General features: G+C 37.8%; 2 protein-coding genes across 8 annotated transcripts; one reads left to right on the forward strand and one right to left on the reverse strand.

The window, feature by feature from the left end:
• Positions 1 to 2,333: 2,333 nt before the first annotated feature.
• LOC139697430 (transcription elongation factor, mitochondrial) lies at positions 2,334 to 18,911 on the reverse strand. Of its 2 annotated transcripts, XM_071596133.1 has the most exons (6): positions 18,798 to 18,911; positions 18,022 to 18,149; positions 17,762 to 17,947; positions 7,545 to 7,700; positions 7,146 to 7,340; positions 2,334 to 3,168 (listed from the first exon to the last, which is right to left on the reverse strand). In XM_071596133.1, exons 2-6 carry the CDS (start codon positions 18,061 to 18,063, stop codon positions 2,800 to 2,802), a joined length of 948 nt encoding a protein of 315 aa, XP_071452234.1. In that variant the 5' UTR covers positions 18,064 to 18,149; positions 18,798 to 18,911; the 3' UTR covers positions 2,334 to 2,799. The 2 variants fall into 2 exon arrangements, with proteins under 2 accessions (XP_071452234.1, XP_071452235.1); XM_071596134.1 differs by lacking the exons at positions 17,762 to 17,947; positions 18,022 to 18,149 and having other exon boundaries at positions 18,798 to 18,890.
• A 95-nt stretch (positions 18,912 to 19,006) lies between these two features.
• Positions 19,007 to 97,714, forward strand: LOC139697420 (activating transcription factor 7-interacting protein 1-like). 6 transcript variants are annotated; one of them, XM_071596115.1, is made up of 15 exons: positions 19,007 to 19,102; positions 47,626 to 48,655; positions 66,523 to 67,343; positions 76,047 to 76,187; positions 79,232 to 79,345; positions 79,433 to 79,627; positions 82,643 to 82,856; positions 83,866 to 84,047; positions 87,792 to 87,950; positions 88,602 to 88,686; positions 89,062 to 89,120; positions 93,410 to 93,511; positions 96,159 to 96,261; positions 96,752 to 96,921; positions 97,383 to 97,714. In XM_071596115.1, the coding sequence occupies exons 2-15, from the start codon at positions 48,241 to 48,243 to the stop codon at positions 97,482 to 97,484; spliced, it is 2,862 nt and encodes a 953-aa protein (XP_071452216.1). In that variant the 5' UTR covers positions 19,007 to 19,102; positions 47,626 to 48,240; the 3' UTR covers positions 97,485 to 97,714. The 6 variants fall into 6 exon arrangements, with proteins under 6 accessions (XP_071452216.1, XP_071452221.1, XP_071452220.1 ...); XM_071596119.1 differs by lacking the exon at positions 19,007 to 19,102 and adding an exon at positions 21,508 to 21,524; XM_071596116.1 differs by lacking the exon at positions 19,007 to 19,102 and adding an exon at positions 40,187 to 40,293.
• The last annotated feature ends 3,264 nt before the right edge of the window (positions 97,715 to 100,978 follow it).

Genomic DNA, 100,978 nt, shown 5'->3' on the forward strand with positions numbered 1-100,978 from the left:
GTTCTCTAAGAGGACCTCATTGTGACTCATGATGGAATATGACTCTTGCTTTCGAAAATTCTGCTTATAAATCAACCTTTCAGGTGACATGGATGTAAGATAAAATTGAGAAAAATAATTTTACATTATGAAGAACATAAGAAAAGTTTTCTAAATATTGTCTTAATAGATTCCATAAAGAAGGTGCTGGATGTCTCATTTGTCACATACCTTGAAGTTTCAGTGAAGTACAGGAGGGTTTTTTAAACAGAAACAATAGCTAACTGCTAATGTTTTGTTCATAAAATAACCCAATAGGAACTTCTCTCCTGATTCAGTGGTGTCCACATAAATTGGAAATGATGAGTTCGGTCTGTTAAGTCTGCCATTTGCAGCGGATAATTTTTCAAAAATACGTTAACACACCATGCACTCATGGTAGTGAATGTTATGAGTTAATGTGAAACAAATTTCATTGTTCTAACCTCACTGACAATACATGCTTCAGGCAGTGCTACAATGTTTAAGTGACAGTTCATCCGGGTTAGCATTAGTGTGAAGTGTCTTTATTTATTCTCATAGTGTACTGCAGGGTTAGGATGCTCTTCCGAGGCCATGAGAAGATAATTTCTGGAAAATTTCTATCATACTTCCAAAGCAAAAGAGGATAGCCAATGAGGAGTGCAAGCGGAAAGGATTACATTAGAAAGCTTCTCTGAAGTCAAAAATAAGTTGTCATGGGGTGAATCTGGCCACATACATTAGCTCTTGTGAATTACTCCTAACTCAAAATTTTTTCAATACATAAAATAACCATTTCTAATCCAGATTTTTTGAAAATGGAAAAGCATAGCATTAAATCTTAAAAGGCAAAGTCATTTATCTGTTATAAGTAAGCAATATTATTTGTTGAAGGTATATATATTATGATCCTGATCAACCTTTATTCTCCCTTGTTCTCATTCTTCCAAGTACATGTACAACTATTTAGCATGAACCATTCCGAAATTTCTCCATTATTCTGTAAAATTCACATCTTCCGCAGATGGGGGCAGTGAGAGAAGCAAATTGCAGAAGAATGTGTTGTTTTTTTTGCCTACTATGCAACTACTGTCATCCATTAAAAATGCCATAATTTCAGGTTTTGCCTAATTGAAAAGGTTTATTTTCCGCAAATTTCCAGTCCTTGGATTCATGGATTGCTAACAATCTGGTATGTACAAAAATGAGGGTCAATTGTGGTTGACAATTCCATTATCAAGGCTACATATTATATCTTTTTGATTTTTCTGAGGCCCCATTTCCATTATAAGAGCATACTATAAGAAACTATTTCGCTTCATAATTTATTTTACTGACTCAACGTACAATGCCTGCATAACACATCAATAATATGACAAATTTGATGGCATAGACGGTACACAAAAGAAAAAAGTTTTATGTATGCACTAAAGAATTTGTCCCACCAGCTCCATTACAGTTCCTAGTTAATTTCACGCTGTTTTATTATGACCAATTGTGATAAAATATGATCAAGTTCATTCAATACCTTGCTCTCGCCTCTTTCAACATGGTAGTTAGAAGAAAAACAATATTCAAATAACATTATAGTGATGAGTTCAATATAACAATACCAAATACAACATTCAGTAGAAAAATAAATATTACGTACATATATTTATAATGATCTATTTATGATGGAGTAAACAGGTAGTATTGACCATCTAGGGGTCAAAATAACATTCAGTACTGAATGGATTTTAAACCTTCAAATGCAGGTGATTCTTTTACCATAATTTTGGAAAAAGATCATCTTGTTGGCCATCGATAATATCCTGTCCTACCAATTAAAATATGTTCTTAGTATTCCATTTTATTTTCCTTATCTGTAATCCTGCATTTTTTTACTAGGGGGCACATTAAAAGATCTCAATATAAATAATCACACTACAAAATTAATACTTACACAGGAAGTTTAGCATATATAACAAATAATAACATGCAATCTCTTCAGAGTAAAATGTAAGTTAAGGGGCTTGAACAAAGAAAGTATTCCAAATAAAAAATGAAACAATAAAATGGCGTGACAGAGAAATAATATCTATAAAAATGGCCTTTGCATTGAATATTAGAAAAAGTAGATACAAATTATAATGTACATAATTAGATCCTAAATCAGTTCTGTTAAATGATCTCCCACACTTAAGAGATGCTGTGTCATAATGAATTTTCTTAGATTGCTTTTTTGAGAACGTTCACATTTCAAAGAGTTACTGAACCCATTATACAATGCTACTCATAAAAACAAATTAACACTTCTGATAGGTCGAGGCTGGTTTAGTGAAACACAAGGAGAAGTATCAGAAAGATTTTATTTTCAAAGTAACTATGTACAAATCATCTTTATTTACATATACTGAGTTGAGCATTCTGCTTGTAGTAAATATATACTAACAATAAGAATGCCACCAGCATGAATCTCACTCTCTTAGGTGTGATACAAATACAGAATTATGTAATTGGAAAGTAAAGAAATACCTTTTAATTTAAAAGGAAAGAATTTCGAGCACCACTCACACTCCTTAGTGTACCTTGTTACCCACTGAATTTTACACAAATGCTTTCACATACCACAGTATTGTCCACAAATCTGCTTCCACATCTCTGCATAAAGGGTAAAACTACTGTTTATGAAAAACACTAGGCAACAACCTGGAGGAAGAGCATAAAATTATATCCCTTGTGTCATGACAAATAGGAAAACATCAACAAAATTATGCTCTAAAATATCTTGACTTAAAAAATCATAAAATATATGCCCTACTTCTGGAAGATTGCCAAAATCTTGGGATCTTTAAACACGACAAGATCATAGAATGCCATTGTGATGAGTAAGGCTTGGCTCATGGCTTCTCTTTCCACAGCTCCAAGAGCACGATATGATTCAATGATTGAAGCTGGAACTTGGATAGGTGTGTAAATGGGTAGAGAATTGTTTGTAGAGATGTCTGTGCTTGGAGTACTTTCTCTAGCTGCTTTGCTTCCATCCATTATTTCAGAAATGGATAGAGATGGTAAACTGTCGCTATTAGCTAAAATTAAGTCAACAAGTCCCAGAGCCGATACACGCTCTGTACCAACAAGGAGGTTGAAGAAGCGGCTCACTATCCTTTGCTTCAGCAGAAAAACCTTGAAAATTTGGAAATACCATTAGCTAACACAAACATTTCAAAACACATATTTAAATTAAGATGCTTAAAGATTTCCGGTGATTATACGAGGGTCAATGCCATAAATGGAGGTACCAACTTTCCTTCATGATACCCAATATTTCAGTACCTGGGCTTATCATCTAAGGAAATCTTTAGACATGGGTAGAATGAAGAATAGATAAAGTTCCTGCTGAATGGGGAGGGAAAATGAATGGTGGCTATAAAAGGGTCATTAATTAATTAAATATCACATTTAAAGGTAACAGGGTGCATAAACTAGGGTGATGTCAAGCAATATGAGGGGCTAGGGGATCATAAGCAAGGCTTAGTCATTATCATCAAAATAGGTAGTCTACCAATTAAATATCATAGGTTTTGTACACTCCATATTAACTATTACATATAACATTTGACTCCCTATTTTTTAGCCCTGCATAATTTCCTACCATTCTCCATATTCTCGAACTGCTTCAATGATGTGCAAAATATTCAATAGTCTCCCCCATTTACCTAAAATTTTCCCTTCTATGAGGGCCTTTAATATCCAACTACATCTCAACCTCTAATCCAGCCACTCTATTCCCTTCTTTGACTTTCACCTAGTAATTACCCCTCATTTCTCACAAAATTAAAAACTGTCAATTGTCTTCCTGTTTTTCTTCAAAGACAGCCAGCCCAAATTGAAAAGGCTAAAATGGGGGTAGGGAAGGTAAAGAATCTGTATCTTGGCATGGAGGATAATAAATAAGGTCAGTAAAGGAAGGCATTAACAGTAAAAAAATGTGCATGAGCACCAATCCAAGATACTAACCTCTGAATAAAACAGACCCTCCAGTGTTACAAAGGGTACACTGGACTACAGATGATTGAGAACAGATACAAGGACAATCATTCCTGAGAAAATGGAGTAAACATTATCATCTTCCTCATGAGCCCATTATACAAGGTGTGATCAAAAAAAGACAGAACCGATTTATAACTTGTTTATTTCAACGGATACAGCTCAATCGAACTTGTCGCCCTCAAAGTAGATTCCTTGGTTGACCATACACCTTTGCCAACGTTTCTTCCAGGTCTCAAACCCTGCCTGGAAAGCCGCCCTAGGGATCCTCTTCAGGTCTGCCGTACAGTTAGTTGTAATGTCCACAATATAGTTAAATCAGTGTCCTCCAAGGTTGATTTTAACTTTGGAAACCAAAAAAAAGTCTGATGGAGCCACGTCTGGAGAGAAGGGTGGCTGTAGGATCACAGAAATTCTGGTTCTGGTGAAACACTCAAGTCACGATCAGTGCCATGTGAGCCAGCATGTTATCATGAAAACACCATGCATTGTTTCTCAACATGTCCAGCCTCTTTCGGCTCACTGTGACCCTCAGCCTCTTAATAACCTAAAAGTATAAATCTTTGTTGGTTTGACCTTGATGGATATATTCGTAATGAATCAACCCTTGCCAATCAAAGAAACACACCAGCATGATCTTCACATTGGACCGTGACATGCAAGCTTTCTTTGGTTGTGGAGAATGAGGACCTTTCCACTGAGAAAAATGAGCCTTTGTCTCAACATCATAACTGTAAACCCAGGTTTTGTCACTGGTTACGATGGTTTTAAAAAACTCTGGGTTGGCATTGCCTCGATCCAGAAGTTCCTGACAAATGCCCACACATTTTTGTCTCTGTTCATCAGCCAGCATCCGCGGGAAGAATTTTGATGCGATGTGCATCATGCCCATTAATGTTCACTTCCTCGGCTATCTCCCTAACAGTTTAATGGGTCTGTTGAAGTGGAAGGTCGCCCCGTTTTGGAATCTTCATATGTAGAGGTTCTGCCCAAAATAAAACGACTGTACCACTCAAAACACTGGCTTTGATTCATAGCTACATTAACGAAGGCTGTTGGAAACAAAATTTCATGCCTACACACTGTTCCTCCTTCATTGCTGCTGTTGTATACAGCAACGAACAGGTTAAGACACGTACCGCTGCTGCTGCATAACGACTTGATGTAAACAAACGCATCACCTCTTGTTTTACTCATCTGATGTGTTGCTAGATGGTGCACTGTGTCTTGTTTCCAATCCATTGAACAGTTTGCGCAGAATAAAATCAGTCCAGTCTTTTTTTGATCACTCCTTGTACAGACCAATTTCAATGAGGAGAAAAGGTGATTAAAAAAACAGGGCCAGCTCAAAACCAAGAAACTGCCACCTCTCTCATATTTTAGAATTCATACCCTTTTTGCATAGTCTCAGAAAAAACTCTACAAATGATTATTAATACATTCTATCTGTACTCTCAATGAATTAAGTATTGATCCTTTCATAGTATGATGTAAAATAATTGTAGGATAAGTTACAGGTAATGTAATTGGGATTAACATACAATTTAATAAATGGGAAAATATTCAATGTTCATTTTGGGGCAAACTCACTTTTGTATTCTATGCTAAATTTCTACGCCGTCATTCATTAAATAGGGCTAAATTTCTACGCCGTCATTCTCAGTGATGGTGCCACATTAAAAACACTAATCAGGAAGGCAACAGGAAATCACCTCAAGTTATCTCAAGCTATCATGACAGAGCCAAATATGAAAAATGAGACCTTGCAAATACAGGGCTGAGCCCACAGGACCTAGTGTCACACCTGGCAGTGGAGGAGGCAAGGCCTCCTCTGTTGCCATCCTATGAAACCCTTGCACAGCTAAGCAGATATAAATATGAGAGAGGACAAAAGAAGAACACCACTGAGAAAATGGGGACTTGGACAATGTGATAGAGATAATGAGTTAGTAAGTTGGGGTGTAGACAGGGAATATGATATGATAAGAACTCAAGAATTTAGGAAAACAAGGAAGGAAAAGTTTCCATGGGCTCATCCTCAACATTTATGAAGGAAGATATGAGAGATGGCTCTTGGTAGAAATTCGAAGACAGCAGGAAAAGTGGACGTAGGAAATACTGAGAGGCATTGGGATACTGAAAATAAATAGGAGAATGTTAGGAAAGCAAAGTATAGGAAAGAAAATATTAGCTTTTTGGATGGAATCAAGGGAGGTAGAATGCATGCAAATTTCAAGAAAAAGCTATTTTATCATTTATTATGGGGTAATGTGAATCAAGGCTTAGGAGCACAGAAATGGGTAATACTGAGGTTCACCACAAACATAACCTAACCTGGTAGACTATTGCAGAAGGAAGGTAATTTCTATTGTTGCATTGAATAAATTTCAAGGCAGGCAATCAAATAGGTCATACCTTTTTAATACTTCTAAAATAAATGTAAATTTAAAAGCAGGGAAATGAATGAGTAAATAAAAAAGTTAAACCTTTCATTTTTAACTGGCACAAAGACCCAGAATGAATCTAAACAAAAAACAGGTTTTAATTATGCTTAAGTGATAACCACATTGCAGCAAAATCTTTAAGATGTACTGTAAGATGCCAGGAGCTTAAATTTAACAAAATCATTGACTTGTGATATGATTAAAATTTCAAACATAAAAGATCCAGCAAACAGTTAACTTTGACTGATAATGAGTTTTTACCATAGTTTTCACTATTATGTTCTCTCTCACATCACTCACTTTAAACATTAAAACTGCATCATAGATACTTGGAAAAGGATACCATTTACAAATTACTTTAGGAGCAAAGATTGAACATAAGTCAAAATTCAAGTACATATTAAAAGTAACACAATAAAAAATAAAAATTACTAGTAAAAGAAAAGTAAATACTGGCAGATTTATTTTATGGCCCTCATGCAATAATAATAAATAGAATAAAATGCTATCAACTTTGAAACTAGTTTACTATGCTTCTGTTCTTTCAAAATCAATCTTTTTCGTTTTAACATTATATCCAGAAATTTATATTTGGCTCTTAAGGTTTACATAACAATTAACATAGCAATTAAAAATTATAAATTCACTTTTCTGACATATTCAGCATACCTTGTGGTAATATTCTTCTGAATGCTCATTTTCTAGCCTCAGATTTAAGATAGTTAATAATATGGCACTCATTTGGGAACGGAGAATGGCACTAGAAATCACTGCAGGAGAAGACACCGATGTAAGCATACTATGGTTGGAAGCCTCCAAAACAAATATGTCTGAGAAAGGAATATTCTCTAAAGCACAATCCATCTGTAAAACAATTTTATATTATTTTGTATTCCACATGGTGGAAAAAAATGAAGAAATCGTAAGTTGTCAAATTTCAATTTTTACATTTTACTTGATTTAAAGCTTATGAGGGTCCAATAACAACAAAGGACTAATGAAATCATGCTTGAATAGTAAGACTTCCTAAGACTAATTAAAATTGAACAATATGACCATAACACTAACCATTGCAAAAATTTTGGGCAATGACATTTTTCGTCCAATGTCAGCAGAGGGGAAAAGGTTGACATATTTCCAGTCTTTGACATCTCCATCTCGAGCAATTTTAGCCCAATACAGAGAGTTTGTTCCCAAATGAATACCAACAACACTCTGAATTTCCTGAAAGACAAGACTAATTCAACATCACAAAAGAACAATTAATGATGAAATTAAGGAAGACATTGCAGTTTCCCATTTTAATGTCATGGGGAAAAATTTGAACTGTGAATGCCCTACTGTATTATTTCCAAGACTATACATTGAAGATTAAGTGATTGATTGACATTTATTGGTTCCTAAAATACATGTTAGTGACATTCATGGAACATGTCACATTGCTTGTAAATATTCCTGACAGACACAGATGCAATTGGAGTTTGAATATAAAATGAGTCACAAATAAAAATAAAATAGTAAATAGGAGCAGTAACAGCATACATAATAAAAATTATTTATCGACAGAGAGATAGACAAATTCATCCACAGAATAAAACTGATATCTGCACAGGAGCTGATAAAGTTCAGATTTAAATGACAACAAATTTTCTATTTCCCTTAGTTTTCCAGGTAATGCTTTCAGAAATTTGACACCAGCATAACAAGGATTCTTAGCAAACATAGCCAAGTTGTGAGTAGTTATCCTGAAGATAATACACCTTCTTGTGCTGTGTCTATATACATCAGCATTGGTTATCAAGCTAACATGTTTTTGTTCTGCTAAACTATAATAATAGCATGGAAAATATACATACAGGGAATAGTTACAATTTTATGTTTTTTAAATAAGGTCTACAACTAACTGCCCTTTGAACTTGCCCTAGGATTCTCACTGCCCATTTTTGCAGCCTAGGAGGTGCATGGCATTACATGAGTGCCCCAACACAGTCATTCCATATTTCAGTTGACTATGAATGAATGCATGACAAACTGAGAGAGCCATACCACCATCAACCAGGGTCACAATTTTACTCAGGAGGTAACAACCTATAACAACTTTATTGGTTATTTTATCAACAAGAGTTGCCCAGGATAGTCTCTCATGGATATGCACCCCCAAGAATTTTGTCACACGAGAACTTAAGAGAGGACCCATTAATCCTCAAAAGTGGGGAGGCTATAATTTTTCTTTGGTCGGGATGAAATTGGATGTCATTTTCTCATTGTTCATGAATACCAAATTATCTTTACACCATTTATTCATACATTCAATGCTACTTTGAACTACTGCATGGTTTAGGTTCTTGGAGGAGGTTAGGTAAGTTGTACACATCTTCTGCATACACATTTTTTTAAGGTGATCAACCGGTTAAGGTAGGTTTTGGATGGACACAAGTACCAAATAAATAACAAAACACATGACAGCATCCTACTCTGCATCAAGTCCCTCTTTATATCTGTGCACTTCCTTTCCCTCTTCATGCCGTCCAACATTCCTATCCTATTCATGCCCTTTCCTTGTTTGTCTAACATTCTCCCCTCTATTACATTCTTCAACATTCCACAACCAATCAATACAACCTTCATCCATTTTTCCTGCCTCCTAAGGTTTTACCCCAACAAAACCCTTTCCTTGCCCACCATGCCTAGTACTTCCTCCTTTGTTTTCCTTTCAATCCATTTCACCTTCTCCTTCCTTCTCCACACACACATTATATAAGCCTCCAATCTACGTCTATCCTCCTGCTTCAGTGACCACGCTTCTGCGCCAACTATGCTCCATATCAAAGTTTTGACGAGTTTTTTCTTAACATCCTTACTCAACGTCCCTGTCATCAACACCCTCCTCCTTGCGAAAGCTTCTTTCCCCAAGTGCAATTCTTCTCCTTATGTCCCTACTACTTTAACCATGTTGGTCCAAAACACTTCCGAGATATGTCAACTGTTCCACCTGATCTATTAGCAAATCTAACAGATTTTAAAAACTCCCTGTTGACTTTCCATCTTAACTCCAGTTCTTTCCATGCCTCTTCAATAATTTCGTCCACATATACATCGAACAGCACCAGTAATAATGGGAAACCCTGCCTTGCACCTCTTCCTAACACTGCCCATCCGGACTCACCGTTCCCCACTCGCACATGAGCAGTCTGAGACATGTACAGGTTGTGGATTAGGCTACTGTCTTTCCAATCTATTCCTATTTTCTGCAATATATTCCTTAATTTTTCCAAAGTCACCCTTTAAAATGCCTTTTTGAAAATTACGAAATAGGCAAATACGTCCGGATTGTATTCAATATTCCTCTTGATTAGTCATCTCATTACTACAATGGCATCGCACGTGCCTCTACCCTTCCTAACCCAAACTGATCAACCCCCAAGTAATCATTTGCCCTATTCCCCATCCTTTTGTTGTTGATCCTGAGATCCACTTTAGCTGCCTGGGATATCAAACTTATTGTTCTATAGTCCTCCCATGATGCAGCCTTTACCTTTTTCAGTACAGGAACTAACAATGATCTCAAAAAGTCTTCCATCCAGATTCCTTCCTCAAAGATGCTACGAATCATTCCATATAGACTCTTTTTACCATATTTTTCTAAACCTTTTAGCAGTTCCGCAGGAATGCTGTCTACCCCTATGGCCTTATTTAATGTCATCTCTCCTAATGCCCTTTCTATCTCATCATCAAGGATGCCTGGACCTAAGCTATCTTCATCTACGTCATATTCTCTATCCATGTCTAACCTTGCTGGTCTGTCATTTACCATAGAGTTCTTCTATATATTCCTTCCATCTCTTTTGGATCTTTCCTGTTTCAACTATTACCTTGTCTGACTTATCTTCAACTGTTAACACAGATCTTCTCTTTTTACTTCCCGATAGTGTTTTAACGTTCCTGCATAGCGCACCAATTTCACTCTTTCTCTGCAAACTTTTCATATCCTCGTCTTCCACCATGCTTCTTTTGCTTTATTGGCAACCCATCTCAATTTATTATTTCACTGTTTGTACTTCCTTTTGCCTAACTCTATGTTTGCATACTTCCATTTCCTTCTCTCAAATAACTTTCTAACCATATTATCCGTGATCCATGGTTTCCTTGTTCTTTTCCCATGAACAGTTCCTATGGTTTCTTTTGTGGCTTTCGATATCTCTTTTTTGATATACTTACATTTTTCCTTGATCGCACTCAGCCCTTTTCTATCATTCATTATTTTCTTTACCGCCTGCTGATACTTATTCCTTGTCAATCCAGTTAATGCTTCTACATTGCATTTCCCAATCTGCCACCCCTGTCTTATCTTTTCAATGGGCACTGAACTTCATAACAAATAAATTGTGATCAGAGCCCACCATCTCCTCCTGAGAAGCTGTGCGAATTGATCACACTGTGTCTAACCATAATATAATCTAACTGATACCTTTCTGAGTCACCTGGCATTTTCCATGTATCCTTTTATGGTGTCCAAAGCAAGAGTTGTTGGTGACTAATCTGTTTCCGGCAGAATTCAATTACTTTCTCGTCGTGGAAATTCCTCAAACCAAAACCATAATCCTCCACCTCGTATCCATCTCTTCCTTTGTCTACGATCGCATTCCAATTCCCCAAAACTATCATATATTTTCCTGCAGGAACACGCGCGATTATGCCCTTTACCTGATCGTACATACTATCGACTTCTTCCTCCTTATGATTGCTAGGTGGCATGTATATCTGAACAATGACCAAGCTTGTCAGTTCTGCTTTTATGAGTACCTCTTCTAGTGATGCTCTATCCATTGCTTGCTCTATGTTGAATATGCTTCTTCCTACCTTTTTACTCAATTTTATGGTAACCCCTTGTGGACTCTTGTCCCCTCCACTGTATTTTACTCCATAGCTGTCACTCCAGTAGTCCCTGCTATCTTTCCATCTCACCTTGTAAGATATAAAATAACTAGATTTCCTCTTTTCATCTCTCATAATATATTCTCTAATTTTCCTGCCCTCAACATTCTAAGTTCCCATTCTAACTAATTCAGTCTTCCAAGGCTTTCGTGAGATGACAACCGCAGAAGGCTTGCCTCTCCCACTGCCTGGCATGACAAATGACTGATTGGGCTAAGTCCCGTAGTTTCCAGGACTGATATTCTCTACCTGGTCTGTGCAATAAATGCACCAACTGGTGCAATCTGGCAGCCATGGCACGGACTACAGCCCCGCGGACTCAGACAACTAGCCCCGCCTCCTAACGGTGCTAGTTGGCTGAGACCAAATGTCTGTGGTTGGTGGATCGTCAAGCTGTGCATATGGAGCCAGCTATGTTAGTTCCTGTAGTCCCTTGTTTTCACTATTTGTCGAAAATGGAAATTGACCAAATCACAGAGCAATGAATCAACATCAAGTTTTTTGGTGAAGTGTCGTAAAAGATATCAAGAAATGACTGAAATGTTGACAGCTATTTACAGTGATAATGCTCAGAAGACAACATCCGTCTTCAAGTGGATCAAGAGTTTTAACTATGGCCAACAATACACCATGGATGATGTGAGGCTGGGATGACCTTCAAACACCTGTGTTGATGATGACAACATTGATTGTGTTCGGTTCCTTATCCTTACTGATTAGCAAAAAACTGTCCGAATGATAGCTGATGAACTAACCTTAGGAAAATCAACAGTGCACAATATTTTAACTGAACATGATGGATAGATCCTTCACCATGACAATGCACCTGCACATTCAGCATTGATTGTTCGCCAGTTTCTGGCAAAAAATTCAATCGCCATCCTTGACCATCCTCCTTATTTGCCAGATCTCACCCCCTGCGACTTTTTTCTCTTTCCAAAACGCAAAAATATGATGAAGGGACAACACTGGGAAGATGTATACACAATAAAGCAAGAAAACTAAAAAGCCTAACTGCTGAGGACTCCCAAGGGTGCCTTAAACAGTGGAAAAGAAGATGGAATAAGTGCTAAGTGTGAAAATAATCGATGTAGACTAAATTTTGAAAAATAAAGTTTTTACGGCCTCAGTTGGCGTATTTATTGGACAGAGTAGTATACAGTTTATCATTAAAGTATTGGGAATTATAACTGAGGTGGTTTCCTGTTGCCTCTCTGAAAAGTGTTTTTAACATAACACCATCAATCAATGGCCACCCCACTGGGGTCAGATGCCTTTGCAGCCACCTCACTGAGAAACACTGGCATGGGTGACCCTACAAGGACCAATTATCATTGCTCCCGCCAGCACGGCTCTAGGGGTTATCAGAATGCACAAGCCCTTCCACCACGTCAAGGTTGAAGTCCATGGGAGGGCTGCATACATATACGGCCCATTAATAAAATAATTTGGGAGGTTGTTTATGCATAGAAGGAAAATTTAGGGATCCACAATTGATCCTCGAGGGACACCTTTCTCTATCATCAAGGGATAAGAGATTGCAAATGACTTTGATTTAGCTGAATATAATTTAACTGTTTCTGATCTTCCCGTTAGAAAAGATTTTATCGATTGGTTGGTTATCCCAGAGATTCCATTTTCCTCAGAATTATTACATGATCAACTAACACAAAAGCCTTTCGGAGTCATAGAAAACACCATTTAAATTATACCTTTCGCCAAGTTCAAGTAGGATAGTCAGGATGAAATCACAATGTTTGTTGAAATAAAATCCCATTCAGTACTTCTTTTCTTTATGCAGTGATGCACACATTTTTTGGAGGGTGAATGGCAAAGAGCACCCTCACCATAGCATACAGCGTTCGTAAAAAAGGTATCAGGACTGGTTTGCTGTAGCCTCAACGGAGCAGTGGATGAGGGTCCAACCGGTCAGCTCAGTAGAGTGGTCCCCCACCACTCAGACGCACTTTAGTTCCGTCGCCTCTGGTCATGCGTTGAGACAGGACGTGGATTTTTGTGACGTGTGATTGTTTGTGGTGTTGTTGCATTAGCATGGAGTGCACCGTTGAGCAACACTACGCTGTGAAGTTTTGCGTTAAACTTGGGAAATCTGCGTCGGAGACCCTTGAACTTAAGCCGCACAAGAGTTTATGAGTGGCACAGAATGTTTCAAGAAGGCCGGGAGCTCGTCGAAGACAAGCACTGCGTCAGACGCCCGACAACCGCTTGACCCGATGCTCAGGTGGGCAAAGCAAAAAACGTTTTGGACTCTGACAGGCATTCAACCATCACCCTTATCAGTGGTAAGACCGGCCTTTCAGTTGGAACTGTCCACACCATTGTAACAGAGGATCTTGCGATGAGGAATGTGCGCGCAAAGCTGGTGCCGAAAGTCTTGAGCGAGGAACAAAAACTGTTGCGGGTGGAAATTTAGCTGCTGATGAAATTCCGCGTGGCAACATTGCCTCATCCCCCCCTAGAGCCCCAACCTGGCTCCACCTGACTTTTTCTTGTTTCCGCGAATAAAAATGGAGCTCAAAGGATATCAGTTCAACTCCATCGAGGCGGTTCAAGTAGCAACGACAAAAGCTCTCAACAGTATTCTGGAAACTGACTTCCCGCGGGCTTTTGACGAGTGGCACATGCACCGAACTAAGCACATCCATGCAGGAGGAATATATTTTGAAGATTATTAAGTAATTGTAATGATAACTGCAATAAATTTTGATTTTTATAACCAGTCCCGATACCTGTTGTACGGACCCTGTATGTCTATCTGAATGAGGTGAGATTGAGAGATGAGCCAACCCCTACAGTGGAGTAAAATAGTGCAATGGTATTTCCATCCCTTTTGAGTGTGAGTATGCATAACCTATGTCTGGATCTACAAATGAATCACAGACCAAAACATGACCTTTCAACTTCAAACATAATTAGACTGATACATGTCTTTCATAATCTCTCCATGTCAGTTTTTTCATCATATAATGTTCTCTATTACCATGGTGTCCCAACCATCCAAGGATATAGGCATTATTTTATTCATGATGACGTTCTGGTCCTAAATTTCACTGGGTCATTCAATAGCATAGCTCAACCGACTATTAAGAAGACTGGGCTTTTGTTTCAGGGACCCATCTCCAGTAATGATCTTTTTCTAGGAAACCTGGTTCATTGTTAGTGGATTGGAGCAAGTCTCCTGCAACTGCAGCACAAAGTTCTAGACGTTGACCAGATGAAAGAGAATGCAGCTAGGCCGCTGATGGACTATTCCAAAAAAGGACTCTGCCGATTGTTTTGAAAAGTGGAAGAGATGCTGGGATAAATGCGTGGTCCCAAGAGTACTTGGAAGGCCTCATTGTTCTAGGTAGGCTATTTTCCTCAAAACATTACATCATTCCGTCCTTTCTGGACAGACCCTCTGTAGTCAAGAGGAGTCAAAAAATGTAACTTTTTTGTTCAATTTAGTTAAATTTGCTGCTTACAATATGTAACATAAAATGTTAAAATGTCAGAACTTTTTTGCTGGCATGTTGGATTCTAGGGTATATTTTCTCTAAAAGATGTATTTCCATTAGCTTACCATATTTGGTTTTATTTTCATAGGAGTACTAAGTTGTTTACTCTGCTTAGATTGAAAAAGCACTATTTTTTCTGTGCGCCCAGGTGAATACAAATCCTTATATCTAGGAAAATATTCACATAAAGACTAAAATATGGAATTTGGCCTAATGATAAAACTAACAGTAATATTAAATACAAACAACCACCTAAGTAAAGACCAGTGTGGATTTAGGAAGGGGAAAGGAACATATGATGCTATCACAGTAATGATAACATAAGCAGAAAGGAAAACTGAATAAAATCAGGTTTGTTTGTGTTTTTTGTGGATTTTGAGAAAACATTCACAGAGTGGGTAGAGTTAATGGAGATATTGTTGAATATAGGAGTAGACTGAGGGATGGTGCATATTTTAAACTTATTCATGAATCAAACAACACGGGTAGCAGATGGACAAACAGGCTGGTGAGTGATTTTTGTAGGAATGAGGCTGGGTTGTTCATTATTTTCAGAACTTCTGAACATACATGCTAAGGAAATTTTAAGAGTAGCTTGGAGAGGGTAAGGAGAATAAAACTGGGAAGCAAGGTGATGAAGACAGGTTTACAGATGATCAAGCAATAATAAGTCAAACATCAAAGTGAATGCAGTTACTGTTGAGTGCTTCAAAGGAACAATAAAAGGGTTATAGATAGATGTCTTTATTTGGGCAAAATTGAGACCAAATGGTCATTTCTTCCATGGGTGGTATGGGATTAACCACAAGAAAGTGGAAGTAATCAGATTATTGAGAAGGCTACATTAAATATTTAATTGGGAATGAACAAACTAGAGCAGGTAGAGCCTCATGTATTTGGATAATATTTAAAGAAAAAGAGCCATTTGCAAGAAGATACTTGACGATGGGTACCCATTGTAAAGATGATAAAAAACAGCAAAGACATTAATATGGATCATAGAGCTTTTCAGACGTGACAACTTATCTTTGAAGCAAGGGAATGAGCATAGACTATAGGCTTTTATACGCGAGTGATGTGGAGAATTTAAAAAATAAGCAGGGCAGAGCCAAATACTGAGGTTTTAAATAGAGTGGGAAAAGAGAGAAAGTTACAGGGGGATTTCCAAAAAAGGGAGAGAAAGTGAATGGCAGAAACACTGAAAGGTAGAGGCATGCTGAAGCTGGATGGGAAATGAGGAAGGGTGGAGAGAAGCCTTAAATCGGCACTAGCCTACTCTTATAGGAAGGTACCAAGGGGTCTACAGCTTAACATCCCATTCCATGGATGTCATACTCACGTGTTCACACACGAATGTTCTCCATTAAGTATGTCAAGCAGGCATCAAGATACCACTGAAAAAGATCAGCAGGATTCGAACCCAGGCCCTCTGGGTGGCAACCCAGTACAATAGCCACCACACAATCCTGACCCCCAAATAATGTAGGGTAAGCAGGGTAGAGGAAGAAAGAAAGTAGGCTTTATAGACAGCTTAAAAGCAGGCAGACACTATGAAGAAAGATGCAGGGCAAAAAAATATAGTTTTTGCAATACTTTCAAAGTAAATAAATTAAGGGCTATCCCAAGCCTATCATTTAATAGGTAAAATACTATGATGATGAAGGATAAAAGTAACCATGAGAGAAAATAGATGTAACCAGTGTGTTGACTGCGAAAAATGGTTAATTTGCCTGCCTTGGAATGACCAAATAACCACTATTGATATCAGCCCACAATAAGAAAATGCTCATGAACATGGTGAAGCAGCTAGTAGGTTCCTCCTGCATTTAAAATCATTTGAAAAAAATTGATTCCTCCTAGACCAATCCGAATCAAGTTTTACTCATAAAAGTAAGCTTTATATAACCCACAATTTCCTTCCCATACGTGCTAAGCCTGATAACGACAAATATGTTCACAGTGTACTTCAGTTAAAATAACACTTATTTTATTCTTAAAGAACTATCATGAACATAAATGAAAAACAATGGTTTAAGGAAAACTTGATAAAAAACCAGAATACATTCAGCAATTCTGGTAACCAATTAATATTTTATTTCTTACCAAAAAAAATGCAACATTAATATTCAAGCTCCAGTCGGACTAAACACAATATTGACAGACAAGGGACGAGGCTCCAAATAACTCAGCCAACGTCCTAAATGCCAATCCTTCCACAGAGAAAAAAAAATTACATGACGTGTATGCATATGCTGTCCATCAAATTCCTAGCCTTAGAGCTAGCCAAATTATAAGCACTAGGCATTCTGCCCCTCTCATAAATATCATGCATTAACTTACTTATCATTATTCCAACCACTTCCACTATAAAATTTGTTGTCTCAGGCGTAACTTTGTGGAATTTGCATAACATATTGAATGTAATGAAATAATTGACTTTGTAATTCCACACACTTTATTTAAAAACACGACCCAGGTTTCGACGTTGAACGTCATCATCAGGTCATCGTCACCTGATGATGACGTTCAACGTCGAAACCTGGGTCGTGTTTTTAAATAAAGTGTGTGGAATTACAAAGTCAATTATTTCATTACATTTCAACACTTCCACTATATCAATCCTTTCTTTCCCAAACCTTTGCCATTCCTATAGATTCACCACCAACCATCTTCATTTCATCTACTATATCACATGGCATAGGTTTTAAATAAACATTTGCCTCAACAGGAGTGTCATCTAAGCAAATTTTTCTCAATTTCCTATGAAAATGTCTGTAATTAAATGGTCAAACTTTCTACTCATTTGTATCCTTCGCATTTCAATAAACAAACCTTTCTTCTTTCCAACTCCATCGTGGGTTCTACAACATTCGCAGAGAGTCTCTTCTTATCCTTAGTACTTTTAAGGGTCCCTTTCTCTTGAACTCTTTCGTTAGATTTCAAATTCGTTGTGGCATTCGTGACAGCATTCTTTTTCAAATTCACCTCATCAATATCATAACGAATGCTAAATATTCTCTGAAAGAAATGTCCGATTCAGTATTAATCATTTATTGTGTCGTTAACAGTCTGTGTGGAAAAGACGCACTTACTTGAAAAAACAAACGAGGAAAGCCATTTCTCATTGACAACATATTCCACCCTGTGAATTACATTGAGCAGATCTTCCCATTCACTCGGTCTCCCACACTCGTTCGAATCAAAGATGCCGTTAGTTTCTCTAAAAGCATTGAGATAAAACTGAGCGAGTGTAACCAGATAATTTCTTGAATGGTATCATTATTTTTCTACAAATAAGTTTCCAAAATCGTTGAAGTACTTCAAATTTCAGATAATTTCATTGATTCTTGCCAGGTGCAAATGCAAGGAACTTCAGCTAAAGTAAAGAGTGGGTAAACCAGTCCTTACTAAGTTACAACGTTAAATAATTGCGCTTACGTGACCGCAGTTCATACCGCTAGTACGTCGTAAAACATTCTTGTAGTTACAATAATACATTGCTCCTACAAACTTAAAAAATGCTTTACTTTGAGAAATAATTTACACATGACCTCAGACTTCATGAAATTGTATTTGAACTTCGGAATTGAATCTATTTCTGAATATACGCTGTTCAGACCTTGGAATGAGGCGTTTGTAGCACGACATCTGATTTTATCATTGTCATTTCGAAATTGATTCATTTGAAATAGTCATGAAAACTTCCATATAAGTCATGAGTTGAAATGTAAATTTCGTCAGACAAAAATGTCCGAGTTGCACCCGTCTCGATTGTTATTTACAATACGTCGGACGAGGCGATGCACGAACGTAAAGCCCACATCTCAAATTACACCGTAAAAAGATGATTGAGGGAATTGTGACTTACTGTTATCTTAGCCGAACTGTGAAATGGTTCTATAAATCTCATACATTTTCGAATATGAACACAACGTAGCCAAACATCAATCCTAATATATAAAAATTGTCCTTAGGAGACTAGCAATTGACTATCGCATTGCGCCGATTGTTTACCTCAGAGCTACGCTTTCTTTTCGATAGATGGTGTAACAGTAGAAAGTTAGAAGCTCGAATGTCATTGGCTACAAATCGCGTCCACTGTATCGTGCAAGGGCAACAAATGGTTAAAAGAGGTGTAAACTTCGGAAGGAGACCGGGTGCTCCCCTGTTTTGGTAAGCCCTACATTCATATTTCTTCAGTATTGCATTGTGCAGCTAACTTTTAATGTGCAAAATCAATTCGGCATTGCATGCTTAATTGAGATCGCATTTGTATTTGTTGTGTAAATAAGCCTACTCCTGTTACCCTTTAAAAGTTATCTGCATTTTGGGAGTCTTTTTCCTCGCTGATACTTTTTATCTGATTTGAAGCCAACACCCATCAATGGTTGGTTAGCCTGCCGAGTTAGTTGCCAAAATTCAGTGAATAATTCGTGGCACTACGAATTTACGTTAGCGGTACGCGTTAATAAAGAACAATTTTGTAGGCATTTCTGTGCACTAGGATAGTTGAGGTTTTTTATTTCTAGTAGTCACAATATAAATTATTGGCTCTGTGCCAAACAGTTTTTTTGCGATCCTTGAAATCGTCTGTTTCTATTTTTTAACGAAGTGACGTATGAACTAGCATCGCCCACATTTTATTTAAATTATTAACGCAAATACAATAACGTATTTATCCACTGGCACTATCGTATAAACAGAAGAGTTGTAAACGCTGCAACGCATGCATTCTTACATAGCCCTGCCTGGCTGCCTCCGGAGGATTATGGCGGACATATCGAGAAAAATACGGCCAAAGAACTTCACAAGTTCTTAGCTGGTTCACTCCGCTGTATTAATTTTTAAACTCCTAATAGTTAGTTTTAAGTTCTGCATCCCTATTGTTTTAACGAATCTACGTTTGTCATCCCATGCCGGTGTACCAAATTAGTAAGCCTCCAGTAAATATTCACTCTGGTTAGAAATGGAAGACTGCGTTAGCGTTCAGATGCCTTAGTATCCTTTCTCTGAACTTCCTCCGGCCGGAGTGAAATTACAGTGATTTTGAAGGACTTATTTCGGATTGATTCCCGTTTTGAGTTAACAATGGATAATTGTGTCCTGAGAAAGTGAAACTCACATTGCACTAAAGTTCAAACCCCTTGATCCCCTTGTGATTTTATTTTCAGTGAGACAGAGTTATATCACTGCCTCCGGAGGAGGCAGTCCAAATGAAAACATTTTATGTTTATTTGATTATTCGTCCGCCTTTACGCCTTCAGAATGGTATCGTATAGTTGAGCCCAGTTGTATATATTTTTCCGTGACTGGCCTGTAGAAAATCCCGTCAAAATTGTTTGGATATGGTTAAGTCGCAGATCAATTGGGTGCTGCAGGAACGTTACTAATATACATTGCCCCAAAACCACGTGCTGATTGCCATGCTTGATATTAATCTGGAGTATCACCAGTATTTCCCTCGTCACGCAACCGGGTGATTGTTTATTTAATATTCGGCGTTACTCCCATCATTTGTACCTTCGGAGCATGTGTCCGAATGCATGGAACTTTCAATATGAGATTGAGTAGTTGGCTCTAAGTTGGTGATGTACATCGGCAGAACCCCCGGAGCCCATTGTGTGTCAATCATCTCAAAAAGCAGATTTTGTAGGCATGTCCTCCTTAAGTGTAAAAATAAAGGTGCTCAAGATAAATTAATTCGAGCTCCAGCCAGAGTTTGGCCTAGCACAGGAGTTTCTTTTTATTAAAATTGTTGGCATTAGCTGGGACTGATCAACGTTTGGTACTTCGTTTCCATTACATGTGCGGCAGACTGGCCCCAGACCACTTGGAGCAGTAGCGTGTGTTTCACGAAAAAGTCTCCGAGTTAACTCGCAGCGAACGTCGATTCCTTCGTAAAGTAGCCTCTCACCCGAGGCCCTTGAAATGATTATTTCCTTTCATCGCATGTGTTGAGGTGTTTCCCCGTGCCAATTCTATTTCTCTGCTTTCTTTTTAGACGTTTCAATTCCACCGATTTTTGTCTTAGGCTGTGGACAATACTTAAATACAGGTTGTGACATGTAGCCTCTCTGCTAAGGGTAATGTCCTCGTCGTATCCGTAATTTGTTTGGGCGCTCTTTTTGTTTTGGTAAATTATGCTTATTTATTTAACCATGAAAAGCCATCTAGATATTTTGAATTATTAAGCATTGTGTTTGATGTGTCTGGCCTTGTTTTGTCACAGCTCGAGCATAGGTCGTCCCGACATTTCTCCTCGAGTAGTCATGCCTGGTGAAAAGCGGTGACGTTGGCAGAAAGATATGTAAGCTGGCGGCCGTGGTTTATTATTACATTGCATTGAATTCCAAAGTTATCTCCCTAGCATCCATTTGCATGTTTACGGGAATCTATGAAATTGTATCTCATTGTGAGTTTGAATCATGTCTCATATTAGTGGCACGATTTTTCACATGGCGGTGGAGGCTAGCGAATTTCAGAATTCGAACGGAATGAACGGCGGTGGGGTTTGTTGGCTTAGGGGGAAAGCTGGTTTTCTTGGGTTTTACTACCGAAGCAGAGCACAAGCTGGGACCGTTGAGGTACCACGGAGGTGTGTGATTCTTTAGTGTTTCCTCTGCGATTTTTAGGAATTTGAATATTAATTGAAGGGCAGCATTATTTCTAAACTTAGTGAATCTGTCAATTGCATCAGTGCTTCGTCAGTGATATCTTTCTTCCATTAAGCATTGGAACATTTTTTATTGACATACAACCCCCCTTTCAACCCAACGACTCTATCCCTTCATCGTGCTTGGATTTGTAGAATACAAAATTGATTCCATCCGTCGTGATCTTGCGTAATTTCGTAGGCGGGCTGCTGAACGACTTATGCCATGTTTTGGCAGTAGGGATCGGCTTCGGACACTGGAGATAATTAATTGAGCAATAAGAGCACCCGTGCTCATATGTTGATCACTCTTAAATTAATCTTGGGGCTTTGATCCATAATGACGCTTGCAACTTATTGATAATGTGTTGAGGCAATACAAGAGTTCATTCGATATGCGAAGTTGTTCGCCAGGTTAGATATGACATCGAGTGGACGGCGCAGTCTATTGAGAGCCTAGGAGCATCGCTCCGACCTAGTTTTGGAACTGTTAGTAGGGGGCCTACCAGACGGTCGGCTCCGGTCGGCTCGGATTCCGACCGGATTCAAGCCTCGGCCCCACCACCAGTCCCGCGAAGGATTTTGTGGAAGCTTGTAGCGTAATAATGTTATTAATTCGTATGCTTTTTCGATGCTTCACTTTCAAGAAAAGGACAATTTGAAAGGTTTGATTTCTCTTTTCTGAGGTTTCGGCTTCGCTGTTTAGGGGTATGTGATCGGTCATTCGAAAATTTCGAAAAGGAGCTTCTCAACTCGTCCAAACCGTAAGTGATAATTATGGTCCTGTGTGTGTATATGTGAAAAAATATGGATATTTATTTATTCACACATACAGGCAACCACGCGGCAAAGTTAATAAATAGCTCGCACGACTGGATCGAGGCATCACTAATTGAAGTAACATCGTGAAATTTTTTTCACTTTTCTACTGTCTCATTGTGCATTGAGATACTTGATACCATCATCTCTTTACCAGTACTTGATAGCCGGCAGCAAAGACGTCTCTTGTTTGCTGTTGCAGCCCGCGAGTATGTTTCACGGCCTACGACATCGTCATTTTCAAAACGCCGGCCACCCAAAATGATTTTTTTTAATGGGTCGAACTGATGAAAATCACTGGGGGCTAAGTCGTGGCTGTACTGTGGGTGTTTCAAGCGTTTCCAATTTAATGTTCGTAACCACTCCTGCGTTTGTCTCGCCGACGTTAGCGACTTATTAGGCTTACCCTCGTGTGTACGTTATAGTATGTGTGTGTGTATATATATATATATATATATATATATATATATATATATATATATATATATATATATATATATATATATATATATATATATATATATAATCGTGCATTGATTCCGAATGATTTTTCTTATGTCTGTGCCAATTCTGACGTATCAACTCGACAAAATCGAAATATGGACTCCGCGTCAAGTGTGTTCAGGGTGTTATGAAGTAGTGGCTAGGGTACCGGTGAAAATAGTATATTTACTGCTGTCTGGTCCATTTCAATTGATTAGCAATATCATTGGGATGTTGTTCGTGATAATCTCAGTATCAAATTTAGGCAAAGATATTTATGGTGTGGATGGACTTCCCCTATTACTGACATTTGGTCGGTATCGTTCGTGTTGGTGCCATGGATGTCGGTATCCAAGAAGACTTATGAGTATTTGCATGGTACCTGCATGTCAACGCCTGGGATGTGTGGCAGAGTGTCATCCCACTCCAGGCATTCGACAGTAAAATTATATGCCTTCTAAATGTTAGTTAGCTAATTACTGTCATTATGGTAGTCAACAGTTCACGGTGGATTTGGATGAACACGCAAACCAATCTCCGTTACAGTTTTAGGCCTCGCATTACGGGAGACAACTTGACACCCCACGCTATGAAAATCTTACTTAAATTCTGCAATCCTCAAAGGTCTTGCTTTTATCACAGTCCTCAACATTCCTTCGCCAATCTAAATTTGCTGCATCTAATTTTCTTGCCTGTATTGAATTTTTTCCAGCAATTTACTTTCCTTTTCTAAAATTCCGAGTACGTCTTCGTTTGCGTCAATGTTCATAGTTATGTTAATTTACATAACTATGTACATAAAATTGACGACTATATTTGAAAATGGAGATGGAGAAACCAAACAATAACATACCTATTTCTCTCATATCCACATTATGCAAGGTCAGGGAAGATGTAATTGTTAGTTCGATAGTGAGCTGCCTTGGTAGTCTGATGAAAAACTGGCACGGTATCCGAAAGGGTAAATCATGCTTGACAACTTACGCTTTTTGTTCTTGATATCTTTAGTTCGGTAGAGATGAATGTTCCAGTGAATCTATTTTTTCTAGATTTAAAAAAGTTATCGATAAAATATATCATACTACATTATTCACAAACCTAGAAGTTAATGGCATTTATAAAAATATCTTGGACTGGATTAAAGGCTGTTTGCATGATCGGGTACAAAGAGTAGTCGTAGATGGTGTTAATTCTAATGCGGTACAGGTCACTTCAGGTGTTCCCCTAGGTAATGTAATCGGTCCTCTTTTATTCCTTCTCTACATGAAGACTCCGTGGTCAATGGTAAAATGCGTTTATATATATATATATATATATAACACTTTTTGAAAGTCTCACGGACGTGAATAATAATGTATAACACTAAGCACTAGTAGACACAGACAAAAACACAGAAACACACAAAAAAGAGACTCACTATTTTTCGAATTTTCGGTGGTCGTGACCACCTTTATCAAGGAAGAGAGGGACAGAACTCAAGGTGGTCACGACCACCGAAAATTCGAAAACTAGTGAGTATCTTTTTTGTGTGTTTCTGTGTTTTTCTCTGTGTCCACTAGTGCTAAGTGTTATACATTAAATATATATATATATATATATATATATATATATATATAATGTATAACACTAGCACTAGTGGACGCAGAGAAAAACACAGAAACCCATATATATATATATATATATATATATATATATATATATATATATATACAGAAACAGATATAAGGAAAAGGGATATTTATTTATTTATATTTATTCGCCGTTTGGCGGGATTTCGTGTTTGAATATATATATATATATATATATATATATATATATATATATATATATATATATATATATATATATGTATGTATGGGTTACGGACGATGCAGTGATTGACATAGTTATGCGTCGTCCTGAGTGTAACCTAGCTTGATCAGATACCTTTGATGCTATATGACGTTGGTGCGACACTTGGCAATTATAATTAAGCTTAAAAAATTGACGTCCGGAAGAACTTTTGGAATAACAGCAATTCCCTCCCGAACGCCTACTACTTACGGAATGCTGAAAAGACTCGATCAAACACGTACGTGAGTGTTGGGGAAATGTGACGAAAAGGTTACAGAGCAATGTTATCTTTCGCTGGTTAGGCCTCATTTGGAACATGCGCCTAGTACATATATGGGATCCTCACGAAAATGGACTGATTGACGAATGGGATGACGTGCAGCGTAGAGGAGCTAGATTCGTAAAACGTTAAGAAATACTCTTGCTCCCAAGGCATCTCAAGTTTCATTCCAATCGCCATGGGTCACAAAAGCACCGTATTGCATTATTACGGTTGTCTGTTAATAATATTTTATCATCTGGGATATATCTGTAATTGGCTGCGTGATCGCCATGTAAGTAAACTCAACTGCTACCCATGGTGGTGATGTCGTCTATAACAAGAAACATTAAAATAGGATGACTCTTTCATGGGAACAATGTTTAACTTCGCCCGATAAGATTCAATAGCATCTATGATGATGAAAAAAGACACAATGGTTTTCCACATAGAATATTTATATTAGGATCTCGGTTTCGTTACAGCGTCTTCACGTTCGCTGTAACAAAACCTAGATCTTCATAAAAGTATTCTCTGTGGAAAAACCAAGTGTCTTCTTTCATCATTAAGGATTTCCATCATATTAAGCCTGAAACTGTTTCCGTCATCAATGATGAGTGATTACAGTTTTTATACCAACAAATGGTTTTTCACCTATCCCATTGTTTTTTTATGAGTAGCTAGATAGGAGATACCCGATCGATAGTATTCCTCAAGTCTAGGATATCCGTGTGTACTGGTATATTATTTTCTCCCAAAACCAAGACATTGTGAATGAAAAGCGCCCAGAGGTATTAATTGTTTCTTTGATTTCGCCTAATTATGCATTTGTTCCCTGCCAAAATGTTATTGTTTTTAATATATTATTGTCAGAAACTGAAATTAGAGCTTATTTTCATTAAATATCCGTTCATAGTTGCGCGTGGGTAGTGATGCAACACGGCGAACTTCGGTGATTATTGGCCTAGTGGAGTGAAGGATGTTAGCCGGCATAAAGTGTTGTGGCTTTTTACCTCATGTCGAAAATACGACTTGGTCGTGTAAAGCAGCGAAGTGTTGCTGCAAAGTGCAAGCATGCCGGCAATCCAGCGCTGAAGTGAATGAGGCCTTGGACAAGTTTGCAACGGTAGTCGTGTTGGCATATAATTATTTATGTACCAATCTTCGCACGATAAAGAGCTTCAATGTAAGCACGAAAATCGCGAATTCTGTAATAAATGTGAATATGGAGGGAAGCCATTACCTAAGTTTGCCAGTTGTTCCCTCAGCGCAGGATAAATGGTCGATATTCGCATTCCTCAGAAACGGTTATGTGTGTCTTATACAAGTAACTGGAGAAACGTGGAGATATATAATGAAGAAACATGAACCTTCTCTCCCACGCCGATTCTGCATTCAATAAATTCTCAGTGATCTTGTGAACTGTGCCATCGCCCTATGCTGATGAATTGTGGTGAGAATGACCAGTTAATCGCTGTTCACGCCATTGTATTGATTTTACAATGGGATAAGTTTGCCTATTGGACCATTTACACGAACTATCACGTAATTCGCGGATATGAATGTTTCACAAAACCGGATCGCTGATATGAATGTTCAATTCGCTCAATGTTCTATTTGTGAGACTGCATGATTAAATGTAAGATCACGTTGGAACTGCAATTTGCAATTAGGCTTTGAATGCAATGTAATTGTTTCTATTATGTTCATTTGACATGCGTGTTTAAATGAATGGTTAACGGTGACCTGACAAACACATCGTGAGAAGGAAACTTGGGCCGAAGTAAAGTGATATTCCGCTCTTATGAAAAAATATTTCTTCACTTGACGAATTTACTATGAATCACTAAAGTAAGTTCTTTCTTCAATTTCGACGGTATAGAACGACAAAGTTGAAGTGGGTGGTGAAGTTTTTTTTTGCCTCAAGCAACCGTGTCGTGTATATTCTATATTCTCGGGACATGAGTGGAAACTTTTAATCCTGTTTTAGTTTTATACAGTAAATTACAGTCTCCGTATTGTATTTCTAAATATAAAATGTGTGCATTTCGTTAATTTTGTGCATCATGTATTAAATATTAAAAATTCCTTCTTATAGCGTCACAATTTTACTTCCTTTATATCTTGCTCGAGGATAAAATCAATGGCTTCAGTTTCTCACTACATACACATGGTTGTCAATTCTGTTTGATGCACGTCTTAAATCCTTTCATGTCGGACATTGCCATTTTCCGTAAAAATAACATTTGTTTATTACTCATTTCATCCCCTCCGTGCTGGATATGGGAGTGAGTAAAATGCGTTTAAATTTTTGAACTAATTAGGGCACCATAATGTAACATTGATTAGAGATGGAAAATGCACTGTTGTTGAATTGATTAAATTTGCTAAAACAGTTTTATTATTATTATATGTCCCATGTAACGCCTTTGTAAAATAAAGTAATGCACATTGAAGATACGCCGCTATAGTGGTTGTAAACAACGCTCCTTCTGTTTAAAAATAGTATTTATATTTTATGACGCGTGAGTGGAGGTAGAATGTAAGCCTTCAGGTTGGAATCATTCCTGTGACTACCATTTTGATTGTTTTTGATGAATGTTCGCGCAGCGGTCTTATTGGTCGAGTAATTTTTTTTCACCCGTGCCACTCGTGACTACTAAATTGTAGGTGCAAGTTTTGACACATCAGTGGTGGTGCAGCTATTGGTATTGCACTTCGGTTTATTTGGCCTTGTAGCATATCCTCGGCTCCGTTTCTTTTTGGAATGCTGCCACTCCCCACCAGCGAGAATACATCTTGGAATACGAAGGTTTGGGGTGAGTAACTGCAGATGGTAACCAGACACTGCATAAATTCCATCCCATCGGAAATCCGTTAAAACTACGCCCACGTGTACACATTCCCCATGTTTGAACTTGATAATAACAGGGCCACAGTGGAAGTATCCATAATCAATGAAACCTAAGCTTTCTTCTGTCATGGTCGGGCAACCAGTTTGTACTGCTGGATATTGCTGCTGCTGAAACTGCTGGAAAACCAAGCAGGTTGAGCGGCTCATTATAAACGTCGCCTGTGAACTCGTTTCCTGTGTGTCTAAGCTGAACATGCTTACCTTTCGTATTCAAGCCATTGTAGTTTTCGATTTAACTTATTAATATTTTGTATTCGTTGATCTTTTCTGTGGCTAATGGTCACGGTCGGGTGAAGTACATGTGACGATTAGCTGTTGATTCAGAGCCGACGCCCGTCGAGACGTCTAAACATGTTATTATTCACGCCAGTGGATTGCATTGAATTGAGTATTACGCGGCTGGGTCGCTAACCCTACCCTGTAGCCAACGGGGTTTACCAGTTGACTAACGTGCCGGATTGCTCGTTGGTTGCGGGTTTGAAATTTCTGTGTTTAAGGATATTTGGTCACAAAAGCTTGACGATGCCCTTGCATACACTCAACTGCCCTTGCGCTGCAACTGCCCTATCTTTTACATTCCTTATATCGGAATTGTCTTAGGTTTCTGAGATCTGCATTTCCCGGCAGCCAACTTCGTTCGTGTATGTTACCCGACTATGACAGCTTGTTTCTCGAGTCTTATCTTCCGATTCGCTGGGAGCAGTTCCAGGCTCCTTTGGGGAACTTTACAGGCAGTGTCTTTATTGATTTTGTCTCGAACGATAGGAAGTATTTGGGTTTAGGACTGACCTCGATGTGCAGTGGGACGTATCTTTATTGAAGTGCGACACATATTAGTAATAGGAATAGGTGCGTGAGTCTACTCTTTGAATATTTAGGTGTACTACAGTTAACTGTCAATGCTTCCGTTGAGACTCAGGTCCCAAAGTATTATTCTCCTAACACTCCTTTGTCGAATACAGACAGATCCAGTTCCCTGTAAAAAACGCTCAATTGGATAAGGCTAATTATGTGACCGATTTTATACTAATAGCTTGATGCAAATTATTAGCCCACCGCCCTGTTGATATAACGGTTGTGGAAAACAGGTATTTCGAATAGAGTAGAAAATGAGGAAGAGAGGTAACTCCGTCGGCATGGGCTAGCTGAATTAAATTTAAATCATTCTAATTGAAAAACATGCTTACTATTTGTGTGTACATCTGTTCATCGTATGAGATCCAGAATCGATGGAACAAGGAAAAAGGCCCGTAAATACATACATACCAACGAATGTTGTACTGGACATCCAAATCTGGAGAAGAGCATAATTTAAATCACGCACTCCTTAGCTCGGAGTCGAAATCCATTGACCTGGGGCATTGTTAGCACTGAAATTGTCCAAGATATTCAGACGTTACGTTATTGTTCAAGAAAGATCAATCGAACATCGTAATTAATGGGCAGTTCAGTTTAGCTTGCTAGCTCACGTTAGTTATGCATGAAATATTCTAAATTCAGAAAATCTGGGCAAAGAGGTAACGCCATTTCCACCACGCCAATTATAGAATAATATACAGCGGCGGGGACGAGAGCCAACGAGGGGTTGCCATAGTATTAAATGAAGAGATGTGAAGAAGCGTAGTCAACACAGAACAAGTAACGGATAGAATATTACTTGTAGAGATAAAAGCAGAGCCGACGAACTCTGTTATTATTCAGGTATACATGCCACCGAGCAGCCACACGGAGGAAGAGGTCGATAGGATATGCGATCAGTTACAGGGCATAATTGCGTGTATTTCTGCAGGGAAACATCTGGTAGTGATGGGAGATTGGAATGCGACGGAGGTATGCATGGAAAATGCTAGGTGACTCAGAAAGGTATCAGCTAGATTTCATCCTGGTTGGACACAGGCTTAGGAACAGTGTGATAAATTCGCACAGCTTCCCGGGAGCGGATGCGGACTCTGACCACAATTTAGTTGTTATGAAATATAGCGTCCGTTTCATAAAGATAAGGCAGGGGCGGCGGGTTAGAAAATAGAATGTAGAAGCATTAAATGGATTGAAAAAGAAGGAGTACCAACAGGCTGTAGAGGAAACATTGGAGGATGGTATAGAGCTAACTACTATCGAAGAAAAACGGGAAAGTATCAAGAAAGGCTTGTGTGAAGCCGCAAAAACCCTTTTGGAACCGTTAACGCGAAAATCCCTGGGAAACCATGGATCACGGATGAGATGATTAGTAAAAGATGGATGAGAAGAGAAGATGGAAGAATGTAAACCCAGAGTTAGGCAAACTGGAGGACATAGAGTTAAGCAATAAATTGAGGCGGGCAACAAATAAAGCAAAATAAGCATGGTGGAAGACACAGTTTGGGGATATGGAAAGTTTGCAGAGGAAGGGTGAAATTGGTGCGCTGTACAGCAAAGTTAAATCTTTATCGGGAAGTAAGAAAGGAAGATCTATGCTAACAGTTAGAGATTAGGCGGGTAAGATAATAGTTGACACAGGAAAGATCCAAGAGAGATGGAAGGAATATACCTGTATAGAAGAACTCTATAGTAAGGATGATGGATATTGTGTTTTGTTAGGAATCACAAAATATTTATTTAGTAGCTGTGTCCATCCAAAAACCGACCTTAACCGGAAGATTACCTAATAATAAATAATGTATACTACCTTGATCAAAAAGTTCCCGGAATAACCACCGTGTGGCGCTCCCATCGTTCCGATTTGAGTTCTGTTTTTTTTTGTTAAATTGGTACATCTGTTGTTGATATTCCCTTTAAATCTTAGTGTCATAACTTGACATTTGCAAAAGTTACGTAGCCAAGAGTACATCTATCTCTGTGTGTGTTGGCGATTTTTTACAATTTCAGAAATGGATTTAAATTTGCAACAACGAACTTGTATTAAATTTTGCGTAAAAAACGGATTTAGTGGCGCACGGACGTTGGAAATGTTGGAAAAGTGTTTCGGCAACGATTCTCTAAAAAAACGGTCGTTTACCAGTGGCACGAGCGGTTCAGAAGTGGTCGTGAGTCAATCGAAGATGATGAACGCAGTGGCAGACCATCGACATCGAAAGTCGGTGAAAAAATTGATAAAGTAAAAGAAATGTTGGTCAATAACCGCAAATTAACCATCAGAGAAATAGCGGAGGACTTGAACATTGCCTATGGATCCGTCCAAGACATTGTGGTTAATGATTTGGGTTTCCGTCGCGTAGCAGCAAAGTTGGTGCCGAAAGACCTCAATTTCATGCAAAAAAGAGACCGTGTTGACGTCGCAAAAGACATGATTTGCGAGGCTGAATCCGATCCCACATTCATCAAAAGGATCATTACTGGAGACGAGACGTGGGTTTATGAGTACGACACGCAATCCAGACATCAGGCAAGTGAATGGCGTTCACCAAATGAGCCGAGACCAAAAAAACCACGTCGTTTTCAGTCAAAAAAGAAGGCAATGCTGACGGTTTTCATGGATTACAACGGTGTAGTGCATCATGAATTTTTGCCAGACAGTAAACAAAGAGTATTATTTGGGCGTTATGAGACGTTTGCGTGAAGCAATTCGCCGAAAGAGACCAGAAATGTGGGCAGAAAACTCGTGGATTTTGCACCATGATAACGCACCGTCGCACAGTGCTATCATTATTCGTAATTTTTTGACGAAAAATGCAACAAATACCATCCAACAGCCACCGAATTCACCTGATTTGGCTCCCTGTGACTTCTTTCTGTTCAATCGAGTTAAAAAACCATTACGGGGAACGCGTTTTAGCAGCCGAGAGGAAGTAATGGAAAAATCGCAGGAAGCACTGATGGACATACCGAAAACCGAATATAAAAAATGTTTCGAGGATTGGATCAAGCGCTGGCATAAGTGTGTTGCAGTCGATGGGGATTACTTTGAAGGGGACAATATAGATTTAGATGAATAAACTTGTATTTTTAATTTTCTGAATAAATTCCGGGAAATTTTTGATCAAGGTAGTATATTTATGTTTTAACTAATGGTTTACTAATAAAATTTCCGTGCCCTGGAGATCCGGAATATGGGGTTTCTCGGGGCGTCCTACGCGCCTATAACGGGTCTCTGTTTACAACGGTCCGAGGCCGACTTCAGTGCTGCAGGATTGCCCTGTGTTGACCGTCGGACTGGACTGAAGCCCGAGAGCTTAGACACCTTCCTCACTCTTCATCGTCTAATCAGCAAATAGACATCGGCAAATTCGATGTGCCCAAACACATAATAAACCTGGAATTTTCCTGATATAGTAAATATGTACATCTACGGTTATTAGTTATATCTGCATTTACACGCCATGATCGCGATTTATCCCTATTGATGTGTCTACAAAACTTCATTCGATGAAGAAAATCGCCAACACGTACTGGCTGGGCTGACGTACTATATTCGGCGGGGCGAGTTGGGCCGGATCGTGCAAAAGAGACCCGTAAAGTACTTGTGCAGAATTCTCTCGCAAGTGTACTATAAAATCGCTGAGTGGGGGTTAGTCGCACGCTTATTCTCAAACCGTGGCATTGCAGTGAGTTTGATGTCTTTTCTTCCATCCTATTGCATTGTTAAAGAGGATACTTTCTTTTAACTTTAGCCTGACATTTTGAAAATGTAGAAGTACATATATCAGGATTAACCGTGTTAAATACTGGAGGGGAAGATATTATCAGGAACCTCTTATTAATTATAATACACTACTGCTTATTTGTTTTTAATACTCAAGATGTTTGCAGTTTACTAGGAATCGCTTCACTTTTGCTCGCAAAGGTGCATTTTTATTATTAGTAATTGTGATAATAGCTCTAGTGGGTAAGTTTTACGTCTTTGGCTGAGTAGTGGGTTTTGAGGATTTTGAGTTCCATTTTGTCTTCCAAGCCAGTGCTGATCTCTTCCGATTTTTGCCCCCAGTTTTTATTGCTCCCAACATTCACGCACGTCCGTATCGAATGGTTGCGCTTCGTCTCCCTCTGTTTTTCTTTTTATCCATTCCTTATATTTTTCTATTCGGGATATTGCCATACCTACGTAAGTTTTTCATGGACATTGCCTGTACTTTATCACAAGAATTTTAGCTTGGGTTTTGCCTTCTTCTTATGTGTATAAATTTTCATCTTCAAAACTCTTCATCCATTTAATCTCAGTGTTGCCTCCGCATGGCACAATTTCCATCTTTCCTGTATTCGCTTTTCTGTTGGCGTAATTATCCCGTGTCGTAAGACATGTTATGCAAGGCGGTAATGCATTTATCTTCGGAACCATTCAAATTTTGGAGATGCAAGATAACACCTCACCGTCAGTAGTTAAGGTCCGTGGTTTTCTGGATTGCTTTCCGAAGCGGAATAGAGGGAGATGCCCTCATTAACTCCAGTTGAAATTGTCATGAGGTGTTGTCATGTAAACCTTCGCCTCGCGTATCGAATTGACCTTTGTTTTGAAGCCTGGTTCGTTGACTCCTGATTGACCATTGAGAGTCACGTTCCAATGTGTTTTCCTTCAAGGCTTGCATAATTTATTATTAGTAGTCTCTTCAGGCAAAATGTCTGCGAGATACTCCGTTTTACTACCGTACTCGTTTCGAATTCTGTGGTTCCTTACTATCTGGCGACAGTATAAATATTTTTCACGGCAGTTTTATATCATTGTTTCTGGTAATGTATTGTTTCTCAACCTATTATATTCATTAATTTACATTTTTCTTTATCCTGGGTTTATTTGACCTCTTTTTCATAGTTGCCCCGCCCCCGGGGCAATAGACTATAGCGCGTATAATATTCTGTTACGATATGATCTGTGCCCATAAGTGACCTAATAGAGTTTGAATCTTAAGTGCAATTTGTGAAAGATTAATAGTGTGCAACCCTTACATTTTAGCTGTGTCATTTGAAGTTTCTAAGGATGTAATCTGTTTTTATGAAAAATTTGGATTTTTTGCAATATTCGGAAGTTTGGTGTCGCTAATTGCATCCATAAACACGTCTCGGTAAGACTTGATCCGCAGGTATCATCTACACTCACCCACTATTCCACCCGCCACGGTCGCGTGGTGGGTGGTGTTATGGTACCAGCTTTTTCTTTATAAGCATGTACTTGTTCGTGAAAAATATCTTTTCCACGTTTTACGCCTACCTTTATTTACATCATTAGTGAGTGTCATAGAGTAAACCTTTCAATGTGATTTTTTAATTTGTAACATCTAGGTGTGGTTATGCTTGATTTTGCTACGATGTTTTTCCGTGCGACCGAAGAACAAGTACTTGAACATGTCATTGTGTCTATCTCTTGTATGTAAGGCTTGTGGTCTAATCACCCCATGTGCTGAGGGGTCTTAATAATTGCCTCGGTGTCACACTCGACCCATCTAAAAGTCTTATATTTAGCCCTATCTGTTCTCATCGTCATTTTATGGGCTCTGTCCGAATCCCTCCAAGATACTCGTAATTTTCACTATTTTCTCGTAGAAATGTTTAACTATTCCATCGAATTTTCTCTGAAATTTTTCCAGTTTCTTGATTAGGAAACTCTCCAATGGGTTCCCAAATTTACCGTTTATTCAATATGCGGCCTAATTATAGCCAAGTGACACTTCTATCTTACTTTTCCAGTATAATTTCCTTAAAAGCGTTAAGTGATAACTAGTTTGACGCTGACCTGCATATTATTTTGTTGGTGTATCTCATAGAAAGCTTGATGCTGAGTAGCACCTGAGTATTTGATCCGTCTGAGGTGTTTATTTCCACCATTTTATTCTGTTCGTTGTCTTCTTCCTCAGTTCTTTTTTCGGCTGTTGTGCATTTCTTTATGCTTAGTTCTAACCTTATTCCTTACACCACTTGGGTATCCGGTTTACTTTACCTCTGTTGTAAAGTGAGGAATGGCAGAATAGAACCTGCAGGCTGTATGTTAGCCAGAGAGACCAAGCTCTAGTACAACTCCCGAACAGTCTCAAGATGCCTCTGCCCCCAAAGATTGCGTGTACAGGGTTCGTCCGGAAAATAAGTGTACTGAGCTCAGGAAAAAAAATTTATTACACTTTTACATATCTTAAGCTAATATTCCTCAAAATAGGACCCTTGTGAGTCGATACACTTGTTCCAGCGGCATTCCCATTCCTGGAACGCTCCCGCGAAGGCATCATCGGGAACCTCTCGAAGACTCGTCGTCGACCTCTTCTCTGCCCTCCACGAACATCTTGTGCCACCGAAAGATCATGTTTCTGGACATGGCTGACTCCCCGTAAGCCTGGTTAATCATACCGACAGTTTCGGTAGACGATTTCCCAAGCTTTACCGCAAATTTGATGGAATAACGCTGCTTCGGCATCGCGTTCCGTGACGTGGGTCGAGCGTGGAGGTTCGCGTTAACGGAGCTCCTCACTACACCACAGCTCAGAGCCGACTGCCTTTTTCAGCGTCGCTTGCCAACATACCCCCCTCCAATCGCAGCCCGTCAGAGCGGTGCTGGGCGCGCCTGGAGCGGCGCGCCCAGCCCAGGAGTCAGTACACTTATTTTCCGGACGAACCCTGTATATCCGATTGTAGGATGCGCACATCTAGCAAACATGCAAACCTGGCGAATTCCTTGTTAATGTTTCTGGCCAAATTTAGCTCTACCCCGCCAATTATTTTATGGACATGCGAGCATTATACGTATATTTCAACCTCAGTTCTTTTCCTGCCTTCGTTCAGATCTCAGGTGTATATTTCACTTTGCAAGCGGCGTGTGGAATGGGATGCAAGGTGCTAACAGCCAGTAGTGTAACTGCTGATTATTATTTTATTTTCGGTAGTTCAAATTTTCATTTATGATAAGATTGTGATAGAGTGAATAATGTTTGGCTGGGTGGAAGGGGTAGGAAAAGGATTTGAGTGTTGGACGAAATGGAAGTATGTAGAATTGAAGGGTATATTGCAATGTCGGGTGTCAGGTTGTTTCGTTAGGAGAGGCAAGTAAATGTATCGTTACCCTGCCTTGTGTCCTTTCGAAAACTACCTTAAACGGTAGACTGCCTGGTAATAATGATAAAGAAGAGTGCTAATATACACATAATGTCATATTATATATACAAGCGTGCGTCATGTCATCGGTCTATTTAGTAGATGATGCCCCTTATCTTGTTGTGCTTTCGCCTACCAGTGTAATGCTGAGCCAGAGTTTTTCCCGCTGTTAGCGATGACCTCATATGATTCATATTTATCCTGCTGTGTGCAGTCTTTTTGTGTGACTCCCGGCTCATCGTTTCCAATGGTTGTGTGGCGCTTTCTACTGGTTCAAAAAGGTTTTTCAGGCAACGCAAGTTTTGCCCGATTCGAGTCCAAGATTAAGGATCCGACCATGGAATTCCCTTAAAGTAGGCTTTTAGATGCTAAATTAGATGCTAGCAAGTTCGTATATACTTGTAGTTTGATCTATCTTATTAACGGCAATGAACCATCTTCGGTCTTCGCTCTCTTCGTCCTCACATTTTAATGTGGCCATACTGGGGTGTGATGAGGGAAATTGTTAATGACTAGTTCATTGGCCTACCAGGTTTTTTTCGGTGAATTCATTTGTTCATGTTATGATGTTCTAGCCTTAATGCTGATAAATCTAACCCCGACTGATTTTCCGAAAGTTTTCAATATTGGAAACGGTCATTTTCTCATTGGTGCTGGTAAAATCTCTATGAAACTAATTTTTAGTATTAAGGAACGCTCGTAACGGCAAGGCTTCTTTTTGGAAACGCTGATGAGTGCACTATTCTTCTGTATTGAAATCTATTGTCGTCTTCAAGTTTCAGTCGTACGATCTCGAAAGGAAATATTGCCATTTTTGAAGATAAAGGTAATATAACTGTTGTTAATTTGTTTATAGTGATAATTCATTTAGATGTTAACACATTAAAGAGATGACCAAAATCAGTGGCATTAGCCCATCCATAGCCGATCCAACTCACTATGGATCGAGCCCGTGGCATTAGCCCATTGCTCTACCGCACTATTTTGCAACTTCGCGTAGTATATTATTATTTGGTGGTCTACCGTTTGACGTAGGTTTTGGGTGAACACAGACTGTACAGTGCACACCCTACATTCCTTAACTTCACCTAACAATACAACCTGACATTCCACTGTACAATAAGCTACTCCTCATGTCCACGCACATTCTATCTCACATCCTGTTCTATTCCTTTCGACCTGCTTATCCTTTTCCTCCCTCTGAATCTCTTGCCCAACCTCCTCGCCTCTATCACCGTTCTCAACAGTCCATCGCCAATCAAAATGCTGTGTGTCAATATTTCCTAACTTCTTTTGATTTCTTCCAACAATCCACCCTCCAAGCCCAACATGTCTAGTACTTCTTCGTTTCCATTCATTTTACTTCTTCCATCCATCTCCACACCTACAGCTCGAAAGCTTCTATAGTATGCCTATCATTTCATTTCAGCGATCATGCTTCCTTGCCATATAAAACTAAACTCCATACTGAAGTGTTCACTAGCCTTTTCTCAAGTTCTTTTTTTTCTCAGTGTCCCTTTCATCGATTCTGGCCTCCTCGTGAATGGGCCTTTTGTCTTATGTACTTCTTTTTGTTCCGTACAATTTAAACTACCTTGTTAGAAAACTTTTCCAAGATATGTGCACATGTCCAACTACTCCTGGTACATCTACTAGGTTTTTTAGGCCCTCCTATTTTAGCGTTTAGCTAAGATTCCCTATTTCTCGAAAGCATCAAAATTATATTATTCCATTGATTCCAATGGTCAAAGAGAAATGTTATCTTTCACTGGTTAGGACTCATTTAGAATATGGGATCCCCACGAAGTTGGATTGATTGCCGCATTGGATCGCGTGCAGCGGATAGGAGCTAGATTTGTAAAACATCATTATGATAAAATTAGTTTCGTATCCACAATATTAGAGGAGCTAGCCTGGGATTCACACACGGAGCGAAGGTTTAATTACAGATTAAATCTCTTCCATAAATTGAAGGATGTCTCTTTATCCGTGATTTAGAAAATGTATTATTACTACGGTAGGAGAGATAATGTTAATAAAATCACAGAAATTAAGTGTAGAACAGATAGATTTTAGATGTAATTTGTTCCACGAACGATAAGGGATCAGAATAACATTTCCGACCGCGTTAGGGCCATATTCGGGTCAAAATTAGTCTGGTATGTATTCACCCCTTAACGCACACCCTTGCGGTGCCTTGTAGGGTACTGAAATATAAAATATTCCCAAACCATACGTATTTCACCTGAGTTTCTAAACCGCTCGTGAATGACTTAGTTGTATTAGTTACTTTAGTGCACTGCAAGCCACCGCAAGGATGTGTGGCAGGGGGTGAATGCACATCAGACTAATTTTGATCCAAATGTAATTTGCCGCGGTCGGACTAAGTTATACTGATCCCTTATCGTTCGTGTGAAAAATGACATCTGAAAGCTCTGTTCTGACTAGCGAATGAAACCTAACTAATTCTGACTTTCATTTTTAACTCAGTGTGGTCCATGCCTGTTTCCTATTTTCTCCACGGTTGCGTGGAAATGCACGCGCGGAATGGACATCCATGTTGTACTCCTTTTCCTAACACAATCCATCCCGACTCCTTATTCCCCATATGTACGATAACAATCTGACACCTTATGGATTGCATATGAGTGGCCTATTCCTCAGCACTATTTTAATGAGAGCTTATTGCTTTATTCTGTCGTGTACGAACGGATAGCGTTCATGTTCTATTTACAATCGAATTAAATGCATGAAGCTAATGTAGGAATACAGCAAAAAACATCTTATATTTATCAACATTGAACAGGACCCCGGCAAAACATTTTAAAATGTCTTTTGCGTGTATTGAAAAAATGGATGATAGTCAAGAGAATGCTCCTAGGGGATAGTTCCAGTTGAGGGGTTTGTGAATTTGAGAAAGTAAGCAAAAGTGAAGCTTTGCCCGTCATGGTTGTTGAAACGTGCCATGTCGGGGAAACTTATCTCTCTGCAACGTTTGACACTCATAAGTTATTAATCGGCCACAAATTTTATTGTAATAATTTAGTGTGCAGAATATACATGTCCGTTTCATTTGCTTTTCTTCAAGTTATCGATTCCCTCTTTGGTTCTGTACAAAATCGTTGCCAGGCGCTGAGACGTGCCCCTTATTTAAATTGTGCCGAGCCCAATATGGAATGTATAATGTTTTCCAACATTTGCTATGTGGGAATGGCGTATCCAACTGGTATTCATTCTGACGATTTAGGTAAAGATGGGAGGAAAGACTCATTATTGCTATCTCAGCATTTGGTTTTCCCTAGCCCCCCTCGAATCCATCTGTTGTCAGAAAATCAGAAATTTGCATTCCGAATGCCAATTAAGAGTGAGCAGTTAGCGGGGTTTAAGGTTCATCCTGTCTTCGATAATCACTGATTGATCGTAGCTCGTCGTGCGCCCGAGTAAAATGCTTGTTGCATCACTTTCCGGGACGTGCGCAATGTTCTGACGAGATTTCCGCTGTCTTCCAGCTCGACAGTTAGCTACAATTTTGTGTTGTAGGTTAGCATAGAATCATGACTTCTTAGAGATAATTTTTTTCTGTTTCTATCTCTGTGCTGTGTAAGAGTATTGATTTTGGGACGTGTCGTCATACGTTGAGACATTTACAAAGCTGTTTTCGTGAAGCGGCTGTACTCACCATCGCGTGCTCTCGCTGCATGCCTAGCTCTTATTTTTTTTCTTTTTCTCCGAATGCGTATCTCTCGACAGTCTACCGACGTTACCATTCTTGCCGTCGTGGGTTTTCTAACCCATCAGTTGGCCCGGGTTCATTTTCTGACCCAGGGTTGTTCTTAGGAAAATAATAATACAGTTTTGTGACCCGTTAAGTATGAATGACATCGTGGTAAAGTGCCAAGGGTCCCTCGCCCACGTATAAATCGGAGGTTCTTGTCGTAAACTTACAGAATATGTCAGAAACAGTGCGCGTCCCACGTAGCTTCGTCGATTATAATGCTGAGACCACTGTTTCCCGCGAGCTCGATAGTCGACTATTCCTACAGAGCGACGAGGTCGGGTTCCTCCCCCCTTCTACCCACCAATCCGCCTCTCGGGTACACAGTTCCGAAAATCACCAGGCGCGACTAATGCCGCCTTCTCTGTGCGCTCGACGGCTAGCGTTCGAGGCTATCGTTCTCGGCGCAGGATTTTACACTGTTGCCGGATGGACTCTCTCGCGTAATATTTCGCGCCACCAACCACACGTTCTTGTAACTATACATCTCGACGATTCAGTCACTCTGGTGCCACCTGAAAGATAGGTTACTTTGGCGGTGTATAGTGATTCGACGTGTTAGAGCAGTGTCAGAATCAGTAGAAAATTCGTGGAGAGGCTGTTTTGTCGTCCGCAGATGTATGTGAGTATGCCATAATGGGAACTCGTCATATGTTGTGATAATGACGTAGTGTCCACAGGTCTCGGCTAAGATCTAGTTGTGAACGTTGTTTGCAGCGCATAATTAACAACTTGTTGACTTTCTTCTCTTTTCACCCATTTATATCAATTGTGGGACAGTGACAACTGTAATTTGTTTTAGAATTATTGTTTCACGACTAGAGATATATCATGCGTTTACTCTTATAGGATCTTCCTGTAGAGTCCTTAGAAGACTCGTATAGAATCTTCCTGTAGAATCAATTTAAAGTTCACAGATCAAAGGCCAAGCTCGAATAGGTCATTATACTCCTCAAGGTCATGGGGTATATTGAAATTTTGTTATGAGCATAGTTTTTCCCAACATGATTCACATAATTTCCTGACACTCCAGTCAATATTTTGATGAAATGAGAACCTTAACCCCTCTAAACGTGCCAGCTTTTTGAATGTGAATATTTGATTTTGTCATTGATTTCAGCCGACAATGTGACGGGTTAGGGTCGACATGGTTGATAATTAAATCCTCCAATGGCATTTGAGTTCCATGTCACTGCTATTGTTTGCCTTACCATCTATCGAAACGACACAATAAGGAAGCCTGATTACCAAACTATCAATTTTTAAGTTGTTTTCCCTTTTATGACATTTTCCCTTGGATTTGCCCGTCTGATAGTTCTGCGGAAGGTTTGTTGCGCTCCTGTACACATTATCTTGTAGGTATCCCTGGCTATTCATGATTCAAGACTTCAAGGGCAGTAGTGTTCTGTACCTTTTAGCATTGTATATTTGCTTCTCTGGGCCATTCATATTTCTCCCGTTAGAAAAATAATCTGATGTCCTCATCTATTTCTCGTCCCTGGTCACTGGTACTCGTTTTCTGCACAGTGATTGGAGCGCATGCGTCGGGAAAACATCTAACGATAATCAATCGATTGTTTGGTTTCTGGCGGTTGATTTCCCCTCAAAGACATTTTCGCTGTACATGTTTAAGGGCTTAATCCAGTTGACTGTCAACGAGAACTCTCGGGAAAATTTTGAGAATTGAGTATTTCCGTGTTCCTTCATAGCATATTGTCGGAAAATGTGGACATTCATAAAAGCCATGTTGGAACTGGCTAATATCGGTTAACTCTTACTTGTCAATGTATGTACGAAATTTTATCTACGCTACTGACTTCTGCTTTCCTCGCAAGAACTCTTACTCTCTATGATATTTGACAGTTATTTGTATTGTGGAAATGGAAGAATTTGTTCGATCACAATATCAAATGTGTTCATTTTACGTAAAACAAAAAGTCCATCTTTGCGGCACTTAAAATGGGAAGATATATTATCGCGTGGCAGTTACGAGCAATTTCTGTATTACGTAACATGTGGAACAAATATTTCAAATCCTTTAACTCCCTCTAACCATTTTGATCCATTTCATTTCTATGGACCATAATCCTTGCTGTTTTATGATGAGTGTTGTGATAATTAATGCGAAACGTGTATAATATGATTCACGCATGAACATGTTTGTGGCTGCTAAAACGTGGGTTTCCAAGATAGGCTGTATAGGCGATTTGGTTCAGTTATTTAGAAGTATTGTCGCTTTTTATTGGAATAACGCGCCGCAGTGACTGGCAATTGACCGATGAGCCTATGTCGTTTCTTCCCTGGCGACAATTTGTGTCGGCGCCCGTTATTTCAGCCGTGCCATCTCGGTTAAATTAGACTTACGAACGGCAACGTGTGGAACGCACGTGTATAGAAAGTAACCAATCATTTCTATGAACCTAAGTCGAAGCTGGGCGGTTTCGTTATACAATGTCAAAACTTTGTGTGTTATTTGTTATCGAGTAATCGCACCTCGGTTTCGTTCACTCAAAACGCTCGCGAAGGGAACACGTTGCCTTCGGCTTAACTGGGCGGTTTTATGGCTTACACTTACTGACCGTCATTCCTTCATCGTTTTATATATATATATACATACACATATACCGGTTAAGGAAATTTTTGCACTTGTGATCTGCGTAATTCCGCCTTCCCCGCCTCTACTGTGTTCGTCTTTTATATGTGATCCTATCCCTTTTCCTTATATCTTCATTTACGTCGCGAGTTAATGTTGAGACTTTTTTTTCGCCCGCCACCCACGCCTTGCCAATGACAAATGCTATTTCCTGTAAATATTTACTAATCGATATTAAGTTTTTTTATGATAGGCTCGAAAGTCATTCATGGGTGATTGGTCAACTTTTTACTCCTTCAGTTTGGTTCGATATTGATTCAATTTTTGTAAATGTTTGGAAGTCTACTTTTTCGTGAAATTCCACTGGCTCATAGCCAGTGTGTTGTCATAATCAACTTTTAAATGGATCGCGTATTTTTGTGTGTATTTTCCATTGTGTAGAACGCAGCAGCATTTAGTTTCACTCGAATTGAAATCTCACGCGCCAGATGGGGCAGTACCAATGTTTCCTTTTTCCTGAAGATTTGTTAAATATCTTGTGTTAAGTTGTACTTTCATTCGATCAACTTGGCACTTGGACAGAATCTGTTGTTCGCCGAAGTGCTCCTTTGCCAGCTGAACTATCCTGTGAGATGCAATCTCGCCGGCCGCGTGACTTGCGCGAGACCCGTTTCGTAATGTATTGATACAAAGCGTACCGTCGCGCTACCTCTTACTGAGTTTCGGAACTGAATTCATGCCGTGCACGATATTATCTCGTACGTTCACTGCAAATGGCTGATTTGTGGTTAGAAACCTTGAAAATAGTTAATTAACTCCCCTTTATTTTCGTAATCTTGGTTTACCGGTTGATCATCATGGAGTGTGTGTGATATTAAATCACGGGCGGATGTAAGAACTTATATAATGTAATAATTTATTAGCCTCTCCACTGTCTGCTTTTCTTTGCTCTGCTATACTTACATTAGGGAATTAGGCGCCTAAACAGTTTTCAGCAAACAACTTACTACAAGGCACGATAAGGGAGCAGAATAACGTTATACAACCGCGCATAGGGGAAATATTTTGCGTCAAAGGTAGTCTGGTGTGTATTCACACCCTGCCACACACCGTAGCAGTGATCATGTAAGAATGAATGAACGCCTCGCGCCCTTTCCTACGCTATTAATGGCCAACGAAACTCGCTCTCGGCTCCTGCGAGTTAAGTGGCCTTAATTACGGAGGTTGATGGGCGAAGTATCTTCTCCAGGTTGCGGCTGTCATTAAGAATATCGCATCTAGAAATGTCGCTTTTTGTAATTCATGGTTTAGTAATCTTAGATTAAGTGTAGTTAGTACCTCACAGAGTTGTGTTGGAAAAAATACGGATAAACCATTTTATTCCGTGAATGTTACTAACGCATTTCCTTCAAATATTATTTGGTGGTTTAAGTTTAAAATTTATGTTGGATTGTTTTATTCTTTTTTCATGCAATATCCCGGTTTTTCTTATGCCTAAGGATGCTGATAATTGCAGGGGCAGGTTTTTAAATAATGTTTAGTTAATATTTGAGTATCCTGAAAGCCATCACTTGGATGTGTGGCAGGGGGTGAATACACACCAGTTTTGTCTCTTTGAGATAGATGCGTTGGTTAGTTGTTGTTTCTGTGAGTTTTATATAAATAACTGGTGCCCTCAGATCAGAAATTCGGCCATCCTATTGTTGATCAGGTTAAATAGGCCGATAAGCGTTCACTCAGGCGTATTCAATGCATATGGAACAAATTTGTACTAGAGTGTTATTTTGTTTATATATACCCTGCAAGCCACCGCCAGGGTGTATGGCAGGGGGTGATTACACTCCAGAATAATTTTACCTGAATATGACCTTATTATGATCCCCTATCGTTCGTAGAAAAAATTGCATCTTAAATCTATCTGCTCTACGCTTAAATCTCTGTAATTTTATTAGCATTATCTCTCCTCCCGTCGTACTATGGGGGTAATAATACCTTTTCGACGTCACTGCTAAAGAGATCTTCCAATTGATGCAAGAGCTTCCAGCTGCAATTTAACCTACACTCCGTGAAGGGTTCACAGCCTAGCTCCTCCAGTAATTTTGATATGCTTCTAAGCTTATCATTCAACGTTTAAGAAATAAAGCTCCTATACGCTGCACACGATCCAATGCTGAAGTCAATCAAACTTCATGGAGAACCCATATACTTGAATCATACTGTATTCTGAATGAGGCCTAACCGACAACATTTAACAATTCTCTTTGACCTTTTCATCACATTTACTTAATACTCTTCTATTAATCCCTAATGTTTCGTTAGCTTGTCCACATATTCCCTTTATGTTTTACCCAGGAAAGATCGTGAGAGAGTGTAACACCTAGGTATTTAATTGAAAATGGAGTCTACACATACAATTCGGTGTTCCCAATGCAGTGGGCGTTGGGGGGGGGGGGGAATTGCTTTTTTCTAAAAACTTTATCACTACGCACTTTTTTAAGTTAAATTCTAATTGCCAAGTGTCCCACCAGCGTTGTATAACATGAAGGTCATCTGACAAAGCTGCTGTGTCCTCAGGACAATAGATATCACGGTGAACCACTGCCTAGTCCACAAATAAACGTCTCTTACTAGTGACTACGGAGTCAATGTTATTAATGTAAATTAGGAATAAAAGAGTTTTGTTGCACTTACCTGGGGAACACCTGAAGTGACTTAACTGCATTTGAGCAAACTTTATATCTGAATACTCTTCATACATGACCATTCAAAAAGTATTTAATCCAGTGCTTTTTGTGTATGCCAAATGATCCTAGCTTTGTGAGTACAGTGAGGTACTTTGTCAAAGGCTCTCTGAAAATCTAGAAAAATGGCGTCCACTGGAACATTGCTATCTCCCAAAATAAGGATATCATGAACAAAAAGAGCAAGTTGTGTCTCGCAGGATCTACCTTTTCGGAAACCGCGCTGATTTTTCATCAATAGCTGAAGATTATCGAGGTGTCTCACGATCGACGTAGCAACTCTATGTTCCATAACCTTGCACGAAATGGATGTGAGGGAACTAGGCCTGTAATTATTCTTCTTCCACGAGTCTGCGCCCGGATAGGTATTGTGTTGGGTTATTTACCTCAATCGCGTGTTTTACCTCGGACAAATGAACAGACCCCGTGAAATCAGTCAGACAGGGTTTTGATGAAGAATGTTGGCCGCCGCTCATATTATACCCCTGGAGCTCTCGACTGGTGTGGTTCGTTGTTGTAGTTCTAACGCAGCACAACATCTACAACAAATTCATATGTACGAGCTGGTAGCATATTCAACGGAAGATATGTAACTTGTGAGTGTGTGCCATTTCTGTTTTATAAAATGAGTTGGGCTTAAATACGCAAAAAACCTTGAACTAAATTAACCATTAGTTAACAAGTTACCCCTTCAGTTAGGAACAAAGAGGAGCGTCCTTTTGGAGAGTCAGTGGTGGGAATCACTGGTATCATGAGACTATATGGACGATTCCAAATATTAAATAAATGCAAAACATTTGACTTCAACTTTGACTTAAAAGAAATAATTTTAGGCCCCCATTACCTTAGTAGGCGAGACCACTACGATGATATGAGAAATTGGAACCGGCGATCAAAGGAACTATTTGCCATTGGCTCAGTTGCCAATGGCAAAAGACTAATTGCCATTAGGCAGGAATTTCAGTAATAATGATCTCGTACAGCAATTATAGCATAACCATATAATACTATAGAATTCCAGCTACCATCTGTTTCCTACCAGTGCTGTATTGCCTCTATTGACTTTTTTCTGACAACCCATGCCACACGTCGTCCTGGTCCCTTTCAAGCTACAATGATCATGCAATTCCTTGCTATTATGTCTTTTATGTTGAAAAAATACCATTTGGATAATTTTCAGATCAAATACGATGAGTTCTGTGTTGCTACTGCTGAACACAAAAGATGAAAATTGTGAGTGGTTATGGTAACGTATTACTTGTACAGGCCGTTCTTTGGTAATGATGGTAGACGCTTGCGAAGCAACCGAATGCTAATCGTCCAAAATCCGCTTTTCGTGGCATTTATAGGGTTAATTTAAGCATTAATTGGTTACTCTTTAAGAAAGTGACTCATTCCTATGGCCAGGCAAAACTTTGAAAGCAATCAAAGATTAGATGACGAATGAGTCTTAATGAAAAGTGCCCACGAACTTCTTCCCTCGTTGGCGAAAATGCCAATATTTGCTTCTCTGGTACCCGAAATATTTTAAAGACGTGCTACGGGATTCCGGTGATGAGAAATATGCGTAAGGCATATGTGGCTCAGTGATTGTGTTGAAACTAAAGATATCGTCTGGGACGCTTGTCCCACTCTCAAATTATTGTGAACGGGCAATGCAATACCACAGGTCATTCCCATTATGCATAGTTCGAAAGAGAACTGGCAACAATGTGTGCTGTCTCGCTTCATCGATTATTGAAAGTGTACAAGGATGTATCCTATTGTCATTGCTGATTTCCGAAACATTTTGTTGCGGTAAACACCGCTATGAGGTGCCGAGACAGACCACGCCTTCCGCCATTTTGATAAAGCTACAGGCCAGAAGTCAGTGGAGCTGTTATTGGGGAGCTTCCCCTCCCTTAAATAATGACGTCATAGAAGCAGTTACATTATAGTGCGCATGCGCAGTTGTTCAGGCAATCATACATAGAAAACGGGTTGCATGCAGCTACTTCGTTCGCTGTTATTTTTCTTCGTTGGGAACGTGTTGGTGCCTCTGCAGTATGTTAATCTTAGACAATTGGGAATGCAATCACATCATCTCATAAATGGAGCATTATGAGTTCTGTAGTAATGTTTGTTTAGTGCGGGTCAATGTGTATGCAGGTTTAAACAATTGTGCCACGAGTGTTAACGATAATATGTTACAGTGATGAACTAGTCTTAAGAGCTATGTAAAAAAGTGAAATAGAAATTATATTCTCTGTGGAAAATTTCGCAATGTTTAATAATTAAAGTTTTGTTAAGAGTAGTTTTGATAATGTTCTTAGGAATCACGAGTAATACTGTCAAATTTGTGTGACATATAATACTGATTTTTGCATTTGTATACTATTTCTCTCAATTAAAGAGGATGTTCTGATTGGAAGTAGGAGTATTATGTAAAAGGGTTGGTATCATAAAGACTGCAAAAATCTTAGGTTAATACTTATCTGAAAGAAAATAATGTACATTTATGCAAATTATATTTTTATGAACTCACTTAGTGTTATAATATTGCAGGCCTTAAATTGTTAAACTCTTGTGCACAAATTATTCCTATGTCAATTTTTACTAAGTGTTTGTAACTTTTTTCCAGGTTACACTTTTACTTCTCCTGACCGAGTCATTCATTACTTCAGCAACTTCACATAGCGGGACTCCCTTTTAATTCAGCTTAGCTCCAACTGTATTATAACTTCCCAATATGTTGGGATTAAGAAAACAGAAGTCTCTATTAAAATAATAATTTATATTATCATCAGGAATGGGGGTTTTTAATTATATATGAAGGTGTGCACTTTGTTGTTTAAGTGGAGTGTTTTGCCCTTTCCTTATTGCTGGGTGTTGAAGGCATTAATGACTTGATTATATTAACAATATTAGACCAAATGATTTTTAAACTAATTCATGTGTTTAATTGACATAACCTGAAGATTCTGCATGGTGGGTTATTGGTTATGCATATACATTCAGTAACCCTCCCTGGTTTTAGCACTAGATCCATCCATTTACAAGGTTAGGGATATTAGACTTATCCTCATTTCCACCAGTTTGGCTTCAGGACTCTGGCATTGAGTAACACCTAGTGAGCCACGGCTTCGAAATAGGGAACGCATTAGTCACATATTGGCTGTGGAGACGCCTCCATCCTTTGGTGGAGGAGGAGGACGACTTCCAGCGAAGTAGATGCTACTTGCCCTCCACAACTGCCATGAAATTTACTGAGGTAGATATGCAGGATGTACAAAGCCAGTCTTCCCTAAAAGTACAGTCTAGTGATAATGGAACACCAGATCGTGGTAATAGGAGGACTCGGCCTTTAGACTCTATAAACAAAAATAACAGTGCCAAGGCCACCCCGGAGGTGATAAATCTTGATGAGGAGGACTCTCCCAAGCCAAATGAAGAAGTTCCATTGCCTATCAATGGAGTGACAACTGTTAGGAAAGTGTCACTGCCTTGGCCGAGGAATATTAACTTGAATACTGTTGACAAAAAGTCTAGTGAATCAAGTGTAGAAAGTACTTCAGCGGAGTATCCTACTTCAGAGAGGGGCAGTATTCCATCAAACAAGTTGTCAGACCCTGTGGAAGCTGATGAAGCCTTGAGCAACCAATCTATTGAAGGTAAGTAATGATAAGGCACATATATCAATATTCCCTTGAACTAATATTAGATACTGTCCTAATATATCAGTACCTAAATGTCTTTTATCCAATTGTTATTACTTTAATTTTTTTCTGCATGCTTTACTGTTTCATTTTTAAAGCTTAAAATTATTAAAAGAGGCACCTTAGCTGTGACTCATCATCTAATATCCAATCATCAATATTGTAAATAGTCATCTATTGGGAGATGGAACTGTAGTAGAGACATTGACTCAAATAAGAATATTGTTGATTGACTGTATAACTACTGTATGTTTTGGCATAAATGATATATGTTTGGGTTCATTGAAACTACTTGTACGTTTCTGTATTTGCATGATCCCATATGGAAAGAATTGTATTTATATGTTGATTTAGGCTTTTATCACATGTTGCTGCATTTGTCTATGATAAAAAGTTACCTAATAATGAAGCAAACCTGATCTTAGCAATTTGCCTCTCTTCTGTCTGTAATTACATCATCATGTGTAGTCAGGTAGATGCCCAAGGCTCTTGTCCGGAAAAGGCACTATGTGAACAACAACATACTTAAGCATCTGTGTTGGTATTAGTGACCAAGTGTATCTGGATAGTCAACACATTCTGGTACCTAAATTTTGGAGGTTTTCATTTTTTGTATTGTTCATTAAATTCTATTTTTTGTGGATAGTTCATTATACTTAAACTATGTTAATTAGTGCAGTACTGAAATATAACCTAGTGCATAGATAGATCATTACATGTCAAGCCATTTCACCACAAATTAGGGGCCGTTTGAGATAAAATGCCATTGAATATAAGCATTAGTTGCGTGAAAGTTTCCATCAATCAATGGACTTTTCATGATATACCAACAATCGCGTCAACTTGATGTTATAAATTTACCCTTGCCGATATCGATTTTCCGGACAGTGAGTGATTATACTCTTCCACCCGGCTCCCCTGGATATGCCGAAAGTACTTGGACCCGTTTTCGAGAAAGGATCGTGAGCTGGGAGTGGGGTGTGACCTTCGAATGTTGTGCGACGTGGCAACGTGGCGGCTCCTCTTCGTATGACGTGGTTGGGCGTTCAGTTTAGCTCAGGTTTCTTGAGTTTACACAGTACAGTTGAGCACTTAGGACAGTAGTGCTTTGCTAGCAAATGGTTTCTCTAAGTTTTTGGATTCTTCGTTGAATGGAAGAGAGATTCTCTGGAACGTAATTTGCTTTCGAGAAATTACTCAAGGAGGCCATATTCTTTGAATTGATTTGAATATACGGAGCTAGCAAATAAACGTTTGCTGTATTTTGATATTTAAATGCTTGGAAATTGAATGAGCTCGGCTATCGAGTTGGACGTTTCGTATTCGCGTCATATGCTTCAGAACCAGTGTAGTCTTTGACGTGTGGCGTAAGAAATCGATTTACTTGCGTCAAACATCCCTTATCCTTTTTTGATGATCGCTACCTACATCCAGTTCTTAAGGGAAGCATAATTTTTGTAATAATGGGTAAGCAATCGTTTGATCACGTAATGAATTCGTTTTTCTAATCGTTAACAATTTCATCATGTTTTTCCATGCAAATGTTACCTTTGTGAGGAATTAACTCGAACAGTTGTGTTGCAGTGCACTGTATTGAATTGTTTTCCCTTATAAAACAGAGCTTACGCCCTTCATGCTTCAAGAGGATTTACTCCGAAAACGTGACGAAGGAAGTTGAAGGCGATCGCTGTTGAATGATTTTCTAATAGTATAGCTTTTCCACTATATAACATTGCTGTTAGCCGGTTTATCCATCTCAGAAACGCCAGCAGGTAAATGGAAAGCATCACTATATTTCCATATATTAACTCATGTCAGGTTAAGGAAACCACTCGAAAAATTTGTACACTTAAGACATTGAAACACCTGACAGGGAGGAAAGGAATACTCCCCCAGATATTATGCTTCAAAATATATATTGCGACGCGAATTGATGTGTATTGTGGCGAAAATCCCTATTGTATCATCATAAAGGTCGGAAAAATGTGCCCTTCTCATGTGACTCGTCGCATCCCGTTTTACTCTTCCTAGGGCAATATTAGCGTAAGCTCCACATCCAAGAACTTGGTGATGAGAATGTCGTCCTTCTTATTTGACCATACTACCTTGATCAAAAAGTTCCCGGAATAACCACCGTGTGGCGCTCCCATCGTTCCGATTTGAGTTCTGTTTTTTTTTGTTAAATTGGTACATCTGTTGTTGATATTCCCTTTAAATCTTAGTGTCATAACTTGACATTTGCAAAAGTTACGTAGCCAAGAGTACATCTATCTCTGTGTGTGTTGGCGATTTTTTACAATTTCAGAAATGGATTTAAATTTGCAACAACGAACTTGTATTAAATTTTGCGTAAAAAACGGATTTAGTGGCGCACGGACGTTGGAAATGTTGGAAAAGTGTTTCGGCAACGATTCTCTAAAAAAACGGTCGTTTACCAGTGGCACGAGCGGTTCAGAAGTGGTCGTGAGTCAATCGAAGATGATGAACGCAGTGGCAGACCATCGACATCGAAAGTCGGTGAAAAAATTGATAAAGTAAAAGAAATGTTGGTCAATAACCGCAAATTAACCATCAGAGAAATAGCGGAGGACTTGAACATTGCCTATGGATCCGTCCAAGACATTGTGGTTAATGATTTGGGTTTCCGTCGCGTAGCAGCAAAGTTGGTGCCGAAAGACCTCAATTTCATGCAAAAAAGAGACCGTGTTGACGTCGCAAAAGACATGATTTGCGAGGCTGAATCCGATCCCACATTCATCAAAAGGATCATTACTGGAGACGAGACGTGGGTTTATGAGTACGACACGCAATCCAGACATCAGGCAAGTGAATGGCGTTCACCAAATGAGCCGAGACCAAAAAAACCACGTCGTTTTCAGTCAAAAAAGAAGGCAATGCTGACGGTTTTCATGGTTTACATCGGTGTAGTGCATCATGAATTTTTGCCAGAAGGCCAGACAGTAAACAAAGAGTATTATTTGGGCGTTATGAGACGTTTGCGTGAAGCAATTCGCCGAAAGAGACCAGAAATGTGGGCAGAAAACTCGTGGATTTTGCGCCATGATAACGCACCGTCGCACAGTGCTATCATTATTCGTAATTTTTTGACGAACAATGCAACAAATACCATCCAACAGCCACCGAATTCACCTGATTTGGCTCCCTGTGACTTCTTTCTGTTCAATCGAGTTAAAAAACCATTACGGGGAACGCGTTTTAGCAGCCGAGAGGAAGTAATGGAAAAATCGCAGGAAGCACTGATGGACATACCGAAAACCGACCGTAACTTTTGCAAATGTCAAGTTATGACACTAAGATTTAAAGGGAATATCAACAACAGATGTACCAATTTAACAAAAAAAAACAGAACTCAAATCGGAACGATGGGAGCGCCACACGGTGGTTATTCCGGGAACTTTTTGATCAAGGTAGTATAATATCCCTCTTCTGTTGTGTCATCCACCTCTGAAGCATGTGTTGTTCGCTTTTTAATATTCATTGTTGTATAACAGAGCTCCACCCCGAGAAGCTTCGATAATTTACCATCACTATGGTTCTTGTCTTTTCCCGAATTGATTAATTTCTTCTCTCGGGGACACTTATATTGAGGGGAGTAAGACACAGTGGTAGGATGTGCAAGAAATTTTCTAATTAGTACATTTACATTATCACACCGTCCGACCTTAGAGTCATCATTTTTTAGCCGTCTCAAATTCTACACATTTTGTCATCGGTGCTGTTCAACTTATATGTAGAGGAAATGATTAAAGAGGCATGGGAAGATCTGGAGTTAAGATTTAAAGCCAACGGGGAGTTCGTAAAATCAGTTAGGTTTGCTGATAACCAAGCTTCAGTTTGTCAGTCAGCGAAGGGATTGCAAGCCTAGCTGAATGAATTGGAAATTCAGGGCAGGGCGTATTGATCGGTGGTGGGATGTTGAAGAATGTAATAGAGGGGAGAATGTTAGGCAAACAAGGAAAGGGCATGAAATGGATTGGGATGTTGGACGGGTTGAAGAGAGGAAGGAAGTACAAAGAGATGAAGAAGGACTTGATGTACTGTAGGTTGCTGGATTTTGTTTTGTAAGGAGTCACTAAATATTTATTTGTTGGTTGTGTCCATCCAAAACCTACCTTAACCGGTAGATCACTTAATAATAATATCCCGATTTCTACCATTATGACCTTTTCATTGGTCCGCATTGATTTTTATGAATCAATTCCAATGTTCTCATTGCTCTACCATCGTACACGTCTAGACGGCAATCTACTAGATTACCTTTGATGCAAGGTATATCATTTGCTCCCAAATATTAACACTATAATCATGTAATTTTTCAGCGCATTCACAGATTTGAAATTTGGTGACCATGACTGTGGTGCATATCTCAAGGGATGCGTCACTATTTCTTCGGTATGCCCTCTTACGGGCTTGTTCGAGGACACTTCAGGACTACTAGTATAGACCGTTGAATGCCCCAGCTTGTCTTCAGATGCGACTCGTACAATAATATTTTTGGAAAGGGCTCTTCGATTAAATCTTATTGTCCTAATACTACCCGCCATTGAAGGGGCAACAGCTTGTTAGATAAATCAGGTGCAAGGATATTAGGCTCGTGATTTTTTCTTTCTTTGCAATGTCTTGATGCTGCATCATTGTTTCGTGAGTTTGATATTCTTTGCTTTACCTCTACGATCACAAAGGATTTGGGGAAGTCTATTCGTAAGATGGAGGTTTAGTGTGACGTGTCGAAGTGATTTGGGTGGCGGTGGTTTCGGACTGCCATGCCTGGAAATTCCGTAATCGCGAATTACGTCTTCAGCGCGTAGGTTTTCTTACCTTTCTGTTGCGCAGATCGTCGATATGGCTTGCGTTAAAGTGAAGTCGCTGCTTTATTGTTTTGTAAATTAGTTTTTTCTTGTGCCCCGTACAATGACGTGATTAACCTCACTTGTGTAATCTGTGGCTCCGACGAAGTTATCCATGGTCGCCTGTCGAGCCGTTTTCGATGTTGACTGTTGAGTTTTTGTGGCGTCTTATAATGGAACGTATCTGAAGAATAAACATGCATTACATACAAGAATGATCATATACTTTCTGCTTCCTGAAGGAATAAAGGCGTTATACTGAATTAAAGAAAATCGGAAGACGAGAACGTGCCACATTTTTGCCCTGGGCAATAATTTCCTCGGGTGGTTTCAGTAAACGCAAACAGTTATCAACCCAAAGATCGGTTTGGTCAGCGAAGGTAGAGTTCACCCAATACTAACCCCAATGGCGTGTGAAATAAACGCATCAGGGTAGGAGGTAGTTGCTGAAATTTACAATCCCTAACCATTTAAATGATTCTGTTTCCGACCGGTGTTACGCAAATCATGTGGTTCGCGAGGTATTTGTTTTGTGGAACGCGACGAGGATGTAAGGAAAATGTAAATATAACGTTTAATATTTACAAATAAATTTTTTAAATGTGAATATAATGCCGTAATTACAATTATATATGATTAAATTGGTTTTCGCCTAATTGTTCACTCCTTTGTCTCAAAGTATGCCTGGTAGTAGTACCAGAGGTACTTGAAATTGTTCACCTGAGAAGTCAGAATTAGTGTGCCGAGGTAGACACACACTGGTAGGCCTATAGGCGCAAGGGTACTGCTATTATAGTTGATTGGCGATTTCAGGTGGAATTTTTTTCGCATAAATGGTTTCGCATCACCATTTTGAAGTTTCCTATTATCTTGCATAGCTAATCGATATGCATAGTATAGAATTTGTGTACACATAAGTAAACAATTCCAATTTTTTAGCTTCTATTCATCCAAATGTAAAAAATGAGTTATTATGCTGAAAATTTTATTAAAGAAGTACATGTGTATGACAAATCTGATGTAAAAATCACTCATCTTGTTCACCCAGCCTTGTTTATTTTTAGTTAAAAAAAAATATTGCCATTATCTAAAACACTTGCGTCTTGCAGCTAGTGGTATAACAGAAATAAAGAAAACTCGCGTCAAATCACGCCTGGGGCAAATCTCTCGCCCTCCTCTCTTACATACCTACCAACGCTCTACGACGCGGACCCTAGGATTTATACCACTTCTCTTGCGTGTTAAACGCTTATCCTGCAACAACAACAGCATATGATTGAAAGAGGAAAACCTTAAAAATAGAATTTTAGAAGTCACGAGTTACCTTCATACTTCCAACTCCGCCTATAAAAATGAATACATTAAAGCTCATTTTAAAGCACGATTTCGCTTTTTAAGGCTTCCGAATAGAAATATTGGTAGTGCGTTCAAATGGAGCAGGAGACATGCCTCGAAGCGTATTAAAAATCTTCTGCCCCTACATTGCTGTGACCCACTGAGGTAGCCTGAATTATAGGATAATCAGATAGCGTCGGACGGAAAATTTTATAATGGATTTAATAATATTAAGGCAACGATCCCCGTTAAAAATTCAAGCGACCGTAATGTCAAGGAAATTTTATCTGTATTGGTTGTTAATTGCCGAAGTTAAAAAAACAGTCGCAGAATATCGTCGCCTTATTCAAAGCACAGGCGTAGATATAATTATTGATTGAAGTAAGAAGGCTGATTAATCGCTGATCTCGCCGAGTATGCAGTTTTATTTCCAAAACCCCTTTCCGTTTAGCAGAAACGACAAGACAAATAGAATCGAGGGCGGAGTCTTTATTGCAGTTAAAAATTCTTACATCTGTAGGGCTGAAGTAATTCTAGGAAACGGTTTGGAAGCCATTTGGTGCTCTTTAAGTCCTGAATCCCAAAGAATTTATGCATGCGAATTTCACAGTCCGCCGGACGACAAAGATAATTAAAGACTTGAACAAGATGAGTAAAGCAAAAGTTTATCCCAATACAGCGATCGCGACATTATAATCGGTAGAGATTTCAATGTCCCATTTATTGATTGTAGCAGTTTTAAAACGGGGATTAAAGAATCGAATCCTGCGAATCGCTGTTGGATTCATTTACGTTGAACTCCATGCATCAACTTTTCACTCAACCACTTGGCGTGGCAAAAATATTCTTGATTTGTTAGCAACGGACATACCCGTAAAACTAAAGAAGCTGTTAAGGGAACTAGTGAACACAGAGCAGTAAATTCTTGGTTTTCCCAATGGTGGGGCCTGATATGAGAAGCCTAAAAGAAAATTTTACTTGTTTAGATAAAGGGATTATAATGGCCTAAAAGGCGTGCTATAGAGTCAGTTTGCAAATTTTAAGAAAGATTGTTATCACCGAAATACTGAGAAAACTTGGAATCACTTCCTTGACATCACGCGCTCAGCAGTCCACAAGTTCATTCTAAGTAAATTAATAAACAAAACACGGAACATAGATGGTACAACGCAGATGTGAGAAAATACTGCGAAGTCAAAGGCTATGATATCTAGGTTGAATGCCATGAGGGAACTTCGGAAAGGGGTAAGCGAATTCATAAGGAAAAGATATCAAAAAATGAAAGGGAATCGGAACGCGTTTTGGTTGTACATCAGAGAAGCGCAGGTAAATAAGTTTACACTTTATTCACTCAAAAACGAAAAAGGGGTGAAAGAGTAACCAGCAGTTTGGGAAAGGCTAACTTATTAAATTCCTTCTTTCAAAGCGCCTTCACCTTTCTCTCTGAATGTGTCGGATAGCTTACCAAATAGTGACTGCCAACCGATGCCTAATAATAAAATATAATATATATTTGAATAGAACGTTTGCTGAAAAATATTACGCTTAATAATTACTCCGGGCCTGATGAAATATCTGCTCGTACATTTAGGGAACTAACGTCGGAAATTGCACTGGAAATCATATTTAAAAAAATCTCTAGTTCACCAAGATCCCATTGATTGAAAAACGACTGATGTAATACCTAAATTTAAAAACGGAGACAAATAGGAACCAAGCAATTACAGACCTGTTTCTTCCGATTGGCTGAGACATGGCATAAAGAAGGGAAACATGTTATTTCACGGCATTACCTGAAAGGCATTCAACTACGAGAGACTCGTAGGGGACAAGTTTAGGAGGGAGGGCGAACATTGCTGTTGAGAATGTGTGTGGTTGTCACTGGTAAATTGAAATTTCTTCGCAAATACATTTTAAAATTATGTGGTTAAAAGTTCCAACAAAAAAAACCAGACGAAAAGGAAAACCAAATGATCTACGTTGTAGGGAAGTTGACAATTTAAACATTTACAAATAATTGGGAAACTTTCGGTCTCTCGGGTTAAATTTACTTTTCTTTAGCAACAGTCTCTGAAGACGTAAATCATGTAACGTTGTTTGAAGACATTTGTATTCCTCTTGTAATTCTTTCGATATTGTTAAAGGCGTATTGATAAGGCAATAAATGTGACTGACCGTGGCAACTCCGCCGGTACGTATCGCTCGTTTGTTACTACGGCGTATGTGGGACCCGCCGCAACGCTCCGAAAGGAACTTGACGGGATCGGTGATCTTGGTTAGCCAAGTTCATTGCCACCTGGCTAACTCTGGAAACATAACGAGTTGGGCGTCTGGAATTTCCTCACTAGTCGATTGTCAAATAACCCACGCACGGATCATAAGCAGCAGTGAAAAGTATCGACGAATTGAGTAGTTTCAGGCGTGATGTGGTGGAATTCGAGCAATATAGTAAAGAAAATGTAGTAGCAATTTTCCCCTTAATAAGTTTAATAGTACGACTGAGTTTAGATGTACTTCGCCCTATAATCAATCATCAGTAGAAATTAACAATATTTCAGTGGGTCCAGAACTGCCACCCCACGAAATTATCCACAGAATTTCTTCAAAAATCAAGTCCCGTACAAAACAAAATACCTAGTGGTATCTGGAAAATTTGTAATTTTGGTGGGCGGCGACATTTTCAACGTCAAGTTCACATTTGTTGATATCATTTAATTGATTTGATATATCGTGACAATGCTTGGTATAAGTTTCTGCTTTGGAAAACTTGGATAAAATGTATGTACTCTTAAAGAGTAGCTCGCGGGACTTGACTTTAGCCTGGTGAAAATATTTTATCGGCTCTTGAAACCTCGCGCTCCTCGATGCGTTTTCGCGCTCGATTCCGGGCGTACCCACTCGAGCACTGCCTCGATCGCGCAGCCATTGCCTCCCCCGTTGTACAGACGGGAACACTATCTCCCTCAGTGTCATTTAGTCGTACTACTGAAAGCGCGGGAAAACGCGCGCATATGTTTCCATGTGGGAAGTCTGGGAAATGGTTGCCCTTTATTTCGCTTCATATTTTTGTATGCTCAGAGTCACCGATGCCTCATGAAGCCTTTTATAAAATATTTACATCCTTTTAGTTCATTGATAAAATTGTGGAAAGTGGCAAAGAAAGGAAACACTGAATGCGTAGTTGAATTCGTCTAATTGGGGAGCAAATTGTAAATAATTATTATTATATTCTATTGTTTCAGGCTTCACTTCGTGGAAGTATTTAATATCCATACTAAAAAGAAAGACTCGTACTTTTCCACAGATTTTATTATACGGTACAACGCGTTTCACGGACTTGCGGCATCATCATACCTGATGATGCCGCAAGTCGGTGAAACGCGTTGTACCGTATAATAAAATCTGTGGAAAAGTACGAGTCTTTCTTTTTAGTATGGATATAATTATTATTATTCTATTAAAGGTAATTTCACTCTAGGGAAAAAACCATAGCTCCAATAATCCACAGGCATAATGTTTTCAATGATTGCAAAAATGAATGTGTAAAATTAGGCTTTTGATCAATATTTTGATTAGTTCATCTTTATCTAGTGTCCTGTGAATGGCCATTTTGTGCAAACATCATTTTGGCTTGTATTCTAAAGTACATATATCTCACTAACTTGTGTATAAATTTTCAGGTCAATCGCTTTGTTAGTGTACACTTGAAAGCCAATTGAACAAAATGCCTTGGTTGCTTTCGTGAAAATAGAAAAATCAGAGAAGCGTGCAGTCATCAAATACTTCTATTTTAAAGGCCTAAAACCACTTCAAATTGTAGCACTTGATTCCACTCTGCAAGACTCTTCTCCATCATATTCAATGGTTAAACATTGGGTATCTGAATTTATGAAAGATCGCACGAGTACTTCTGACAAACTATGTTCAGGATGCCCCGTTGAAGTCACAACTTCTGAAATGATTGAAAAATTCATGAAATGGTGATGGAGGACCACAGGTGAAAAGTGAGTGAGATAGCTGAGACTTCTAGGATGTCAAACTGAACATGCATGCATTATTTTACATGAGCATTTGGGCATAGAGGACCTCTGCTAGGTGGGTGCCGCGTATGCTAATGCAAGATCAAAAATTGACCTGGAAAACTTGTTTCAATTGAAAGTTTGGCACTTAACAAGCAAAACCCTAGCAAAGTTTTGCATCATTTTATAACTATGGTTGAAACTTGGATTCACCACTTCTGAAAGTGAATAACAGTTGAAACAATGGATTGAACCAGGTGAACCAACTCTTAAGAAGGCAAAAACAATTTTAGCAGTGAATAAGGTTATGGTAACTGTTTTTTGAGTTGCGAAAGGAATTATTTTCACTACCTGGAAAAGGGTGAGACCACCTGAGGTCAATACTATGCAGTAATTGCAATGCTTAAAGGATGAAGTGAAAAATAAACAACCTCTCTTGGCAAAGAAAAATATCTTGGTTCACCATGGCAATGCTTTTGCCCATTTGTCAGTAGTTGCAATGGCTAAAATCTTCTAATTCCTCTCCCGTTCTACCATATTCACCAGATTTAGCCCCAGTGACTATCATCTGTTACCTAACCTTAAAAAATGGCTCATGCAAGCTCATAGGTAAAGAATTCGAGAGCGACAAGGAAGTCATCAATGCTGTAAATGAGTATTTTGAGATACTTGATGAACCGGATTATAAAAATGGTATCACAGCATTATAGCATCATTATGAAAACTATATTAGTCTTAGTGGAAATTATGTAGGAAAATAAAGTGAAAAAAAATGAAAAAAGTTGTTTTCATTATCAGGCATGAATGTTTAGGGAGTTGAAGAAAATATCTCTATTCTCATTAATATGCATTTTGTCTTTTGAGTCATGATTTAGTTATTTTTTTGCATACCTATGCTTATTTTAAGAATTTAAGTAGTTCTTATGGATCTTTTAATTTGCATACTCCTGTATTAGAAATACATTCATTTTAAAACTGAGTAAGTTGGTGTAGTTTTATAATAAATCCATCTTTGAGCATTTAATTTATTGGTATCATATTTGTGTTTTTGTGTCACAACCAATATACTGCATTTGTAACTAAATAATCAGATTCATCATTAGTAATTACGGATGGATTTTGATGTGCTTAGAAACATCAAAGCATGAACCACCAGTGTTTATACCATGTGACTCCTTTAAATATTTGTAAATCCACATAGAAATAAACTTCAATGCAACCTAGGTGTCACTGTGGTGCAGCATCATGAGGTCCACTGCTCGGGCGGGGCACTGTTGCATCAAAGTGAAACCTAGGTTGGATAAAGCTTATTTCTATGAGGAATCACAAGTTTTAATTTGACATTATTCATGACAATGGAACAATTCGACAAAGTTATGCCTGAAGTGATTAATTTTATGCTTACTGTGATGGTTTTTCTAATTAATTCCACATTTAGTTTTCTTCAATGGTGCTTTGTCCAATGCTTATTTTGAATTCCATGGTGGATGTTGAACTAACAGCTAAAAGTACCAGTTGTAACTATAATACCCAGCTTCAAGGAATGATTAATTTTTGTATGTATTCATTGGTGTGACTAAATTCATATACGGAATTTTGAATCAAAGCGACCGGAACCATGTGCATTCCTTTTCATGGAAAAACTTTTTTATTTGGCTTAAAAATTTTTCTTTTGCCAAATAATAACATAATGAGAATACCTCAATCATTCATTCTATTAAGAGCATGCAGTCTAATGTTTTGATGGGAACCTATTAAGTGCAGTTTTCCTCATGATGTGGGCATTGTGCTTCAATTCTGCTTTCTTCATTATAGATGAATGTTAGACTATGTTTATTCAAAGACCACCTTCTTCAATACAGAGATAAGTTCAATATGTGAGTGTATATATATTTGTTGAAAACCCTATTTGTGAATAGTAGTCACATTTGGCATAACCAGAATAATTCCTTTCCACAAGCTGCATAGTGTTCTAAAGTCAGTAGGTGCCATGCCACACCTACTCTTTCCTTTAAGGCTCAGGAATTTGGAAGACTATGTGGCTTGGTTTACCTAAATTGAAATTATTGAAATTAAATTTAAAATACTTCGCCTTTCCACATAAAAAACTTTTATTTACGATCTAGGTTTCGTTATGGTATAACATCATCAGGATGATGTTATACCATGATGACCTGATGATGTTATACCATAACGAAACCTAGGTCGTAAATAAAAGTTTTTAATGTGGAAAGGCGAAGTATTTTAAATTTTATTTCATTATGAAGAATTTCCACCAAGTGACACCAGAAATGGTTTCATTTACCTAAATTGTTCCGGGGGATGACGTTAATATTCATCCAGGATTCACCAGTCATTTGCCTAAGGATATGTATCAGTTTATCTAAAAAAAGAATCACTGATTGAATTAATGTCGCTACAGAATATGTCATAACATGGATGGGGAGTCTGGGTCTTCTGCTAGTGAAGAGGATACCTCTTCCCGAAACATCCACCAGCGTATAAAATGTGTAGTGAATTAATTCTAATCACCGTTGATATTGAGTGGTAGGAAAAACATTGAAATTGTGGTATCTCAGTTATAATGATTTGGTTTACATTTGAACATCTTTGAACAAATTATTTTGTTAAATTTTTATTTTCTAAATTTTAATGCTGGTTGATTACCTTCTGAAATGTTCCATTTTTGGTTTAATGTCTGATATTTTTTTTATCCTTTGAAATTTTAATTTCCACGCATCTTTATTTTTTTTTATATCAAGGTGGCTTTAGGTTGAAGAAAATTAATGCCAATGCACACCTTAAAGTAGTTAAGAAAACCAGCATCAGTAAAGAGGATCGGAAATTAGTTATAGATACGAAGAAAAATTTAGTTGGAACTAAATTAAAAACTTCATCCCACTGTCAAGGTATTAACACTGTTTGTGTAGAAAGTGTTGTTTCAAGTGAAAAATTAAGGGTTAAGTCCAAATCTTAAAAAAAATTAAACTAGAAATATTTGGTGACAGAATTAAACAATAAAATAATTAATTCTGCTTTCAAATAAAAAAAATGAAACTGTTTATTAAATTCCCCTACTATATTTTTGAAATCCAGTTTGTTTGAAATTTTTTCACACCTATATTTGGGTATTAATCATGATTTATATAAAAACTTGTTAAAATATATGAAAAAAGCAGTGTAAACTTTTCAATTCCTAATCTTCTGCAGAAGAAGGTGGTTCCGTTAGTGAAATTCAAAATTTTGTTTTATTGCTAAGTAATTCTTGATTACAAATGTGTATGTTGATCTTCGTGGGTGTTTCCTAAAAGTCCTATTCTTAATTTGTAACTTACTTTCATACATTCATATTCTCTGGTGCATTTGTATGTATACATTTTTTTAACCATCCTGATAATTTACTCTAAAAATGTTTCTCATATCTAATGTTGCTTCATTTACTTTCTCCAGTTAACATTGTTCAAATCTTTAATTTATTACATGATACAGTAATTAAATTTGATTTGTGAACTAAATTTAAAAAAATAACATTACAATAAAGCATGCATCAGTAGCTAATTAGTGATATTATATACTTGAATGCCACCACTTACATTATCTCTTGTTTGCTAAGTTTTCCTTTCGGTAGGTTCCATATGTTCCTGACTATATAAAACATAGGATTGTAAATTGAAGTCCAGCTTTTCATTGTTATTGTGTGGCCTGAACTGAAAGAATAGTTCTCCCTACACCCTGAGTAGGCTCATCTAAAGACATTAATCATTGTCCTGGAATTTTATATTTGTTATTTAACATTTATACTTGCACCTTCAATATGTATAGTATTTTGAAGAATATTATTGGTCTTATATTCAATTGTTTTAATATGTTGGCATTGTTGACTGCTCTCTTCCTTAATTGCTGCTTTAAAATACTCAAGTTTGAGGTATTTACCAAATGTCTTGTTCAGGTTCTTCAAAATTGTATCCGTGAAACAATTATCTTAGTTTGGTGTTAATTTTTTGACAGGCTCATCATTTTTTTACATCCCCATCATTCATTAAGGCCCAGTTTTATAATATCTGGTCAGATCCAAAGGTTAGTTAACGTGGATGTTAACCTAACGTGAAAATTAATGATAGGATTGGTATTGTTAAGGAAATCAAACTGGTCATCAGGAAATGTCAACTATAATGAAGGAAAAATGTAGGTATGACAACTGTCATTCTCCAATAATGTCAAACAAAGGCATAACAAAAAATATGCATAATCCTTGAGGTATTTATTCAGCTGACAAAAAACTGAGTGCTAATGCCCGAGCTTCCAAAGCTCAGGAGGATAAGGCCTGCTTGGAGGTTGAGCAGATGAAGTTAGGAGTGTTACAGAAGAAAATAGTTGGATTAAAAATGTCAATAAAATAATCAATTCAAAATCTCATGAATTTATTTTACATGTTTAACAACTGACAGGCATGTGTAAATTGGTATTAACTTAAAAAAATTTCCAGATTCAGCAATTATAAGAAATGGACAACATTTTTTAAGAACACTTGGTCGAGTTTTATTTCAGTTGACAAAAATAATCCAAATAAGGTCACTGAATGTGGCCATTTAAATTCCTCTCCTGCAAATTATCTTCATTATTTTCTACTTATGAATATCAGTTGGGAGATCATTTTCCGTTTGATTTTATGGCTATATTATGAAGGATAGAAGAAGCAACTAAAACTGACATTGCTGTCTTTACCGAAATTCTTTTGTCCATAGATAAAATGGGGAAAAGTCGCTTCCATATTCTAAGTAATCTTTTAATCAAATGTCTTGTTTTAATATGGCTACCATTAAATAAATGTTCTTCTGGTCTTCTTGGGTTTCTTATTGGAGTCGAGAAATACTTCAATCGCCAGAATCCCCTAGCAACAAACCATTTCTGTATCGTCTTAGTTCAAACTTTAGTTTTACCTTAAAAAATCTTGAACCATTCAAAGTTACCTGGTCATGTGTCAACCCATGCCGTTTTGTAACAATGTCACATTTATAAAGATTTGCATCACAAAAAGCTTGAACATTGAATGAAAAATAGCCTTTCCTGTTTATTAATATTTCTGGTCAATTTCCTCCAAGAGGATTGAAATATTAGCATTTTAAAGAAAATTTTTTATTTTTTAGTATGAGAAATGTGATTGATATTGTTTTAAGGACTATTTGCCATTTAAGCAGCATTCTTTTAGCACTAGCCCACCTAATTGTCATTTTCTTAACTCTAATAATTCTAACATTAATTTGGATAAAAACATCAGTTCACCATTGATTTCACAGCTTGCTTACCTTACTTATAACTACTGCTCCAACGTAACGAAACAATGCGAACATGACTTCCTTTTGTATTGTGCAAGCAAAATTTCACATGTGTTTTTGTATCTCTCCATATGCCTATCGTTCAACTCATGTGGTACCCCTGTACCGGTCTTCTGAATCTTTCTCATTTCTTGTAGGCCATTGGAAACAATGTGTTGACTAATGTTCAATTGCTTTTGTTGTTTTTGTGCTTGTGAATCATCATTGTCCCACAATGCTTGCAATACCACCAATCTTCGTAACTTGTTGGCGGTTTCCATGTCCTTTTCCAACATGGAAATTAGAACTTTTGAAATTCTGAAACCATTGTTCACACTTATATTGCAATGGAGCATGTTCACCATAAGCGTCTTTAAGTAATTGCTATGATTCAGCAGCAGTTTTCTTCAAATGAAAACAAAAAATTAATGCTGTCTCTACACAAATGCTCTTTGTTTGGTATAAAGTTTGACATATTGAACCCAGCAACACAACGATATTCAACACTTTTTTATCACTCCTGCTCATCTGACTCTAATTGATGGAACAACAAATTGGCATAAATGCCAAATCTTGATACTACAAACTGCATTGGTGCACCATCTGTCGCCTGAAATCCATATTTTGTACTTGTACACCTAGTATTCATTAGACAACTTCATTCCTACATTGAATCCTGTTACTTCCTATAAAATCTAGGGGATTCAATTAATCATATCATGCTGTCACAATGACAGCTATCAACCATAATATCCTTTATAATCCATCAAGGTGATTAAGTTATCAGTGTAGTTTCCTTATAGGCATAATTTGAGCATAGCTGAAAACAAGAGTTGGCGAAGCACACCTGGTATATATATTTACACATATATGCATTTTTATCATATACAGATATACATAGTCTTTTCATAGGTTTTATTTTACTCATCATAATTTATCATTAACAAATTCAGACACTAATAATTTTTCTCAATTAGAATTTTTTTTCTTTCAAACTGTGTTGTGTCTCTTATGTCTTTATATTTTCTGTGGTAATTTATATAGGTTTAATCCCATTGACTTTGGTTCGATTATATTTGATATGCAGGTTTGACTGGGTTCTGGTATGGTGACTGTGGTAGTGCGAATTTGCATGGAAGTCTAGCAGATGTTGTTTCATGTATGTTACTCTGAATAGGATGTGTATGGATTGGAAAGGTAGGAGCCCATGATCTTCAAAGATGGGATGGGCAGATGAAATTGGAGGTTTAGATGCAGTGTTGAGACTAGCCTTCTTTTGCAGTTTTAATACGACTGGTAAGGTCAAGCAAAATAATGAATACAGCAAAATGCAATGAACAGAAAGTTCATAAATATATACGAACTAGGAGAATTTGTGAAAATATAATGAAAGATATAAAAACATGGAAAACTGTGTATTTTATTGTAATGTAAAGTTGTAAGATCTTATTTGTCAATAATTACTCACTCAATATTAGCTAATCTTGCTGTAAATTGACTCTGCAAAATAAATATAAAGAGATACAGAAAAGACAGTCCAGCGTAAGCTCTCACCAGCACAAAAGATCATATGCTACTGGCCTGAGGGCAACAAGAAAACCCAGGAGAACTTATGAGGCAAACATAATGTGCACACTCATTATATATCTTGAGAATAGGGTAAACCATCGTAGTAAGCGGCAGGTATTGAGCATAAGCTGTAGAAAGAGAGAGGAGCTTTTGACTGGGCCACATATAATGCAGTAAAATAGTCAACAATGGCACTTTGGATCGGCCCAATATATTGGCCCAATCAAAAGTGCCACTGTTACCTAAAGAGACTTTTTTCAATTGATATAAATGTATGTAACAATTTACTCATTTTTGTTTTATTCACTCATTATCTCATTGTATAATATGATTTAGCATCTAAAATTTTCAACCAATCATTATGAATAATAATAATTCACATACATTTTTCATAAATCTGAATTTCTCAGTAAAATAGCATGGCAATTGTCCGATGGAATTTAGTAATTACACGTCACACTCAAAGGGTTCAGCAAGACTTCTTTTTTATTGTTTTTAAAGATTTTACTATTCTTGCCATTTTTAATATTAAGTCCTTGGTAATATCTGTAAGTGTGTTTACACTAGATTAGGAGCTAGCCAAATTTTCATTTTATTGATGGAGGTGAACCTACTCATTTTTATTATTAAGTCCACCTATGCATTAACCAATTTAAAAGTACGAAGATATGTCCATGAATTTAAGTAATACATGATATTTTATTGCCATTTTATAGGAGAAAGGAAGAGGCCTAATATTACAGGAAATGAAGAAAATGACTCCAAAAGGCCTAAAATTGATAGTTGTGCTAAAGTCCCATGTGCCAAGGCTTCACCTAAGGAGAATGAATCTTCTCCTAAGCCAAGCACCAGAGATTCCCCAGAAGTGAGTGTGGTTGATCTAGTGGAGGATGATGACGAGCCTGAGAAAGTCAGCGATGGTAAAAAACAAGAAACTAGTGCCACTAATGATGGAACTGCTAAAGTGGATAATCAAACCAGTTCTGACAGTAAGCCATCAGTCATGGCACCTAGTAAAAGTAAGTCCCCTGTGCCGCTTGTTGAAAAAAAGACACCACCATCAGCAGCTCCTGCGACTACCGCACAAGGGCCAGTGAGTGTTCAATCCCCCAATTTGGTTACAATAACAAGTGTCAGTGTTCCTGCTGAGGAGAAAAGGAGTTCCCTGTCATCCATGATTTCTTCTGGGAAAAATGGATTGATTTCACAGATGCCATCTATTGAGGTGAAGAAGGTGAAACTTAGTCCTGAGTTAGAGAAGCAAGCAACTGCTATGTCAGTTATGACCATGAGTCCTGCAGTTGCTTCACCAAAACCTGCTACCTCTACTTCATTGGCCCAAATTCCAGGATTGACTACTTACTCCTCTGAAAACTCTGAGATTTCTTCATCAGCCCCTTCCAAATCATCAGAGTCTGCCAAAGAGGCTGCTGGGGAGGGTGAGACAGTTCTTATGGGTGCTGAATTGGAGAAAAAAAAGGGTCTAAACCCAATCCATTCTGAAACTAGGAAGGCAGTCAAGAGACTCACCAGATCGGTAAGTAGAAAGATAAACAGGCTGTCATGCCCATGGTTTTCACTGTTGAAGGGGTCTCAAGGGGTTAAAACATTCACAGAAGTTTATTTTTGTGGGACCAGCATTCATTTATTCCAACTAATTAAGACACTACTGATATGTTGCCATTCCTGTTGTTTTTTTTATTCAATTTTTCCCATTTGTCTAAAGTTTTATGTTTAATGGTAAAATTTTTACTTTAAATTTTAACTGAGTTTCTATTACAAATAATATATTATTTAATATATATTTCTAATAATATTTTGTGTGACCTGTTCTGAGTTATAAACCGGTGTGAAGTTATGTTAATTCCAATAGGCAATAATAAGAACCATAGAAGGCTCTAATCAAGTTATTTCAGTCAACTGGTGACCATCAACAGGAAGGTTAAAGGGCTTGACAGTGAGAAGATGTAGGTACCATATCACTATTTGATGTGAAGTTGGCAGGGGGGAAGAAGAGGGAAATCGTGGCAATATGGGAGAGGGAGGGTAGGTGCATTATTAGAAATGTCCATTGGTGTATTTCAAATTTTGGCTTTTTTAAAATCTAACCAATTGGATAAGTGAGCTGTTTATAATGCCTGGCTTGTTACTCATATTTTCTTGATGCATGTGTATATACCTGGACTCATACAAGGGAGAACGGCGAGGACACAGGGAAGAGGAGGGGAGAACAAGGTTGGTAGGCGCTTCTGGTCTCCTACGAGGGAGATTGGAGAGAATGGGGGGAGGCAAGGGAAGTACAGTGCTGGTGCTTCTGACCTCATACGAGGGAGACCAGAGAGAGCACAGGAGAGGCAAGGGAAGAACAGGGTACCGACACTCAGACCTGCGATCTTATAAGGCCTGGCCCGAGTACAAAGGGCAGCCTTGGTCATTGCCCGAACGACGGAGTAGGCTTGGGTGCAGCGGAGGTTGATTGGAAAGGCCAGATGACTAATGTTTGATAGTGCTGGCTTGTGCCCACCTCATGTCATGTCACTGGTTTTGGGTTTTGCCCGGCGATATCACCCCAGCTTTTAAAAATGCATCACCCGTCTAACGTAATCGTAAAGCACACTCATTTGAAATACACATAAGGCACAAATTCATTCAAAAAGTGCAATGACCATATACATACACAAAATCATCTCAAATATTAAATTATAGAATATACTTAGGTGCTTAATAACCACAATGTCGGCAACATAAGTGCAATATTATCCCTAATGATTTCACAATTCACTTCACATAGGAGTCACTTAGTAGGAAGACATTTACAGGACTACTGGAGCAAGAATGTGAAAATACTCACTCCGCTTATTCACTTCATCACTCACAAATCTGGAAAGAGGGGCACATGTATAGTATCAGCTAGCAAGGTACCGTTGTTCACTTGAGGAATACTAATGACATTCACAGGTTAGGCACTAGTCGGAGTATTCTCACAGGGAGGGGTTACATTTGGTGAAGGCAGAAAAATTTTCTTCCACTACTAACAAACACATAGAAAAACTAGTGTCACAGATAATACTATCACAGAAATACCAGTGATACCTGTATAGTGAATGCATTGAATATCCCCGCTTATTTGTGAAAGTAACTTTACTTGAGCTTCGACATTGGAAGTAGATACTACAGGTACATTGTATGTATCCAAGTTTTTAATTGCGGTTAACAAGTGTGGTAGGTTTTCGGAACGATTGGCTAAATTGAAATAATGACCATAAAAAAAAGTCATGTTTACCTTAGGCAGGGGGTCGATGTTATTTCAGGGGCAAGGGACGTTGTTGAATTATGAAAATCAGTCATAGCCAGAAGGTAATGTTTGCCATCGCTGGCGGAGCAGTCGGAAGCAAGCTTCGGTACTCCTTTCCTGCTTGTGGACATATTCTTGTTATACTGGAGACATCTTATTTTTAATTCAAGGATTTCACTGACGCTATAATACCATTTTCCAGGAGATTCCCCTATAATGTACATGGCGAATGGTGGCTTGGCTATTTTGGTTTCGCGGATTTTTCGGATGGAATCAGTCTCATTACGAAATGCGGCGATATTACAGGAATGGGCAAATTTATTGATGGGGTAGGTAGGGGGGCGCACTGTAAAACTCAACGGTCCACACTGCAATGGATAGTCTTTTGGCAGGAGCATGTACTTGCCCCATGTGGAAGATACACCCAGGTAAGGGGAATCTGGGTCAAGTATCACTGCCCTCCTGTTATCATCCCTTGTGGGGAATGAAATGGCTCTGAGAACCTTGAAGCTTGTCTCCTTACTGGTTAGTGGCAGCATTATTACCAGCGCTAAATTTTCCCAAATCTGCAGTACTCTCACTCTGGCAATATAATAGAGGGAAGAGAATTCTGCGGGGTTATATGGGAAGAAGGTACTCGCGTTGAGTTTTTTCGACATAGTTCTCACCAGGTCGAATAGTTGGGTTGGAGGTAGTAGGGAAGGTGTATGCTTGCCTATTTCTGCAATCGTATTTTTCTTGGTTATAGCTTTTATTTCTAGGTAAATCACGTTAATGTGCTGAGAAATCGCAATGAAAGTGGAGTGGGTGAGACTGAAAAAGGTGTAGCCTAGATTTGCAGTGAATATAGCATCAGCGACTGCTTCGTTGCTTGATGCTATGCTTTCTTGCAGCAACTGAAGGGCTGTGGATGTTTTAGAAATTAGTTCATCATGCCTCTTAATAGCATTAGAAACATTAGACAGGAATGTAAATTGGGAGTTTAAAGCGTGTTCTGTTTGTTCCGATAGGCGGGCCATTTCCTTTGACAATTTTCTTACTTGATCATCCGTCGCGGTGCCTATCAAGTAATGCAAGCCATGTCCTATGGCATCAAATCAGCCTCTACCCTTGCGGAAGGTGTTATTAGGACCCAACAATAAGGCCAAATCTTTCCATAGGATATCCAGCTCATACAGCATGTTAAATTCATATTCTTTAGTAATGTGAGATATGTTAAGGGCCATATTAGAGGGGGATTGAGCAATGAGTCTCGCATTCATTTTGCAAAATTCACTATACTGGTGATTCACTGTACTTACTGCAATTTCAAGTGGACCAATGTGCATATCCATTGATATGATCCATTCACCCATGGCAAAATACAGTTGTCCTTGGGGGATGTAAAGCAGTCCGGTAGAGTTCCCTTGATAAACTACGAGTAAAATGTATAGGGGTCTACGGGTCGTCCTCAGTGCTCGCAATGTCCTCTAGGGAAAAAAAATTACTAATGTTAACCACTTGCAGCACCGAAATGATTGATGAAATGTCTAGTTTGGGCTCACTGGGTCTCGGGGGGATTGCACTGGGTTCAGTTTGAGGCCCTAAGTCGTCGCTTATTTAATCTCCGGCGTCTTTTCACATTGATGAAATGAGGCACACACTCTAGCCACTGATTTGCTGGGGGAAGGCTGGGGCAAAAGTCCTCGCTCACCTCTCGTTCTCCCTCTGGTACCTTGATGGTCTTGGTGTACGGGATGCAGATATCTGATCCTGGGTGCATGAGCGACAGGAAAAGGGATCGGCCGGGAGTAGGCGGAGGATGGCTGTACCTTTGGAAGTTCCATCCCTCGGGTTCCTCCTCTTGGGGCATGGGTGCAGGGGAGGAGTACTGGTACTCTTTCTTAATTGGGGTGATGTCCACCCTATGGGTGGGAGGGTGACCATTCAACGGGAAGTCATCACCGAATAGGTCTAAGAATTTTTCTGTCAGTGTTGCCCTTTTTCGTACCAGCTTGCGAGGCAAAAGTTGGGCCATATCTCTACAAAAAAAATGGCAGGACACAAGAACTAGTAAAGCGGAGAGCTAGATTATCTTCCTTCTGGGTAGCAGCCTCGAGTTGTATCCCTTCTCCGTGTTGTTTACAGGATCGCGTTGAACTGGAACGAATGAGGGACTGATGTTCAGATTGGGGGCGCTCGTATTCGGTGGTGATACACCTTCAGTCCTTATCTGGATACCTGTGTGGTCATTGACCTTATTGGTCTGACCATCGGATTCATCCCCATTGAATATGGGGGGAGGGTCGGGATCGGGTGGTTAAGGTAACAAATTTCTATGGTGTGTGATAAGAATTCTCCCACTCAAAACATCATCAATATCAAATGTGACAGCGCTTCTAACTCTTATCACTTTGTAAGGGCCTATCCACCTTGAATCAAGCTTTTGTGAATGTCCTTGGGGAAGCGCCTTATTTCGGAGAAGCACAAATTGACCATGAGTTATAGGTGTTAGAACTAAATTTCGATTGTATCGCTCATGCTCCTTTTTGGTGTTAATAGCATTTAAGTCTGTGGCTTGGGCATGAGCAATCTGAAGCCTACGTTTCAGAATAACACCATATGGGGTATCCTCGGAATAGCATGGGAGTAAGGGTTCAAGTATGTCATCCCAAGGCATACGCTGCTCTCTTCTGTACATCAAATAAGCCAGAGAAAATCCTGTTATCCTATGTTTGCTATTCCTGTACACAAATAATGGGAAATTGAGTTGTTCATCCCAATCTGATTGGTCTTAACTTAGGAAAAATAATATCTTTGCTTTCTACAAAATAAACTTTATTCGTCGACTAGTTTCGTTACACTGTAACATCAACAGGACTAGTGTATCACTAGTCCTGATGATGTTACAGTGTAACGAAACTAGTCGACGAATAAAGTTTATTTTGTAGAAAGCAAAGATATTATTTTTCCTAAGTTAAAAATGGAATTCTACAAAGTTAAGGCTTCAACCATTCAGTGCACTGATTGGTCTTGGTTGACATAATGGGATATTACTGCTGAAAAGGATTGATGAGCTCTCTCCAACAGACCATTTTGCGGCAGGGTTATAGGGTGATATTAGTATTGATTCAATATTTAGAAAGGAACATACTGTTTGCATTAATTTGGCAGTGAAGTTACTTCCTCTTGTCTGTGAGGAGAAACTTGGGAACATCATACTGGCATATTATATGGTCCACGAAGCTTTGGGCCACTGTTTCAGCAGATTGGTCAGGGATTGCAATTGCTTCTGGGTAATGTGTTAGATAATCCTGACAGTAGAGTATATAATGATTACCATTTTTGGATACTCTGAGGGGACCTCGTGCAATTTTCTCAAAGAATTATGAGGCTTCTGCAACTGCTTGGAGCGGTATTTTGTCCTTTATGGCCTTCTGTGTTTTGCACTGAATACAATTTTTGATGTAATTCTGGGTTGGCGTGTACAATCCGGACCAATTAAAATATCTGTAGATGATGTTTATTGTTTTATCCAGGCCTAAATGTCCTGCCATCGGATTGTCGTGGCATCTACACATTATGTGCGTTCTCATACTGGAAGGTGCATAAATTGCATAATGAGGGTCAGGAGTTTTTGTGCGAACTTTAAACAAAACCCCTTGTTCATCGATAAAGTAGATGGATCGTATTCCCTGGCTAATTTAAAGAATTGCTGAATGTCGGCGGAATTCATGCCCCCCTACCAGCTCATTCTGGGTCCCTTTCTATAGCATGAATCTCCGGTTGATGTAGGCGTGAGAGTGCATCGGCATGAGGTATATCCTTCCCTGGTCTGTATTTAATTGTAAATGAATATTCTGTCAGTTACATGATCCATCTGGCGAGCCTGGGTCTCGGCTCAGAAAGAGTGAGCTACCATCGGAGTGGGCGGTGATCGGTAACTAGTGTGCTATGCTTTTCCTGCAGGTATACTTGGAATTTTTTTACCATTAGGACTACCCCTAAACATTCCAATTCTTTGGCTGAGTAGTTTTGTCGTTGACATGTGAGTTGCTTACTCGCACAATCAATAAGATGCTCTCCATCGTCAAAGTCCTGCGATAGTACGCCACCTACTCCATGTGTGGAGGTATCAGTAGTTATAATGAACTCCCTACAAAAATCTGGGAAACACAATATGGGTGGGCAAGTGAGGCAATAGCGTAAGGTTTTGAAAGATTTCTGTTGCTCTACTTCCCAAGTGAACCTAACATCTTTTGCCGTTAGTTTTGTGAGTGATGTCAAAATCTGTACTAAGTCTTTAATAAATTTTGTGTAGTATCCGGCTTACCCAAGAAATGATTGTACTTTTTTAAGATCTCGGGGCACTGGAAAGGTTCTTATTGCTCGGAGTTCGTCGTCATCAGGCTCTAACCCATCTGGAGAAATGTGTCCCAGAAATTTCCCGCATTTCTTAAAAAATTTACATTTTTGAGGTTTTGATTTCAAGTTAGCTCCTCTTAGTCTTCTAAAAATTTCCCTTAGACCCGCGATATGTTCATCTATTGTGGCATTGAATCGTAAGATGTCATCGAGATAAAAAAGAACTCTTCGGTTGACAAGCTCTCGGGAGACGGTCATCATTAAGTGCATAAAGGTTGAAGCTGTTCCGGAGGCCGAAGGCCTCCGGAAAATTTTGCCTAAGTTGGCAAAATGATTATTCCTTCTCCACCCGTCTGGATCATTATTTCCGTCCCAAGGCAACCATGGATTTTGTTCCAAGCTAATACAACTGAACATGGTGGAACCTTAATTTTTTCTATCGCTGTGGCTTCTGATATCTCAACTTGTTGCGTACAGGCAAACTCCTCTTCTGTCCCGCGATTGTTCTCTACATTAAGCGCACAGGTCATTTCATCATCTGTCCCACTAGGGAAGGTGGTCTGATTTGAAAAATTGTCAGCCTTGTGTCCTGGGGTTACTTTCATAGCTGATGATACCAAATCGTCAGCCCTGTGACCTGGGGTTACTCTCGTATCCGACAATACCTTCAAATCCTTGCCCCCTTCCCACTTGAGCAATTTGTCACACGTGGCTCTATTCTTTGTGCCTTCCTCGCTAATATTACTATGTGAATATTGTGCAATGGTGGAAAATCTATGGTTCCCCTAAGTAGGGTTGCTGATCTAGGGTTTAGAACTGCAATCGTCATCGTCCCCAAAGGAGATTGTCTCCTTCGGTCGTAATATCTGAGAGTTGACGCTGAGCCATAGCTGATTCTAATTTCGTTTCATGACCCTTAGATATTTCCATTTTGCATTTCTTGAAACGAATGCTACTCCCATATTTGATCTTAAAGCCTAGCCCAAGTATGCCATCATAATTTGAGTGACCAAGGTCAGAGATCAGAGCATCGTGTGGATGAAATCTGTGGTCAATGCGAAACAGGATGTGACACTGACCCAAGATGTTTGCAATGTGGCCTGATGCTCTTATAACTGGTGTAGAGTGCTCACATATTTGAAGTTGCGCGAAGGGAAAAATTTTTCTATGAACAATACTTAAGGATGCAGAGATTTTCGTCAAATGAAGAGGCAATCACCTGTGTGAACAATTATTTTGCAGAGAAAAACGCAGAGTACTATTTGGACAGGTTACAGAGATGGGAGCATTGCTGGGAGAAGTGTGTAGAGTTTCAAGGAGGCTATGTTGAAAAATAAAAAAATCAGAAAAAATGTCTTGTATCTTTGTTAGGTCAGAAACTTTTCAGACCACCCTCCTCGCTAACCTCGCTAGAAAAAATGCAGGTGCTGCAAGGAATCATGGGCTTAAGGACTTATAATACCTTTTGTTCATTTCTAGATAGTAACTTCTGACTTCTTAATAGTAATACATTCAGATTGAGTAGCTTCAGGCATGATGTGGTGGAATTTGAACATAATGAATAACTGATCGAAGCACTTTTCCACTTGATAAAATTTTTATTTTATAACGGGGTTTCGATGTATTACCTGATGATGATGTAATACATCGAGACCTGGTCGTAAAATAAAAATTTTATCAAGTGGAAAAGTGCTTTGGTCAGTTATTCGTAATACATTCAGATTTCAATTCATATTGTAACGTATGTATTTGTGTATTAAATGCAAAACTTTCTTCCATACCCTGTTGAGAGGGAAATGAACTGTTCAATACCCTGTAGTATGAAAACTACCTTGTATCATATTGCACATGTACCAAATTCATTGACAAGGATGAGCATTATGATTGATATTACGTTAAACAATATTTCCAACAATATTACACTGTGCAATTCAATTGCAAGGCTTAAATTAAGGATAAGGAGATAGGATGGATAAGAGCTAAGTGCAAGAATAAAGCCAAGTGACATTCTTTCCGTGGTTATAAGTTGAGTACATTATACTTGTGAATTTCTATTTTATTATTCCTTTTATTCATTATCAACAACAAAAAGATATTCATTGCATAGTAACAGTTGCCTAATATTTGCTGAACAACTTTCTTCCTTTGTAGATGACACGAGTGATGATTTTCTACTTTGATTTTCATAAAACTCAGAGCGGGCAATAATCAATCTTGGTGAAAAGTGACATGAAATGGAATAACTGTGGATTATACTTAAGTATGTAAAACCAGGAGTGGGTCGCGGTAGTCCAGGGGTAGTGTGTAGGACTACTGACCGGAGGGCCCAGGTTCAATGCCCGGGTAAGCCTCTCTGGGTACCCTGAGCTTTGTGATTTTTCAGGTACCAGATCTTCCTGGGAAAACATAACTGGCACAGGGAAAGGCACTGGTCCGCCTACCCTGATTTGTGAGTTTCACAAGGCTTAGTACTGGGCTTATCATCACCTACCAAATTGACCTTCGGGTTATTTTTGTGTTAATGGTTATTTTTGTAAAATCATAAGCATTTTGTTTTAATTAATAGTGAACATTTTATTGTATGTGTCTTAAATTTTTCAGGAGCTGGAGTCATTCTTCCTGGAACTGGCTTGTGAGGTGGTACTAAGTAAAAGTGAAGTTGGGAAGTTTCGCCAGTTATATGAGGAAATGAAGGAGACCTGTGAGATTAAATCTAATAAAATAGCTCAGTTAAATAAGCAGGTAATGACCTGAAACTATTTATTACTGTCATGTGATTGTTAAAAAGTTATTTTCACAAAATTTATCTGGTAATAGAGGTAGTCTTAAGAAAAAAATAGGAAGCTTAAGAATAAATTTAATGGTTAAGATACTTTGGCCATTACATTTGTCTTTCTTATTGGAATTCTGTGGCAGTTGAAATAGCGGTTAGGAAAATTAAAGGGCATACAGCACTTATGTCATTCTGCTGTTCACAGTTGTAGAATAATGGTAAATTCTCGCTAATATGGACTATATGGAGTCAATAATTCCAAATTCAATGAAATATGGATTAACTGGGGATTTGACCCATGTAACCCCTGGAGTATTTTTCAGCACCCTTATTATGTGTGCTTAATCACTGATGACTGAAAATAACTTTGCATGGTGAACAAGAAGCCTTAAGTTATAAAAAAAATCTTATAAGGAGTTAGCAAAATCCCATTTGTTTAAAATACATTGCAGAATGTCCTCTGGAATAAGCTCAGTTGTACCTGTATGCAAGTAACCTAATACACTTTATCAATGATATGATCCCATTTATTTGATCCATTTCAATATATAAAGTGAATCTGTCAGAATTTTATTTGATTGATGTGAGTATAACTGTAGAAAATTGTACTAGTTTCTCTTGTAAATTTATGGGTTGATGATGCAATGCTTGGTTAACTCTTGTTTTCAGCTATGCTCAAATTATGCCTATAAGGAAACATACATTGATAACTTAATCACTTTGATGGATTATAAAGGATTTTATGGTTGATAGCTGTCATTGTGACAGCATGATATGATTAATTGAATCCCCTAGATTTTATAGGAAGTAACATGGTTCAATCTAGGAATGAAGTTGTCTAATGAATACTAGGCGTACAAGTACGAAATATGGATTTCAGGCAACAGATGGTGCACCAATGCAGTTTTTTGTAAAAAGATTCGACATCTATCTGTATGCCATTTTATTGTGCCATTCATAAGTGTCAGATGCACTGGAGTTATAAATTGAAAGTTTGTTGAATAGTGTTGTGTTGCTGGGTTCAATATGTCAAACTTACTAGCAAAGAGCATTTGTGCTAAGACAGCATACATTTTTTGTTTTCATTTAAAGAAAACTGCTGCTGAATCATAGCGATTACTTAAAGAAGCTTATGGTGAACATGCTCCATTGCGATATGTGTGAACCATGGTTTCAGCATTTCAAAAGTTGTAATTTCGATGTTGGAAAGGGATATGGAAAACCGCCGAAAAGGTACGAAGATTGGTGGTATTGCAAGCATTGTGGGATGAAGATGATTCACTACCAGAAAAACAACTGGCAGAGCAATTGACCATTAGTCAACGCACTGTTTCCAATGGCCTATGAGAGATGGTAAAGATTCAGAAGGCCAGTAGATGGGTACCACATGACTTGAACAACAGGCAGATGGAGAGGTGCAAAAACACATGTGAAATTTTGCTTGCATGATGGAAAGGAAGTCGTTTTTGCATTGTATTGTTACTGGAGATGAAAAGTGGATTTTTTTTTAATTCCAAGTGCAAAAAATTATGAGTTGACCCAGGTACACCTTCCACATCTACTGCAAGACCGAATCGTTTTGGCAGAAAGGTGATGCTATGTGTTTGGTGGGACAAGAAGGGTGTGGTCTATTACAAGCTGTTAAAACATGGTGAAACAGTTAATACTCTATGCTACCAACAACAATTTTTTTGAACCGTTCGCTGCTTGAAAAAATAAAAGAATACCAAAAGAGGCCACACAAGGTAACTTTTTTCTTTATGACAATGCTCCATCGCATATGGTTAAACCAGTTTACAACACGTTGGATGCACCCAGCTGGGAAGTTTACCCAATGTGGCTTGCTCACCAGACTTTGCTCCTTTTGATTACCTCTTGTTTGCATTGATGGGCCACATATTTGCTGAGCAGCACTTAGGTTCAAAGCTAGGCAAAGGAGATGTGAAAAAATGGCTCAATAAATCGTTCACGGCATAAGGGAATGATTTTTATTGGTAAGAAATTGTTTAACTAGCAATGGAGCATACTTTGAATAAATTTTTTTTTATCATTCTTCAGAATCTTTTTTTCAATCCACATTTTGTACTGTACATCTGGTAATGCTGTGAGAGTAGTTGTCTTCATTCTCTGGATCATTATGATGGGCATTAATTATTAATGATTAAATATTTAGTGATTTCAAATTATATGCATAAAACTGTATATTAAGATTATTCCTAGAGGAATGTCTAGCACTATGACTTTTATTTGAAATTTAAAAGCTACGTTCTGATGAAAAAGATTTGATTATTTTCACATATGTACATGCATATACATTAGCTCTAAATTCCACCATTGGCGTATGATGTATCAGGCTGCGGAGATGTATATGAAGAGGGGAATGTTTTGAAAAAGATGTAAATGATGGAAACATTTTTAATGAAATTAGTTTGTAATTGTACGAAATATGTTCTGTAATTGCGCCTTGGGTTAATATTAGAAAGATAGAAATAACAGTAAAATGAAAATGTGGAATCTATTTCCACAGCATTTATCTGAATGGTAACTGCTTTAGGACATTCCTTTGCGTCAGGGTATTTCTTGTCAACACCAGTTTCTCCAGCCGTGCTGCTGGCATCTTCGGGTAAGAAGTAATAATGTGTTATTTTGGCCATCTTGAAGAATGGCATGGAAGCCTTGGAAGCCATGGGCCTGATTGAGCCAAACTGATTTAAGCTGGGTGTCTGATTGTCAATCCTAAATATTCTCTTTGAGCTATTGGCTAGCATATAGCCATCCTCCTGGTTGTAGCTGGAATAGCTGGAAGAGAATATTCAGGATTGACAATCAGGCACCTGGGGAATGCTCGAAAGCCATTACCACCACTAAAATAAAAATGTGAAAACCTGAAAGAGGCATGATGATGTTAGTGATTTGTAATTGTAAAAAGTTGTTGTAATTAGTTTTATGTTCACACTTACCTCCCTACTGTCATCAATTGAATTTTGAATTGATAACAATTGTTCTTCTTTAGTTGGTTGACCTCAGTGCAGTTGTGCATAGAACAATAAATGACCTTAAAGAAAAAAAGACTGCCACCCCTTTGAAGATTACTCGATCTGTAGGCTTGCAGTTGGAGCAGAGTCAAGTAAGTTATCTTATTTTCTCCTTTTTTTATATTCTCAAACAGCATTATGTTTTCAGAATGTCATTTCTTTTCCTCGTCTATTTGCAGATTTTTGCAGCAATGAAAAACAGAGCCAGGGAAGAAAGAGGACTGGTAGCACCATCTCCATCCCTGAATTCCCATTCTAACTCTTCACAACTTACCTCAGACCGTCTACTGTCAGCAAAGTATGGACGATCATCGAACTTCTCAAGGACCACTCCTTCCACACCCAATGGTTTAATTAGTGGAGCTGGAATGAAGGTATCATAATTTTTTTAAATTGATTTATAGTATCCATGAACACCGTGAACTCAAATCCACTTCACATGTGCGTAAAAGGCTGTTCCGTGGAAAGGAACAGCCTTTTACAGTTTCAGCCAAGGGTTTCATCAGGAAACTTCAATTCCAATTTTCTCATTGTTTCACCTAATGTCTTTAAAGAGGTCCTTTCGTATGGTGGTTGAAGTTGTCCTAATTTAGGGTACATAGCAATTTCTTTTCAGCAATATAACATTGGTTTTACAATTTTAATCCATTAAAAACAAAATGCCAGTTGAATTCTCCCTAATAGGCATGGAATGCATTCCTAGAAGGTATGGCATGATAGAATCAGTAGAAACAAGAGGAAAAATATGAGGGCTTGGCTTTTAGGAAGTACCTTAAATTTTTATTGGGCATATGTGATATGGATTATAAATTATTTTTTTAAATCTAAATAGAAATTGGGAAGTAATCAGCTGCATGTAAAATTTTAAAAAATATTGCTATAGGTACTAAGTAAGTGATGCATTCATTATGGAGAAACAAATTCTCAGATTCCAACTTCATCCCATGAATTTTCGGTGAACTTGTAATGGATTTTTTTCAGTTTAAATCTTAGCTAGAGATAGGTAACTGTGAACTGCTGTAATAATCACTCACAACACCATGGTAGCCACTCGCTTGCATCAGTTAGGAAATCAAGAATTCACTGGGAAATCCTAATGTCATCATGGTTAAAAAGAATTCCACCCAATAACCAGGAAAAATCTGGAAATTCTGTCGTTGCATTTTTATAAAGAAAATCAGCTACGCATGACTTAGACTTCAATGGCCTCACAAAACAGAAGTAGACTAAAGGTAAATGCTAATTCATTAAAATACCCTAAATACATAACAGGAATAATTATGAACTGAAATCTCTTAATTCCTATCATAGGCATTACAGTGAGCTAGATTGATTGAATGAAGCTTTATCTATACAGAAAAATTGACAGCTAGCTTATTGTTCATGTTTTGGTCAAAATGGATGGGTTTTGCATGAATTTATAACTATTTTTAGTGTAATGTAACAAGATACAACCTTGACATAGTGGAAGAGCTTGGGTGTTCTGTTGACCCCTTGAGTTTTACTAGCTGGGGTGGTAATAACTGCTCCTGTTAGTACAGGTACAGTGGAACCTCGCTTAATGAGCACCTTTGATAGCGAGTAATTGACATAACGAGCAAAAATATTGTGCCTACGAATAACTCCCTGAGCAAGCAACATTTTACATGACAAGTAACTAGGAGACGGGGATAAGTCCCTGAATGATTACGCCGACTGTTTACGTTTGTAGTTAGCACAAGCTCCACAAGCATTTTAGTGTCACTAGTAATTGCACATTTGTCCAAACTTGTGTTCAGGCATTTTATTTGTGGCTTTCGGTGCACAGTTAAATAATATTTTATGAATAGTTTTTAAAATGTCCTCGAAGAAAAAGCCAAAAAAGATACTCAAAATAGTATAGAAGTAACTATAGAAATGAAGGTGAAATCATTCAAAAGGGTGAACTAGGTATCAGTGTAGCTGATCTATCTCACACACAATTGGTCGACATCAACAATTTGTACTCTCCTCAAGAACAAGGAAAAGCTAATTTGAAGAGCTTATGGAGTTGCATTGTGTTTCACAGGAAGAAGTTGTGGAGGAGAGTTTGTCTGAGGAGGAGGAAGTAACAGCTAAGTGACAATCATTTAGCGCAATGAGAGAAATGCTGAAAGCATGGGAAACTGTTGCATTGTACAGTAAGAAGCATTGCCCTATTATGGCAGTTGTTGCGCACACTGCAAATTTATATGATGATATTGCTGTGGTGCATTTTTGCAACATTTTGAAGAGTCGGTCAAAAAAAATGTATGGCTGACAGTTTTCTTGTTAAAAAGAATTGGGTATGTATCATAAATCATAAACTAATTATTTTAATTCGTTTTTTCTACAAATCTAATTCACATACCAGGTTGGTTCATGCCACGATAGAGCATGAGATAAAGACTGTAATTCTCAATGGGATCGTAGATTTTCGCGGTGTTCAGATGAAAGACTCCATTCTCGGGATGTCACCACGTAGGTTGTTTTTCTGACAACTGTTTCGCCCGTGTTTCAACGACCGTTTTCAGGTCGAAGTGCCGGGACGTTGTTTTGGCCGCCTTTGTATGTTTCACCTCTCCCTCCCTGCTCAGTGATTGGTCGGGGGTTTCCCGCGAAATCCTTTTCCAGGCTCCTGATAGGCTGTAGCCATCTCCTCTGTTGAAGTTGTCTTTTTCCTTGAGTATTTTGATCGATTCTCTTATTAGCCTGGGATAATATCTTCTCTCTTTGGATATTATCTTGGTCTCGTCAAATTTGATTCCATGGCCAGGTCTGCTCCAAGCGTGTTCAGCAATGGCTGATGAACTCAACTGCTTTCTCCTAGTAGCCCTTTCGTACTCTTTTAGGCATGTTTTCACTGCTCGTCATGTCTGGGCATATACATAGGCGTAGCCTCTTTTTGATGCTGACAAATGTTTAGGAGAGAGTAGTGCTCTTGACATTGAAGATTTTTCCAACCTTCGTGATAAAAGGTTGAATTGCATAGTTTATAGCAGGAGAAAAATCTGTATAGTTATGGTGTTTGTTCATGTAGTTGTGAGAAAAAGATGAGCAGAATGCAATATGTTGTGCCTGGCGTACCAACATTTTTCACCTGCATTTGATGAAAATGACTAATATTACTAGTCTAAAATGACTAGTAGATTATGGAATACATATACGTAAATCAATTCATAATTAGTCCCCTAAGTTATGCCTTTCAAGTAACATTACTTATGTTTTTAATCCTGTAATATTTTTTGAAAAGTGTTTAGGAAGAATGTTGTTCTGATGAGCAGTATAGAACAAAATGAAATGAGTATTCCTCACATTTATTCTTTGGATTTTTACCTGGAAAATTGTTGGAAATAACAATTTTCTTTTTAATTTTTTGTTTATAAATATAGGATGTACCACCTGGTGCTTCTGTGCCAGCTAAATCTCCTCAAAGGCAGCTTAAGGCCTTACATCCACGGCCCTCTACGTCAGCACCTCAGAGTTTAGTCCAGTCACCCTCAATGATATCATCTCCCGCATCTATGCAGCCAACTCAATCAACTGATTCAACCTCTAAAAGGCTAGGATTCATTGACATTGCAGATGACAAAATTGTCAATTCTGGTAAGGATATTGGCATACAATTATCACAATATCTCTATGAGAAAGGATTCAAAATTGATGAATTTATAAGTTCATAATAACCTCCAAAAAGTATATTTGTTCACTTACACATTGCACCTCTGACCATAACCACCTTTGCACTAGCCAATCATTGAAGTAAGTCCCTTTTCATGTTTTTAAATTATTTCTGTGTAATTGTGAGCTTTAGCTATTAAAGGATTTTTGATCACTTAAATTCTTGTCCTTGCTTTCTCCCCTAATGCTTTGGAGATTAATTCCTTACCTCATAAAAAAATGTAAAATGTCAAATGCATATAGTATTTGTAGAACAATCAATAATGATTGGAAAACAGCTTCTTTTTATAGATGAAGCACTAGGTAAAATTACGGCAAGGCTAAGTCTCTAATTGAACAATAAGAAAGATCAATTCTACCTTCATTCTAATGAATTACTGTAAATTATCTATGGGGAAAGGCGGCTAACTTGAATGTTAGAAGAAACCATGTTCATGGCTTTGCATTTGATCAATTTTTAGTGTACTATTTACACAATTTTTTTTCAATGTTTGTATCAATTGATAACCTTCTATATTTTAATGAAGGTTTAGCTGGTAAAATTTAGCAAACATAGCATTTTTTAATCATCAAATGGAATGAATTGTACATTCTTACAGTTTTTACAACTTTTGATTTCTTTCACTTTAAGATTTAGCCATGGTTTACACTTTCATGTAAAATTAACTGTATTTATTTCCTGCCTGTCTATACAATAAGAGGCAAAACTTGGAAGTTATCTATGTCCAACGAGAAAAATCATGTAATAATATCTGCTTTGTTAATACATGCTTTTATACCCAGGTTTTTAGCATATAATTCAAATTCTCTTACAGTCATCATGCATTGTAATGTTATTGTACAGCCTGTTTTTTTATGTAGCTATTACATGACACCACATAATTGTGCGAAAGTTTCATCCACTTTATACATACTCTAATTCCATTTTTTTCAGGAACTCCAATAGGCATAAAGCGCCATCGATCACCCATGATGGCTGGTGCATCTAGTAGCAGTGTGAATTCTACCACCGTTCTGAGTTCTATATCTCCAAACCAAGCCATTGCACCAACACTTAAAGTTGTGCCTTCACCTTACTCACACACTGCCACCATTCCTGGTGCCAATTACTCACAGGTGTGTATCCTATAGGCTTCCTTGTCCTGTTTTCATTCCCACTATGTACAAGAAGAAATTCGTCATTCAGACATTTAGTTCTTATTTTTTTTTTTTTTACTTTTATCACAAAAATTATAATTACCTTCATGTTCCTTATCTCTTAACCTGTATGTCCAGTCCACCTTTTTCTTCTTTCCGCATTATACTCTGTTCTACCCTAGCCGTTATTATTCTCTATACCTCCTTTTTTCATGCTTTATCTGTGCGTAATGGTCCAGCATCACTCCTCTAGAACCATGCCTACTATTTTACTGTCATCTGGTTTTCTGTTAGTTAAATTTCTATCCAATATATTTTTACCATTCAAAGTAATTTTCGTGTAGTTTCCTAATTTTTAACCATGTCTTCTTGTAGCATAATTATTGTCCAATAAACATGAACTGTAAGTAGCTTTCCATCAAACAGTTTCTTTTAGTATCATAGGTAGAACAGCTCTGACAAGCTAAGCAACTTCGAAGTCCTACAATGTAAATATTATTAATATAACCTTTAGCAAGTTCTCTGCATACACAAGAGTTTTCCAGAGGTAATGTTCAATTAGCCCTATGATTTAGCTGCAAAAAAATATGGCTCTTGTGAGACACCGTATTACTTGAACTTGTTATTGTGAGTGTTTCCATCAACAGTAAATGTAACAAGAACCACCTTATTAACTTACAATTTTAATGCAAACATGTGTGCAATGAGTAATGCCTTGTAAAACAGTGTATATTTCCTGTTAATAACATTAATAGCCATGAATTTGATATATTCTGGATCATGTGGGTGTCACATGATATATTGTTGTGTAGTTGTCATTTTCTTTGTTCACCTGCCAATGGACCACATTGACGTGTGCTTGCTAATGTCTGCTGCTTAACTTTTGTATGCTGGTGCCCTTCAAATTCAACAGCCCTTGTGGCCTGCCATTTTTTGTGCCTCTGCAAAATAGGGTTAGGTATTAAATAAAACATGTACAACTCATGAACTTCGGGGTATTTTTTTTGTGAAGTTTTAAATGCACAGCAATTATATTTAGGTTAATCAACCAGGGTGTGATATTGTTCAAAATATGTCCCTTTATGGAGTGTAACACAACAAAATACACAAGTAAAGCAGGCTTTGCTTCTTTTTCTTGGTTGCACATACTCTCCAAGGTCTCTGAGGAATTTTTTTGCTCCCAGCACTAACTTTTTCTCTAATCATCTTTAACATGTACATTGAAAGTCTTTCCGGTGTATCCGTCATAAGGGCACGCCCTGTAGCAAAAATGTGAGTTTTTCACTAGTGTGTTTGAGATGGGTTCTTCTGTATCTTTGTGACTCACCCAGTGTCTTGCAACTTCATGCAAGAATTTTTCATGCACTTTGTTTTCCATCAAACTCCAAATGCAACGCTAAAGAATTGAATTGGTCACTGTTCAACAAATGCTGTGCTGTCTTCTTTGATCAATTCATGGTCTATCTCATTATTGTGCATTTTGTTTTTCTGTCATAGGGTACTGTGCCCAGTGATCACTTATTCTGTCTTTATGCACCTGCTTCATAAGGATAACCAATCCTAAAAGAATTTTCATTTCTGCAATTGTTATATCATATGACTAAAATTTTTTAGGAGACTCTCTGTATTTATGAGCATTTTGCTCCTGACAATGATTTGATTCCTCCACCATCATTGAAACGAGTTCATCCCCAGTAAACAAACTATTTCACTCACGTTTTCTGGAATAAGTTGAGTAATTTTCACTCCTAGTTAACCAGAAAATGTTTCTAAAACAGGAATGACGTCATTGTTCAACCAAAATAAAACATCGCCAATCGTCACGTCAGCCAATCATTGCTGTCATCAACTGCAACTGGAATACTGCATAGTTTAAGCACTGACAGTTTTCTTGGTAATTATTGCATCTTCATCACTATCCCTTGCGGTTTCGTTATTGTTTTCATCTTTTGAATTTCCATCATTTCTGTCACAACTTGGGACATCAGACAAATTATTGGCAAAAACTTTGTTTAAAATATCATTTTTGCTCATTCCGCGTCTGTTCTCTGTAGCCTAGGTTGGGTAAGGGGCAGCCGTAAGTATTGCGAGTTAATAAAAGATAAAATCTCTCAAAAACACCTTAAACTTTCATAAAAACAATGTGTAAAGCTTCTTGACTGATAAGGATCAAAGAAATAGCTCTTAATAGCTCTTAATTGTTTTAAATTAATCCAGGGGGGTGGGTGAAAAACCAAAGACTATATGAACAAGTATTAATACGTGAGTGGACCACATAGTGTTAAGAGTTCATCACAAGAGTAACATCATTGCACTCAAAATAAATGGGGTTGAAGGAAAGCTGAATTGGAAATTATTCAAAGAAGCTTAAATCTGCATGTAAAAATTGAAGTCAGCATGAATCCTTCTATCATTGTTTCTATCTTATAAAAAAACTACTAGTCATATATGAATGATATTGCCAGCTGAGATCATCCGGGTCTCCTGTGAGGGGATCAAAGTTAAAGAAAAGGGGTGGTATTATCTATTCAACCACGAAAAGGCTTCGCAATAATTTTTGGAGAAGTAGTTGATGTAAACCCATAAGAATTTGATTATTGGATATAGTCCTGGGATATTACATGAAGAGGTATTTCCCAAAGAAAGCATACAAATAGTATGCCAATGAAACTACTTGATTTCAACATTTTCCCCAAGTGAACACTAGCCATTTGAGGCGACTAATTCAAGGGTGACAAAAGAAACTAGGAATTTTTTTAGTTCTTGTATGCATGAACGTGGACAGATTTGATTGAAGTCTCATGTTGTTAGAAAGCTCTAACCCACTGACTAACTGTTTTTAAGGTCATGAAAACACAATCTAGCTTGTAATAATTAATGTGAAAAATATATTCTTCCTTTCACCAAAGCCCCCCTCCCACCATCCCATTCCCCGCCCATATATTGGATATGCAATTCACCTTGTCTCTATTAATATCAAGAGCAATAAAGGTTTTAAATTTTAAACTATTTTATTGTAATTCCCTTTGGTTAGGTCATCTCAGGATTTTTAAATTTTTGTACTGAATCTGAGATTGCCATAATTTTATACTGATAATAAGGAAGATTTTTAAAGCTATCAAATGTCATAATCAATTTATTTTAAAATGAAGATCGGCCAGGTGATTTAATTGAGTAATACACTCATCTGCTAACCTTAAAGGTTTGGGTCCTGCCTTGGGGGACAAATGTTGGGTCAGTTCTGGTGGTTTGACCTATGAGACACTTGATGACAAAACATAGAGTAAACAGAATCCCAAGGGATAAACAAACCTCCTACTTGGTATCCAGAGAGCATAAGATAAAAGGACCTTAAGAGGAGATACTCTAATGCAATCTCGACAAAAATAGCAATTGCATATGTACAAATGTATTTCATGATTTCTTTATTATGTAGAAGATGTGGAGCTATTGGCTGTTAAAGAAATAAACTCAAGGAAGAAGATCCTAAGGCCAATAATTGGCCTTAGGATCTTCTTCCTTGAGTTTATTTCTTTATTATGTATTGTGTAAGTGAAGCAAGGCAGCTTTGAACCTATAAACTATAATTTGGTTTTGTGATGTGGCTTAAGCAGACCAAAATTTTAACTCCCGGCTTACGCACCATAAGATTGTATTAAGATTAAGTAAATTTACATCTCCATAGATGTCTTTAATGGGATTTTTTTCTCCATAATTTGTCAGTCTGGGACTAATACCAGGGTTGTCACTGCTACAACAATCCCTGTGGCCTCTGGAACACCTATTTCCAGCTCTCGTTTGGCATACCTAATACCACCCTCCAGTCAAATAGCAGTTCAGCAGCAACGAGTAGTATTTACCTCAGCAGCTCAATCACAGCAGGTGAAAAATTCTTCTTGCTGAAAAATTCTTTTTGCCCTTATTTGAATACCACCTGCTGCATTTATATCTTTGCAAAACTTAGATTTGAACAAAGGTTTGAGTGCAGCTTGCTGCATTCAAATCTGTGTTCTAAGTGCAGCATTGTGTAGAAGTGACAAAATATTTGTATATATATGGGGTTTGGGCTTTGGAATGAAGGGATCTGTAGGATAGTGAATTTGTAAAAATCACTTGTCTGCTAACCCAAAAGAAAGAAGCTTGTTACAGAATTCAAGATAAAATGACTTCTCCCAAAGCAGGGACTAAAAAGCTTACACTTAATTGGGATGGACATGAAAACTAAGTGCTTTAGTCAAAGTTTGTAAATTTGAGATTCCAAAATTAATGCAACCGGATTTTATTTTCCAAGGTATTGTTAATTGAATGACAAAGAACATGATTTTGTTCAATCTAAATAATAACTATGCCATTTATAAACAACCAACATTTGCTATCAAATATTTTTACTCAAACTGGGAGAAGCTTGATGATTGTTATTGACCACTATGGACTTTTTTTCCAAGGATGTAATTTATGTTATAGTATTTAATCATGCATTTATTTGATTCATGAAGCGGGTATTAAATCTATTTTATTTTATCTCCTGCTTAGATTCGAGGGCGTGGACCAGTCCCAACCATGGCAGCAGCTATGATTGTGAGGCCTAATACCGCCTTGGTACAAGTTCCACCTGGAAGTAAGTATTCTCTCGTAGCACCAAACTGTTAAACATTAACTATTTCAGTTTTTATGTTAAGAGCTTGCCACTTAGGAAAATATTACACTGACAATCAGCAATTGATACCAACAAAAATGCCCTTCAGTCAAGCATAAAGCTTTTAAATTCCATACAGCAACTTTTTCGTCAATATGGGGTACATTGAGTTATAAAATTAGTGTGCAGAAATATCCTAGATCATCAGGGTCAAAGCTTCTGCAAATAGGAATGGGTATTTTTGTGTTTCAAGCTGGTAGTCATTGAATTAATTTTTTAAATTTTAATAGCATGAAGTGCACAATATTCTAATTATTTACTTGTAAAATGTAATTGTTGGACACATCTCCTTTGCAGGTGTTACTACCAGTGCTCCATCATTAATGAGAGCTTTACAACCAAATACAGCTCAGCAGGTGTGTATAGTTATGTACAGTAAACTCAATTATCAATGCAAAGGGTTGAGTGATGAAACATGGATAATCAAAAAGTATGGTTAACCAAAATATGTGGAAAATATGGTCATGAATATATATGAAGTATATTGAAGTTTGAAAGCATTTTGACCTTTACCACTTTAATTTTATCAACATTTTGAGGTGTTTGGAAGAGAGAATAATGTGAATCTACATACAGATAATTAAGAGTTAACTGTGCGTACAAATTGTAAGTCTTCATGAATAGACTGGAATGTTGAAACAATATAGAATATATGCCACCAATCATGCCACTGTGGTACAATTCCTAGTAGTAGCTTGATTTGTGACTATATTTGTAAGTAAAACTGAATTTAATTCAGGATAGGTAAAATGTCGAGCTGTTATTAAAAGAAGAGGGAACTCTCTCTCCCTCACACTACTTACATAGGGAGAAAATGACAGTGACATATTTTGAACTTGCATTACTTTCTTTGAAAGTTAAGTTTACATTATCATCTTTTATGAAATTGAAATTAATTATTCAGAGTTAGATGGGCAACCAAGGGGGAATTTCCTAAATGTATTCATCACAAAAAGTGAAGTACTTCTGTATGTATTTTCAAATCACCGTTATTTGTGTGTAGCTACTTCATAGGGAAAATTTGATTGGATTGGTACTTAGTCAATGCAATCAAGTTATTGTTTTATCATTATATCTCCAAATTTTCCTTTTTTGCTTTCCCAGCAAAAGAAAATTATTTATGCCTTAGGAATAATCTTACAATCTAAGAAGCTGTTCTAGGGTGATTAAGGGGTTCTGGTCTCTTCCCAGTGCATTCCTTCCTTCCCAGTGCTTCCCAGTGCAGTCAGTTGCATTGGTGATCATCTTTCTGTAAATAAATATTCAAAGAGCGATTGATCGAAAAAATGTGTCCTTGTAAAACTATGTTGAATGTTTCTTGGAAATTTTTGAACCCTTCTGGAAATTTGTGTTTATAGCTGCAGGACAATTTGGAAGAAATTGCAGTTTTTTTTGCTTTGGTTTTGAAGCTATTGTATGAAATATGCTGATCCCATAAAATATTCTTGGATAAAATTCCACCTCTCTAGTTTTTTTTAATTCATTTTATTCACTAATTTTGACCCAAATATTTTTACCCCTACCAAGGTCAGACAATGTTATTCTGTTCCCTTAATGTTCATGGAAAAAATTACATCTTAAATCTATCTGTTCTACTTTCAATCTTCCTAATTTTTTGACATGCTATTGCCTACCATAAGATGATGGGAATGAGGGTAATAAGACATTTTCATCCTCATTGCTAAAGAGACATCCTTCCAATTTATGCATGACATTTATCTTTAATTCAACCTGGGCTCCTTGAGTGATTCTCAGCCTAGATCTTCTAATATTTTTGATTAGCTACCAAGTTTATCATAACAATGTTTTATAAATCTAGATCCTCTATGCTGCGCATGGTCCAATTGGGCAATTAAACCAACTTCATTAGGATCCCATGCACTAGCAGCATATTCTAAATGAGGCCTAACCAGTGTAAAATTTCTCTTGGACCTTTTAATTACATTTACCCAGTACTCTCCTAATAATGCCTAATTTTTTGTTAGCTTGGTCACATATATATTAGCTTGGTCACGCCCCTGTATATTCACCCAGGAGAAGTTGTGAATGAGGGAAAATTTTAAGTATTTAATCAAGTCTATGCATTCCATTTTGATGCACCTAATGCGGTAGGCATTAGAGCGGGAATTGCTCTTTTTCCAAAAAGTCATCACTAAGCTCTTTTTTAAGTTAAATTCTAATTGCCAAGTGTCGCGCCAGTGTTGTATAGCATTTAGGTCATCTGATAAAGCTGCTGTGTCCTCAGGATAATGGATGTCATGGTGAACCTCGGCATAGTCCACCAATAAACATATCTTACTCGTGACTATAGAGTCAATGTTATTAATGTAAATTAGGATTAAAAGAGATCTGGTTACACTTCCCTGGGGAACACCTGAAGTGATTTCTACTGCATGTGCGCAAACTCCATATCTGAATACTCTTCGTACATGACCATTCAGAAAGTATTCAATTGTTTCCAGCTCAACTTTGGGGAAATTCATTTTAATTAAATGAAGAATACAATGTATCTTTCCACTGTCTTTTATTCACGTACAACCAATTTCAACGCTCAAGCATCATCATCAGGTACCCATCGGGTACCTAATGATTGAGCGTTGAAACTGGTTGTATGTGAATAAAAGACAGTGGAAAGATACATTGTATTCTTCATTTAATTATTAAAAAAGTATTTAATCCAGGGGTTTTTGTGTATGCCATATTGCTTCTAGCTTAATGAGTAGTTTACTATAAGATACTTTGTCCTAGGCTTTCTTAAAATCTAGAAAAGCAGAATCCACTGGGTCATTGCTCTTTTGAAATAAGAATATCATGAGCAAAAAGCAAAAGTTGTGTCTCGCAGGATATATACTTTTGGGACTGTGCTGATTTTTCATCCATAGCTCCTGGCTATTGAGGTGTCTCACGGTCAGACTAGCAACTATGTAATCCATTACTTTGCATGAAATGGATGTAAAGGAATTTGGTCTGTAATTGCTTGGTTCCTCCTTTTCTCAGTTTTATTCTCATAAATATTGGTGTTATTTTAGCCAATTTCCAATCCCTGAGAACCTTGTGGTCTACCAGTGACTTTTTATATATGATTTCTAGATAAAATGCAATTCCTGATGCTAGTTCCTTAGATATGAGTGGGTATTCAATATGGCCCAGAAGATTTGTAAGGATTAATATGTTTCAGCAAATGTTCTCTTCCATTTTATGAGATTTCAGTTTTGGGCATCGGTCGTTCACCACAATTGTTAAACAATTGGAGACATTAGGCGATACATTGGTGAAGATGCTTTGAAAGAAATAATTAAATAAGTTAGCCTTTTCCAAACTGCTGGTTACTCCTTTGCCTTAACCATTTTTGAGTGAATTAACTGCCGACTTATTTCCCTGAACCTCTCTGACCAAAAATGCTTTTTGTTTCTCTTTCAAATTTTCTGCTTATCTTTTCATTTCAAATTCGTGTATTGTTTTCCAAAATTCCCTCTTGGCATTCACCCTAAATATTTGGTAGTCATAATCAATCTCATTCCTTTTGTCATTTGAGAGATTATCCCTAATATTTTTCATCTTGGTGTGACACAGCCTTTGATGTTGCAATGAGTTTCTAATAGCAATGTTGCAATGATTTTCTTTTCTTTAATTAGGCACAAGAATTTTTTGGTGAAGCATACCGATATATTAGGTCATTTCATTTACAACAAAACAGTGGAAGAAGCAAAAAGGGAAATATGATGAATTCGCAGAGCTAGATGAATAGGGTAATATTCCTTGTCATATGACCAAAAAATATAGAATGTATCAACAATCTTGGAGAAAATATAGAATGTTTCAACAATCTTGGAGAAATGGGTTGAAAATGTGAGAATGGTTGTTATGACATGTGTTTTGCATTATTTTTTAAGGTTAAAAAGTGTGATTCCATTTGTCACAAATGCCTCGAAGCACGTGAACTTACAATTGCTGCTCTAAGTGCCTTAATAAATTATACCAATCAACCAATATGTCGAGTATGGTAAAATTTGGTGAATTATTTTTATGGCTAAAAATTTGGGGGAGCTTCTTGTGAGCAGTATTTATCGGTAAAAAATTTTATCGGTAAAATAATTATTATCAATCCAAAATGATAGATGAAAGTTTTATCCAATACATGGAGATTATATCCCTTCTCTGCTGAGTGGATTTATTGTCATACTTATGTGCAGCAATCCCTGTGTGTGTGTGTATGTTACTTGACTATATTGTATAAAATTCTGCTTAAAGTTAATAACAGACAATTATAAAAGAAATTTCATTTCTCTTTTCTACCACTTCAGTAGATAATTATGTATTATTTAGTGAATGGACACAAAAGGCATGGACATTTAAAATATATGTTGTTGAGCCCTACCATGATGAAAAGAGAAAATTGAGCAATTCCTTGAGCAGTGTAATAGCAGTTATTTTTTGCATTCACTCTTAGGTAGAATATGCATCAGCTAACATGCATATGTTTTGGCCTTTATAAATTTCATTTTCTTATCTCCTGTTGTGCGTGGAGAACTTATGTTACATAAAATGGTATATTTTGATGTTGTCGTAGTAAAAATAAAATTTATACAGTACTCAAGCACTTCCTTATGTAGCAATTATTAATTGAGACTTAATATAATTCCAGGTGATGAATCCAGCAAGAAGCCCTCCACAGCAACAGCCTGCAAGATTGTTGGGAGTGGCAAATCGACCTTCTCCAGCAACACCCAAATTACGGCCTGTCCAGGTAATAATAACTCCTGCTATACTTAAAATCAATTTAAACAGGCTCACATTGTGATTGTATGGTTGAATCCCTTATTTGAACAATTGGAATTTTTGTTTTCACACAGTTAATGACAATTTTATTCAGTCCCATTGAATATCCCATTATTCTAACGAATGTGTAACTTTATGCATGTTTTTACACAATTTCATTTTTAGTTTTCCTGCTATTTGCATCAATAAGCACTGAATTTTAAAAAATTCTTATTTTAAAACAGTTACTCGTGTACATCAGACTTTAAAAAAAACTTAAGTGACTTCTTTTCATACATATACACCTAAAAGAAGACAGGATATAGTGGTAACAATGGTTGATTTTGGCGAAGAATTTGAATATGGCAGGAATTAGTGATGGAAATGTGAACTACTTGAACTCTTAATCTCCATCTGCCAGGGAAGAGGTTCCTCCAATGAAATGAATAATTGTCGTACTAGGAATTAGCTCCGTAATTTATGTATTGTAAGAACACCTTAGGGGGACTTCATATTGCACATGAGTTGAAATTATGAGGAATAAAAATGGCTTTGATCCAAACATGATGAAGCATGAAAAACGCATGAACTAACATCTGGGGTTATTTTTTACTGCCACGACACAACAGATATGTGATGGGCTCCTGAATAATAGAAGTGTTGAAAATAGCTTTATCGCATGAAAACCACGCTGAATAAAAAATAACATTTTCGTCAAACAATTTTGTGGCTTGACACTGCTTGCATCAGTCAAATGGCAAGATAGCTCAGATTCTCATGTGTAAAGTTTTCCCCAATTACTCTGGAACATAAATTTTATCCTCCTTGACATAGAAAGATGATGCAGAAAATAGCATTTTCAATTGAGGGTGAAATATAAATTCTGGAACAAGTTGATTCCCATGGTGGAATCTGCATTGATCTGGTGAAGCACCCAAGATTGCAGGCCTCTTCACTTAACATATTAGTGAAAAATGGCATTGCGATTTGATTCTGAAATGTGCAAATCAGTGTGGACGTTGGTCATAAAAGAGTAAATATCTCAAGAAGTATGAAGAATTACTGAAAGAGTTGTTTTTGATCGATAGATCATTAGGTATCCTTGTGAATGGTGTCATCATTAGCGAAAAAATATTGCACATTTGCCCAATATTGGGAATCACAGCATCCATGGTGAGTTGAATGAGTTTAAAAAAGGCACTAATCTGTATTTTAGACTGTGTGTGATGAAAGTAGAAGTATTGACGTCGAGACTGCGGCTCTGTTGAAGTTGTCAGAATTTAATAAACTACTTGAAGGTTATAGCCTAGATGATGTTTCGAAGGAAACAATAATTTTTTAATGTGCTGCCAGCAAAAACAATGTATTTCAGAGGCGAGCAATGTCATGGAGGGGTGCTTAGCAAACAAAGGCTTTCTATCTTATTAATCATAAATTAAATGGAAGTGAGAAGCTTCAGCCTATAGTGTTTGGTATATCAACTTGTACTGGATGCTTTACACTACATGTCATCTGCTTGGAAGTTAGTTAAAGGATTCTTTAGAAATAACTGTTTTAGAAAGGCAGGATTTTATGTTGATGGTGATGAAGTAATTCCAGTTCATGTAATTTGTGATGATGATGATAATGCAATAGATAATGACTTCAGTTACAAAGCATGTAATGCTTAAAATTCACCTTTTGCCACTATTTACATTTTCTCGCATTGTACACTTTTTCTGGGGTCCTTAGAAAAGTGTAAATAAAGAGGTTTTAGTGCATAACCTATGTTTTTGCAGTCTTTAGATTTCTCTACATGTGAGCATATTTGTATTTGGAGTTAACTACCCAAAACTGGATGACTTGAGCTTACTTCTTTCATATAACAGCTTTTCAGTAAAGATTGATTATATTTTTTTATCTCTCAATTTATTGTGCAAAGAATTCATTTTACGTTATATCATTAGTGTAATGTATATGTAGTTCAAATCTCATTTATTTGACTCCAGTATTGCATCAGTGGTAGTCTTTGCAAGTTTAAATGTGACCAGTTTGTCCATGACAACAATGGAAGATTAACACGATGAGCAATATGCTGCATTGAAATTTTTCTTTTATTTGAAAAAAATTGTTAGACAAGGCCTATGTAATGGCGCAGGTAAGTTTGAACCTGGAACTCCAATCCCTGCTCTGATAGAGGTAAACATTAGCACGGCTGCTGCAATTGTGAGAGAATATCATCAAATGATATTAAGCTATTATTAGAAATATTGAAAATGTCATATGGTGCCATACAACATGTTGATTACAGAAGTTCCATATGAAATGCATTTACATGTGCTGTGGGTCCCTATGACTACTCTTACTCAAACAACGGGCAACTTTTCAGCATAAGTGAAAGACATAAGTACCAACATAACACCACAAAAAAATCAAAAATCAAATATACGTATCCCACGGAAATTCAAAATTTGCGATACTTTTTGAACAGACATCATATAATCCACAATTTATTGTGGATTTTCAATCCTGTTTTGTTGTGACGGTGTATTATAAATTGTATTTTGCCTATTCTATAAAAATTTGTGATGTAAATACATTCAGCCTTCACCGTGAAATAATTATGTGTAAAATTTAACTTTCATTCATTTTTGCAGCACCCAGCTCCTCTACCTGCTCAACCACAACCAACTGTGGTGAATTCAAACCTGAAACCGATACCTAGACGACCTGTATTAAAGTTATCCAAAGTGCTAAATGGTAAGTGAACAATCTTTTATCTAAGTTTTGGTGTGTGCCTAAATATTTGACTTCATGTAAGGTTCCTGAAAAAGTTTATTATTATTATTAATTCATTTAAGGGAGAATAATTTTTACCTGACAAGTTGCTTGTAATGTCATGGGTGTTATGATGGTCGTAGCTTTTCTCAAAAGAGAGTAAGTCTTTGCATTAACTTTTCTTTATAAATTATTGCAAAATAGCAACTATTCTCTGGTGATTTAGTCCATACATAATTTTTATAACCAAAATATAGTGTTTGTGATGATTTAATTCCCTAACTTGATACAGTTCAGATGTGGCTACTTTTTTAAGTATCACATAGTAGTTAAAAACCTATGTGAAAGGGCAACTCCTAAAATTAACAATTTTTATTTTTATCTGGCTAGCCATTCTAAAATACATAGTAGACAGATGTAGGGGAAGTACTTACTTTTCTATATCCTAAATTTTTCCCCCATTTCCTTTCAGGTATTGTGCTATCATGGAACATGACTACAACCACTCCCCATGAAGAAATTGCCAGCTATCAGTTGTATGCATACCAGGAAGGTGCTAATGCTCCTCCATCTCCTACATTATGGAAGAAAGTTGGTGATGTGAAGGCTCTACCTCTGCCCATGGCGTGCACTCTAACTCAGGTACATTTAGTGATATTCGATTTGCAAAATGGCTGTGTAAATTGTGAAAATAAACATGTTATTATACACCCAGTAGCATACTATTAAGTGTGTGGAGAATGTTAGGGTCTTAGCTATGTAAATAGTGGAATTAGTATTTAAGGTGACTTTTGTATTAATCGAAATTGCATAAGAAAAGGAAATCCTTGAATCCCTGCAATGACCTGCACCAGCCATTTGTCAGAGCAAAATTCTGAATTTACTCAAACTTTAGTGTGGGGGAGAGAGGGTAATTATATTTTTTGCTTTGTTTGAGGAATGAAGAAAATCATGTGAAATAATTTACCCAAATGAACTGAAAGAATTCAATTAGTGTGTAAAAGAAATTGTACTCAATATTACACACTCTAGTTTCTGGTGTAGATAGAAAATTGCTTCAAAAAATTTTTACTGTGTGTGATAAATATTATTTTACTTTTCAGTTTGCCGATGGTCACACATACCATTTTGCAGTGCGAGCCGTGGATGTGCATGGACGTGTAGGTGAATTCAGTGTGCCTGGCACAATTGAACTTTTCGGTTGAATCTCTACTTAAATGATCTCCAATGGTGGCTATGTAATTGTGTTCAAGACTGACAGATTTCCAAGAGCACCAACCATTGCCCACCTTGAAAATGTGAAATTACTGCCAAACTCCATTCAAGTGGAAATGACTTAAGATGTTTTTGTACAAATGTTTGCAATTGCAATGAATAAAACTGAAGTGTAAGCAATTTCATTGTTTTCCATTGCAATAAAAATTACTCTGCCTTTCATATATGTTAAAGTTTCTGGATAACCATACCTACTTGATTGATTCTTCCACAGCCAAATCAGACAAATGTTTTGAAATGTACAATCTTTTGTACTGTTTAATGATCCTGTGAGGGAAAGCAAAAAATATTTGATAGAAATCACCGGGTTTCCCCCTGGTGCTGACAAACTTGTTTATGCCTCCGGAGGTAGTCAGCTTATAAATACATTTGAACTTCGAATTCATATTTTTGAGAGTACCATTGGAAAATAATGTGAAATATAGGTCAGGAGGTAAAAACACATTCTATGTGCATTTTAATGATTTACTGTTTGAATATCACAAAGAATTAAAGTACAGAATATAAACAACAAAAATTTTTGAAGGATAACTTCCAAGGGTATAATTTAATTTCATGTCTGAAGAGGAAGGTTGCTGCGAAATGCTTTGGGAAGACCTTTTGAGTACATGTATACAGGGTGCGGCACTTAAATCCGGATGCGCATGTGTTTCCTTGAATGAGATTTCCTCGCTGGGGTAGCAAAACTTTCCCCAGACATCTCTGGAGCATTATAAGAGGGTGGTCCCAGAAGTACCCAGCCTGACCTAGTGATGGGGATAGTTATTTGAAAAATATCACTGTATTAGAAAGTATGCTATCTATAAAGCATATGTTTTAAGTTTGAAGACGTCATTGTTTAGTAATTGTTTGGCAGCCATCAATAGTGAACGTTTTCAGTGAATTTGAGAAAATTGGTCATCGTTATGTGATACAATGCTTTTATTTGAAATGCCTCAGCCCAACCAATATGAAAGCTGAACTGGAATCTACTCTGGGTGAGTCTGCTCCTTTGTTTACAACAGTAAAATATTGGGTATCAGAGTTTAAACGAAGCCGTATGAGCTGTCAAGACAAGCATCGCATTGGTCGACCAAATGAGGTGACGACTCCAGCAGCAGTGAAGAAAATCCACAAAGTGACACTGGATGACTGTCAACTGAAAGTGCACAAGCTAGCAGACGTAGTAGGCCTTTCAAAAAGTGCTTTACATCGCATATTAATTGAAAATTTGGACATGAGAAAGCTGTGTGCAAGATGAGTGCCACGTTTGCTCACACTCGAGCAAAACCAGTGTCATGAAGATGTTTCTATAGGTTGTTTAGCAAAGTTTCAGAGCAACAAAGCAGAATTTTTGTGCAGTTTTATAACCATGGATGAATCATGGGTCCATTACTTCACACCCGAGACAAAAGAACAATCAAAACAATGGATTCAAAAGGGAGAACCGGATTCAAAGAAGGTGATGACCATTTCATCTGCAGGCAAGGTCATGGCATCGGTTTTTTGGGATGTGCGTGGGATAATTTTCATTGACTATCTTGAAAAAGGAAAAACTATCAACAACAATTATTTAGCAAACTTATTGCTACGTTTGAGCAAATAAATCAAACAAAAGTGGCCGCATTTGGCTAAGAAGAAAGTGTTGTGACAATGCACTAGCTCACAAATCCATTATTGCAATGGCCAAAATTCATGAATTAAAGTCTGAATTGCTACCTCATGCACCCTTTTCGTCCGATTTAATGTAGCCCCCTTGGATTTCTCTTCACGAAATTGAAAAAATGGCTTGCTGGTCAAAGATTTTCCAACCGTAAAGAAGTGATGCCGGCAGTTAATGGCTATTTTGAGGAGCAAGACAGTTCTTATTATAAAAAGGGTATCAAACTTATTGAACATCACTGGGAAAAGTGCATAGAGCTGAAAGGGATTATGTTGAAAAATAAATTCCCTTTTCCAAATTTTTTTTTGTTTTCTTTGTTGGGTTGGGTACTTCTGGGACCACCCTTGTAATAGAGAGAAAGATAGAATACAATTAGGATGCATTTGTCTGTGTCATAGATTTTGTGAAAACATGATAGAGTGAATTGGGCGGAGCTACTGAATGTATTGCAGAACATAGGAGTGGATTAGAGGGATAGGAGTCTAATTTACTATCTGTACCGCCACAGACTACTCGGGAGTGAGTGGCTGATGGGGTATCAGAATGGGGATTGTTAGGAAAAGGGGTAATACAGACTATTATCACCTGTTCTTTTCAATTTATAAGTGGAGTAAGTGGTAAAAAAAGGCATGGGAAGAACTGTATTTAAGAAGAAAAATTAATGGGGAATGCATAAAATCAGTTAGGTTTGTTGGTCAGCCAAGGGTTTGCAAACATTACTGAGTGCATTGAAACACCATTACAAAAAGTAGTGCTGGGATGAAAATAAATGTAAACAAAACAAAGGTTATGTGGTTTTCAAGAAAGAGGAAGGCTAAATTAAATATTTAAATAGAAGTTCATAAACTTAAGCAGGCCAAACAGTTTACCTATTTTGGAAGTATTTTGGACCAAAATGGTCAATTTAGTGGGGCCACAAGGCAAAGAAGCTTTCTGAAGGAGGGAACAATGACAGCAAAATTAAGTGGCAGTATCAGGAAAGATGGATGCAGGACATTTTGATCGACAATGAGATGTTGAAGACTGTGATAGAGGATAGAATGTTAAGCAAACAAGTAAGGGGAAGGAGTAGGATAGGTATTGTAAGGAATGAAGAGAGGAAGGAAGTATACAGTAATGAAGAGAGGCTTACTGTAGTGTCTGATGCCAGCTAGTGTTCTTTGTTAGTCAAGGCAAGTAAGTGTATTGTTGTAAAATGTTTAGGCTTTGTCCAACCAAAACCTACCTTAACCATAGAATAACAATAATAATTATTGTCGTATACCTCACTTCATCATCATCATAGGCTATCATTGACCCATAAACTTGTATCATTATGGTATCTGTGGGGTTCATTTCTGTCTTTACCATAATTATCTATTCATTATATTGAGGAAGCTCTTCAGTGGCAATGCATCACTTTTCAACAGTATTATGCTCACTCCTAGCATTTCCATTAATGGAGCCTCTGTAGCTTAAACTCCAAGATCCAAATTACCAAAATTTAATAATCGGTCCATTTCATTTCACACACACCTAAGATGTCTAATCCCATTCAACAATAACTTTAACCTCTCACTTGCCTGGAGTGGCTTAACATTACAAGATCCGATCCTAAATTGATAAACTCATTTGATTAACACATTTGACTTCTATGCAGATGAGTTTTCCCCGGGTAGTCTCTCGAGTAATAGTGCCCACGCCAAGATCTAAATGGGAAACTAATTTACCTTCAATATATTTTACTTAAGAAGGTTCCATCACTTCTGAAAATCAGTCCAATAGAAAAAAGGAAATTTGATG

The sequence above is a fragment of the Hetaerina americana genome, unplaced genomic scaffold, assembly GCF_022747635.1.
Source record: "Hetaerina americana unplaced genomic scaffold, ioHetAmer1.1.p SCAF_76, whole genome shotgun sequence".
NCBI classification, from domain to species: domain Eukaryota; kingdom Metazoa; phylum Arthropoda; class Insecta; order Odonata; family Calopterygidae; genus Hetaerina; species Hetaerina americana.

Coding starts and splice junctions, on each gene's coding strand:
- LOC139697420 (XM_071596115.1), top strand. CDS start 48,241: ATGAAATTTACTGAGGTAGATATGCAGGATGTACAAAGCCAGTCTTCC. Junction 84,048..87,791: donor CTGGTGCCAATTACTCACAG/GTGTGTATCCTA, acceptor ATAATTTGTCAG/TCTGGGACTAATACCAGGGT. Junction 87,951..88,601: donor CAGCAGCTCAATCACAGCAG/GTGAAAAATTCT, acceptor TCTCCTGCTTAG/ATTCGAGGGCGTGGACCAGT.
- LOC139697430 (XM_071596133.1), bottom strand. CDS start 18,063: ATGTTGTCAATGAGAAATGGCTTTCCTCGTTTGTTTTTTCAA. Junction 7,701..17,761: donor TGGAGTTGGAAAGAAGAAAG/GTTTGTTTATTG, acceptor CTTGTCTTTCAG/GAAATTCAGAGTGTTGTTGG. Junction 7,341..7,544: donor TGCCCAAAATTTTTGCAATG/GTTAGTGTTATG, acceptor ATTGTTTTACAG/ATGGATTGTGCTTTAGAGAA.